This window comes from Ammodytes marinus (genome assembly GCF_949987685.1).
Source record: "Ammodytes marinus genome assembly, chromosome: 5".
Classification (NCBI taxonomy): domain Eukaryota; kingdom Metazoa; phylum Chordata; class Actinopteri; order Uranoscopiformes; family Ammodytidae; genus Ammodytes; species Ammodytes marinus.
In genome coordinates this window covers 10,975,927-11,097,822 of record NC_137234.1, presented here as the reverse complement: position 1 = coordinate 11,097,822, position 121,896 = coordinate 10,975,927, and the positions used below count along the sequence as shown (strand labels likewise).

The 121,896-nt window shown below is 41.3% G+C and overlaps 1 protein-coding gene across 3 annotated transcripts; it reads left to right on the top strand.

Moving 5' to 3' along the window:
- The first annotated feature begins 2,765 nt into the window (after positions 1 to 2,765).
- On the top strand, positions 2,766 to 67,964 carry cntn1a (contactin 1a). Of its 3 annotated transcripts, none has more exons than XM_080027090.1 (24): positions 2,766 to 2,884; positions 32,411 to 32,545; positions 34,670 to 34,711; positions 42,230 to 42,356; positions 43,746 to 43,924; positions 44,280 to 44,375; positions 46,724 to 46,930; positions 51,935 to 52,034; positions 52,475 to 52,656; positions 53,017 to 53,141; positions 53,613 to 53,730; positions 54,003 to 54,150; positions 54,982 to 55,109; positions 55,866 to 56,038; positions 56,937 to 57,060; positions 59,855 to 60,016; positions 60,350 to 60,499; positions 61,079 to 61,149; positions 62,035 to 62,269; positions 63,365 to 63,468; positions 63,940 to 64,129; positions 64,268 to 64,380; positions 64,476 to 64,632; positions 65,594 to 67,964. In XM_080027090.1, exons 2-24 carry the CDS (start codon positions 32,491 to 32,493, stop codon positions 65,671 to 65,673), a joined length of 3,066 nt encoding a protein of 1,021 aa, XP_079883216.1. In that variant the 5' UTR covers positions 2,766 to 2,884; positions 32,411 to 32,490; the 3' UTR covers positions 65,674 to 67,964. The 3 variants fall into 3 exon arrangements, with proteins under 3 accessions (XP_079883216.1, XP_079883218.1, XP_079883217.1); XM_080027092.1 differs by lacking the exon at positions 2,766 to 2,884 and adding an exon at positions 11,872 to 11,996; XM_080027091.1 differs by lacking the exon at positions 2,766 to 2,884 and adding an exon at positions 20,610 to 20,722.
- The last annotated feature ends 53,932 nt before the right edge of the window (positions 67,965 to 121,896 follow it).

Below are 121,896 nucleotides of genomic sequence, written 5' to 3'. Positions count from 1 at the left end.
CACACACACACACACAAACACACACGCACACACACACACACACACACACACACACACACACACACACACACACACACACACACACACACACACACACACACACACACACACACACACACATTTTTTTTTTATTATCAAGATTATAGCCCATTCCAAACCCTGATTTATACTCCCTATGCACCCCCCACCATGTCCCATGTGTATTTGGTCTGGGTGGGTGTGTGTGGGGAGGGGGTTACCTTTGCATGAGCCCCCCTGTGGAGATCATTGGGGCTAAATCATATTTACCCTCACCCCTCCCTCTCTCCCTCCTCCTCTGCCAGGCAGATAGATGACAGCCACCTATTCTTCCCTCCAGACAGCGGGGTGTTTGCCGTTCCTCTTATCCACCCCAGAGAGCGGCCTCGTAACAGTGTTATTCAGCAGCAGGATCTTTCTCTATTTGCACTGCCATGTTGTAAGAGGAACAAAAGTGTTTGTCTGAGGGTGTGAATACACCTAGATCTTGGATAACTTGCCCGCAAAAAAACAATATCCTTTTGGTTCCTGTATTATGCTGCTCTATTTGAATGGAACATGTATTTCCTCAGTGTTACAGAATCTCTTTAGCTTGGCTTTTTCCTTTCAATAATATACACCCTCCTGAGATGAAGATTATGTATTTTATTGTATTTTAACAACAATTCCCAACTCAAAGGAGAAAAACACTTTTTTTAAGAAAAAGGCTGAATAACAACAAGCGCCTCAGGGAACAAAGCATCAACAGTCAACTTGATGCTGTGTCACCTTCACAGAAAGTCACTTTCTGATCACGTTTTGAAAGGACTTCTTTGATATGTTTCTCCCCTAATTCATCCAAAGGGCGCTAAGTCCTTCAATTAATTCTACCCTACTCTCTCTCGCACAAAGATTCCTGCATTATTTATGGGCCGCCGCCACAGAAGATTATTATTTGCTGTGTGGTGTTTACATCCGAGATTTAAATCTAATCCCAGGGGATTGAGACGGTCTCATGTTTGGACTGAGACACAAGCCAAGGCATTGTAATTAGTAGTGGTGCCCTTTTGATATCTGCCTGGTGAAAAACAAGCCGACAGTTAACATGCAGGCTGCAGTCGCACTCACACTCGCTTCTCATCTACAACTAGGCTACTGGTGCGCAGTCATGCACATACATTTATCTGCTCAGGTTTTGACATTTCTGTCTCGGAAACTTTTGCCGCTGCCTCAACACAATGGAATGAAATGCATGTTTGTGGCGCTCATAGCAACGGAAAATACAAGTTGAAAAACATGAAATGTGTTGGTTCACTAACTTCACTGTCGACTACTTTTCTTTGAAAGTGGTTCCTATAGCTTCAGCTGCTACTGACATTCAGATATGCTTTTGGTTCTTATTGTTAGAAACATTGTATAATTGTCGATATCCATTGAATAATGTTTACACAACTCAGGGGTATAGAGGATGGCTTTTAGTGGCTTTAAATTCTAAGCAGTGCTTAAAGGGCAAAACAGTCAGTATCTTAAAAAATAGTCCTTATATGATCACAGTCTGACAAGCAGATAGGTCTTAAAACACAGAAGATGTCATATACAACAAAAACAGGCAAGAGGTGAGGCAATGCACAGTAGACCAATATGGCAAAAGGGTGACGTGTTTGGTTGGAGAGTTAAAACTTGGCCTGATGAGTAAAGAGAAGCAGGTGTGTAAACAAGAGATGTGTCAGCTGATGGGTTGGTGCAGGAAACACAATGAGGGCAGCTGGTGGTCAGGTGAGGAATGGCAGGGAGTGAGTGGAGTAAGGGAGTGCAAAACTGGAATAGTCAATGTAAATTGATATAGATGAACCATTACTGATTTATATGAAAGCAGACTTCCAATCAAGACTGCATATTTAGCCTACTTTATGGTTGAGTTTAAGCTGCTCTTATCAACTCTATCAACTGTTAGGGGCATTGTTCACTCTCAGCCTAACACCAAACAGCTGACAGCGTATTTGTGTCAGCAAACAAAGGCCAGCAGAAGACCCAGATATTTGTTTTCTCAGGAATTGGTGGAGACCAAATTTTCTGTCCCCAAACGTGGCACAACATTGAATCAGCTTTCAGCTAACTTATTAACAACAACAACAACAACAACTAATACTACTACTAGCAGTGAATGACACTTACTCAGATATTGTGGATGGCGTGTAGCGAAATGTCCGCCTGTGCCTAAAAATGAATACTGGGGAAGAGAGAGGATGAGTAAAACATGAGAAAAATAAAGCGTGCATTGATATACTAAACTCTAATGATGATTTTGACAGTGGGGGGTAGGCTATTAAAACATTGCATGGTGAGTGCTTGAACTTTCCCTGATAAGAGAAGGCTTTGATTTCAAAAAGCTCCACTCAAATGTTCATATCATATTACAAAGTAAATGAGCTACAAAATAAGTAATTTAATCTGTAATGGGCTAGCTAAATGCACCCCTTAAATGTTAATGAGGACTAGCCAGTCAAAGTCACATAGCCTATACTGAGAAACATGTGGGTCATTTAAGTTATTTTAATGTTTGAAAATGAAAGGTGTTATAACTTATAAGCAAAACTTTAAAAAAAAATGTTCCTCAGGTCATTCTCATGGTGTCGAACCTTTGGTGGAGGTCAGGAGGGGCTCGGTCTCCACCACGGACCTATTACAAGAGGGAGCTACGGTGTGGAACAAGGAAGTCTAGCGCCCCCTAAGTTGACAGTCATAACCCTTCATCCAATCCGCGGGGACAGGACCGCTGCTCTGTCAGTTTCTTTCCCCGCTCTTGAGCGCCCGGCGATGCGGTGCTGAGCAGGTGCGAGCCTCGTGAAGGACACACGGACCCGACGCGTTTTGCCCGCTACTGAAGGTAAGGACACTGCAGAGCACCGGGCTAAACTGAATTCTTAACATTATTCCCACATAGAAGCCTGGGGCTGCATTTTGACAGCTGGCAAATCAGCGTTGTTTACAACAGACTGAGTGGGATGCGCGGATGGGATGGAGCTTATATGCAGCCCCCCGCAATGCAGGATTTGTTAACGATTTTGTCGGGGACCAAGCATTTGTATTTTGCATTTTCGTGTTGTGCCTAAAGAAGCATAGCAATAATAGGCTACCGTGTGAGTCATATCGGACTTATCGTGGGGTGGTGGTGGAGGAGAGTATGCTGTTACATGATGTGCTGCACATCCTGGCTGGCATGCGCTTCCCTCCCCAAAAAATTGTCGATGCACAGAGCAGATGTAAGGATGTTGTGATATGGTACATATGGCCCGATATAGGCTACATAAAGTAATAAGCATGAGTGTTGAAATCAGCATGTTTTAGACCACGCTAGAGGCCACAGCCTGATAGCGCCGCACATACCGATGATTCAAACTGCTGCCTGCCTGCCTTATGGGCAAGAGATTAAGGAGCAACCCGACGACTGTAAACACTTTCATCTTCTGGGGTGGGACTCAAACGAATGTCCCGGTGTTAGGGTCGCTATTGATTGAGGCACATATTTGGTCCCCTGTCATCTTTATAGACAGATTGAGCCGTATAGTGCAGTGCAGGGTTGTTCTGTCAGGATTTCAGGTGCTGGAGAAGGTGTCATGGGCGCGTCCTGACTCACCAGAGATAAGCTTCAGTGGAGAGAAAGTGTTCATGCTACGTGTTGCCTGAGCCAGCTCCAGTGACTCGCAGGAGATGTCCATATGGGGCTCCTCATCATTGTGAAGTGATGACAATTAAAACATATTTTGAGTTAGAATATTGTGTTTGTGTTCTGCATCTATCAGAATCAGAAATCAGATTCAGAAATACTTTATTGATCCCCCGGGGAAAATTCAGTAGCATATATGGGAGTCATAGATTAAAACAAATTGATCAATCAATAAAAATGACCTAACAGCTGTTAACCTATCAAGGTTCATAAAAAACTAGCATACATCGTAAAGTTTTTCTGCAACTCCATGTTTGCCTATATGGCCACTCTACAGGTAATATTAAGATAACGTATGGTTATAGTTTTCAAATTGTTGCTCAATAATGGCTTGTGTGCATGGCCTTGAGCGCAGCTCCCGGCAACAGACAGCAGAGTATCCTTTAAGCCACTATAACTTTCCATCATGCTCTTAACAGCTTGTTATTGTGATTCACAGTGTAATCAATAACACCCAACCAGAAAGAAATGCAATTATTATATATATACTGTAGGCTATATTTTTTAGTTTAGAGTTGAAAGGGAGATTATTGTGTTCTGTTGAAGAAGTCTTTTCTCGGTTCAGGCTTCTTTATTCACACATTCATTAGGACGGAAAAGAGTGTATCCCTGATTCTGCTGAAAGGACCTCAGGCCCCTTTACAGTTTATACTGTGAGTATTAACCAGTCATCACCCTACGATTTCGCAATGGATATTTCACATTTGTTTATTTTCCACAGGAAATTCTATTTAGCATCTGATGCCAGGTGTTCTTTCTCTTGCTTTTCTCCCTGTAACCTGGGGGTCCTGCAGGCTCCTCACACAGGATACACAGTTACACAAACTTATAAAAGACACATAAATGCAAAGTGCCTTAGTAGCCTATTGTTATTGTGCATGACTATCGTACTTCATATTATTTGTACAGAAGGTCTGGAATCGCTCAATTGACAAATCTTCCCTCACTTGAAAACAGGTGTCTGTTGAAGTTTAAAACTATTGGATCTGCCCAGTGCCACTCTGGATGTGCCAACCAATCGTATAACATTTGGTTGTGACGTATGTCATGCGCCGGCTTCTGAGCCACTCTTTCTGTTCGCTGATTGGACTGGCAGAAATCTGGATGGATAGAACCGGATAGAACCCACTAATATACCGCACACCCAGACTGACTACTGAAGGGAAATGAAAATTGAGCGGAAGGATGTAGGCGGGCGGTGTCAGGCTAGTCCTGACTGAGTCAGAGCCATAAATGTGGCACAAAATGTCACATGGATTCCGAAGCCGTCTGTCACGTGTGAAGCACTTTAGGTATCTCCTTGTAAGCCTGACAGTTGCTAATGCACAGTGTGCACCCTGAGGACAGTCCCATTCCTTCATGCTAGGTGAATGCATTTACTCTGCTGCTCAGAAGTAGGCTACTATCCTACTGCGTTCAAAGGCACCACCTTATATTCTTCCAATGCCTGACAACTAAAATTTGTCTGATCGTTGAGTTTTGATTTTTGTAATAAGTTGTTCCCCTGCCGCCGGCACATTGGCAGCAGTGGCTTGCATGACGGCCGGGGAACTTTTTACATAACACTGTAATACCCTGCAAGATATTGCTGTTCTGTGATGCATTTCAGCCTCAGCCTCCATTAGCGTCACAGTCAAATGACTCAACATAACTGTACACTTACTTCTCTTTTGGTTTGAAGCTTCAGTCACACATATCTGTCATGTATTAAAGTAGACAGGCTAACTGCACCGGAAGCAAACATGGAGCTGTCTTCAACCTTCCCATTTCCAACTCACTTCAGCCAGCTTGTTAATTATGAGTTAAATAGCTTTTTACTCATCTGGCATACTGTATGAATTTATACCGAAAATCATTTTTTTGTTATTGAGCAGGACACTATTTTTTCAGTTTCCTAATTTCCTTTAAAGGTGGAGTCAGTGATTCTGTAGTATGCTTGTTGAGACTATCAGTTTTTTGACAAAATCAGTGAATATCTCCACCCGATCCCGCTACCTTTATGAACTGTGTACACGCTGAAAAAAAATCCAGTGTTAATACACAGCCTAGCTCTGTAAACTGGTATTTATACAAAGGGGGGTCTACTGTCTTAGCTTACAATATTCCCATTTACAGAGCCTATAGGCTGTGTATTAACGCTGCATGTTTTTTCAAGACACACAGCATACTTACAGGTAGTAGATTGTGATACTCAAAGTTGATCCCTGGATGTTTGCCATCCCAGAGCCAAGTTATTTTAGAGGCTATTTAAGAGATTAGATTTGTATCAAGATGTCCTTCTGAGCTTGGGGTGACACATTCTTGGGCAGAGTATCAAAGCATTAGTTGAAGAGAAGAAGAGAGATTTTGCGTGTGATTTTGAAAAGACTCTCTAGTCTAAACTGATTGGCAGCGTTGGCATTTGGAAGCAACAGGGCCTGTTTGTTAGGCGCTGTTTTTTCTGTCATACTGCATGCAGCGTCAGTCATGCTGGTCGTGGTAATACGTTGAGTGGGCTTGTTTTATTGTTAAAGTGAATGTCTAGGAGAAGATATATAGCGAAGTGAGACAGCCTATGCACAACGTGGACATTTATGTGCAGAAACACGCAGGCAGCACACACACACACACACACACACACACACACACACACACACACACACACACACACACACACACACACACACACACACACACACACACACACACCATGCTTTTTTATTGCTGCAACTGTCTTCACTGCTGGTAGTGCTTCTCCCTCTCCTGCTGACAAAACATGCTATGCTCTCGACTTGATGCTTCCTTTAGATGGCTCAGCAATTTACACACCGGCAATCAATAGCGAGAGCCACTAATGGTACGGCAGCGAGGCAGAGACATGACGTCTTCTGTGTTTGCCTGGAGACAGACCGCTCTTCTGTTCATGCCTGTGGAGGAGAAAGGGCCTCAGTCCCCCATCTGCCATCTCTGGCTGTCTGTATGCAGTTTGCACTCAGCCTGCCATTGATTCTCCCACTGTCAAATGCACCAAGTTCTCTGCATGCCCATGAAGCTATACATCTTATGTGAAGAGACTGCGCTAAAGGGGGAACAAACTCCTTGGCACAGTAGACATTTGTACCCCACTTGTTGATTATCCATCTAATCAGTGCGATTTCTTGACATAACTGTAATTGTGGTAATTTCATTTGCTTTAAGATATTAAAATGTTGATATTAGTATTTTGTAAAACGGATTTACTTGTTTTTGTTTTGGAAAGCCAATAGGTAGAAATATAGAGCCATGCAGGTTAGAGCTGAAACGATTATTCAAAGATTGAAATGTATTTTGCCTTTATTTAAGAAAACAATTGCTATTTCTAGCTTCTCAGTTGTAATACATTGCTGATTTTCCCCTGTGATATGACGGTAAATTTAACTGTGACATTTTATAGCTCTAAATGATTCCTGCATAAAGTAACTGGCAGATTAATGGTCAATAAAAGTAATACATTTTTGACGCCTTAATGCCGCTGCCAACATTAGTAGCTAGCTATATCTTACATTGTTTACATATGTATAGGATTGCCCTCTCAAGTTATTGAGTTTGTTTGTTGGAATAGGGTTTTGTTGCCTGGGCGGATGTTCTATTTCTGGGGACAACTGCTGCATACTTGAATCCATAATGATCTCAAATAGTCGCTCCTAGCACTTCAGTTGGCTGGTTACTTTTTATGGCAGGCCGGAAATGAATAATTATTAAGCCACAGAGTTGTAAAAGTGTGTGTGTGTGTGTGTGTGTGTGTGTGTGTGTGTGTGTCTGTCTGTGTGTGTGTGTGCAAGAATTCATGACAAGTACGTAAGTGTGTGACTCATTTCATTCTTCAGCAGTCCATGATTTGTATCCGCCTTCAAAAATGGCCTTTGTGTGATTGGTTGATTTATACAAGTTTATGCAATGCTGATGATAAAAATAGATTTATTTGATACCTACTGCTGTTTTGTCTATTTGTAGCATTAAAGCATGCTGGAGAAAGATGTTGTTAATTTACTGACAGCCTCTAACCCTAACAAAAAAGATTCTAATGATATGGCCTAGTTGTAAATAAAAACATCAATGACAAATGTAGCCGAAGAGATAACTTAAAGTGTACCTTTTTCATGGAACATTTTTATCTGCTCCCCTCCTCTTTATCAGTGTGATTTTGTTTGTTGATAAAATGCCGCCGCGCAGTGACTCATGTTGTCTGTCTGTCTGTCTGTCTGTCTGTCTGTCTGTCTGTCTGCCAAAAGTGATGTCTCATTCCAAATCAGTTTTATCAGTTTTATTCCATTAAGATTATCTGGTCCGGACAGGCAGGTACTGTTCGGAAATACCCTGGTATCTCCCACTGGCACTCATAGGGCAAATAGAATGTCATTGATCAATGTCATCAGAGTGTTAGCATGAGGCCAGCAAATGTTTTATATTCAGTGATAGGGATTTGACATTGGTATGCTGTGGCTAATGAAGCATCAACATCATCATTTGAAGATTTATTTATTAAGAATTTCCTGATGAACTGAATGAACAAATGTATTGGTTTCCAGATTTCTCATCTTAGTGTTTGATGATTTGATTTGACATGTTAAGTTTCAGTTGATGACTTTGTTGAAGTTGTTGTTTTTTGGCTGCATTTAAGAACAACTCAAATCTGTAACTAGGTTACATTTTACACAAGATTTCACTTCACTTTCCTCTGATTCGCCGCTCGGTTTCCTCTGAGATATTTTTAGACGGTACAATCAAAGTAAATCTTTTGGGACTTATGTGGACTCAATTAGAAGGAGATTACAAATGTGTGCCCTTCGCCTGCTAATTTCGGTTATCAGCCTTTTCATTTTTATCCACTTATATTTGACTCCAGTTATCATGTCAGCACAGCATTATTTCTTATTTTGTTTTTGCTTATTAGTAGGGCAAATTAAACCTAGCTTTACTGCGACGCATTTAATTGTCACATTATATCAAGAGTTGTTTGCCCATCAATCACCTAATTACATTCTGGCTATTGTTGTTAAAAAGTACTGAGCAGATAAGAAGAAAAGAAGAAGTCAATTTGAAGCATCTTAACGTGAACGGGTCTTAATTAAACTTCTCTGCAGAGTGTCGGCTTACCTCTTGTGAATTTGTGAACATTTTCACTGAGCAGAAGTATTGTGTTACACACAGTGGACTGACTCCACCTCACATGGGAGTCTTGAGCCATCTGTTTGTGCATCTCTGTAGTCGGATGCAGTCAGATGCATTGTTTACAGGGCTGTTGAGAAGCTGTGCACTCAGACAACACTATGCTATTTTGGTCCCGTAAGAAATGAGATGACTTTTTCGATTTCATGCTCTTTGAAAATCAGTGGGGTGTGTACGATTCATTCCCCGGGATTTCAGCCAACAGTGCAATGGAGAGAGAACTAAAGTTGTCAACAAGTAAACTCTATTTTTGTTCCTCTCATGGCATTTCAAAGTGTGTTTTGAAGTCCAAATTATGAGCAAGTCAGTTAGATGAAGTTAATAGCTGTTGTATTGAGTAGAGGTGCTGGATGATTAAAGCTTTCATTTTACCTACACAAATATATCCCCCAAGGTATTTAGCACCTTTCTAACAATCACATTATCACATGTATCCTTCATTATTGGTGTTTTCCGTTATGGACTGCCTTGTTTTCAATTCTAATCCCATTTAATCTGTGTTTATCATGGGATTGTGATAGTAAACTGTAGTTCAACGGCTTGCGCTGTTATCATAAAGTGTCAGGGATAAAGAACAAGCTGCAGGGAACTGTCCAATTAGATGCAAAAGCGTCTTCCTTGATGCTGCCAAGCCACTCACTCTAGGGGCCTTTGAGCAAGGCCTGTTGCTATGGTGCTGGGAACATGTGTGGAAGACACAACTTCATCTATGTTAATTCAACATGCAAGTCTCCCAAGCATAACCAAACGGCCGTACTTCTACCATCCGTGTATACTATTATACTATTCTACCATAACATGTATGTTGAAGGGTTTTCTTGCTAACCCAACATACTGTAAGTTGCATCAGAGTGATGATGCATGCTGTATATTGCTGACAGCTCAGCCCTGTTACCAGGAAAGCAGACTAAAGTGGAGTCATGACCTTCCTGCCTGTTGTGTGTTGAAATAAAGAGACTGTGGGGGTCAAATGGGTATCCTATACACTAATCAGAAACGTCCTTGGTGAGTAGTCCACCAGTTCTTTAGCTCACTGACCCCTAGACTTCTGTGGGAGGGTCTGTATGGGTGAGAAGAAGTGTATGGATTGAAGGCTAATCTTGGAGAGAGCCCTAAGGCGAAGGCCTCCCGCCACGTGGAGCGAATACTGATGGAGCCGAGCTCCTGGGAAGCCTCATTATACATTTAGGGGCGTCCTGTTTACCCTCTCCCTGGACAGCTGGACAGCTAAATTGTTTGTGGATCAATAGTTTAGTTTCCTACTGGCTCCACAGAGTGAGTGAAGTGCATTTAAAACCCAAGAAATCCCATTATGCCTGGCAGAGAGGGAAGCATAGCACTAGGGGCCTCAGCAAGAGCTATTGCTATGGCCATTATTCAATCTCCCTCTCTTGTTTACCTGCAGTGCTTCTGCTGAGACCACCCATACTCATTTTACACTCACGTTATCGGATTTTATTTTCGATTTTCATGCTACACTGCTTCATCCATTAATATCCTATGATACTCCCATCCAGTGATATGTTTTAAGATAATGCCATATTCACTGTATTTTTAGTCATTCATGGATGGATGGATTCATTTGATGAAACAATACGGTGAAGGCTGACATTCATTGGACTTCTTGGACTCCTCTGCAGTTTCGATTGAGAGTCATAAGGTTGTGTTTTTCTCCCCTACAGATCAGCTGATTGTATATTAATGCCTTCTATGAGCAGAGCCTGGCTGTAGCCTGGCTGTATTGATTCAACACTTATTTAGAAAGCCTGTTGTTTTTCACTCCAGCTCTTTGGCTATGCAATAGGCAGAGAGAGAAAAGGGGTAGAGAGAGAAGGAATGGGGAGGTGGGGTACAAGGGTGTAATGAAAAACAGACTAAGAACAAAACATTCAAAGCTCTCTCTTCATTCTTTAAATCAGTGAAACCAGAAATAAAAGCTGTGGCTGGTGCAGGCTTTGGGCTGGGGCCCGCTGCTGTCCTCTCCTTGCTCTTCTCTTGCCCGGGCTGCCGGTGCATTTGTGTATTTTGCTGGTCAGCCTCCGAGCTCCGGGGCCCAAGGCTGCATCTCCCCATGAAGAGCCCATTGATGTGGACAGCATTAGCATTCGGTGTGGGCGAGCACCACAAACAGGTTGGTTTCCCGTTTCACACTAACAAACCTGCTCCCTCTGGATTATCTCAAAGGGTCTTAAATCAACCCTTGTGTTGCATAGCTAATGAGTGTGGACAAAACAGGTCAAACAATGCTTATGTAGCCCTCCTCACTCCAAGCAGTCTACTCTTCTTGTATAAGGGCTATGCCCCGCCAACTGCCACGTCATGGCAACACTTTTTTAGCTGAAGTGACGCTGTCACATGTGTCTCACACACTCACAAGGTGATGTAACCACCTGCGTCATGTTTTCTGTGAGGGCTAGCTGGACAATACACCAGCACTAATAGCTTCCGACAAACTACCCTAAAACGTCCCCCAACAAAAGTTGTTGTTGTTTTTTCAGTTGGAATCATAATACAGATCTGAACCCAGCGTTCTGGGCAAATCTTGCTGACTTGTGCATGACACTTGTGAACTAATTATGCAGCAGATTATTTTCCTTGGCTGAGTTTGTAGCTGCAGGAGCTTCACTTGCAATCTGCTAGTTCATGGCGCCCACTTTATTCTCACGATTTTACTCAGCAACAGCAAATTGCCCCCCGAGAAGAAGCGGCTTATATTACCAAATGAAATATAACACATGCGATCTTTGTTTTTACCCTCTCTGTGTTGTTATTATTTTGAGTCAAGACTACTGCTGGAGAAAGTCATCCTGATTCTGAGAGAGAAAGAGAGAGAGAGAGCGAGAGAGAGAGAGAGAGAGAGAGAGAGGCAGGGTAGGGAAATCCAGCTTCCTAATTACACATCCTTTTTAGTCTACCATTAGACATTTCAGCATTACAGTAAACAGACAGATAATGAAGAAGCGGGTGAAGTTAGGACCCTAATTATTCTCGTTACTAGCCGTCTAGACTGAGGGAGGTGCCAGAAATCCCGACATAATTTCCCTGCCTGACTGAGAACATTTCTGACATTATTCCATGGAGAAAAGTAAGTAAGCCATGCATGCATATTAATAGAGTATTGGTTCAGAGATCAGTAGGGCTTGATGGTGGACAGCCTCCATACTGTGTGTGTGAGCCTAGTTGTGAAATATGTCAGTATAGTAGTGTAGCGGCCAGTGTCACCGGTTGGATTATTCATGAGAAAGGTGTAATGGCAGTGAATGAAGGAAAGGGCATCCAGAGGTGAATGTGACTGGGAGGAAGAGCAGCAAAACCTTTTTTTCACCCCCGTTGTCTTTTCACACATAAACATAAACATACTCACACACACACACACACACACACACACACACACACACACACACACACACACACACACACACACACACACACACACACACACACACACACACACACACACACACACAAGCACACACCAACCCACACACACACGCCTTTTCAGTACTATGACTCTTATCTGCAACACACAGCTCCACTCATGCTGCACACAGAGGGCAATAATGTGTGGAGGACAGACAGAGTGAAGGACACAGTGTCACAGTCAGAAAGCACACATGCAGCCCCCCTGCACACACACACACACACACACACACACACACACACACACACACACACACACACACACACACACACACACACACACACACACACACACACGCGCACAATAGCAAGGGGAGGGGGTTGCACTTTTCTTAATTCCCCTGCAAACTGAGGACAAGCCACTCACTGCTCTTCTCTGTGACTGCAGGGGGATGGAGCCTACTGTATGTTTTGAGAGACTGCTGGAGAACCTACTTCATATTGACCCATCGGCAATCAGTTTATGATTTGACTCTGGTACAATGCAATATAAAGGTTAAAAAATAAATAAATGACTGCAACTAACTGTACATAAGGTAAATAATGTTGAATCATATTTCCCATTAGAGGTTTTTCAAACAAAACACCAAACTGAGAATATTATCATGGATTCAATATCAGAGATAAGTAAGAAATCGTAACACTTTGTAATGAAAAGAATAGTTTGACATTTTAGGAAATTGTGTCTGTACTTTTAAGGAGAAGATGATACATAACTGACAAAAAAATATGTTAAATTTACTGTTTTTTTATGGACTTTTTATTGAGTGTTTTTCGTCACCACAAAGTTTCCAGGTAACCTGTATAAAGAGGCCAAATCACCTTTCGACAGAGGCAGGCCAGCTGCCGTCTCCCAGCTCCAGCTTCATTTTTAATGGGCAGAAATTACATTTATATTGATGTTCTATTCAGGGGTAAAATGTCTACTTCTTAATTTAAAAGGTTTAATGATTAAAAGTTATTCAATTATTCTTTCTATTTTTTTGGGTAAGTCTGTGAAAATAAGATCGGCTTAAAACAATATTAAACTGTAACTTCTTTGTTAGGTGTCTTAAAGCAGAGTAAATTATACAACATTAGGCAGCAAGAGTCATGAAAATAAATACTTGAAAAATCTTTATAACCCCAATGCCCTGTGCTGTAGTTTTACTTGAAGCTATAGTGCGTAACTTCTGTTGCCCCAATGAGTAATGCTGAGTAATAACAACAACACTGTCTACATCTACATGAGGTAAGCCTTCGGTGACTTTGCTTGTTTTTTTCATGTATGTCCAGGTTTTATCTTAGCAGTAGAATCAATAACTAAAACATGTTGTGGACGTTTATTGGCATTTTTCTGAGCTCTTGTGCCACTGTCTGGCGGCGAAACCAGTTTGTAAACGTTGAAATACAGAGAGAATTGTGTGGTGCTAATAAGCTTAATCAACTTTGTGTCAACCTATGGCGATGGCTTGAATGCAACCGACATTCAAGCATATGAAATAGTTATGCACTATAGCTTTAAACACTGGCATGAATAAAACCCTGCACAATGTAGGCGAAAGGGCCCTGCGAGTATACTCTTAGGGCACTCAAGCAAAAGTATCTGTGTGTAGCATAACATATGAAAGGTCTCTTAACCTAGTTTATTTTTCTTGCTGCTACTGGAGGAAGTAGCTGTAGTGTAGACCATGCGTGGGTTGTTATCTGAGCCTTGTCTTTATCAGCAATTGGACGGTGCACAAACAGCTTCATAACACAGAAGACAGGGTTTTTCTAAAGGAAGTGACAATCTTATGATCTGAATGCCAGAAAGCTGCTACACATCTGCACCTCCAAGTAAGTCATGATGTGCCAATTTGTGTCTTTGAAGATTACTGTTTTTGGAAGACACACATGACTTTTGTCTTATCATAGCCGCAGCGTTGTCTACACAGTCGGTTAATCGCTGCTATAAACACTCTTTTTTTAAACACGTTTTCCCTCTGTCTTTCTCTGTTGCTTAAGTGGGCACCTGTTCTGAGTTATGGGCCTTGATCACATGGTGTGAATTGGACCAAGAGGCACCAGATGACTCAGGTCTTTTGCACAGGCTGTGCTCATTGTCAGTCGGCACACACACACGACTTTCCAACAGGCCGTCTGACTGTGTCCATGTGCTCAAGAATAAGCACAGGTTTACTGGGGTCTGTTTCCATGGACACTGTGTTCCGGACATGATGGTGGAGGGCCTGGTCCGTAAAACAGTGTTTATACACTCTGCAAAGATCCTTGCATGCAAAAATGAGCTGTATTTTTTTTGTTATTAATACAAAGGAAACTACCAACAGAGAAATAGTAAATTGGATAATTGGTTCACATGGTATAAAATAGATCAACAAATAATAGCTTGTCATACTCAGGTTTTGGATAGTGTTTTAATAGCAGTTTATCAAGCTAGGCAGGATTACTTACAGTGCCAAATAACAGGGCAGTAATATTTTACACATAAATGCACCCATTGAGAGAAAACCGTGGAACTTGCTGTGGCCCGAGAAGTCGAGGAAGACTTCCTGATGGGGAGGCATGAATATGCATGGCGCTGCACATAAAAGCACTGGCACAGACTAATACAGTATGGCAGTCACTGGATTCACAGAGCGCCCATTGTCTCCAGCACTTTCAACCATGGAGGAGGTGTCTGAGCCTCTTGTTTAAAGCGATTCAGTGCCACTTCAGAAATCTTAGACAGAGAAATATCTAATGTCTAGTCTAGCTTTGAATCTTATACATGTGTTTCCTCGCTCACAACCCTAATAACATATTTATCAGTAAGATCATTGCGTGTTTACATTCCCCTACATAACTTTGAATTATGGCGTTTGATTTTGGATTCATTGCGTGTGCTTTGGTTTGAATTGTTAAGTGATATCAAAGTAAACAACTTAGCTGGTGCGCCGCAGATCCCTAAAATGGCCACAAGCCACTATTTTGTGGTCCAGAAAGATTTAGAGTCTATAAGTGGCAGGGGATTTCTGTCTCATATTTCTTGTTTCTTGGAATAATCTGTCTTCCATCTACATCTTCCTCGGAGAGAAATTTGGCAACAAGACATTTTCCAAGCAAACAAATCTCTGCAGAGCATCCCGTCAGCTTTTGAAGGCTGTAAATCGCACAACGCTGCCCCCTGACATTACAGCTGCTGTTGCGTCTAAGCTACAGGGGCATTGGGAGTTAACAGCCACAATTGGTTCAACAAATTAAATTGTCATTCCCAAAGCTTCAGCACGTCCAGAGCATGCATCAGTCTGCTGTCCCCGTCGGCCTTTAGCAATGACTTCTGTTTTCATCCATTTCTCTACAGTCAGTCTGTATGCAGCTATGAGGTTTGATATAAGAATGTGAGTGAAGCTGTTGCTACAGGGACACATTCTGTTTAGAAAATGAAAAAAATAAACAGAATGGGCTGTTGGGCGGATTGGGATACATTGTTTTTGTACAAACGTACAGCAATGCACTTCTGATTGGGGAGGAAACCTAAGAGACACGCAATAAACTATATATGAAGTTCATAATCTGAGTACCGGTAGTCAAATTTAAGGCACTTGCTGATAGTAGCAATTTGAGATCTTAGTGTAATTACTGTGAATATAAACGACTAAATTGCCTCAATGCACGAAAGCCAATCTAGTTACAACATAAGAGTCTGAGCAGACTCCAGTAAAAACAGAGAGCTTCTCATAACGAGGAAGTGATTGAAAGGCAAATAATATAATAAAAGGTCCAGGGTGTTTTCCTGTCCAGTAAAAAAGAAAAAGGAGAGAAGAAGTAAGGTGCCATGCAGGGATGCAGTAGTGCAGCATATGCATGGGTACAAGCTGTATTTTCTGTTCAAAATGTCAGGAAAAAGAAGGGCCAAAAAAGAAGTAAAAAATGCTGATTGATTTGATGCATCCATAGTGTTATAAAATAAATAAATGAATACATGCAAAATGAATGAATGAATGAATGAATGCATTATAAATGTGAAATTGAGATTTTTCCTCAGACAACAATTGTACCATCAAAATCTATAATTGTTGGAAAAATCCCCCATTCTTTTTACCCTAGGGATGCAACTCCCATTGTGGCAGAAGCTACATAGGCTAAAGGATAATGGTAATTCTGGTGATGCTCTGAATTGCTTTCATTGTCAACAAAACCAATATAGTGAACATATAAAGCCATAAATTGGTCTTACTAATAAGAGGTTTTGTCATAGCTTATTCCTCTGTTCCATAGATTCCAATTGTTGTAAAAAAAAAACTATTAGAAACACATAATTGAGCCACACCATTGTGCTGGCTCATATGTTCCTTCATTACCATACACATAGTTACTGTAGCTTTTTTTGAATCCATGCCACATACAGTGTGTTGGTGCAGTCATTACTCACTAGCTCACCAAATCCTCAGCTGAAAAGCACCGAGCGAATGTATTATTAAGTCCTGTTTATGTAAATATTGCCACAAACTTCTTATATAAAACTACAGAATAAGACTAGGCTTACACTTTAAGTGGGATTCATCTGTGTGAAAGACTGTGAGAAACATAGGCATCAACAACAGGGCTGGTATTGATTGATTGTATCAGTGATACCGAAGTATCAGCACCGTATTAACAAACCTACGCTGTGCGATTGATCTTTCCCGACTCGGATTTACCTGACCAGACAAACATCGATTAATCTTCCGGTGGATTCCGTTTCTCAGGCATTGCTCTGTCTGTGTCCTTAGACATGAGCAATTTGATAAATAAACGTTAGGGATCGAATGGCTTCTCACCAATGCCCACAACGATGTCGCTATGTCTCAATATAGACTTAAACTTGTATCGTATGATTTTTCCTTTATCAAAGCATATACATTGAGCAGTTTGTGGATGAGAGGATTGTTTGGTTTGTCTGTGTGTCAAACCACTGTGGAGGGAAGGTAATGAATGATTACAGCCATAATGCACACACTGTGTGTAGTCACTGTATGTTCGCTAATAGTCCCCTCTTCAAGACTCCTCCGCTGAAAATATTCTTCTCATCTGCAGTCTGCTCAAACAGTGTTCTGAGCGGACTGGGATAATGAGAACCGAATAGATCTGAGGTAAAATGTTGCTTGGGAAGAGGAAACAGAGGGAGTGAGCAGTTTGCTGGTAATGGACACTTTCTATGATAAGGCCTAATGCTTTGATGTAAAACAGTCATTAACAACAGCTTGTTGTTCTGCGTTTAGTTCTCTATTGTTAGAGACGTTTTGAGGTCTTTGTAATGAGAGTGAGTGAGAGAGAGAGAGAGAGAGAGAGAGAGAGAGAGAGAGAGAGAGAGAGAGTGAGAGAGAGAGGGGGTGGGGGGGAGGAGAGTGTCACATCTCCAGGACAGTGGGGGGACACAAACATGGGCCCTGGATTCTGTGCCTCTGTGACCTTGTTTGCTAATTAAGTGTCAGACCTATTTTTCCACTCCAGAAAAAAAGCTCATATCTTAAGGCTGAGATTGCCAGAAGGCGATGTGAACACTCATTTACGCTGCCATTAGCCGGATCGTCAGGGTCTCTCTGTCATTGTGTGTGTGTGTATCATGTGCATGTGAACAAAAAGTCAGATGAATCATTTGAGATGCTTCAGCATGGGTGGCCCTTTTTCTCATTAATACTGCATAGAGCAAGACGTTACACCACAGTTTAATGCTACAAAAATGTCACTGTTACTGTCACACAAGTATTTGCTCCAGTGATCCACTTCACACAGCCTCCGTTCTGTGAATCCTTAAACCAAAATAAACCTTGACACATGGCAGAAAAAGTCATAATGCATGGATAAGCCGTGAATCAATATTCGGATATAAGATTGAGATTTGGTTGTCGCAATATTGAGTTATTGGATATTGACTTTTCCAGGTCTTTAAGGCAGCAGGACATTTAAAATATACAATTTTCTGAGCTACCGGGATGAACAGTGAGTAATTCTACTTGTTTGTCCAACACATATGCATTTAAACCTGAATAAAGAGTGGGCTCAGTTAGTATAACAGAGATTATCATGAAGTTTATTTCCATCAATGTCTTTATGTCACTTTCCAGGGTCATCATACTGCCTTGAAAAGTTGTTTTCTTGACATATTTCCTCTTGTCTCTTTGCATCTAGCCGCCCACTTTTCATTGTATGTGTTTTGCTCAGCGAGCATGAAAATTGCCCTATTTAATGACGCCCTCCCATGTTTCTCAAGATGCAACGCCTCCTGAATCACCGAGTACAAACTCACTGACCCCTCCTCTAAGGGCTGCTAACTCCATAGAAGGTGCTGCTTTAAGTGAACAACACATTTCACTGGTTTATCCTTATTGTACTGGACATTGTTATAATATTAGTGCCTGCAGGGCATAAGTAATTGTTTGTCCAGTCCTAAAAAAGAGCAGCATTGTGTGTGTGTGTGTGTGTGTGACATATATCAGTCACTTTAATGCCAATGCTGACCTATATATGAAGGCCTGGGTCATAGGAGGGGAAGGCAGCCACAACATAGGGCTGAGATCCAGTCTAATAACCCTTAGTGTAGCATCCGGTGACACGACATGCGTCAGGCTGAGGCACACACAGATATCCAAAGGGAGACGGGATTTATATGGTACTTTGGCATATTCTCTGACCTGAAACATTTGTGTGTTTTTGCTGCGTTTATTGATGTGTAATTCAGCCCATGCCTGTCAAGATGAAGCATGAAAAACCCCCAGACGTGCATGCATAAACTTACTGAACACTCCCCATCCTCTCTTGACTCCATAACATCTATCTCACTCAGTCTTTTTTTTCACATAAATATGAATGAATGAAGAGTTTATTTTTGTGTAATGCCAAACAAGTGGCACATCCCACACAGGATTACAAGACACTGATATAATACAACACAACATGTGTATTACAATACACAATACAGTACATCCAACACTGGATAAACAAACAAAATATATGGTGACATCTTTCACTTTTTTGAGTCAGCACCTTTTCAGTGAAGTCACCAATTACATATGTTCTGTTTTCAAATAGCCAAGCTAACATATCTTTGTCCCACATATGATTAACTTATTTTACATCGACTTTCTTGAATAACCTTATCTTCAAATCATGGCAAAACAGACAATACAATATAAACTGAAGTTCATTTTCAATTTCATTGAGCTCACAAAAGTTACAGTCTATCTAACCTGAGCCTGCGCAAATAACTTGCAGGTAGATCCCAAGATCATTCCCAATTGTAAATCAATTCATCCATTTGCTAATTACTTTTGTATGCATGGTGTATTGGACTAGAAAGAGAGTAAAGGACAGAAGAAGATGGTCTTTCTCCCTGATGGGGTGAGGGAAGGATGCAAAATATTCTAGTGTGAGTCCAAAACCTTATTATGTTTGCCTTGATGACTCCTCTGGTGCAGGAATCAATACAGACTGGCTCCAGGGGAGCACAGGGCCCACTACAGGAAGCGGATATCTCCAAACTATCCATCCATTATGGATGAGTGTGTAAGGATGGAAAATAAGAGTAGATATAGAAAAGGAAGACAAGGCTAGAAGAGAGGTATAAGAGGGAAGAGAGGGGGTAGTAGTGAGGATGGGAGGAAGGAGAGTTCATCCACAAGTAGGGTAAACAGGTGGAGCAGGGAGAGAGGAGAGGAGGGAAGAGGAGAGGAAGGTGAAGATTGCAACAGGCCAGCCTTGCAGCTGTTTTTGTTGTAGCTCGGTGTCCTCACTGTGGCTGGCTCCCGCTGCTCCTCCACTGTGGCTGTAATGTTTATTTCCAGCTGAGGGAACCAATGCAGCCTTCACAGCCATCACAACTAAATTGTTTTCCCTCCCTAGCTCCCTCCCTCCCACAGTTTTCCCTCTCCCCCTGCATCTTGCCTGACACTTTTTTTTGTATTACATTTTCCTGTCCTCCTCACGGTAGCATCCTTCACACAGTTACACACAGTATTCTTACTGACTTAGTCATTTCTTGCCCCCCTCTGTGGTTACTTGCCATGCTGTGTGGCCATACCCTGCTATCACTGTCCCTATGCATCCCCAACCCCCTCCTCTCTTTAGCCTCCCCTCTCTTGCTCTCTTTCCTCCTCCTCCACTGTGATGTGAGGTCACAGCTGGGGAGCCCTACGATTTGACAGCTTAATGTTTATGTGAGGAGGGTGCATTTGTGTGTGTGTGTGTGTGTGTGTGTGATGGAGGGAGACTTCTGTGCCACTGGGTGCCTGTGATAGACAGGGCAGGATGCCATGACAGCCGTTGCTAACCAGCACTAGCGGACTAGCAGTTTATCCTGAGGCATACTGTGGTGGGGAGATATACAGCTGGCTCCACTGCTGCTGCCAACCCGACCGCTTACGGGACTGGAACTGCAGGCGTGTTGTTGGGGTGAGTCCACATGCACCCCCAGAGCTGTGTGCTTGGGAACAGGGGTGGGTGGCAAACTGGGACGGCTGTTTGCTTTGGGTCTGCTGTGCAGTGTTGAGGAGCCAGAGTTGAGAGTATGAGTTTAGAAGTTTGCCAGTCTCTCTTGGGATATTGTAAAGTATGTGCGTGTGTTTGTGTATGTGTGTATGCAGTGTTTGGTGTGTGTGTTTTATTGCAAAGCTCAACTCTGCTGGCTCTGTGGTTTCGTCCTCTGCAGAGGGAACAGCTCATTATCTGCTTCTCAGAATGAATACCTCAACACTGCAGTGCTGCACTGAAAGAATAGATCCATTGAAGCAGCACATGTGTGCACTTGTTTGTGTGTGTGTGTGTGTGTGTGTGTAGGTAGTCATTGTACATATATCCCTATTTGCAGTTTCTTCTAAGGAAAGGGGTGTTGGTTTGTTAAAGCTGTCATGTTATATCCTCTGTTTGTTATGCGTGTGCAGCTTGCATCATGAAAGTGTTGTCATGTTTACATTTTTCATACTTGAGGCATTACTTGCACATGGTTGATCCAGCAAGGAGGACATTAATGAAATATGAATTGCTTATTTCTTTCTGTTTCTTTTGTATATTGCGTCAGTATAGTTGTTTCACATGTACAGTGTGTGTGTTATTCACATCTCTGAGGCATTTTATCCTATATGGCCGGTGTAGCCTATCAGAGCAAATCGTAGTGTAGCTCTGTCATCAAATATGCTGTGATAATGTTGTGCCCTATATGTGCATTGCTCATCCATGTATGTTGCTTTTGTCGCCCTGAAGTATTTGAAACAGGGTTGTAAATGGTGCTTATGGTGAATGTTTTTCCAGCTCAGAGGCTGCATCAACACTGTAACACCATGCAATGTGAGCCTGTATGACCTATATGTAATGACATTCTCTGCATTATTTCATGTCAGAGTGGGCTTGTACCATCAACAGCAGCACGTGAAGTGCTACCCCACTTACAGAATTCAGTGCCTTTTCTCTTTCTCTGTGCTTTGAGGAATTGTAGTGAGAGTCAATCCCGCATGTGCAAATGATCAATGGGTTATGCTAGTAGATGGATCATTTTCAAGCAAATGAGCAAACTGAGTATAGAATAAATGACTTTGGAACAATGGACTGAAGATGTAAATAGCCCAAGGTAAAATGGCTTTGGCTTGGATTCTCACCACGTTTATTAATTTCCTGATAAACAATTTTCTCAATCAGCTTGATACTATGAATAATGAGGTTGTACCTGATCTCTAGGTTCTCTGCAAACCGTTCTGGTTATTTCACACGACTGATTGAGTAGTTGTGCTTATTTTCTTCTGTGCCCTTACCACTGGATTGAAGTGGGCAATGCTTTGTCGGAAAACATAATATTACTTATGAAGAAATTTGCAACATTTGAATGAGTTTCTGACTATTGAACTAGTCACAAAGATATTTTATTTATTTATTTTATTTTTTACTGTAATTCCTACCTTAACTGTAAATGATCAAATCATGACTCTCAAATGTGAAAGAAAAACACATAACGCAACGCTGGAAAAATATTTTTTATTTTGAATATCAGGGCATTTCCTATCACATAATCAAAGTAGTCCAATTGTGCTTTCTTCCTTACCTCAGCTGATTGACAAAACAAGCCCTCATAATGAAAGCTGAATGCCTTCATTCACTCAAACCTTTCAGCATCACTCATATTAACATGTACACAAAAGCTCTTTTGGGGCAGGTTGGGTCTGATTAGGCTCTTCTCCTAAGTCACAGGTTGGCCAACTCGTTCTGCTTCAATTCTCCTTAACCGACTCATTGAACGGCAATAAAAAAGCTTTTTGCAAAGGTCTCAGATCTGGGCAATCAGGGGCCATTTACTTTGGCTCAAACTCAAGCCTTTTGAGAGACCATCTCTCCTATTATCAATCAATTATAAACAGCAGCAGTAAAGCCCTATTAGCATAATTCAAAACAAGTTAATTTATGCACGTGCGCGTGTGAATACATTCAGATTCACTGACCTGTTCTTAACCTGGAGAACATGACGTGACAGAGTGATGGATGGAGTTAATGTCTCACACACATTGCTACTCACTCTCCGACACTTACACATCAACATGCACCAATTCTGAGCTAAAGGAACACAAGAGGGTGTTTATGAGTATGAAAGCAGTTAAATACGGTCAACCGCTGTATGTTCGAGGCAAGGAACAATCAATGTAAGAAGGCAGATGAAAAGATGGATTGTACCCCCCCCCCATGAATGTTCTAAGAAAAGGCTTTAAAAGAGCCATGAACAGAGCCATTGAATATGTACGGTATTTCTGTTCTTCCTTTCACGCATTCTGGCACCGCTTTATAATACTGGCATGCAACATCCCGTCAAATGTCATCATAGGGTGTAGAAAACCATGGTATTTCAGACAGTAATAAGACTGAATAGAATACGATGTACTAATTAGATGCACAATCACTCAGCTGTTGATCATAATTTGCTAGTCATTTGCTCAATAAATAATTGGATGATTTTCTAATTTCACTGCTTATGATCACTAATTTGATACATTAAAGCCAAGTTGACCAAGGAAAACTCTTCAAGTGTCAAATGCATTATTGGATTATTTCCCTGTTTATGCTTTTTTTTTCAATTTTACATATGAAAAAATCTTCATACTTGTTTATTTAGTTAACCTTCAGTGCATCCTCAAAACAAATCACACTCAGCCTCCTTCATCACATTTATGGTACCTTAGTATGGTACTACAGATCTCTGTAACATAGACAGAAACGAGGAAATGATCCTCTTTCATTTGTGTCACCGGTGGGATTGTGCTGAGTCATAAGTCTTGGGTAAATCGCGTTTGGAAGAAAAAAAAAGCCAGAGCAAAGAAGCTACCCAGACACAAGCCTTACACTCTGCCACTGAACTCTGAGCCCTGCTACACATGTCTAAAGCTTCTGGGAGATTTGCATTGCTTTTGATTAGCCAAGCTGCTCATGATTTATGAATAGTAGTGAAGTGCTCGCTAAAAGGAAGTAATGTTACTTCCTAGCTCCTACTTATTATCACTATTCTCCTGACTTTTTTTTGGTGTCCTGTCCGGTCGATCTTAATGGGAAGCCATTAGATTGGATTTGGTCTTATGCATCATCTTCAGGTCTCTTCACCTGATCCATTAGTTTTAAAGACATGCAGGTTAAGTGCATACATTTGTTTGTTCCACATTTCATTGGGGGTACATTTTAGTACAAGTGCAATGACATTATCTGCTTTCAGCATTGAAACACAGTGCTCTCACCACTTGCTCTTCTCAATCCTTTTACATTTGTTGTAATCATGTGAATGACCCACAGAGTTGATGTTACTTACAGCCTTTTAATACTGGAGGATCTTATTTTTACAATATTTTCAATTTTTTCAGTCCTGATTTGGCAGTCCCTGACGTAATTGAAGGCCATAGGGGGAAGCAAGAACATCTGGAAATAAATTCCCCATTAAGAATATTGGAAATAGGGATTCTGGAATGATTGGGAACCTCCATGAAATCCAATAATTTCACTCAATGTATTACTCTGTGTTTTGTTGTCCCAGCACAAAGGCTTTTTTTGTTTATTCTTAAGCCTGATAACACAATTTATCATGTTATCACATCTGTCTGGCTGGGGCCCAGGCATTACTTAATCATGTGCTAAGGATGCTGCTGTATGTGGTAATGCATACACAAAGCTTACTGGAACTCAAACAAATTTGTAGTGTATAGTGACCTCTCCTAAATCCCTGTAACCCAAAATGCACTTTGGGAGAATTTGTCTAATGGTGTCTGCCTTCTGTCCCCAGAGCAGACACCACTTAAACCTCATGTTACCACACAGGCTGAGGATAAATCTCACAACAACTGGGAGCAGATGAATAATATATAATTATTTTGTTGTTTTCCCATGAGTAGCTCCAGTGCCCAGGTTTGGGTTTCTTCTATACTTTAGTAGTGTAAAAGAAAGACTGTCTCAAACTTTTCTTTGACATTTCTTCACTACACTGTTTTGCTATGTATTGCCTCTTGCACCGACACCCAAGTAAGAGTGCCATAAACTATATATACGGTATGGCTTGTATATAATCATCTGCAATTCTGCATACTTTTGGCACAGTTATAAATATTTTCCACAGATATAATACAACTACTTTAGTTATGGATTTTGAACATTTGTTTGTGTCTCGCAACTGAACATAACTTATAAGCGTTTTCCCTCTTTACAACTGTTTCTGAAGTAAGGTCATGAGGGAAGTCATAGTGATACGATAGGTCATCTTGCCTTGTTTTACATTTGAATGGTTGGGTGGCTTCAGTTTTCCTTTATGTGATGAATTTAACTTTCAAGTATGCTAACTCATTAATAAAACTAGGAAGTAAAAGTAGACTTAATCCTTCCTCTGTTCAAGAGGAGGAGGTGGATAAGCTTCAAAGAAGAGCTCAATTTTTTTGCGAGCTTTCTTTAGTAAGATAAATAGAATAGGGGAAGCGAAATACAAAACACTTTTGAAAATGATCTTTAGAATTTTCCTTTTGAATGGGGGAATTATATGATAAGTATATATTATATCATAAGTATCTCAGTCCTCAATTCATATCAAAGCAACAGAACTGCATGTCTTATCGTCAATTTGTTTTGTTTTTCTTGGCCTTTTAAGCCCCTTATCTATAGTATATATCATACCTTTTCCTGGAAAAGATATCTGCTTTCTCTGCCACAGTAATAGGGATGATTATGACAGTGGTGATGGTACATCTGGCCCACTGCCAGGATAAAGATGAGAGTTGGAATGGTGTTGTAAATTTTTTTGCGTCTGTGTTCATGTTGTGTTTTTTTTTTCTTCCTGGTGTGTGTGTGTGTGTGTGTGTGTGTGTGTGTGTGTGTGTCTGTGTCAGTATCAGTTTGTATGGTGGTGGGCTTAAAAGATTAAACCCCAGCCTGGTCGCAGTGACGGTGGAGAGAGGACCCCTCGGTGGAGCGCTGTCACTGCGGGGAGGCTCCTTCATTGGTATCCCCATTTGCATGGCTCCCCTGTCCTGCTCGGGGGAATTAGCCTTTTCTTTTTGTCCCCCGTCGTTCCCTCCCTCCTCTTTTGCACCTCAGAGACAGTGTTTCCATCCAGCAGCACTGTGTTCCGTCTCTAAAGGCAGACAATGGAGCGCAGTATTTAGGACACTTGGCAGGGTAGGCATGTTGGATGGGGGGGATAGGATAGGGACACGGGCTGCTAAGTAGCTCATCTTGTCACATAGCCACCGGCATGATAACTCTCCACACGGCAAGGTAAGCACTGAGCACTTCTCTATGCACTGATTGTTTTAACTCTCTTTCAAAGCTTTGAGTGCTGATAGAATAGGCAACCTCCTCTCCACTTCTCTCGACCATGCAATTAAGCAGGATGGCTTTGGCTAATACCATGGTCACATTTCAACATCCAGTTTGTAAAAAGTTAATCTTGTGTCCTTATGTTTGAATCACACCCTCTAATCCAATAAGGGGATGAATGGGAGTTGTGGGGAGGACTCGACTTAATTTAATCTTTCCATTGTTTGCCATTGATTGTTGCTAGCTACCCAATGCAGAGTAAATACACTGCATTCAGACCTTCCCCTCTGAGACTTTTCTTTGTGCGATCTGAAGGTATTGATTGATCGTGTGCTCCGTAAACTTCAGGAAGCGCCAATTGCAATATATGAACTCTCCTTCCTTATCTGTACAGCTTTGCTACTGAGTGGAAGCAGCACTGTGTCACTCAATAATTACTATTTACTGCAGAGCAAGTGTGAGGCCATCAGTGAAAGTGTGGCCTCTCTCGCCTATAGAAAACCTCTCAGCCAATATCTTTATGGGACAGATGTGGCGCGAGGTAATTAAGCAGAGCACTATTTTTCCAGTGCTTTGCCTATTTGGCACAATTTATCATCCATGATTTGACAGACCTTCCATACTGGGAAGCGCATATAGCATTTTAAATCAGGGGTCTTTTCTGTTGAGTTTTATCCTACCATAGAGCATATCACACTCTTCAATGGCTTTATTTTTTTTTAACTGCAAGCAATAATTGACTCAACATAAAAACAAACTGCAAACCGATATTATGTAGTGACAGGTATTTCAGTTTTTATGAAAATGTCAATGGTAACAAACAGGTTTCGGTCAGAAAAAGACACTCTTCTCTAGTTACTTACTTATCTGCTCCAAGATATAGTCCTTTTGGAGTAGTATATTTGATTTCCTTTCAAACATTATAAATCCTATATTATGGATGTGGCTCTCATTTAATACCATATTGCGATCATTGTTGTCTTATCCCCCAGAAATATTTACTGAGATCCTGGAAGGGTAAGGAAGTGCATAGCAATAAGATTGCAGGTCTGTTCATCAGAATGGAGACAGAAAGACTAAGAACAATCACGTGTTTTAATGTATACGGCAACCAATAGGTACAGCATCAAATGATTTGAGGTTAATGTAATCCATACAGCCGTCCAGCTTCATGGATTGAATGTCTGAATGGCTGGTGTCACTGATATTCAGGTCAGCTGAGGTTGCCTGAGCCTGTGTTGCTCTGGGGGGCATTGTGTTGACTGCAAGGGGTTGGGATAAATAGCTTACATTAGCATGACTGCATCTATTGGGTGAGAGACAGAGGAAAAAAAGGGGAGAGAGAAATAAGGAGTGTGACAGTGAACGAGCCATGACTGACTGGACCATTTGCAGCTGGATTACATCATGAAGAATGATACTGCACTTCATACTGAGTTTCTGTTCTCTGGGTTCAGGAGGTGTTGGACAAAAATAACTACAGTCGAAAGAAACTAGCAGTAGAATTCAAATCTCACAGTTGTACCAAAGATGATCAAAACGTATGCTTGCCTTACGTGACAAGTGTCTCTGTTATCCCCTTTTTATTTTCATTTATTGTTTATACAGTAGCCTATATCAATGAGCAATATTTCATTATTGGGCAGTTTCTCATTTGAAAGAACAAGATCAATAGATTTCCAGCTGTCCTGGGGAGAACATAACATGTAAGATTTCTCGAATATTGTCTCCCCGAGATTGCTATAAGGAGAAATTGAAAACTGTATTCTTACTTCAGAAGAAATCAAGATGTTACACTTTGAAAATAAAGTAATTTTTTTTCTTCTTTTAAGTGCCGAACCTGGTCCTGCTTAGCAACAGGGGGGCCAGTGCAGCACAAAGCTTGTAGTGAGCATCTTTCTCTGCAGGTGTTATTGTTTGCGTCTTGGGGTTACTCTTTTATCTGCCGTGAAATGGGCTTGGATAACCTCTGTCTCTATCCTTTATTTAATTGAGTCATTCTGCTGGTCTTCAGGGAGAGATAGACCTGTAGCAAGGTCCAGTCTGATTTTTCCACTCAGATACAATGCAGAGAGGGAATGCATCTTTCAGAGTTGAGGCTGAGGAGACACAAAGGTATTTTCTATGGCACATTTTGGTAATATAAAAAAATCAATGGTTTTGTCATAAATAATTCACCAGTTAGACTAAATGTATTACCCCTGCTGTCTGGTAAAACAACATTGATTCAACATAATGTTCAAAGGGATCACAGCTTGTGTTTCATTCCTGGATTTATGGTTTGTGTACACACAGTATGTAGTCATACGTGGTGGTGTCTGATCTCTTCACAAGTGAAAAGATTTGTGCTGTTGGCTATTTCTTGCTTTCCATTTCTGAGGAAAACATATCAGACTACATTTCCAAAGTTGGCATTTTTAAAAGCTAACCTCGTACACCTTGGCTTTTTCCAACAGGCAGGATATGTTGTAAAGGAAATATCTGACAAAGGAACAGAGTTTCTCTCCAACTGTTCACCCGATCTATTTCACCTTTGCTTGGTGTGTTGCCGGGGACCCATGGGATGGAAGTGCCAAGCGTGAAGTTGTTTGAATCAGCAGTTCTGTAGAAAACTGCAAAAAAAAAGCGAGACATATTTTTTTAAGTTCAATGACCAGACTTCCCAGCTGCCCCAGTGGACCACCATAACAGTAGGAGTTGTTATTCCGTGCAGCTGTGAGGCATGTTTGTGTGCATCATTTCCCTGAATTTGAATCAGAAAGACAGCGACTGTTCTCGGGAAGGCTCGGGATAAACAAAGCTAAAGAGATTGTACAGTAATGCCCCTTAAACCAGACTATGTCACTACCTCTCACAGACTATATCAGGCCCACAGCCTTTGCTTCTTCATCGTAATTTAATCTGGATCAATATTGCCCCTCCTTGTCTGGCTTGTTTTTCCCAGTAGTACTTGGCGATGGCATTAAGTCCTATCTGCTGTGTTGCAAAATGTGGGATTTTTGAATGAGTAGTCATCAGATAATTGTATGCCTATTGGATTTCACATCTCATGCTTCAATATAAGAAGTGCTACACTGCTAGTAATGTTTGCCTACTACTGGTGGAATTCAGACATGACTTGGAGCTGACACATATTCCCTTGTCTATACTGATTAAGACCAATCCAGCGTTAACCCCATCTTGGCTTCCTCTTGCAGGATTATCGCAAATCTGCTGTTGATGACTGATTGTGGTGGTGGTCTTACAGTCATTTTGTGTGTGTGTAAGGAGTCTTAGAGGTAGTATGGGGGTGGGGTTATTGGAGCAACATCTTGTATTTTGAAGTGAACCACTCTGACCCCTCCATAATCATCCTCTCCTCCACCCTACTCCCTTCTTTCTTTCTTTCTCTCTCTCTCTCTCTCTCTCTCTCCTCCCCCACATCAGTGGAGCTGCCCCAGCTGATAAGGGAAGACGTTTCTCTAAAGTTACCCTCTTGATTATGCAGCACACATCAGACCAAGCACTGGAAAAGGAAGGGGGTTTCCCACATTCTCACTAACCCTACTGCGCCCTGAGGGGGTTATGGGGTCATGACTGAAAGCACAAATGACAGTATTGGTCATTGGGGTGCATGCAGAAGTGAAAAATCCCAGAATCTGCCCCCTAGCAGATTCTACTCTATGATGTGTATGATTTTTTTTTAAATAATTTCAGAGTGATAAGGTTGAGTATGTTAAGGGGAGCACACATAGAGAGAAAAATAGATAGAAATTCAGCAAGCAAAGCAAAGCTGGTATAAGGGAGGGGAAAAAACTTCACTGCCACCAAAATCAACCCACAAGCAGTAATAGCACCGGCAAAACGTCCGGGGTGTGATTTATGGGGGAGAAGAAATGGCCTTGTTTGTTGGCGGCTGTCACGTCTGGGCTCTGTGATTTACTGTGATGACTGGAGCGCTCCTCATCACGTGCATTCAGGCTGCTAAGACGGGAGACGGGAGAGGTAGGGAGGAGGCGGCCATTAATACTGATTATGAGAGCATGCTGCCTTTCTGTGTGGTGCTGCTGCTGGTCTGATGGCTTTTTACAGTGTATATCAATTCAGTGACAGTTTGTAATGGGATGGACGGGATATCATTCGCTATGTGGTGTGATGCTGTAATCAGGCTCCCTCTCGACTCCCCCTAAGTGCATCAATTAAGATCATTTATGATTTATGATTTGCGCAAATGATACTTACCGTGGAGATATAGCTGTAAAGTTAAGCAGATGGAGAGTGGGAAACAGTGAGTGAGTTCAAATAAACTTTTGTTTTTGTCGGATTTCCCCAAGATGAAGGCCTTTAATAAAGTAGACCACTGGAGCGCCCATATGTCTTCTTTCCACAACAACAGTGTGGTTCCAGATTAAAATGAATGTGTGCATAGTTACATTACTGGTCACTTAAGGCCCCCCCGCGGACGCACAAACTGCTCTTTTTGAGAGGTGTTGCTAGGATACAGGAGGCTTGCGTAAAGATAAAATCCCCTCTGCATGGCTTTCCCACAGCTGTAAAGCTCCAACATTATGCCTTTAACTTATTGTGTATGTGCTACATTTCATACAGGATGTCTGCCCGTTTTTTTGTGTGTGTGTATGTGTGTTTGTGTGTGTATCAAAGTATTCCAGTGTGTATGTGTAGTCACACACAGTGAATGCAGTTTAGTTTGAGTCATGCAAAGCTGCCATATTACACGGATTCTCTTCTATCATCATAATCCATTGTTTCTCTATTTATTTGGGGAGCGCGCTGAGATCTCAATCCAGCTGTCACACCTCTGTGTCTCCGCCAGCTGACACCTCAGGCTGTGGACAAAGAATCAATAGTGTCTGCCTCATGTCCAATTACACTCTAATCAACACACAGCGGTTCGGCACAACGTGGGAATTGAATGGACCGGTCTGCTAATATTGCACTGATGCTCAGCGCTGTGATACAAGTACATTAATATTTGAAGGTGTTATATTTGGTTGTTGGGTTTTTGACGGTGTTAGCTGAAAGAGTCGTCAAGCCCTGAAAAGGCATTCAAAGTAGAATTGACTGTCTGGCACTGACAACAATCATGGTGCAAATGAGTTTGTTATGTTAATTATTCCATCTTCAGTTCTCAAAATCTGTAAAAGGCTTTGTAAGGAAGCTGACACAATCTAATTTCCCTTAAGGTTCTTTCTATGACCATAATGATTCATTGCATATTTGATTGTGCGAGTCAGCTTTTCATTTTGTAAGTTGTATACCTGCCAATTGGAAAACTAGTAAAATCGGCATCACTTAAATTTAGGATCCTCAATCTCCAAAATGCCATATTGCGGCTCATCCACATTGATTACCTTCTAAAATGTTATTGCTTATTTTTTTTTCTTTTGTCAAAATTGTTCCAAACTCTCTTGTTTTTACAGGTTAGAAATCAAATCAAATCAAATCTGGAATCTGAAATGATATAACAATTACCGGTATCTTCAGTCTTAGCATCATATTTCAGACCTGTGTTATGGTTTTTATATTATTCCAAACACGTGAAATATTTTCAGTTTGATCTGACTTCAAGTTTTTTATTATGAAGAATATGATGACAATGCATTAAGGAATGCCAATCAATGTTTTGCTCTTGTGTCTGTCAGCTCTCTGCATTGAATGAAACAGCTGTTGCCATTCAGCTTGTGTTACTGGTCTTGAGGCTGAGTGTTTGTGGCTCCTGGTGGGGGCATATTAACATCTTGTGGGGCAGTGAGTGAGTTGGTAGCGAGATGGCCGCTCAGCTAAACCCATGTTAAGGCTTTTCTTCTGGTTACTGTTGCAGTGTCAATCATCAGGCATCAACATATCAAGGGGGTTAGTGCCTCGGAGGCTGACAGGAAGCAGAGACACAGTAAAGAAGATGCTGCGGCACCCACTGACTGCTCTCCGGGAAACTTGTCATGTGCTATGTATGACACAGGTTGATTCTAACACATTACATACACAGCAAGGCTGCAATGAGAGGCCAGTGCCTCCTATAATGGGCATTGTGATAATCATAGTGCAAGATTAGGCTATGGACAGAAACATTATTTAAGTCTATCCTAACTAAAATACAGCTCAATGTTCAACAGGTAGGCGGCCCCTTTTGGCACAGACGCTCTGTTTTCATCAATGTTGTGATACATTTGTGAAGAGCAAATGAGGTTTTATAATTTTTTCTCTGAAATTCACAGTAACACCGATTTTCTTGTGTAAAGATTATTCCATGTTTTGACAGTCTCTCTCTCTCTCTCTCTCTCTCTCTCTCTCTCTCTCTCTCTTTCTTTTTTCATTCAGGAGCACCAGGCAGTCCTGCTAATGTTCCATCAGCTTAGCTTCTGGCTGTAACCCCATCAGGTGGTCCTCTCTTCAACATCATGCTGCGCCTCACCCTGCTCCTGCACCTCCTGGTCCTCTTGCTCTGCCCTGCAGGTCAGTACAACATTCAGCTCAGAGGGAAATGGCTAAATGATATAGTGTGTTTCAAGACACATCTTTATCACAGTGGTCGCGTGTTCAAATCCCGTGGACCTTTACTGCACGTCATCCCCCCTCTCTCTCCCTGTCTCCCCATTTCCACTCTGTTCCTCTACATACCATCAAATGAAACTTGAAAATGCCAAAAGATAATCTTTAAAAAAAAGAGAAAAACGTCACATCTTCAAATATACACTTTTCATTTAGCCTTTTTGAATGTGACAATCTACGTTATATAGAACAATTGATCGTGTTATAACCCAATAGTCATTACATCGCTAAGCTTGGGCTACAGTATAAAAACCAATAACACAATTTAAAAGAATAAAATACAAAGTAGGTGTTTGTCTTCTCAAAAATTGCCCGTGAGCAACACTCACATTCACTAAAGGACTTTATTTGACTACATTTACTGTAACTTGACTCTGTTTCACTTGTATGTCCTTCGTCTTTCAAGTATCACCCTCTATTACGGCCGTAGTGGGGCCTTTTGGTGGTTGTGTTTTCTGCTCTCTAGTTGCAGAAGATGAATATGACACCTACAAACTGTCAGAGCAATATAGCAAAAATACAATCATATAGCATCTACAGACATAACAGATGTACACCTTGATTTGTGGCTCCAACTACAAAGCCTGAGAATCACTCAGGTGGCAGGCAGCTTGGATAGAAGCACACGCCAACACTTTGTTGTCAGAATGAATGTGGTACAAGAGACAGGAGGTGTTAACAAGCTGCTAACTGTCAGCTTTGATTATGATGGTAAATATATAATAATAATCAAACTGACAGTGATGGGGTTTTTTCATTGACTACATTGTGTTATAAAGTCAGGTTTAAATGGAAACTAATTAGATCCAAGATACACTCAAGTTATCATCAACATGCTGAAGCCAGTACTGGTATATCAAAAACACAAATTGTTGACAAAAAAGACATGTTAATCTACAAAGTTTAGGTATATATATCTTAGTCAGCCAGTCTGTGCCTTGGAGGGCTGAGACTAGAATGTGCAGGGTTTCATGCCCTTTTTTTTGTCATACTGCTGTGCAATCGGCTGTATCGGAAACAAAGCAAAGTGGTCAGAGAACAGAAGGGCTGAACATGACTCATCTCATGTCTGTGTTAGCACAGCTCTTTTGGACTATAGTTTTCATTTCAGATTTGATTTCATGAAACAAAAAAAGTTGGAAACTTGGATTGGGAATGCCCTTGGCTTTATACGTATAACATCGTTCTCAAACAGACTTTCTTCATGTCTAAATGGTAGGGCATTTGTATTACTATAGAGGTCACCGAATGTTTTTGCAGCACTACAGATAACCCTCAGCATATCTTCTTGTTGGAATGGGCAGAACAACAGAGCATACATGGTTGCCCTGCACACATAAACTATGTGCTGTATGGCTGCTCTAACAGCAGGCAACCAATGGAATCATGTTGTTATTGTGGAAAGAGAACATTGGCTTGACATTTTTGTTTTGCCCCAAAAAGAATAAAGTTTGATGCCATGACAGCAGAGCATTTGTGAGTGAGTGTGTGTGTGTGTGTGTTTGCGTGTGCGTGTGTGTTTTCTATGGCTCCCCTGTCCCATATACCAAAACATACAGTATAAGAGTGCATCAGAATTTAACAGTACATATTATCGTTCATTGATCATCAGGCTGTTACGACTGCTTTCTCCCACCTGTACATGTACATCGCTGACCCCTTTTAGTATAACATCAGAGACTTTCTCCAACTGCACTCACTCAAGGCCAACCACAACAAAAAGTCTGGAGTTTTATTTTGAGATTCCACAGAGATGGCCTTAAGCCACGGTAAGTCTTTCATTCCAGCCATGTATCACATTCTCTGCAGCAAGAAAAGGATTGTATCAAAGAGACCTGAAACCCTCTGAGGAAACTTTTACAATGATGCAAGATTTGTTTTGATCCATTTTTCCACGCTGTAGGAAGTGAGACGAATACACCTACAGTTTAGGATCACGGGATGCTATTGAACTATGTATACCAGCGGCCATATATTTGCAGCGTAATGTTGATATGGGTTGATGTATTTTCCTTTTAACTGTTACAGATGCATCCATGCACAGGGAGGAGGTACCTGACTTTTATGGAGGTAAGATTGATTTTATTACCAAATAAACATCAAGAAAATCTTCCAGTACTGTTACAAAACATTGATAGAGTTTTCAAATAGACGCTTCTCAGTTTCAGCCCGTGTTGTACCATCAGACAGTCAGCACATACACCCCCACACGCAGTCACACTCCACGCTTTAATTAGATATTTCCATTTATCTCTGATGAATGTTTGCGCAGTGGGCACATCGATTTTGCAAAGCCACACTTTCTGCATCTAATGTAATATACAATCTAGGGTTTCCACCTTACAATCATTAAAAAAACTTTTAAAAATGGTCTTTTATGTGTGCCCAAAGGTGTTTTTTAGAATGTACATACCGTAGTTGAGCTGTAATCAACTTCTGCTCGAAAATATTAATCAAATGTTCTATCAGCGGTGATGAGGTTTCAAGGTCAAGGCTGACCAGGAGACTCACAGAGAATGTTATATAAGCAGAAAGGTCACAGGGGTTGACAGGTGATGTGTCTTCATGTGTTCTGACTAGAGTTCCCATGGGGAATATCTAGCTGCTCACGTAGGCCAAAAGCATACACGTTAATACCTGAAATGTGAAAAAACAGGATTAGTTCCTAGGTTTATACTCAGATAAACATTTGTATGAGGCTGTGGCCTTGGAGTTCAGCAGGCTTTGATTTATAGTCAATTTAGAGTAGTACACCACTAGATGTGTTTGAGCAGAGGAAGGCCAGTGACTTGTGATTACTTTTTGCATTATTTTATTATTATTGCAAGTTAGTTTTTTGTTGTATATTTCAATTTTTAGACTTGAGCATTAATTTTAAAAAAAACAGGCAAAGTTTGTACTCTGTAGCTGTTTTTCTACTAATTTTATGAAATATAATGAAAACCAAAATACCTCAGAAGCAAATGACCACTGCTTTGCCCACTACAGCCCCTGAGGGGATGCAACTACAAATGTATATCTGGCTGTCAGGATCCGTTAAGGCACAGGCACTGACAGACGGCTCCCTTTCTCGTGGTCCACAATAGGACAGGACAAATTAAAATGTATCTGGAGGTCATGTTTCTTTCCACTGTTGCTATTTCTGGATTCATCCTACTTGCAGAAGTACATTAATCCCAATGGGGAAGTCCAACATATTGCACAGTCCTGCGCAGATGAATCGAGTATGGTCATTAGAGCTAGAAACTATATTAGGGCTGCCTGTTTAATGGATGAGACTGAAAAGGAAAAATTATTATGTATGGTAGTGTATTCAAATGGCCAATAGGAATAGTGTTTTTCTGAATTTACAATGTAGGCCTACTGGGTTTTTAAATTATTGATCTCTTCGAATTTGTATCCAACACATGCATCATCACGGATTATCCTTGTGGCAAGAGTTCGATGTAAAAAAAAGATACCACTTTCATATTTGCTGCTTTTCAAATCAAATCAAATCAGTTTTATTTGTATAGCCCAACATCACAAATAGACATTTGCCTTAGTGGGCTTTACATTCCATACAGTACGACACCCTGCCCTTACACCCTTAGCTCGGCTGAGAAAAAACTCCTAGTAAAAACCCTTTATCGGGATTAATGTCACGTATGCTAAACATGGAGTCATAACTAGCAGCAGATTCATTTATCTTATAATAAATACTGGAAATGGGAATACAGCTAACTAACCTGACTCAATGCTAATGTAGCAAAATCATCTCAACCAGCACCTATAGTGCCAAAGGTAACATATTGAATCTCATTTGTTGAATCTGTAAAAACAAACAAATAAATGGAGGATGAGTTGGTGTTCTACTGTGGGATATGTGCCAGACTACTTCTTGGCGGGGCACAGAGATTTTGAGGTTGCTAGGCAACCAGCGAAGACCCGAGTAAGTCACTGTGCCCGGCCAAACTAAAAGGTCCAGAAATAGTTCATATGGATCTTTTCATCAAACACCCTGCTTTTCCCAATGTGTTGTTATTTCTTTAACTCAAGTGTGATAGAAAAAGGTTTATAACATCCTCTTAATCCAAGTGGGATTTTCAAAGGTGCAAACTTTAAATGTAAAAACATCCAACAGAAAGATATGTTACTGTCTCCATTTCCAAAAATACTCTAGATCATTCATTAATAATAAATAGAGGGTTTGTGATTAATAAGAGTACCTTCCTTTTTTCGGCTATGTAGAGCAGGCTGTCACTTTCTGTACTGTCATTGTTAACTACTGTACCTGTAAACCATTTGTGTTTTTCTCTGGGAGGGAAAATAAAGTGGAGACAGACTGTCAGCGAGGGGTAAATTGGGAAAAGGAAGGCTTGCTGATTTGTTGCTTAGGAACAAGTCGTGATGACGCTTGCAGGTTGATTTGTTGATGGATCTCCGGCGCGGAGAAGAGGAATGTTTTTCTGGTGCTCCAACTACTCTCTATATTTATTTTTCTCCCATTTATTCTCTTATTTTTATTCTCCACGAAGCATTGACCTCAGGTGACTTTTTACAGCCAGTGTGCCTGTATGGAGTGTCGCCTTCTGACATTATCACCACTCGTATACAGAAATAACACAGCGTGACGCAGCTAGGACTCTGCTGAATGTTTTTATAATGCATTCTTTAGTCTGATACGCTATAAACAACAGGGTTTAAGGTCAGTCAGTGCTACGAAATGTAATAAAAAAACCTGTAAAGCATCATCATTTTCAGTAATATGTTAAACTTGGCCCTTTGGTAAACATGGTCTAGCTATAAGAGGAGACAGAGCAGATCCCACACTACTCAAAGGTCGGAACATTGTGTAGGAGGGCTTCCAGCTGGGACACACTGTGAACTGCCTATCATTCGGCCTGTAGCAATATAAATGGCCATTATTCCGCTGTTAAAGTTATATTCCACCTGTATCCGTCTCTGCAGTACCAAACATCCTCCTGCAGGCTTGAAATATGGCTGTTAGAAAAGTTTGGAGTTTTCATGACTCGGAAAAAAAAGCATCGAAATGTTAATAGAGAAAATCACTTCTGAGCTTCTCCAGCCATAAGTTCAGCACTTTTCAAACAACGCATATTTCTCCAGGATTTAGATGGATATTCTAATTCTAACTCAATCCTTTGGCAGGAATCTGTTGAACAGCTGGGAGCCATTTGATTCTTAATTTTTTGGGGCATTTTTGGCTTTTATTAGACTATTTTTTGGGGGGAGAGATAGAGACAAAATGGGGTAGAGAGGGGAAGACTGTGCGTAAAAGAAAACTGATTATCTTTGGACAGTGGGTTCAACAAAACAAGACGTTTGAAGACACTTCACATTGAGCTGTAACATTTGCCTAGACAAAACAATGAATCAAGAAAATGATAAATGGAACACTCGATAATTAATAATATAGCTAGCCACATCCAATTTTTTGCTGGACTGAAGACAAATACAATGATTCCAGTTAAGCTCTCGTCATTTTTTTATTTTCAACGCAGAAGACTCTTTTTGTTTCATGATGAATATGTTTGCGGCCTCTGAAAACATTTGGATCCAAATTCGCCTTCTCGTACGTCCTATTTCAATAGCTCTGTTCTGTTGCAGCTGCTAATTGGGGGTATAATTAATAATAACAATGGTTATAATGTTTGACAGCAGTTTTTACAGCACAGCAGGCACCACACTCAGGAAAACACTGACTGTCAATGCCACTCTTGTGCATAATGGTTGGGCTTGCTGTGAAGCAAAATAATGCTTTATTTGCAGTTACAACTAAACAAAACAAAATAGATTTCTACCGCAAGGACAATTTGGTCAGCCACTATGCCTCATTATGTTGCTCAAGGGCTCGTAGGCAAGTATTGCTTAGTGCTTTATGTGCTTCCAGGAAACAATATGTTATCCGTCCCACTTGGACGCTCTCTTGGTCGTGCAAACAAAACTGCTGCAGATGTAGACAAAACACACACAGCTGTGAATAAAGTGAAATTCATCAGCGGAGTTAAGGTCTTTTGGGATTTGGGGCAATTATGAGACTATTTTGATGTGAAGCAGAAACACAGGAAAACATTTATTTAGCGAAATGGGGACTGCAATCCGTGAAAATAGCTTGGAAATGCTGACTAAAGACATTCAAAGTGAATGTTATTGAACAAATTGGACAGATTGCAGTTGTTTCATATTTATATGTTTTACACCATTTCAGGTCCACATCAGGTCAATGTCATGCACCTGAGACTAAACCTAAAACCTTCATGAATAAATTGATGTCATTACGGAAAAAAGATGAGAGGGAAGATAACAGGCCACTAAAATGACCGACTGTACGGTATTTTAAATTCAAATGAGAGTCTGAGGGGTTATCTGCTCTTCAGGAAAATTAACACTGCCCAGAGGAAGGCCCTTTAGAAGATTGCTTCGGACATTGTACGTGTGTGTGTGTGTGTGTGTGTTTCTGTGTAAATGTTCTACTTTTTTGTGTGTTTGTGTATGTGTGTGTGTGGGAGAGGATTTGTCTGAGTATGTAATCACTGGTGTGTTGCGCAGGGCAAATGAGTATATCCACAGTCATGTAATGCTCAAAGAGGACACAGTGTTTCAGGACACAGATTCAGATTCTGTCAACTTTATTTGTACCCGAAGGGGGCAATTCTTGTAGCCTTCCCAGCCATACAGACAGATAATGAATCGATTGAACGAGGGATGCAGCTTTGGGGAGTTGGAGAAAGATTCTCTGTCTTTTGGGACAAAACATTGGGGATTTTTGGGACGAGGATTGAAAAGAATATTATGAGAGAACACATTAGGCGCCAGACATTGGGAGGGTTTGAGAGATGGCAAAAGAGAGAGTTACGATTACAACAAAACAAGACTCAGAATGTACAGCTAGGGGCTTTGTGAAACTGTACTTATGCACAGTGGTGCTTTGAGATAAATTCCTAAATCAGCATACAAACATGGTTACAATGGGAATGGCCATGCTGGAAGTACAGATAAGGCTGATGTGAATGTTTTGGTTTTTAAGGTATGGTTTGGTCAAAAAACCCAGTGTTGGACTAATTAAAAGATAGACCTTTTGATTGTGCTGGATGAAATGTTCACCAACGTTATTGCACATCACCAGAAATGTGAAAACGCTGGTCGCACTAGAGGAAAAGTGTGTCTTCAGGCAGTGGGCCTTGCAATGGCCTGCTTTAACGCAACCCTTGATCATCTGTCAACATACAGTATGTTGTTGGATTAAAAGTTAAGGGATCACTAAAGTCATTAGGGTTCGTTTTATGGGCGTTGTCGGTATCTGTTTCCACCAAGGCTCATGGCAGCATGGATCACAGTGGGATCTTTGTCTGGTGGACCATGAATGACTATTCAAAATGTTAAGCCAATCCATCCAATATAAGTTGAGATATTTCAACTAACTAGACTACAGTCTAGATGTGACTGACTGGCATTGTCATCCCTGGAGCTTTAGAATGGAAGTAGTTGTTGCAAGGAAATCCAGAAAAGGTAAATAAAGATGAGCAGAGTGTGACAGTAGGATTTAGGTTACAGAGATGGAGTCAGTGAGGACAGAGGAAAGCCATAGAGAGTTAGACAGGGAGGGACAGACAGAGAGAGAGAGAGAGAGAGAGAGAGAGAGATAGTGAAACGGGGCAGAGCGAATGAGAGGCCCTGGGTGTATGTGTGTCTCCGGGCAGTGAGCCTTATGTGGCCTGCTTCAACACCCCCCCCCCCCCCCCCCCCCCCCCTTCATCCTTCACCATCTGTCACATCCCACATTGCAGGGAAAGGCACCAGCTATCATCTCTCAAAGTTGTATTCCAACTGCTATATTTCAGCACTAGCTCCAGCCAATTCCACATCTATATTTCATATTCACATGCACAGTATGCAGAGCAGTCTAAGTGCAACAGTAGAATAGGGTCAGTAAAGAGGATCGTTTTACTCCACTTATCCTTAGGAGACAGCTTTATTTCAGTTTCTCAGCTTTTTGTCTTTGCTCTTCCTTTTTTCATTCTCCCTTGTGTTCCCAGAATATATATATATATATAGGCTATAGAGTTTCCCACTTAATTTGCCCTCCATCAGCCCCCACTGTGCCCCATTTTTAGTATGTTGAATTCTCTCTCAGCCAGCAGGAATTCCCTGAATCCCCTTCAGTCCTTGGGATTTGCATCAATGTCGAGCACTCGCACACGGTTGGCTGCTGGTGTGTGTCAATGTGAGTGGACTCTGTCTCCTAACGTCTTAATTGCTGCTGCCTCCTGGTTAGCAGCTAACTTGCTGGTGCAGTGGTGGTTACAAGGCTGTCTCTGTACTGCTTTGGATTATGACATTTTATTAAATTCCTTTTTTCTTCTTTACTGCAAAGACAGATAAATATTCATCCAGTTCACTGTGGCTCAGCTACAAAGAAGTTCTATCACAGTGCTTTCACGTCTGATTGTTTTTATAACTACAGTATAAACCGCAGCTCATATATTCCTGCTTTTGTGGCAATAGTGTTGAAAATACAATTGAATGTGGCAGAATATTATGAAAATAAGGGTCTTTTGTTCAGGTTTCTAAAGGTCGCTCACTATATCGGTCCATGACATTTTGAGAGTGAGTGCATCCTAAGCGTCAATGCAGGCCTGGTTGGAAGGCATCGAGTAAAAGAAGCAGGATATTACCGTCTGAAAGAGCAAGTTTCTCCCCATTGAGTTGTCAGCTGTGCTCTCTTAGAACTCGTAGACGCGAGGGAATAGCACATGTGTGTGCACGCACACGTTTCACATTTGTATTCCTGCAACCAACACACACTCTTGATCTGAGAGAACAATCAGGGTTTGAGAAAATTTCACCTCATTGCTTATTCATCGGCTGGCATTTTGTTTCTGTCTTATTCATGCCACTGCTTGTGAGGTCTGTCTGTGTTAATGAGTAATTGGGGCTAATTGTCCGTGTGTGTTTTGTCTGTTGATGTTGTTAAAGGCAGATTGAAGCAAAAAAAGGCATTTTCATCAAGGAGGCTCTTCTTCTCCCTGGATTTGCCTGTGCCACTTGCTTCACAGCACTGAGGATGACACATGCAGTATGAAAGGCGTTTGGATTATGCAAAGTCAAGTTGGCATTTCCAGTTCCAGGATTTTTGTATTATTAGCTTGTAATAATACCATACCCACTGGCAACAGATGAAGGTGTCACTGTGGTTTGGCAACTGAGTGAGCACATCCCTGTCATAATTAGTGCGTTGTTGTGATTTGGAATAAAGCATGGGGCTTATTATCCGGCCTCCTGCTTGAAAGAGAGTTTGGGTGAATTCACAAATTAGATTTCTCTGAAATGGACTACAAAGCAACAGAGGTGTGTGTGTGTGTGTGTAAACAACAAAGCAGGCTGAAACATTAAAATGCAGCTCACAATCTGGTCTGTGCGTATTTCTTTTTTTGCTGCTGACAGGTTTGTGATTGAACTGCCCCAGAACTGCCAGACAAGACGCTGAGCTCCGACACCTTCATATTTCCTGTTACCGCATTGGTCTGACCCAGCTTGTTGTTGTTGTTGTTATTTACCCCGCTCTCGTTTGTTTGTTGTGTACAGATGAAGCCACAGGTTATGGGCCAGTGTTTGAGGAGCAGCCGGTGGATTCCATCTACCCCGAGGAGTCACCCGAGGCCAAAATCACCATGAGCTGCCGGGCCCGGGCCAGTCCACCTGCCACATACAAGTAACATATGTTTCCTCCATGAACCTGCTCTCATTACTACCCGCTGTGTGCATTCTGTGTGGCTCAAATCGCTCACCACTCCTCAGGGCTGGTTGAGGACATGCTTGTAAATGGCAAAGTCATGATGATGTTATCTTAACCTTGATGCACCTCTATGGTTTACTTCTGTATATGTGTCTGTGAGTGAATGTGTGCTCCATTTCATCCCCACACAACCTTGCTGCAAACAACCTGCACACACACCGTCTAATTTTGTCTGTGCCAATTTTTGTTTTTTGCCTCACACGCTAGCAATTATTTAAAAAGCCAAAACATGACCTAGTAACAAGTAAGATGTTGTTGCTGCAGCACAAACAGCACTGCCATCGTGTCTCCACCTCATTTTGCAGCTCAACATTTTTAAAAGGGTTTTGCATGATCCATTTCAATTTAGATGTAAATGTATGTAAATTACATTGCATGCCATCCCCCAAATCGGTTTCGCTGTCAGAGATCCCAGAACTAGATGTCAGAGGGGAATGAATTATCTTTGACTGCAGCTGATATGGAGTGGTAAGGGGGGTTCATCTACAGTACAGTCCGCTATGGCTTTCAAAACATTAGATTTAGCTGTTGCTTTTGTATAGAATAGCTCACAGTGTGTGTGTGTGTGTGTGTGTGTGTGTGTGTGTGTGTGTGTGTGTGTGTGTGTGTGTGTGTGTGTGTGTGTGTCTAGTTAAATTCCAACAGTATGTTCAGACATTTATTGCAAGCTAGAGGAACTGTAATGTAGAGTCTGGTCAGATTTTACCCAGTCGTAAGGGGCCAGACGTCAGGTGACAAAACCACATGCAAATGAAAACACTTCAGGTAACCGTATCAAACGACTTAAAGACGGAGTCAGCGATTCTGGGGAACGCATGTTGTCAAAAATTACTTTTTGTCAAAATATGTGAATATCTCCTTACGATCATATCCCTGTACTGTATGTGCACTCATAAAACATCCAGTGTTTATGGACAGCCTAGGTTCTGTAAACAGGCATGTTGCTAGCTACGGTGTGCTCCATTTATTTACTTATATAACCTTTGTTTACATACCAGTTCACAGAGTCTAGGCTGTGTATTAACACTGGATTGTATTACGGCGCACACAGTACACAGAGTATGAGCAGGTAGCGGATCTTGAGCAGATTTTGACTGACTTTGAGTGATTTTAATAGCAAGAATCGCTGACTCCAACTTTGACTGACATTATACTCCTTGTAGTACTCCATGTAAAACAAACCGTTTGTCTGCAGTTATAATCTAATAGCAGTAGTACACTCCCTTATGAAACTCGACTCTGCCTGCTTTCACAATGCACTTATGTATTGACTGACTGACTGACTGTCTGTTTTTCTTGTTGCAGGTGGATACTGGGCGACGACGAAATTGACCTGACTGCAGAAGGAAGCCATTACAGCTTGGTTGGAGGCAACCTGGTCATCAGCAACCTCATTAAAACCAAGCATGTAGGAACGTACACATGCTTTGCTAGCAACATGTACGGCACCATCAGAAGCACAGAGGCCTCAGTCCAGATCGGATGTAAGTGCCCCCCCCATCCACCCATTTATGCTGACAGTACCATGCACATTTAACAGAGAACTTCCCTGGAGCTGTACCTTCATGCATATTAAACGCACCCAAATTACAAGGGCAGATGGGACAAATCCTGAGTGGTGTGGATAGTGTCATTTGTAAACGGTCCCAACTTCAAGCTCCCACCATGGCTAATTGTACATTCAAAGAAAAACTAAAGCTCAATTCAAAAGCAGTTTTTGAACGATACAACCCTTTAGTGTATATTAGCTATAGGAGATGCTCAAATATGTATGCATGACAGTAGGTTTCTGGGTATAGCTCTTACAATTGATTTTTTTGTTGTCTCTGCCTCTCTCAGACCTGGATCTTTTCTCGTCAGAGGAGAGGGGGACGGTGTACATCAAAGAGGGACAGGGGATCGTGCTGCTCTGTGCCCCGCCACCACATTACCCAGGTACAGCATGTGATAGCTGAGTGTGCTTCGACTATATGTTCAACCTCCCTCATCATGTATTATTAGCATTTGATTTGATTGATGAGTGGTGGGTGGAAGGAACAGGGGCTGCCTGTTCTTGGACCGTTCCCTATTTTTTGATTACTGGTTCTTATAGGTGGATTTTTTTTAATGCCCTCTCCTTGATTGTGAAGGGTTTTTGACCTTGGTGCCTCAGTCCATAATCATTCGAGTCAGGTGGACTGGAAATTGTGAATTCCCCATATATGGAAATGAAAGTGTGACTGCTATAAGACATACTGTACTGTGAGCTTTTTTGAATCCACAAATTGACATTGAGGTTTTCATTTAAAACTGATGAACCCTTTATATGAAATGAATATATTTTGTGCCCCGTTGTCTTGGGATTGAATATCCCTTCTTATTATCCTATTGGGTATTAAAAGTAATGACACCATTGACTCTGCCACCGTCTCATTATCAGATTTGAAACCATTATTCTTAATTTGCAGTCATCTCTCCACGCTGGGTTACTTCTGCTTCCTCATGGGTGTAAACAAGAAGAATACAATATATTCCCAGTCTCATATTGAGCTCAAGCTAATATGTTTCATACAATAGTTGTTGTTTGATTTCCTTTCTTTTTTTCTGCTCTGTATATTTTCTCCCCTTGCTTTTTCACGTTGTATGCTTTGAGCTGTTATTTTCACAACATTGCCGCTATTTATCCCTAGCCATCAACCCGAAGAACTGTACCGTACTTTCCGTACTATATGCCGCACTGGACAATAAGCCGCAGGTGTTATAATGTTTAATTACCATATGTAAGAGTTCGTGCACAGAGGGGATTGTCGGGAAAGAGATGGCTGCTTGAGGAAGCTCCCACATTTCAACAAACAAGTTGCATATTTGCATAACGTACGTAAGTGTTACCATTTTGTGCAATAGTAGCTATTAAGGATGGGCACGAGTGTTTTCGCTACTCGTGTGATCGCTTGCATTCCTCGAGGATCAATCGATTCTTCGTTAAACTTTTTTCTATTTTTAGGACACAACGCATCTGTCTACAGAACAACAGTTGACCGCAATAAAGCGCTCAATGCTTATGTCAAACAGTCACAGTTGCCATATGATATTAAGGATTTATTTTCCACAAGTTTAAAACACATTTTCCTAACTGAAAGTAATTAAATAAGCGGGCCACAATTTAAACCGATCGAGTAGGTCTGCGGTGGAGAGAGAAAAAAAGCATGGGCTGTAGTTGGCTAACATTCAAAATAGACATTTAAAATAAGAAGGGCAGCAAATACAATAAAATTATTGTCCTACAATTTAAACACATAGATAGGCTAAATAACTCACCAAAGCAGTAGAAGTAGTAGGCTAGTATATCCAAGGCTAGTAATGCTCACTCCTGTCCGTGACTAATTACCGCGACTAATTCCTCGTTAACGGAACGTTACACCGTCGGCTTTTGAATCTCAATCCTATATTCCATAATAAAGGCTTCTTATCGTTTGCTTGAATGTGCCCGAAGTCAGCCTGGCTTCTTTACGTGTCTTTCCAAGTTTTCCAGCACCGCATTCAGCTCCGTGGTGCTGTGGAGACCACACACTGGCTGCGCTGCACGGAGGTGGCAGTTATTTGCGGTTTCTGTTTGACACAACGCTTAGTTTATTTAACTTGGATCAAAATATTTAATTTTGTTAAACTTTATATCCGTTTTGTGCCGTTTTGTACACGTATATAACATTTTAAAATAGGGGCGGCCGGCCGGCCGGCCTAAAGGCTACAAACACTAAAAAAAACAAAAAACGATTTTCCTCATCCACCAATCGAGATCATTTGAAACGAGGAGTACTCGAGTACTCGATTACTAACGCCCATCCCCAGTAGCTACAGAATATATACTGTGCTGTGTAATAACAGGGTCGAAAAACGGGGAAAAAGTCGCGGCTTGTAGGCCGAAAAGTACGGTATACATATTTTCTATATTCATGCTAATGCGAATCAGTCAAACAGCAGTCTGAAAGCATTGTTAACACTCTCCCCACAGCGGCAGATTTACCTAAACTAGCGAATGTGCTCACTGTTTGACTCAATGATGCCTCTCAGCGTGAAGAAGAATTATAGAAAATTTCATCTGAAAGGTCAATAGATGCTTGAATAATAAATCCCCCACAGCACGGAAGAATTGTGCTATTTTTAAGTTGCATGTATTCAGATGATTACATTTGAGTCAGTTTCATATTCAAATCTCCTCGGTTTCTTTGCAAAGCGTCTGCTCTTGTGTCCGGGGTCTTGATTGACAGATGGTGGTTTTGTTGTGTGTCTCTTTTCTGTGCTAGACGAGCTGTCATTCCGATGGATCCTCAACGAATTCCCCACCTTCATCCCATTGGATAAGAGGCGCTTTATCTCCCAGACAACGGGCAACCTCTATATCTCTAAGGTGGACTCCTCGGACAGGGGCAACTACTCCTGCATTGCATCCAGTCCATCCATTTCCAAGAGCGTTTTCTCCAACTACATCCCCCTCGTGCCTCTGGCCGAACGTTAGTACCTCACTCACTCACTTCATTGTCTTTCCAGTGCCTTATGTCTGACCTTTCAATAAATTCCGATTTATATTGAAGCAGTTTGACGTGCAGTGTTTAGTTTTACTGCCAGACACGTTAAACGGACCACATAAAAACCCCAGGTCAATCAGAAGAAGAAGAATCTCTCTGTTAGTCCCACTAGGGGAAACTCCTTTTTCTATTGTTATTAATTGTACACACTCAAAGGCCTCGAATACACTTGCACAAACAGGACCCATACACATTATTTGATGGGGAGATGTCAGAGCCACTTCTTTGGTTATATGCCTTGCTCAATGGCACTGGGTAGGTCACAGGGGGTGAACTGGCACCTTTTCCAGCTACCAGTCCACACTCCAAGTGTTGCTTCACATACAAGACTGGAACCACCAACCCTCTGGTTCCCTAAGGACTTAGCAGCTGCTTAAACTACAGTCATATGAAAAAGTTTGGGAACCCCTCTCAGCCTGCATTATAATTGACTCTGCTTTCACAAAAACAAATATAAAAGTGGTATGTCTTTAATTTACCAGGAACAGCTAAGTACTGGGATGTTTTCCAAACAAAGATTTTTTGAAAAGCAGTATTTGGTTGTATGAAATAAAATAAAATGTGAAAAACTGGCTGTGCAAAAATATGGGTACCCTTGTGGTTTTGTTGATTTTAATGCCTGTAACAGCATGTAAAACTGATGACTTTAAACACAAAGTTGGTTGGATTATGTTGTTAAGCCTTGAACCTCATAGAAATGTCTGTTTAATCATGAGAAAATGTATTTTAGGTGCCTAAATGCAAGTTGCACTTCTCTTTGACTCTCTGCTGAAGTGAGACAGAATGGGATCATCAAAACAGCTCCCAAAAGATCTTAAAAACAAAGATTATTCATTGTCATGGTTTAGGGGAAGGCTACAAGAAGCTTTCCCAAAGGTTTCAATTGTCAATTTCTACTGTAAGGAACGTTGTCAGGGAATGGAAGGACACAGGCACAGTTGCAGTTAAACCCAGGTCTAGCAGACCAAGAAAAGTACAAGAGCGGCATATGCGGCGGATTGTGAGAATGGTTGCACACAACCCAAAGATCACCTCCAAAGACCTGCAAGAACATCTGGCTGCAGATTGTGTATCTTTACATGGTTCTACAATTCAGTGCAATTTGCACCAAAACATCTGTATGGCCGGGTGATGAGAAGGAAGCCCTTTTTGCGCCCACGCCACAGATACAGTTGCATGGAGTATGCAAAAGCTCATTTAGACAAGCCAGCTTCATATAGGAAGAAAATGCTTTGGACTGATGAGACAAAAATTAAGTTATTTGGTCTTTATAAAAAACAGATGTTTTGGTGCAAATTGCGCTGAATTGTTGAATGATGTACAGATACACAATCTGCAGCCAGATGTTCTTGCAGGTCTTTGGAGGTGATCTGTGGGTTGTGTGCAACCATTCTCACAATCCTCCACCTATGCCGCTCCTGTTTTTTTCTTGGTCTGCCATGCCTGGGTTTAACTGCCACTATGCCTGTGTCCTTCCATTTCCTGACAACGTTCCCTACAGTCGAAATTGACAATTGAAACCTTTGGGAAAGCTTCTTGTAGCCTTCCCCTAAACCATGACAATGAACAATCTTTGTTTTTAAGATATTTTGGGAGCTGTTTTGATGATCCCATTCTGTCTCACTTCAGCAGAGAGTCAAAGAGAAGTGCAACTTGCATTTAGGCACCTAAAATCCATTTTCTCATGATTAAACAGACATTTCTATGAGGTTCAAGGCTTAACAACATAATCCAACCAACTTTGTGTTTAAAGTCATCAGTTTTACATGCTGTTACAGGCATTAAAATCAACAAAACCACAAGGGTACCCATATTTTTGCACAGCCAGTTTTTCACATTTTATTTTATTTCATACAACCAAATAATGCTTTTCAAAAAATCTTTGTTTGGAAAACATCCCAGTACTTAGCTGTTCCTGGTAAATTAAAGACATACCACTTTTATATTTTTTTTGTGAAAGCAGAGTCAATTATAATGCCGGCTGAGAGGGGTTCCCAAACTTTTTCATATGACTGTATGTTGGTTGGCGTCCCCCTAGAGCAGCGTTACTCATAGCGCGGCTCGCGAGCCGCATGCGGCTCGCCAAGCTTCTATGTGCGGCTCGCATGGCAATAAAAAAATACTGTGATATGATCATGCAGTTACAGATATTTCATAAAACCATTAAAAACAAGCAGATCTATAACATCAAACCTGTTAAACTAACGTGGCTGCTCTCATACAAATAAGTAATAAAAGAATAAGTCAACAACGGCATTACAAGGTGGAAATACAGACTAGAAAATAATATATTTAAACTTGCTCAGCCGTACGCTGACTGACAGAGGGGTTGCCAGATTTGCGGTTTTCATGCATTACAAGGGAGAATGTGCTCTTGGATAGATTGGGCTGTGGGGGAAAAAACTAACTCACGGTCAATAAAAATATGTTATGCATACCGTCTATCACAGGCATGCTCACGAACATGGAATATATTAAATCATTTGCAAAAAAATAGATCTCGTTTCATATCGCTAAATTGGACATTTAAATTGGAGAACACTTAACAACCTGGCAACCACACGCACGGTACCGCAACAGTGCTAGCTTGGATGCGATTTCAACATTTCATGCTGGTTACTGGTACATTGATAGATGTCTATTCAGAACCAGTTGGGCACCAGGTGGACAGATGAAAAGCTCCACAAACGAGGAAAATGAAGTGTTTTGGCTAAACTGCATATTGTATGTTCACTTTGATCAGGCAGGGTTCCCAATGTCTCTGAATTATTCCAGAAAAATAATAGTCTGCTAAACAGCTCACATAGGACACAGTTGAATTAGCCTCTTAATTTTCCTCTCATAGTGCACCTGATTGATGCATTTACCTTTTGAAAGGTAAAAAAAAATTATTCCAGGGGAGTATTATATGAACACACCCATTTTGATTGATAATATGTCATTCATAATTTTTTTTAACAAATATTTGAATAAAAAGTAGGATAATAATGTATTATTCAATAGCTTTGATGTTATGTGACCCAGTGTCTCCAACTTATTCCAGATAATAGTACACAGTCACACAACTCTTAATTTTCCTCCAAAAGTGCACCAGATTGATGCATTCTGGGTTAAAAGGTACCAAATTTTCTTCCGGGGGAGCATGCCCCCGGACCCCCCTAAGGACTGGGTTCCCTCAGTTTCACAAAATTCTGTGGGAAACACTGGTTCAAGAATTACATATTAATAAGCAGGCATGCTTATGTATGACTGGATTTATAGTTTTTGATACTTGCGGCAAAAATGGCTCTCCTGCTGACTTTGTCCTGTCAGTGCGGCTCTCCTGAAAAAAATAGTGAATACCACTGCCCTAGAGGCTCAATCCTCATGCAGCAGGCCTGTTTGGAATACGACCCGTAGCCGGTTACTCTGTCTCTCAAAATCTGTCAAATAAAGCGAAAAACGCCCCAAAAATAATCTTAAAAAAATAGGGTGGTTTTATTATCCTGGACCACATTGATCACAGAATCCTATTCGGGGCACTTGACCATTTGCAATACACTGCAGTTAAAGCATCTCACTTCAATACACACATTTTTGTATGGTGTTTCGGTAAACGGGTTGAATACAGTGTCCCTGAATTGAATACAGTAAAAAAAAATTACCAACAACATGTGAGTGCAGGACAAAAAGTGTTTCTTGAAGAGATGAGTATAAAAAACTAAGCTTTAAGATAGGAAGTCAATCTGCCTGGCAGCTGTAAAATTGCATTAATATTTTTGTCTATTCTAAAGCACCAAGGTAAATCTCAACGGTGCTTTTTCTAAATGTGATAATGTCATCTCGCCATTGCTGACTCTTTTAAAGATATTTTTAGAAGTAGACTGACATTCAAGAACTAGCATGTTATGAAGAATGAACCTGAATGTGAACATGGACATCACCAGTGATTTTTTTTTAAACATTTTCATGGGGGCCTTCCCAGAATCCATCAGGTATTCCAGTGTTTGATATTGACTTAGCGGTTGTAAAACAGCTTCAGCTTGGGCATATGTTTTTTAAATAGTAGGCTACTGCAGTTACTTTGAGCACAAACTAAAATGTTGCATCTCAACAAAGACGTCAGGATTAGAACAGAGCAGACCAGTTGTTTGGGCTCTCTCATGCATAAGTGTATTTTGAGATGCCTTCTGGGTATAACATGGCCTGTATTTAACTCTAACTAGTTTTTGTGCGTGTGGGTGTTTTGGGGTGGGGAGGGTGCATACCTTTGCATTTTGCAAAGGCTTTTAAAATGCTTTTTGTATGTAAGTAGGACACCATTTGTATATTTTCTATGATTGCTGATCCTCTGTGGTACGTATCATCTCCAATGTTACATTGAGTGTGTTAACATGCATTGCAGTGACATGCTCACAATCTGGTTTTTGCAGTATCCTCATCCTGGTGATGTTTTTTCTATGTAAACACCATGTCTTCGTTTCAAAACTGGGATAAGCCCTTATCTAATGCCCTAGTACTGTGATTGTGAATAAACTAAATTGGGTTCATCCTCACCTGCTGAGAAAACACAGTCGGTACAGAAATGACTGATTGGTTCAAATGATGTAAAAAAGAAAATCAAAGACGCCGCTTGACCCGCACAATGTGCTGCAACACAAAATGAATGTGTTTATGAAAACATGTTCCTCCGACTGAGGCTGCGAGAGACAAACCCAGTTGAACATGTACCACTTCAATATCATGATACAATCCAAGTAAATGTATGTACATGTAGTTATTGTATGCTTAGCTGAAAAGCCTTAGGTAATAACAGAAGATGTGGAGGCAGGAAACCTTGAAACAAACACTGGTTAAAATGAACTCTAAATCATCTTGAAAGCATTATTTGTTTCCGTATTCAAAGCTACAGAATGGCTTTAGCACCTGGTCTATTTTTATTCCTCTCAGGTCCCATCAGGAAATACCCAGCCGACCTCAAAGTCAAGTTCCCAGAAACCACTGCTCTGGCGGGGCAGAATATCACCTTGGAATGCTTCGCTTTGGGGAAGTAAGTGTGAGAGACCTCTGGATACCTCCACTGGATATAGAGTTTTTACATAAAGATTTCATGCAATTCTGCTGTCGACCAGAGAGCCACAACATTTCAAGGTTCAAATGTCATTAAGGGTCTCAAAGAAAACTCATTCTGATTCATTTTAGATGTGATCATAAGAATCATAAGATTTAAATATCAGTACAGTAACACATCTCGACTATTGACAACTCAAATACAACATTTTTAAGTTAAAGGGATTTATTAATCAGTTCATCCTTGATGCGTGGTGAAATGATGTTTACTGTAGCTCAGACTGCCTCTGATTCACTGGCCTAAATGATTCATTAAGCGTGTTTCAGAATGATGATGACTTGAGTGCAGTGATGGTTGTGCATAACAAGTCGAGAGCCTTGTCTTGTGTATTCATTTTATTTTCTGCCTGCTCTTCCCAGCCCCGTCCCTGAGATCCGCTGGAAGAAGAAGGACGGACAGCTGCCGCCCAATCACGAGGTGGGGATGGAGGGGGCTCACCTGCACCTGTACAACGTGCAGCCTAAAGACGGGGGAACCTATCAGTGTGAAGCAGTCAACTCCAGAGGAAAGGACTACCACGCCGCACTGGTGTCTGTAGAAGGTATGAAGTACGCTGTATGTTTTGTGTCAGCCATCTTCTTTGAAAACACATTAAAGAGAATATACAGTACACATTCATTAGATATATGTTTTACTATGTCTTTATCAGCTGCCAATCATCCCTTTTTATCTGCCGAGCACACATTATGGGGTACCAGGCCTTTGTTCTCATCCGTATCTACGTATATCTACGTGTGTGTGTGTCTATATATATATATATATATATATATTTTATAGATCTAACGCATACTGTAATGCCTGCAATGTATCACTGATGTCATACTGTATATTATTCGGCAGCTTTGTAGTTTTCATATATATTTTTCAAACACTCTAACTGATTGTTTTTGCTCTGTTGCAGCTTTCCCCGAGTGGACGGAGCACATCAGCAGCACAGAGAAAGACCTCAGCAGCGATTACACCATGTCCTGCAAAGCCAGTGGCAAACCTAAACCGACCATCCGCTGGCTGCAAAATGGAGAACTGGTAACATTCAAACTCATAAACCCTATTGCCCTATAACTGAGTAAAATGTACTATAGCTTTAACTTGGAGAGCCCCCATTGGCAGCTCTGCGAGGTCTCTAAGAACCTGCTCGCAGTGCAACCCAGGGTTATTGCAGTCGCGCAGCAGTGACAGGAAACTGGCACTGCGGGTATACATCGCGTCAGGGAAAAGTATAGCTGTTATTATTGAGCAGGTGCCAGCATGGGCCTTGTATCCCTCCATAGAAAACAACTGTCAACATGCCAGGAGAGTAGCAGCTAGTGACAGTAGAGTGGGAGTTTGTTTGAGTTCATGCTGCCGGATACATCATTTTACATTATTAAAGGCGGTGTCAGCAATTCTGCAGATAGCTTGTTGTCAAAATCACTTTTGCTTTGTAATTCAATCTGAACTGTATGAAAATGGCATAATGCATCAAGTGAATAATTGACAATCACACACTTGCCACAGATTGACAGAAGAGAGATGAGGTTCAGCAGCCTGGCGTTTGAGGATTCAGGGATGTACCAGTGCATAGCAGAGAATCGCCACGGAGTCATTTATGCCAACGCGGAGCTGCGGGTGTTTGGTGAGTCACATTTTGGCTGTAGCCGCCGGCAGCACAAATGGCTGCATAAGAGCTTTTTGAAAGGTCATGTATGAAGTCGACTTAATTTGAGCATCAGAATTGTTCTTCCCCGAAAATTGAGTTTTGGTGATTCCACATAGCACGCATAATATGCTGGATCATCACGCTACAAATGCAATGAATGCTAAATGTGTCATACATGTATGCATGCCGGCAGTCGATGCATATTCTACTAAGTTTTGTGATGAATAATCCATATTGTCCTCGCTCAGCCTGCGCTCCCACGTTTGAACACAACCCAGTGAAGAGGGTCATGGCGGCTAGAAACGGCCGGGTGGTGATCGAGTGTCGACCCAAAGCCGCTCCCAAGCCCAACTTCTCCTGGAGCAAAGACACTGAGCTGCTTTTCAACTCCACCAGGTGAGCGCTCTCTCAATGAGATGGCACACTTCTCAGAGTTTTTCTGTTGAAGTATTTAATGTAAATATTCAACAATCTTTGCCATATTAACACAAGTATATGAGAATATCTCGAAATTTTAAAGGGCATCTACTAGTCGAGTCGATGTCCTCTTGATTTCCAAGTCAAAAAGCATAGTGATTTGGGGGATGTAAAAAAAAACTCAATATCGCCTCAATCTACTATACATGTCAGAAAAGTCGCTAGTGTTGTTGTTTTTGTCAGTGCACTGCTTTGCTGTCTGTCAGTGTTTGACATTAAGCTCATCAGGGTGGAAAGACTGGATGTGTAAACCCCTGCTTCTTGCTCCTCATTGACAAAACAAGCCCTAATCTGTGCGCTCTAAACCCCCTCCCCCCTTCCATAGAGGGACCAACATAGAGGAGGAGCAGTGGCCAAATTACCATGCTGATAGTCCTCCTAATACTTTCTCTATGGTGGCTGTCTGCGTGAGGGAGGGGGGAGTGTAGTAGTGACGGGGGCAGCTGGCACCACGCTATTTGCCATGCATGAATATGAAATATGAAATATGCAAATCAAACATTGCCACCTTGCCTGTAGCGCAATTTCATGTTGCATCACGCTGAGTAGTTTCAAGTTCACAGACTTTTCTTTATTTATTAAGGAACCAGCAAACATCTACAGTACCCCAGTCATTTTGCATCATCCACATATCCATGGATTAACATACGCTGGACTTTTGACCTTCATGTGTTGCTGAATATTTTATTTTATCATGTAGCTCTTCTATCGTCAGTGTGTGAAGATATAATTCAGTTTTTTTTCCCTCAGGGTTTTTATCTTAGAGGATGGGAGCCTGGAGATCCTCAATGTGACGCGCGCAGATGAAGGAAGGTACACCTGCTTCGCCGAGAATGACCGGGGCAAGGCCAACAGCACGGGCTCTCTGCTGGTTACAGGCAAGTTCCAGCTAATTAAAAAAGATTTATGAATAACTCTCTTAATATTTCTGTTTTTGGTAATGTTTCCAGGGCAGTTGGGGTTGCATTGACTAATGGTCAGCTCTTCAATGGCCATCATTACCGTCAGTCTCAGTAGCACCAAAACACTCCCGACCTCCACATGACTTGAATGAACAGAGTGACAGAATACAGGCCACTGGTGGATATTCAGTCACTCTCCCAAGGGCAGAGGCGAGAATGGGGGGATTGCTTTAGATCAGACGTGACGAGACAGGGGCCCAGTTCTCACACTGCTCCATGAAAGATAATTAGAGGAGACTAGAGTTATGGACCTGCTGAGATAGTTTGATTGAGCAGGAAATGATAATATGGCGATGAGTTCTTTTTTCCTTGTCATTTCTTTTCCCCAGACATGCGATCTCAGCAGTCACAAATATATTAATTTTTTTTTTACAGTTGATCTCCATTGGTGCCTGGTGTACAGCTCTCTTCTGCCCTCTTCTGGACACATGTGCATATTGAACAATTTCCAGCTATTTCATAATAACAGCCTACACTCACCCACCGCCTATAATAGATCCATCAAGTCACGTCAATTTGATTTATTCAGTCCAATATTAAAAATGTGCGGAAGGGAGCTATTCTGTACAGCATCCAACACCCCCTGTCCTCAGATCCTTGATTCACTCTTGATTCACTTAATGGGGAAAAAAAACTAGAAGCAACCCTCATCCTTCTGTCTTTTCCCCCCAGAGTCCACCAAGATCACCTTGGCACCGTCCAACTCTGACGTTAAAGTGGGTGAGAACAGCTGGATGCAGTGTGCCGCGTCTCATGACCCCTCTCTAGACATCACCTTCATCTGGTCCCTGGATGGCCGGGTCATCGACCTACACAAGGAGAGCCTGCATTATGAGCGCACCCCGGTGAGACCTCGGTTGATTTACTATTTCAAAGAAAAATCAAGCTTCAAAATAACACACGCTTTGCTTGATTCGCTCTTAACTTGCTACCACTGCAAAAAATCTCTGCTCTAACCTGGAATTCATCCACATCAAATCATATTTGAGGTCGAGTGGGTTGATGTCTGTTGTATTTTTATAGAAATACCTAAACTGGAAAAGTACAGGCTGCATCAAAATTAATACGATTTTAAAAGCCATTGACATTCCTTCCCTGAGTGGAGTGAATAGTGCATTGTATATCAGTTTAATAACAATTTCAGCTTACATCCATTATTGTTGACATGACATATACTCTATCGCTGTAGTGCAGCTCTAACTGTAAGTTAGCGGTTAGCATTTGTTTATCTGCCCGCTAGGCAAACGGCATGTTATGGATTTGATTGATGATAACCACACTTTTATACACAAGGGGTTATTTTCCAATCGTAAAAAAATATGGTCACGTTCCACCTAATACCGTTTATGTGGTATTGGCGAGTTCAATGCAGCCGTGTATTTTTAAAGTAGATTTCCGTGATGGTTTTACCTTTCCACAGTGCCGAGAGTGCTGACCGGCGCAAACACTGTGTGGAGCTTGACATTTCTTTACAGGAAGAGGTGACAGGCCCTTTAGCTGAATCCCATGTCCACTTCACCTAATTGGGTGCTCAGGTTGGATATGTCAGTCCCTCAGCATTACTTTAGTTTTCTCCTTCTCAAATTTTTTAAGCTGAGTTTCAGGCGTACTGGGAAAAATATCCGGCATGATAATTTTGCTTTGACAAAAACACACAGCGGGGGAAAGCCCTGCCTCATGATGTTTGATGTTTTTGCTCAGTCCTCCTCACTAAACTGTTTTATGATGTGTTGTTTTGTGCAGAACGGAAGCTCAAACGGCGAGCTGCTGATTAAGAGCACCCAGCTGAAGCACGCTGGACGCTACACCTGCACCGCACAGACCCCCATTGATAACGTTACCGCCTCTGCCCACCTGGTTGTCAGGGGTGAGTCATCAGTGTTGCAATAACAATACACATATTCATACAGTCGCATAAATAAAAGGCTCTTCAAAAAAATATTTTTGTCAATCACTTCTCACTGGAAGCGGTGGGAAGTTTTTGGTTATTTTACATGATTTCTGTATTCTTTTTGTTTTGGACTCTTGGCTCTTCTCACTGGTTTGAAGTAAGCAGGATTCAGTTATAATAATATAATCAGGATTAGGTCCAAAAGTGATGACAAACATGGTGGATTGTTTATACTGTGAGTACCGTCAGTCAAATTTAATTTAAATGTCCACACAGTACTAATGAAATAGATACGATTTTGAGTTTACTTTTAAACTTTGATGGTTTCTTATTTATGAATACTTAATGTTGTAGGAGAAATACTTGATATCTCCAAGCCAAGTCTTCAGGAAGTTAAACACTTTTAAATAATTCTGGAGCTCATCAGGCACATTTTACTCGTTAATGCCAGACGATTAATATACAGCTAGAAAGTGCACGTCTGTGTGCAAAGAGAGAGAAAGTATACAGAGAGAGAGAGAGAGAGAGAGAGAGAGAGAAAACACAAGTTCTGTATGTTCGCCGGTCCATGTTTGAAGAGAAGAAAATCTCTCCAAAGTAACCAGACCGTAGCCTTTTTTGCCAGATAATCTGTCAACCGCGAGACTGCTAGAAAAAAAAGAGAAAGCGAGAGAAGGAGAAAAGCACTTGAAAAAGTTATGGATGGAAATGCTTTGAGTTCCCTACAGCAGAAACACGGAGGACACTAACTATCTACTACTGCCACCCAGAAAAGTTCAGCCTATCTCACTTTCAGGCTGCCTGCTGGATGATGCAAAGATGATGCACTGAAGCTGGTGCCTGCATTACATTGTTTGACTATACTGTATGTTGGCATGTTGCAAATGAGGTTTCCCCCCCCAAAAAAAACTGCCCAGCCAGGCAGAACAACTTGGAAAATTGGAAAAAAGTTGTTTTGATTTTGGAGGAAAGTTTTTGGTTTTAATAACAAGCTATTTCTATGGTCGCATTGTTAGAAACAGTAGCGTATTTGATTCAACTGAATGAAACGAACTAGTGCCAGTGTATTGAATGGAGACACAGTTGCCACTTGTCTTCTTTATAAAGATGCACTTTTTATAGAGTAGAGAGAGAGAGAGCTCTTGGCTTCATGGCAGCCCTGGTGTCATCATAGACTTCTATCTTTCACCACACTAGTTTTGATACAGTGAGTGCTGCTGCTGATTTCAGTGCTTGTTCTCCAGCCACATACAGATATCAACAAGCCCTTTGCCAAAAGCTATTTACTGTATTTTTTCACCTCCTGGGTGATTCATCAGTCTTTGTTTTCACCCCTCCATACTTCCCGATGAGTGAGAGCTTGCCTTACAGCCCTTCCCTCTCGGGTCTTGAAAACAGTCGCAGTGTCTATGGACAAAGGGGCCTCTTCAGAGAAAGGAACCCAAGAACTCTGGCAGTGATTTGGTTTGCCAGTGATCCCTGGGTGTGCTGCCACCCCTGCTGCTTTACTGAGCAGGTGTTGACAGACGGCCAGGTGAACGCGCATGCGGCGGCTGGCTGTGTGTGTGACGTCTGAAAACACACAGTCCCTGGGCCCGCTCTTAACGGAGTGCCAAAATGCCAGCAGTCCGGGGGCGCGCTGAAGGGAGAGGGATGAAAGACAGCCATTTATTACGGCAGATTGAGGAAGCGAGATCTGCTACAGGAGATTGTCAGAGCTAAAAACAAAAAAAAAACAGTCAGCTCTGCACCTGTAGTTTGTTATGAGTTGGGATTTGAGATGAGGGAGAAGAGCTGTTGCTGTTTTCATATGACGGGCGTGTGTGTGTTATTGTAGCCTTATGTTACAAGTCTTGCCTGGAACGGTGTTGAAATGTGGCTGTGTTACTGTAAGTGTCTTGTGAATCCGGAAAACTGAAACTTTTTTTCTAAAATGTTGTTCTTGGGATACAGTAGATCAGCTAGTACAAAACACAGAAGCTTATCAGTTCAAACACTTTGTGCTGTGCATCCATATACAGTATATGTGTTGCTCAGACACTTAAAAGCTTTCGTCCCTTATACTGTACATTGAATTGTGAAAGAAATACCTTCCTCTCCTGACTTGAAAGGAGAGAGGAAGCTTAAGGACTGTCCAACTTTGGCTGTCTAATCGCCTTACTTGTCTCGGCTCATATTCACCACTTGGAAAAAAGTAAATCCTGGCTGATTTTCTGAGGCTGTGGGTTGGGAGACTAACCCTGACACAGTCTGGGTTTTCTATTAGGCCATTTGTTATGTTCCAAAGGAAAACCAAAGGGGGCAGGAGCACCAAGAGAAAACATTGGATTCAAAAAGCTTTTGCTTAAGCTGTAGTTCATACAATGTCAATGGGCTCCAAGCTCCAATGCGTTAATATGTCTATCTGTCCTTGCTGATGTCTTCTTAAAAGAAGGCACTATAAAGGAAAAGCAAATGTAAGGGCTTTGGGCTGCTGTGCATATGCATCAAACAGTGATGGTTTTTGGAGAGGGTTGTTGAAGCGTAAAGTTGTTTTAGGATCTCGGGGCCTTTGCAAAGAATTTCCCCATGAGCTTGAATGAAGATGAAGCTCTTTCTATAATGTAATATCCTCTTTCTCTCTGTCTACAGTTTGTGAGCGAGTAGGACTTTCAGTATCTTAACGCTGATGCCGGACATAGTCACCAATTTCAACCCGAGTGTGCGGCCGTACTTGTATTCAGACATCATAGAACACTATTTAACTCTCTTATTCTTCTCTCTGCCCCAGGTCCCCCCGGCGCCCCAGGTGGAGTGCGAGTGATGAACAAATCGGACAAGAATGTAACGTTGCAATGGAGCCGGGGAGCAGACAACCACAGCCCCATCTCCAAATATACCATCCAGTACAGGGACTCCTTCTCAAAGGATGTCTGGAAGAATGCCACTACATGTGAGAAATCCAGTCGGTCAAATAAACACTACCGCTTTTAATGCTGAGTTGGCCCTGGTGCTATGATACTTTGGCTCATGCCACATAGTGTTACTGAAGGCCTACATGGTGGTTAATGTGTCCTAAAGATGGCTACAATGTAATTTAGCTATACCTCCATGACTCAAAACACAGGAACGGAATCTAAAAATGTAACTTCATTGTTGTTTTAAGGATATTTTAGTTAAATTGTGGGACATCACACAACCTTTGCGGTGTACTGTTTAGACATACTGGGATATGGCCCTTAAAATGTTGGCATTTTAGATTGAAATCTGTGCATTTCTCTCCTAGCTCCGGTAGATGTGGAAGGGAATACAGAGATGGCCACAGTGGTGGATTTGTTTCCCTGGGTGGAGTATGAGTTCAGGGTGATTGCCACCAACCTTCTGGGGACAGGAGATCCAAGCAGCCCGTCACCTAAAGAAATAACCCTGCAATCAGGTATGAGCATGTCCCTCGCTTTGGGTTAACATTCAGTAAATAGTTTTATATGGGAGGGAGACTAAAAGGTCATGGAAATGTGATCCTGCAGTCCAGCTTTGCATCGGGATATTTATTCTTCATTATTCAATTATAGCACTGTTTACTTGTGTTAAGTATCGCTGTCGAAATGAGTCAGCAGAAATTTCGTCATCCCGTACTTCCTACAGCGAAAGCAATGCCGCCAAACTCACCACAAAAACCTCTACAAATGAGCACTTTGCTGAAACTGTATATTGAAATTCAATTATAAAAATGGAAATCACAGGTCTACAGAGACTGTAAGAAAATAATCATCATAAGAGCGGGAGCTACTAGACCTAAGGCAAAACAAAGAGAACGTTTGCCTCTCTGTCTCCTTTAGTGGCAAGATTCCCACATTGACGTTAAGGTGTTGCATTTGGCGCAGGAGAAAACCATTGAGAATGCATTCAGTGCTGCTGCTGCCGGGGATAGGTTACAGCCTGTGTGGGTTGGCGTTGTTTGTGTGGATTCTAAACATGTGGTTTCATGAGTTTTGCCGTTGCTCTCTCATTGTAGTTCCTGTGGTGGCGCCCTCAGATGTCGGCGGGGGTGGAGGGACTAGCAGAGAACTGACCATCACGTGGACGGTAGGTCTGGACTCACCACAAAGGAGAGAAATGGTCATAAGCTCATGTAAAATGTTAACGGAAAGAAGAAATGCTGTGATCTTCACTTAAGCGTATTTTAAGTGAAGGAAATTATTTTCAGTTTGAAACAATTCTAATAACCTTAAATTAAATTTTTACATTAACAAAGAGAATGGATAGCCTCACACTCATGACTCCAATGCATTTATTTCACCTTAAAAAAGATCAACGTGTTTGACAAAACTGTACAGAAAGACCCCTTAATGCAGTATGCAAATTCACACAACTTAAGAGAGAACTGTCACACTTGAGGAAAACACATTACAGAATTTACAGAGGAAATGAATAGCGACCGTTGGATCATCGCATACATTTTTATCACCGGAGAACCATCGCAACATAAATCATTGAGTGGACTGCAACATTATGCTCTGTTTCCCCCTTTGCAACCGTTTATTATAATTCAATTAGATCTCATGGGTAAAAAACCGTTTGCTTGGCTGAATCATGGTCGTCCGATTCCCAAGCGGGAAGCATTGGAGGATGAGGTGATGTTTCAGAGGTCAGCGGTGCTTAATCAGACATGTCTTACTGGACATATGGTGTGGCAAAAAAGCCAGAGTGCCAGAAAAAGAAATGAGGCGTGAGGACGGACGGATCGAGAGGGCCAGCCGGAAAAAGAAAGAATCGCTCATAGAATGCACTCATGTTACATCTTGCTATAAATCCTAGTAGGCTACAGGATAAGTGCATGATGCATGAATAGAGTAGAATTCAGACTGGATTAAGAATTTGTTTCACACTACGGACATGCAGTACTGAGAAATGTGTTGGATAAAAATGTTCTCCAATTAACGTAGCTGTATTTTTTTTTTCTGTCACCAGCCTGTACAGCCGCAGTACTTCTATGGGCCTAACTTTGGTTACATTGTGGCCTTTAAACCACAAGACGGACTCGAGTGGAGTAAAGTGACATTAGCCGACCCCCAGGCCAAGCGCTATGTCCACAAAAGCCCCTCCATCCCTCCACTGACAGCGTTCCAGGTCAAAGTCAAAGCGTTTAACGGGGAAGGAGAGGGTCCCTTCAGCCTGACAGCCGTCATTTATTCTGCACAGGATGGTAAGCACCCAAGAGATTTGCAGCTCTCATCAACAGTGAAGCACAGGAAGGGAAAATGTGTCAAAGTGAACTGAAAACGATGTCACAGATAAACCTAGTCCTGTTTTCTCAATATCACAGAGAGAATGAGTAATTCAACAATATGCCAACACTCTGTTATACCAATCTGTCAATGTCAGCTACTTAGTACTATCATGGTTTTTGAATGGAGTCGGACCCATTTATTAGGAGCTATAATGTATAGTCATGAGGAATTTTAATACCCCTTGAAAGTGAACCCATCTCTTCCCCTCTCGCTCTCTTGCCGTGCGAGGGGGATTATCATGATCTATGTAGCATGAACCAGAAAGCTGATAATTCGCCCAAAGATGCAAAGCATTTAGCCTAGTTATTAACTTCCACTGACAGACAGTTGAGATAACTACTGGCATCCCAGACATGGCGGGTTACAGAGATGCCCCGTTGCCAAGGAAACCCACATTGGGGGAAACCTTGCCGTTTGAGTTCATAGCTAAGCTGGCAAGTGACTGTGCCATCAACGGGGTGTGATCGTTGGTATATGTGTCAACGCTGGATATGCTTAATTGTTTTTGTGCATTTGTTTTCTGTGTTCAACACAACGACAGTATGTGATTGGCTGTTGGTTCAAGGCCCAGTGTGACAATATAGCATTCAAGGACAGTTTCCTGGCAGATGCAGCCTAAACACAGTCTACAAGCGGACCATAAGTCATGGAACCATGTCCAATAAAGAGATGTGGGCCAAGAGAGATTTCTGTCACCTCACTCGTTCCGTACAGTGATTCATTCACATTAGTGAAATAATGCGTACGCACCACAGAGAGAGAAATTGCATTAGTAAAGCCAATAGACACAGACAGGGAAACGCTGCATAGTTTATGGTCATGGTAATGGATCCATTAGGCTGTATGGTGCACAGGTCCATATCAAACGTAATGTATTCATACATTTAGACACATTTTAACGTTGGCGTTTTTGCGTGTGCAATTTAGAAATCACCTCTGAAGGACATTTCCTTGAAAGTGGTTCCCTTACTGTAACCTTTTTACCAAACAGCCCTCTGTTTCCTCCTCAGCTCCATCTGAAGCGCCTGCGAGTGTTGACAGCAGAGCGCTCTCTGCCACAGAGGCCATTGTGTGGTGGCTGCCGCTCTCGCAGGGAAACTTAGACGGTTACCAGGTGAGTAACATTTTTTACTGAGGCCTGCTGGTAGAAAAAAAAAATTAACTATGTACGGCATTATACACTTTGGGTCATTAAGCCGTTAAAAAAGAGAGAAGAAAAGATTTAAGTATTTAGTTTAAACTGATGGATTTAGACAGCACATCAAAATTAAGTTGCGTCATAAGTCATATGTCTTTGTCATTCAATGTCCCACTTAAAGCAATACTATGAACATGTTGCTTTGCCTTGGATATGAAATAAAGCTTAGCCAAATTTGATTTTTTATTGTTTTTCAAATTCTGAAAACCACTACCTACTTTTATTCCTGCTAAATTCTACAAGTTAGTTTTGTATCTATCTTAAGTTTACTTACCGTATTTACTTGTCCTTTGCCTTTTATGCCTTTTATGGCATAATTAAGGTTTGTACAGCAGCCAGGTTTTATGGATCACCAGCTTTCACCTCTGTCCCTGTTGTGTCCTATAGGTGAAGTACTGGAAGTATCAGGAGGACAGTGAAGGCGGGGCCCAGAGGGTGACGGTACCTGGCAGGGAGAACCACACCAGGCTGGAGGGCATGAAGCCAGACTCCCTGTACCTGCTTGAGATCCGGGGCTACAACTCTGCAGGATACGGCCCCGCCAGCGAACGCCTCCAGATCCGCACCAAGAAATCACGTATGTCGTACAGTATTGACCACTAGGGATCTGCATGGAAAACAACATGTATCTCATAGCTATGTGTAGCCTTTATGTTCATGCGTGTTATCTTGATATCATTTTTATTCATTATGTTTTTTTTGTGTCTTTCACCAGCTCCAAGTCAACCGCCCAAATTTATTGGTCAAAAGTTAAAGGGCCAGTCGGTAAATATTGCCTGGGAACCCGTGGAACCACTGCCTAACGAGGCATCGATAGACGGTTACAAAGTGAGTCGAGTTACAGTTTTGCTTTCATATATTTATAATCTTTCTGAAGTGGAACCGCAGCTTTTCATTTGTACCTTGTATGTGCGAATCCCTAGGTGCTGTACAGGCAGCAGGGCCACTCCACAGGCACGCTGTACACAACCAGTAGACGGTACATAGACCTGCCCCTGCCCGCCGATGGCAACTATGTGGTGGAGGTCCGGGCACACACAGAGGGGGGAGACGGGGCTGTGGCAAAAATCCACATTACAGGTAACAGTAACAGAGTACTTTGTCAAAGTTGAAAAAGTTGCCAATTTAGTAGAGTGAGTCTTTCTTTCCCATCACCATTATGTTTTCCGTTGGATTATGAACACTAATATCAAATTTCCGACTAAGAATAATCTCTTCTGATAAATATTTCTGTATTGCATCTTCACCCACATCATTAGAATAGAAAGAAAGAAAGAAAGAAAGAAAGAAAGAAAGAAAGAAAGAAAGAAAGAAAGAAAGAAAGAAAGAAAGAAAGAAAGAAAGAAAGAAAGAAAGAAAGAAAGAAAGAAAGAAAGAAAGAAAGAAAGAAAGCCTTCGGTTATCAAATCATACTCAAAAATCCATAGTGCTCAGGTGACACTCTGTGACCGTACACTCCCGGCCTGCCATTTGCTAGGGAGATTATGCCAGGTTCAAAGTTGGGTGGCGAGTTATCATTTGTCACAGCTACAGGGTTCCCATGGGCCAGCACAGAGCTGTCACTTGGGGTTTCATACCTTAGATTGCAGGGCTGAGATGGGAAACTTTACGGCCCGTGACTAAAGCCTTGATAGCCCGCTGACTTGATCCCCTGACTGGCTGATGGACTGACAGGTATAGGCTGACTGGATAGAGTGGCCCCCGTAAGCCTCTGTAATTGATCTTGATGAGTAGAGGAAACCCCTCCCAGTGTGTTTCCTTATCCCTTATCGTTCAGTCCAGGCCCACCTGACAGCTTGATTTCACAGACCCCGGGAATTTAAGCCGTTTGGGGATTTTCAAATGCGGGGCAGTGACAAATGGTAGGGGCATTTAAGGTGATCTCCGCACACAGATGGGGTATAATATGACACTTCACGCACCAAATATGGTCCTTTGTTTGATGGATGAGAGCTGGACACTCAATGGATATTTTTCTTTCTTTCAGTCAGTCCATTTTCTTTTTTCACAAAACTGACCTTCATCTCTGTGTGTCTCTCAGGTGGAGGTGTCATGGCCGCCCAGTCTCTCAGCGTACTCTCCCTGCTCCTGGTGGTGTCCCTCCTCTGTCTCAACCTCTGAATGTAGCGCCATCTTTGCCTTCACCTCGCGTGAAGGAGACTCTTTATGGTTGACGCCTGTATGGACTTTGGGACTCTTTCCACAAACGTTCGGTTCCACCCTATAACCCCTCTGGGACATCATATTCCAACTCTTCTCCCCCCTCACCCCTCCCCTTCTGGAATATGTTTGTGGAAATAGACACAGAAATGGAAATGGACTAAGACATCCCTCTTATTTATCCAGAGAAAGGAGTTCTGTCAACTTTTTAAATATGCCTTATAGAAACCACTGCACTTATCTTTCACAATAACTTGTTTTTAAAATCAAAGTGTGAACGTGCACAGGTTGGCAGTTGAGTCTTTTGACATGGTGAAGCCGACCTTTCCTACGTAGACAAAGACGCCGTTTGTTCAGAAACGTAGGCTCCATTTGATCCGTGATGTTTTGAAAAAGCCTCTCCTACAGTGCATTCCATAGTGGAAGGTAAACAAGTAGCTGTGAAGGATAAGTGCACACGTTTATAAAATTGTCTTTATGTCTTTCTTTACTTGCAGTTAAGTGGCATTTTTTCTTCTATTTTTTTTTTTTTAAAGAAGCACACCCTTTGTTACAGAGATACAGTCAAAGCAAATCTCATACTTTTTTATTAACAAACATCATAGAGGACAAAGCAAAGTTTATGCCATGCTGAAATAATATATCCAATAATTTATATGTTTTTTTTCGATCTAATATACTATGGATGTTGTTTGAATATTTTTTTTTTCTTTTGCAATCAATCAATGCTTTTTTCCAAATCATAACATGAGCTCTATTAATAGAATGCCACTTTCAAACGTGTGTGCATGTAGACATTGTTACATGGAAGAAAGGTTTGAAATAGTTCACATGTGTGTGGGAGTTGTTGGCACATGGATCCATATTTGCTAAGCTGAATGTAAAAGCAAACCATAGGAACACGGAGTGAAACAAACAACATAGCAGACACGCAGTTTCAAAAACTGCAGAAAACAACATGCAAACAGTGGTTATTTTAACTGCTTGCCAACTTTTTGTTCATATTTTTACAGCTGTGCAACGTTCAAGGCTTTGCAATAACATCTTGGTCACAACTGAGACTGAAAACTGCTTAATGTTTGTGAACTAAACCTACAACTAAAAGAAAAAAAATACAAAAAAAAACCTTTGTTTTGACTGTATCATTAGGACCTCAGTGGTACCAGCTGGTGCTTTGTAAAGAATGTTTGCATTTTATTTAGTGTAAAACATTTCCATCTCATCTTTCTCGTTTTATGGCTTTGTGTGAGAGTCACTATTAACAGTTACGGTGAATGGTAGCGATGCTCATCATGCCCTTCAATAATTGTGCAATGTCTGATTCATCTGTGGGTACTTTATATTTTCTAATAAGACAACCTGTCTAGCTCCTTTAACGGTGATCTAGCCTATTTCGTTTTGTCACTATCTGGTCTAAATAGACGCATAAGCAAAAGCCATCCATGTCAGCGCTATGAGCCGACCCTAAGCTCATGACGTTGTATCCACTGCATTTATTTTTGTCTTTTTTATTAACATGGGATCAAAGATATATAAACATTATCAACTGTTGTTGTTCTCGTTTATGATTATTATATATTTGTATGTCATGACCAACATCTAGCTGGACAGTTTAAAAAAAAAGTTTTATTTCCCTCGAATCGGAGGAACAGATGCTGTGTTTTGAATTCCTCTCGGTTCACTTCTTGTGTGACCGATGCCGGCCATGCTTCTACATTGTGACTACTGTATATCAACATCCACCACAAAGTGCTTTTCCCAGTTTTCCTTCATGCGACAAATCATAAAAAGAGTTGCCAAAATGCATGAATGCCTTGAACTTTGACATTTTTTGGAACGAAAGCCGTGGCTCTACATTCTAACATGCATGACATTGGAAGTGAAAAAAGTGGCACATTGCTTTGCAACAAATTGCATTATATCAACTTCTCAACCTCTCAGCTCCATCTGAAATACATTCCATTCCTGAGTGACATCCCTTTACACCATAGACAGTGTAGATGTATAAGCCTAATATGTGCATTAGCTGCTAAGCTTCATTCAGCCAGTCATCTCATGTGAAGTCTTAGGGAGAGGATTTTTTTAGAGACTGACTAAAGGAATCTCACTCATTAATGTTTCGGAAAATGGTCCCTACAGTCTCGCGCACAATATTGGTGGGATTTGATAGCATCATGGTGGCAGTGGCGGCATGTTTGGCCGTTTGCTGGAAGTTCAGCACTTCGCTGGATATGAAAGGCACGTGTGAGGGATGAAACTGGAACCTCTCATTGGCTGGACAAGGAAAAATAAAAGTGTAGTTAACTATTAAAGTGCTCTGGTGTGTATTCTTGTTGGTTTGCAGTGACTTTTCTGACGTGCGAGTCTTGGGGCACAGTACTGAACAATGTGAGTTTACTGGAACCCGGGCCCAGCAGCAGATCCGGGTTCGATTCCCGCCCGCGGTCGATCTCTGCATGTCATTCCCTTCTCTGCCCCATTTCAACTCTGTCTCTTCAATCTATCAATAAAAGCATGAAAAATGCCAAATATATATATATAAAAATCCTCATGGGGCAACAGAAGTTACAAACAATAGCTTTTAAGTAAAAATATATTCTATACAGTATATGAACTGTTTCATCTCTGACATAACAAATAAGAAACTAGAGCGCCATTTATGATCCATGAGTACTTCTATTATCAACTCGTGCATTTTCCAAAAGTGTGTTTTCTTCCCACTTCTTCAAACCATGTCTGTCTCCAAGAAAGAGCTTTTTCATCAGCAGTACCAAATACATCAGATAGAGTGTTTCAATCTGTCCTCCATTATAGATAAGGTCAACTTTGTCAATATCTAGTTCTTTCAGGCAGAAACAGCTGTTGGGAGTCTTGTCCCCTATCAGATATCCAGCAGATGAAAAGCAGATTGATATCACTGCTCTTCATGGATTAGGTCAAAACCAAATGAATCAAGATTTTAGATTTCTTACGGAGCTTGAGGTCAGTGGAAATCAGCTCACGGAGAGAACAAAAGCCAGAGATAACTTGTTTTTACTTTTTCAATGGCTTATCACTCAAAGCATATGGCGTGTGTGATAGGTCTTTATCCCAGGTGGCTGTATTACACTCTCCCCAATACTCACAGTCATTGCTAACAATGAGGGCTACCTCTTGCTTCAGTCTAACTTCTCGTCCGGATGTTAAACAACATCATGTAGATATAATAGCTACTATTTCATTTTACAGTGATTGATAGGGGTTTGACCTGTTCTTCTGACCTCCTTGCGCATGTGTTTTTGCAGACAGGTGTGCAGTCCCAGGACTCATATCTTGCTATATTGTCTTTGTAAACCTACACCTGTTCTCTGACAGCACAGACAACACAAAACATACTTTAAAGTGGTGCACAGCAGACCAGAACCAGACTGCTTTTTTTTTTGCTGGGAGAGCTGAAACGTGACGCCCTCTTTGAGAAGCCTGCAATATGTCATGCTGTGTCAGGCAGTGAGACTGGCCTGGACTCATGCAGAAAGGCTTTATTAGTGAAGGTCTCCATGTAGAGATTGGGTTACAAGCCACTGACGGACCATCAGCCCCCTGGGACATTTTCTTTTTTTCTCTTTAAAAAAAAACCTGAACCAGAGTTGGACTAAATCCATTTTATAAGGTCAGGAGGAAGAGCAATAAAACCTCTAGTGACAATATCAATCGTGATGTGGACTGTTAAAACTATTTAACCGAGTTAGTTTTTTTCCATCTCAGTGAAGGTCTCAATTTGAGACACATTCAAATGCCAAGCCATTTGACATTATTCGAGGCAGTGAGCGACCTCTGCTGGCCATGGTTTATAACACACATTAAGTTCACAGGACTTATAACTGCAAAAAAAAAAGCAAAAAAAAAACATCAAACTACTTTAAACTATTGTACAGATGTTTATTAAATTGATCTTGTATAGCTACATTAGGTCTTGTTTATGAACAGGAAGAAAAATACGTTGTCCATGACAGGGTGAGTGAGCAGGCTGAAGTTTTGTGCTCAGACAGATTTCCCTCTCCACTGAACAGAATCCCATCTCATGTCGTGTCAGCAGTGGAGCAGCCCCTCAGCTCAGCGAGAGCTGCTCAGACCGGTCAAACTTTTCAGTGTGCTCACACTTCCATGTGTCCAGACTTGAAAAATAACTTCGCCCTATTTTACGCTGCGTAGGGAAAAAGTTCCCTTCTCTTAAATGATGTGCGTTGATTGCCCAACTCATTGCGCAGACAAGAAACCAATTTGCCAAGTCTTAAACCAAGTCGGGATGGACTCGCGTACAAAGCCAGAGGCAACGGTTCCTTGCGGTGAAGGTGTTTGTGAGAAAGGATGCGGGCTCCTGCTGTCCGGTGGTGAAGAACACTGCTGTGTGGACGCGCTCTGCGCCGTCACCGATGCGCTGGAAGAAAGACGCGCAGGTTTGGAGCACGAAGCCCGAATGGCGAGGCTCAGGTGGAACCGGAGGGAGCAGTCCCTGGTAGCCCAGGTGTCCACTTTACAGAACGAGGCCCAGCTCGCTGCCCTCAAGTACCAACGAAGACTGCACCAGTACATGCTGCACATCAACAGCATTGCCGAGCAGGTCACTGGCTACTACGAGGTGAGAGGGATGATTTATTTAATGATAAAAAAGCATGATAAGTGATGTCACTTTGAGTCAAGAAGACTGGATGTCATATAAAGCAAAACATGACCGGCTGATTAACTTGGACACACTGTTTGTTGTTCTGTGTTTGTTGGCTGAATTAGAGAGATTTGAGAGCAACTTCTGACACGCAGAGCCAGACCTCTGCTAAAGCAACATGTGTGGAGGGAGAGCCACAGGAGCCAATCAAAACACCTGAGGTGAGAAAAAGCACATTCACTTTATATCTGCCATGTTTCGCCCTACTGCTTTACTGGCATGTATGTTTCACTTATGAACGTTTAAAAAAACATAAACTTGGGTGTGCTTGTGCTTATCCAAAATACCCAGAGGTAAATAAGGCTACCCCTGCGTTTTTTATTTATGTCTGTCAGTATCACTGTATTGCCTACTAAGACACTTCCCAGTGCAGTTGATATTTGGGTTTGGTTTAGTGTTATAAAAAAATAACACTGTAGCCTCTCCTGCTGCCTCAGCTCAGGCTTAACCCTGGTGCCACACAATTCTTTGTATAAGTGTTTACTTTGGGATCACATTGAAAGCTGTTGAGTGTCAGTACTCTTTGAGTGAACACAGTTTATAGAAGATAATCTCTCCTCATATCTTGTTGTTTGTGACTTGGCGTGGTTTGGTCTCTTTTGCCCACAGCAAGAGTGTTTAATGGTAAATCAAATACCAAGTAAAATATGATATTAGATTAAAATCATAGTTGTTGTCTATGTATTTGTATAGCAAGATGTAAATACCTTTTGCACCATGGTCAAAGCTTTATCAAAACATCTGACGTCTATGGGGGGAAGCTTCTGGGATCCTGTTCATGTCCTAGGATTTCAACTGGTTTAGCCCAACCTGCGCCTTCTTAAGCATTGGTCTTTGTCCTTTGATTTGGGTCTCAGCTGATCTAATGTCACAGGTCTGGCTAGTGTCCTACCTTTTTTGTTGTTGGAAAGTTTCAGGTCAGCACATGCTATCAAATTTCCCCTGCATCCCAATATGGATACATCCCTAGAAACATGTCTGCTGTAGCCACTCTAGATTTATTTTATATTCTCGAAAAATTCTCTTCCTTTTAAATGTGAACAGCTTTGATGAAATGTCACTCATTGCCCTTTTGCTTCTTTGCTTCTTGCATAGTGTGTGCATAATGGCCTAGACTAAATGGACAGTTTGCTAACTGCTGCTGAGTCTTTGTTGTCGCAGAGGATAATGTATTAAACCTCCCCATGTGGTTGCCAAATCTCCATAGTCCTAAACTCATAAGGAAGGCTAAAAGTTTGTGTTTTTAACCCTCCGGTCAGAGGCTCGGTGTTGTGTTTGGGCTGCTGTCGAGAGGTGGACGGTTTTAATCCTGCTAATGGTCACATAAAGTATCTCTCTAATTGCCTACAACATGCTGTGAGTGCAACACACTCACTTTTGATTAATGCGGAAAACAGTTCACTCCCCTCTAACAGTGCTGGGCAGCAACGCAGCATCTATTTTCAGATTCTTTTTTTTCTCCACTCTAATGTGGCTTTAATAGTTTTCACACTGTGTGTTTTCTTCTTTTGCTTTCCAAATGGTTTTTCCAACTCGTGATGAGTGCTGGGTGGCAGTTCATCAAACAAAGTTTTACAGTTTAGTGGAAATCCTCTATGTTGGAAATGTGATAGTCTTTGTGTCTGCATGGACAATAGAGCTGGATGAGTAAACATGCCAGTAGAGGCTGTGGAACGTCAGATTCAAGGCTCCTAGTGGTTGGACAGCCTCACGTTTAATTGAACCTTTGCCAAGCCCTTTTAGTTACTGTTGCACCTGTCAAGTTTTCTGTTAGTAGGGCGCACATGTAGAGCTAGAATGGAAATGTAATGTTTAAAACAATGGTTCCCCGATTTAAGTCATAGACAAAAGTAGAGATTCCCATTACTAGCTGGTGATCATCCATTTCCTCACTAAGATAACTATTGCTAGCAGGGTTCAGTTCCAGCTGACTACTTGTGAGTTGGTTGAAAAACAAAAGAAAACTGACCTGAAGACCACTGCATAAAGGGTTTTAAATACGCACTTGATGGCTTCACACATGAGAACATTTGACAAGTTTGAGCAGAAGTGACATTTTTCTTGTATTGTATGGTGGTTAATTAGCTGTTACGGTTAGAGTATTATTTTTCAGACATCCTTCTGTTTGGATGCTTACCATAAAAAAAAGATAAAAGTAATTAATTTGCTTTATTGTTCCCATATTGTAATAGTATTTTTCACTTTTAAGAGAAAAGGGGGTTTTGGAGACGTGGATGGATAGATAGCTGAGTTTGGCAACTGTAACACTAACTGGGAAATAAGTAAAGAGCAGGACAAAGCTGCTATTATTACCCTAAACTCTAATATAACTCAGCATCCATGACTGGTTCCCACACCATTGGAGTTCTATATCACACAATTGTGCCAATTCTAAACGGGGCTTTATCAAACGCAACCCTAAACCCAACGATATAAGGTAATTACCAAGTCTTTGTGATATCCACTTAATTACGTATAAGTGCATACTAAAGTGTACAGCTTACGTAGGCTATTTGCAGATGAAGGGACTTTGATTCCGTTCCAAAGAATTGTGTTCTTGTGTTTTTGTTTTGCTATGATTGGAGAATCACTGTTCAGGGGACTGGTTTAGTGAACTCTCTGTTGATGTGCTGGTCGTTTCAATTAATTGAGTTACACTTTGCCTAATGGTTTAATGCGTTTTGATCGAGACCATTGTCCCAGAGGTTTTGACAATTGAACTTTAGTGTTATAAACAAAACAATTAAGCCTTTGAGTCTATTGTTAAAGTGGCTCCAGAAACTAAGCAGTTCCACAGATGCCAGTTGTTCTTTTGTTGCCAATGATCCTGATGGCTGCTGTAGAAAACACTGCTAGCCAAAAAAGGTTGTTCAGTTTCATCATGTTTGTGAAAAACACAAAGAGACAGAAAACTAAACAGCGTGATGACAATGGACGCCGTTGAGGCTGCGACAATGTGATTTTACACCATATTTTTCCCCATGTACCTCACAGATGTACTGCTGATTGAATACAGTCGGCGGCTGATTGTTGAGTCAGCCAGTTCTGCTTTGTTGGAAAGGAATAATGGAAGCAGGACGCTGCACTGAAACTGCAATAGGATTAGTCACCATTGCAAAAACACACCGTCATCTTCATCATGTAACTTGCTCGTGTGTTTGTTTAAAAACCAGATGGATACACAGACACAGGGGGAAACCGCAGCTGAAGGTAAAACTGTCCCACACTCACTCCTCCTCTAAACCAAAAAACCAGACTAGTACTTGGTATACATAATCAAAAGTTTGGAACTGTTTTCATGTAATTCAAAATGGATTGTTATTTTCATTATTCACTGTCAAGGCTGTTGGAAGTGTCTACTACACAGGAGAATACAACTTTTGTATTCTCACACAGTGCCTGCAACATTTCAGTGAAGGGCCACATATAGGAACACTGAAGCCTTTTCACCTGTCTGAGAGCAAGAGCACGGAGGCTCCAGGTAATTCCTTTCTTGGATGAAGAGAAAGGAAAGGGGAAGGCCAGAGGGAGAGCGGGAGAGAGGGAAGGAGAGAAAGGGAGCGAATGGAGAGAGTACACAACTCGAGTATCGGTGTCATCAAAATCCAATCTTGCGTGACAGACGGGGACGAGAGCAGGGCCCGTTTGTTTGCCTCCATAACAAAAGATGATAAGAAAAGATTGCATCGCGACAAGAGAAAATATAGATTCATGACCTGTGCCATTCAATTTGATTAGATTTCTCTTGACCAGAGTGTGCGTGCCCCCCCAAAAAAAAACGATAAACAAGCTTTTTTCCCATTGAAGTTTGGCATTGGCTTGGTTGAAGATAAAAACAACAACAATCTAAATGAACTACCTGAGAAATATGGAAAGAAACATTTTTGTATATGTTGCTGCAAACAAAGGCAGATGTCTAACGGTCAAATCAGTTAGGCACACAGCTGTACACATCTTTTTACTGCTTGTCTAGACAGCTTTATAGGCTCTTTGTGCTCCAATTCCCCCGAGCACTTTGTTGAAATGGAAGAGAATGCTTGTATTCAGAGAAAAATAGCATAAAGTCATTGGTCTACAGCAGCTTGCTGTCTGCTTCCTTTACATCTGACAGATTGAGACAATGGGATTGGTGGATATGAAATTTGAGTCAATCAAACAGTCCCTCCCGGCTGTTGTGGTTTAAATATGGTGGTTTGGTGTTTTGTGTGTGTGTGTGTGTGTGTGTCTGAGCCCTCCGGAGGTGTTTTCTGTACCTGTTCTGCTCTGTTTGCGACATCATTTACCCAGAATTTAACATGGCAGCTGTTTATCCTTCGCCTGGGAGAGAGGGACCGCCCTGCTCACCATTTCCTATTTCCTCTCCAATTCAACACACACACACAGACACACGCATACACACACACACACACACACACACGCTCACACTCACACTCACACGCACACGCACACACACACACACACACACACACACACACACACACACACACACACACACACACACACACACACACACACACACACACACACACACACACACACACCAAGCTGCTAAAACAAACTTCAGCTTGCATTAATTTAGGTTTATCATTTAAGTTTAATTTGATTTAGATAAGGGCATAATTACTCAATGCCTCTTTAGCAGCATTAGGACTTTCTGTTACCCCCGCTTATCTCCATTCATATTTATAGAACATTTCATTAGTTAAAGGAATTTGTTATATATTCACAGGTGTTGGTTTGGCAAACAACATGTTTCTCCAAAGCTCTCGGAAAGTGCCCGTGTAAATTAATAAGGCAGATATTGAGATTATGATATTCCACGTTCCGAGTTTGTGGATATTGACCCAAGCAAGGGATATAGAGTAGGTCTAAATTATTTAGTTCTGTGGGTTTTGTCCTGAGCTGTGTACGTACGTATGTTTGCATTTGGTTGCTGAAGCAGTTGAGCGGGTGTGTTGTTTTAGGCAGGAGGTGTGAAAAAGAAAACTGTTGCGCTAAAGACCACCACGCTCGTAAACAGGAGCACTCTGGGTAAGTTTGTCCCTATACTGCTGAAAGGCCTCTTTTGTATGGTCCATGGGTTGATGGTCAGTTCAGTCAGCGGGATGTTGTTGGACAGTAAATCATAGTGATCTGAACTCAGATGAACAGTTTTTTTTTTCACACTGGAAAAATGTTGTTCCTTATTAGATGCATTCATTGAAAACATCTGCAGTGAAATATACAGCCAGCGGAGAGTGGAGTTGACCCTATTTTACTCTTCGGTAGGCTACATCGCTTCATGTATCTTTATAATTGTTGCAATATTTGCTTGCTTTAGAATATTATGGGGATGCAATTTATTGGTGTACGATAAGGCTGATTTGGGGAAATATCTATTGTGATTTGGATATTGTGATTGTGATTAAAGTTGTGATATGAAAACAGTGGTTCATTTCAGCCCTTACACAAACACTACCTTCCTGAGAAAGTGAGTGAGATTTAGTATGTGTTTATTTGTGTACTTTTGGTGTGCACACTTACTTTTCTCCCTAATCGAGTGCTTTCTGTGCCTCATCTGCAGTTTTCTATGCTGTTCTGTTCTAGGAAGAAGCTTTGAGCAGCTGTTCATGTTTTGCAGCTCAGTCCTATACTGTAGCTCTGCTCTTAGGTGTAATGTGCCCGGAAGCTCTCGGTGACTGGAGTGATTCATCATTTCGGTGACCCAGGAGGAATGCTTGGTTTTATTCAGTCACACCTTAATAACTGTAGCCTGCTGTTTTTCTGTCAACTGGAGTTTGAGCCTCGAGTTCAGGGATTCAACGGCCAGCCAACATCTGGAAAATTGCCCAAGCTGTAAACTATAAGAAACTGATGAACTTTCCAGGTGACTTCCTATAGTGTGGTATTTTAAGGTATCTCACTATGCACATGTAAATGGTCATACTATACTCTGGAACATGCACGGATATAGATTCTACAATGTACATATGGACGTTTGTAATATACAATGGTGTATTAAACGTGGTGTCAGTGATTCTGAAGAATGCCTTGTCAAAACACTTTTCTGTCAAAATCAGAAAATATCTCCTCACGGTCAGCTACCTGTCCACACTGTGTGTGTGCGCTGAAAACAATATGCGCACACAGTATGGACAGGTAGTGGAGATATTCACCTATTTTAACAAAGTGATTTGGAAAACAAGCGTTCTCCAGAATGACTCCACCTTTCAGCACTTCTACACAGCTGGCACCCCCTCACTTAAAACTGTTGTCACGGAAATCTCAGCTGTATGCCAAAGCTCTCGTGCAACAAAAACGCTTGCCTTTGTCTCCGAGTAGGATGAGAAAATGGCTCGTCGTGAAGTTGATTCACCGACTAATTACCTGTGGTCAACGCTAGGTTCAGTCGCCCCCTCTGTTCCCATCTTTACTAACACTGGGGGGTTTGGTTAGTCAGTGACCTGATGCCGTTTGAACTCACACAGACCCACTGGTTTCCTCTAAACATGTGGCTAAACGTACAGCTGTTACATTGCGATTACAGTAAAAAGCCTCGAGTCAGCATCTACACACATATATAAGCAGCTGCATGCGTGTGGGCACACACACGCACACACAGAGGCCACTCCATCAGCAGGGTTCTCCGCACAGCTGGTAATGAGTGTGTAATGAGGTAATGTTGTGGCTAGATCTTTCACGGTGAGAGCCGGTGCTTCATGTTACACCCAACATGGCCAGTGCCAGGATCGTGGAACGATAACAAGTAGGGTTGAAGCAGGGTTATTTTTCAAAATCAAGTATTCTACTTATCGCTCCGAGGATTACTCTAATCAAATAATTAGATCTGGAGTATCATTTTTAAAGAACCAGCATACAAATGAGAAATGCGACCAAAGCTCCCCTGTAGATATGTTATGTTGTTCAAATTATTATGATGGAATAAGTGTCTGATTGTTGAAAAAACACACAATCCCTTTTGAAATGTAAATGGACATTCGTAACTGGTTCTCTCAAACATAACAAATGTATATCACAAAGTAATATCTACATTTGCCTGTCATATATTTTTGCTTTTCTCATTAATTTCACTCCATTTAAAAAAAACAATTAAAATACTCTTGGTACAACTTTAAGGCTTTGATTTGAATTATGGATTTACATTACTACAATGATGTGTAGATCACTGTAATGTTGCAGCTTGAGAAGGTTGGGCTTTGAAAACCCATAAATCCGGATATACTGCAATGTAGGTTTGGATTTTTTACCAAGGGATCAATATTATCTTTGTTCATAATACATACATAATGTATTGTTTATTTTATATATTTTATATCATAACACATCTGTAACTTAAGACAGGTGTTTAGGAGAGGGAAGACTCCAAAAGAGACAATCTCTGTACACTGGCAACACAAAAAGTTTAATAAATAGCTAAGTTTTGTTACTAGACCTTCATCAGGCAAATGTTTGCCATGACATTATCTTTGGCCTTTTCCTGTTAGTGCAGCATCATGGAAGCACAATGCCTGGAGACTGTATTTACTGCACATTCATCCGCAAACTGAATTAGCGCTGCCTCCGCTTTTGTCGACAGGAGGATTAGGGCTTAATTACATCTGGGCATAGGCTGCCATATAGTCAGAGAGAAACAATTGTACAGTGGGAGACTCAGCGCCCTACATTAGGGAGGTGTTGAGGAGAGGGATAAGCCTGTGTAATATGCCAGGTGCGTCCAGGGTATTAGCAATCACTGGCACGGCACTGTGCGCCTGCCAAGGCAAGGGATCAAAACAAGCCCACCCCTTTGAAACCACCTCGCTATCATTTCTTTCGGGAAGGCCAACACTCGGGCTGTGTCGGGCATTGTTGAGCAGAAGAAAACAGAACATTTTGTCTTTGCCTGTGTACAAAGTAGAATACAAAAGGGCAGGCACACATGCACAAACACAATAAAATCAACACTGTAGGATCACTGAGAAATTTGTGTTGTTGTGTAGTCACTCAGTTCCTTCTAATGGCATCTGGCCACTCATAGTTTTGGTTTTCTCTGTCTAGATTTTAAAATATCCATCTTTGAGACTCGTGCCTTTCATCCCAATACATAAGAGGGATTTTATTTGTGGTCAATGCAGCAGTGAAAAAAATTATGTTGACCAACTACAAAACAGACCAACCATCATTGCCATCCATACCTAGAGAGCCATGCTGCTAGTAGCATGGTTCACCACTGTGAAATAAAAAGATAGTGAAGATAATTTATTTATTTTCCATTGATAAAGGATGCCTATAAAATTCCTGCATATAAAGCACCATTTACCATCTGTCTTGCTTTTCTACACGGATATATACATTTTCTTTTTAAATCCCTGAGCAGCCAAACAATATAAAAATCACAGCTCCTCAATTTCTACCTCATAAAAAAAAACAGGCGGCCATCCTCCGTCAGAAATACTACCTCATGAATATTAATTTGTTGCACAAAGCCATACATTATTCTGTATTAATAATATTTCAACAGCAGCGTCAGAGAAAGCTCTGAGGGGGAAAAGTCGGATCTCAAGCCTTCCTTATCAAAGTGAATACGTTTGCTTCTTTCTAATAGCCAGCGAGGGTTGTTTGTCCAGTGTGACCTCTTTGGAAGTAATTACTGACATGCTCATTGTGTCTTATTTTTGCATACAGATAGGACAGCTTAATTTCATTCCAATCATTGCCTCCGTGTTATTGCTAGAATTAAGAAAGGCAACCCTGATGGATGTTTTTTTTTAATTAGCTAAATGGGCTTGCAGAGAAATTGAGTTTGAATATTCAATGTGATCAGTTTTAATCATAATTGTTTCAGCGTCTTGAAAAGGAAAGTAATTGTTTCAAGTACCCTTATTAAATGTTCTTTTTTTGCGGCAATATGATAATTGAAATCTTAAGCACTCTGCAGTCATTCCATAACCGTTAGACTACAGACTACATAATCTTCTACAGTGTTTATTATAGTCTCAAAAGATCATCATGTGGGCTTATTGATAGCTCTGTTCACTTACAGGCAGAGCTTTCTATTCGTCTATTGGGGCGAGTCATGTCTCAAATTTCCTAGTGGCAAGTTTCAATAGTGTCTCCATAAGGAAAAGCCTCAATCACAAAGATTTCACGAGCAGTTTTCTTTGGTCCCTGATTGGTCTTGACCGGTTAAATGACAATTGGCACAACATTCTCCTTTTGATGAATTAGCCCTGGTAATTACTTGTCATGGAAATCAGGGCACATTTGAACATCCATGGTTGAATGGCAACTGAGCAAACAGAAGCTGCTGATGAGGACTGTCTGTGATGTGTTTGAAAGCTCTAAAACAACTGGCCATAGAGTTGTCATTGTTGGTTCAATTATCTGCCATACTTATTGTACCAACCTTTTAAAGTGAGAGAAAAAGACTGGACTTGCATACATTGTCGCTCATGAAAACCATGGTCGTGATTGAACTTCTTCCAAAGAAACTTGTGCAAATGCTTTTTCCTCAAAGGGAGTATCCTCGCACCAATCACATGCTTCTTTATCAGTAAAAGAGCCAATGAGAGTGTGGCTATTGCGTATGTGTGAGTTCGCAGTGTGTTTTCACGGGGCGGGCACACATGCGTCATTGTCATTCTCTGCTTCATTTCCTGCTAATTGATCTCCACCATGTAGAGCAGGAGGCGGATAGAAATCTGCAAGTGTTGTTTGTGTAACTATACGGCCAACAGCGTGCCAGATCTGTGTTGGGTCAGCATGTTGAGGTCAACGGCACTGGTGTTGGTACCAGACCTCCATCTGGCCAACCGAGAGCAACGCCAATCTCTCACTACATCTGATTCCATTTCAGCGCTCCAGATTGGATTTGGCTTGGCTGCGGCCTCACCACATTCAGAACACATTGTTTTTGCACGTCATGGGGTTTTCTCATTAGGTGGCATTTTTTTCCTGACAGTAAAGCAAGTGCGGTGGTGGATATTTCTCCTGTGCACTGACTTGGGATCAGCATGTACTTCCCAATGTCATAACTGTAAGTGGTAAATGCAGATAGGACGTGTAACAGTGGGGTATCACCAGCAGATGGCAGAAAGCACACATGTGCAGTCTCATATTTATATGCAGCCTGCTACAGATGTTGGCAGGGCTGTTGATTTGTAGTTAATAAACTATTTGGGATTAAGCATGTGTCTAGCTGTTTGCGTTTGACTCTCATCAACGTGTTTCTGCTTTTTTGCTCTAACTATGCTCCTCAGTGACAACATGTGTAAACCGTAATCAAGGAATTAATCTGAGATCATTATGCATATTGAATATTCGTTATGCAGAGATGTTTGGATGTTCCATGCTTACCAAAATAACTCATTCAGTCTGGACATGATACGTTTTAATGCCTAAGAATAAGTAAGTGGACCTTTGCTTTTTCAAATGCTGTTTTCAATGTCTAGTATTAGGTGTCAAGCATTCTTTTTTTTAAAATTTATTGCAGTAATTTTTGTGCATACTTCTTCAGCATTTTCTACCCATTTCTCTTCTCAACTCGGAAGATTTTCTGACCCATGCACATCACAAGAGGGCCTGATTTACTCTGAACTATGGTGGTCATTATCTTTATCCAGCAGGAAATGACATGTAGATGCATAGGACACAAACATCGTCTAAACTTATACTAAAGCAGTACATACACATAGATACACACAGTACTGAATTGTGCGTCATTGCTTTTGGCTTTCCTGTATAGGACACACCCCTTCAAGACGCCCGCAGCGAAGAGCAGGATCTCTGCAACACTTAAAAGGATTCTGTTTTGATGTTCTTCTCTCCCAGTGTGACTCATCCAAGCTCTGTGCTTCCGCTCTTTACATTTTTATGAACTAGATCATATAGAACTCAAGTAACAGCACGTGATATATTTCACATAAAGTGGGTGTATGTGTGGTCTTGTATGGCTTGGGTCAACGCAAGTAACTTTTTGTGTGAAACTGCACTGAGCTATAGTAGATAGATTATTGATTGAAAACAAATTGTCGGAGTTGATTACTTGTTTTAACAGCCCCCACTGGTCAGATCTTTTACCCTCTGGGAGAACCAAGACAAACTTGCCCTGTTGTTCTTCCAATTAGCCCGCACCAGCTGTTGATTAAGTTTCAATAGACTCTCACTAGTTGGTTTCCTCCGCTTAGCCCTCCTAATAAATGCCAGGGATGATTTGGCTGCGATTGTCATCCCTCATCACTGCAAATGACCGCAGAGTGCTGCTGCACGGCGAAATCAATAGCCTCAGACTATCAGGGCCTCGAACACTTGCAGATTACTGATGAGAGTGATTTGAGGTGTTTGGCTGTGTGTGTGTGTGTGTGTGTGCGTGTGTGTGTGTGTGTTTTGTCTGGGAGAGAGAGTGAAAGAGAGGGAAATGAAGAAAGACAAGGGTAATGATTGTGTGTGTGTGTAAGAAGAAAGAGCTTGAAACAAAGGAAAATGAGAAATAATGACTGTATGTATTTTTCTGCATGCCTTTTGTTTACATTCAAAGATTGTTCCCTCCCAAGATAATGCTTTGGTTTCTCTTTTGAAGATCTGCTTCCGTACAAATGACAGAAAATGTCTTCTTCCCAACAGAGCAAAGGCGCTAAAATCGATGTCAGCTAGCAGTCTGTGGCTAATCATAGTGAGTAGTTGGCCCCTTGTTGCAGACGGCAGTTTTACTCCTTATTGTTTTTAGGGCTGTGTGTAATTGGCTTGAGCTGATACATGCTGGGAAGAATGGAGAGACACTACTTTTCTTTTTTTGGGGTCCATCATTTAGTGTTGTTTTGTGGTACATGAAATCCACCATGCTGGTAGAGGATGAGGGTGTCAGTGGAGAGAATAAGGCTTTAATGCTCACCCTCATTCAGCGCATGATATTGAGCGATTCTATAATTTGCCATTCTCTTTGTCTTCAGTCGGCTGCCTGTGGACGGAGAACTTGCTGTGCATTGCGAGGCAGAGGCAGCGTGATTCATCATTTTGGTCGCATACTCATAGAATTCTTATTCCAGTTTTGCCCTCTATCTCTCTCTCCCCCTACACTTGCATTACGAACCCACATTATTTCAGAGATCTTTCCATCTTATCAATGTGTGTGTTTGTACACAACAAAACGCCGTAAATCAGATCTGCATTTGCACTCTGCATAATGTGTCCCATGTTTGGTTGAGGAAATGTGGGTGATCTTATGAATAATACAAGCTGCTCAGTCTTCGATGCCAGTGCAGATAATAATAAAGCAGGCTTCTATCAACGGCGGCCATCCAGGAGAGCCAGAGAGCCTGGTACATTAGCTGTGGATGGCTGGTGATAAATCAGCCATTCACAGAAGAGGATTGCTTGGCATAGGGAGCAGCTCCCTCCGGAGGCCTCCCGGAGCTCTGCCATACGGTGAGGCCAGGCATTCAGAATGCCCTCCCCTACCCCGGTATACCACAGGTCTCCAGGGTAGCTTTTTAATCGCCACAAATGGGTGTCGATAACAACTGGCCGTATTTCACGTGCTGTCCGATAGTTACGGCCTCCTGTAGCTTTTACGATGCGGAGATGTCAGTTTCCTGGCATAATTGGCCCTTCTATGGGGATTTTATGAGTCTGTTTACTCTATGAGGAGTACTTGTCTCTGGTCTGCGATGCCCTCCTAAGGGCCCCGCGCGGATGGCTGCTTGATATACCTTCAGCCTGTGTGTTTGCGTAGAGGGGGGGGGGAGGTTTTTGTGATGATCAGATACATCGCCTACTGATTGATGGGGCCAAACGGTTGGAGTTATCGGAGCCCAAATCTGGCCATCTTCATTCACACGCTCAGAGTGAGGGGACAATAGAGTGGGGAGACTCGCCTCTGTCACTGTGCTGATGGATGGCTGCTGTCTGGGCCAATCTAGGCCTATTTTTCATACATTTCCATACAGCGGCGGTGTTGAGCTGGAGGGGGGAGGGGTTTGCCTCAGCGCCTTAGAGCGAAGCGTCCTAGCACAGAGTGAGTGAAGTGTAAGTAACCTCTTTAAATGTGAGTAACCAGGAGATCTTGTAGTTTGTCCTTCAAGCACATGTTTCTGTCACAGTGCAGAACTCCTACAACGCCACACACATCTCTGGTTGTGTTTGCAATCATTTATAACTTCATTAACAGACGAGAATACAACATTTAATGTAATCTGCCTCTGTTGGGGAACATTGTGATGCATCTTTCAACCCAATGAGCCACGGCAGCATTAGCATTGTCTTCTGATTTGTGTTTCTTGTTTGATGTATATAAGTATGATGATGTGATAAGAGCTCGTCTTCAAATGTAGGAAATTGAGCCATGCGGCGTGCACATTAAGTCTCCGAAGTAAGCCATGTTATTATCTCAGATTTCCTTTAATCTCCTCCTGTCTTACTGTCAGTAAGAGTGTTCCGGCGCGGGATGAAGCACCAGGGCTTCACGGCCAGTCACATGCGGAAGCTAATCACCTACAGTGTGATTGAATTGCAATTAAAGACTGCAGTGAGCCACAGAGGAAGACAGTATTGGATGGTGAGAGTCTGGCAAAACCATCCCATGAACAGAAAATCACAAACAGGCTGAAACCATTAATCACAGAACTAAATCAGCTTGTACATTTTTTTGGGGAAAAACTATGAAAAGTCTCTGCCTCAAGGAATGCCTTATAGATATGGAATAACAGAAGAGTTGAAAAACGGCCTCACAGTTGCTTCATGAGCTGACACTTTCTCAGTCTGTATTCTTGTCCTGGTTTGGAATTTTGTGAAATGTCAGTCATGGCCCAAGAACTGTCCCAGTTCAAAGTCTGCATTGAGCAAAGAATGGCTCAAATGTCAAATTGAGTTGGTGTACTTGGGGTACATGACTATCCCTGTTACTTTCTAACAGCCATAACTAAATGTAATCTGTGCACTACAAATATCTTTGTGTATCCAAATGTAATTGTGAACATTTTAGGCAACAAATCAACTAAGTGTAGATTGTAAACATGTGGGCGGTTTAAAGAGAAATCGCCCGCTTGAAAACAAATCCCACATTATGGAAGTTCGAACTTGGTCAACTTTTGAAAAAGCATTGATGAAGGTCTGAAGAGTGGACTGTTTGAGTTTGATATGAAGAAAAGATTAAAAGGGGAACAGCAAAAAGAAGACGCAGTTGAACAATCGGAAAAATATCAAAGTTTATCAAAGGCACTGAAGTCAGGAATGTTCCCTTTCTGCACAGAGTGGCTTCAATACTAGTTGCCAGTTAATTAGGTAGTCTCATAAAAAGAGTATTTTTTGTTGAAACTTTTTAAAAGGGGTATTGATTTAAAATTCATGATCATCAAGTTGAAGTGACACATTTCAAAATAACATTTTAATCTTCATTAAAGTAGGATTAATTTTGTATTAGACGGCATTAGTTAAATTGTGCCTAATAAACTGGCAACTGAGTTTATTTCTAATGTCTTTGTGATGCTCTTTACCATTATGTTTTTAAAGGGCTTTCATACGCTTACTAGATCATCTCTTAATTGCTGGATAATTGAAATTTCCGTATAGTTTCAGCCATACAGGTTTAGACCTTAGAACATACAGTTGGTCTACACTTGTGGAATTGTCCCTAGCCGTTGCTGTCCTCTGACCACTTCCACTGTAAGTAAAGCACATAGTTGGTTCAATACCCTTCAGTACTCCTTTCCTTCAGCAGTTAAAGAAAAGCATTCACCAAAACACACCTCTTCACTCCCTTCTAATCCCCGGCATGGTAGTGCTTTGGTACCCGCAAAGTCCCAACACAACACATTCATTATTTATGGTGAAATATATCCATGATGTCTAGAGAGAGAGGTGTGTGTGTTTAAGTGTGTACGTTTGCTTGGAGGTGACGGGGTCTTCTTGGATTGTTTTGGTGAAGTGTGATCACTGGAGACTCTGGCCGATGCCACAGAGCAGACAACATAAATACGACACATTGTTCCACAGGTAGGAATGCAGGTCCCTCTTTGTGTGTGTGTGTGTGTGTGTGTGTCATAAAAACAGGGTTAAAATGAGGAAACAGCAGTCTTCCTATTGTCTATTTCCCGACACTCGTTTCTCTGCATGAAACCATCAAACTGATAGACTCCCCTGCGCTTTGTAACACACAGTTGTCTCTGAGTGACACGTGCGTGTGAATGTGTTTACCCCCGAGTGTGTATGTGTCTGATTGCGCCTCGGTGTGTGGTCACATGCTGTGCTGTGTGGCGCCACTGCATCTGTTTCATGTGCCTTAACGCACTCATCATTTTACAGGTCCCAGTGTCCCCAGACATAAACACACGTACAGAGACACATACGCACACACCTTGATGAATAATTAAGCAGACAGCCATGTAGATAAGAGGCCAGCGTATACCTGAAGGAGCGTCTCACCCGCTGCCTTCATGTCGAACACGCTCGGATTAAACGTTCTTTGTTTCCTCCGTCATACGATTGGCTTCACGCCTGTCAGTTGTGTCAAGGTTCAGGAAAAGTCACTATTATAAAAAAAAAACACACACACGCTCACACCCCATCATTATAGCACTCTGTATTGACAGCCAAGGGGCATGTGTAAAGTCTGAATTAATACAATTGACATCATAGAGCATGTGCATTCAGCTGTGATATTTGGGGGGAAACAGTGCCATTTAAAGCGTTGGTTCAGCCAAATGAATAAAAAAGTGATATTTTACATTCTGATTGTTTTTTTTGTGTTTTTTTTGTTATCCATCTCTGAGATGTATTACTTCACCTCACTGAAATGTAGGTGAATAGCATTAAATTTTTAGCACAGACAGCATTGAAAAATGTGTCCTGGTTACTGGAAAATCCATAGACCTCCCTGTCAACAGTTTTCACTGGAAAAACTGGAACAGTGTTTCCCCAAAACAACCCGCTGTTAAGTGTTTTGAATGTCATTTTCCAATGAATAACCAAAACAATCTGCATGGCTAGATAACGTATACGCAAGCGAGGGAACATGTTGTTGTTTTAGTTTTGGGTGAACCAACCTTTCAACTTTTCTTTTCTTATCAAAACAAATAGCTTCTTTTCCCCAAAATCCCACACCATAAAAATACACGATTACAATAGGTAGTAAATGCAAAGCTGCCGTGCTGAGACAGCAAACATTTTCAAAGGAAATATCAGTGTGTTTGCATATCTAGTAGTAGCATGTCGTCAGTGTGCAATTGAGGATGCTGTTATCATGGCAGTCAGAGCACTGAGAGCCATTAACAGGCCAACCTTTTATGACATTCTGTATTATGGATGCCTTGTGCGTGCAGTTTCATCAGAGGCCATAAACATCGGCCCAGTCAGCAAACTCCACTCATTAAGAGACATTTAAATGTAATTATTTATTGATGTGTCTTATGATCTATTGTCCTGGCTGCACCACTGTGGGTCTTTTATTTTTCATGTCATGAGGCCTGGCCGCTGAGATTGCCCAGGTTAACAGCTGTCTTAACTGTTGCAGAGCTAATTAACGTGTCCTTTTGGTAATCTTAGAAAAGGTCAAGGGGAAGGGATTGTACGGGAAACAACAATTTGAGAAAAAAAAATTCCCCTCTTTTTAATAAGCTCTATTGGAGTCTCCAATGGAAAAGCCTCACTTGCCGGAGTTTGATAATTGTTTTGAAAAGGTTTAGTTTATCTGTCTGACCTCCAACAACACCGCTGATTAAATGCAAGCCAATAAAGTCGCTTGCCAGTTCTTCTCTGAAAATGTACGAGCTAAGATTTTAATCATTTCTGCAAACTATGTAGGCTATTGCTCAGTAATTCATGAAGGGTTTAAGAAATAAACACACATTTGACTAGTGAAACTACATTTGTAATAAATAGATGATTTCACAGACCATGTAAAGTTTTATTGGCCATTTTACGAGAACTTTGATAGAGTACCAATGAAACTCTCCCATTTGACATTTGCTACAGCCAGGATGATAAAGCTGTTGAACCGACACATTTTATGAAAGACATTTTTGCTCACTTAAGGTTTTATTAGACTACAGAAAACCATAGACCGGCTCACACAGGCACGAAGGGCCGTGATCTGGAGCCGAGGAAAAGTCATTAAGAGTTCAAGAGCTATCGAGGGGATAAATTAGACCATTTTCTGTGAAGAAGAGCTCATATAATCACAGACCCGTCACACTTGCTGTCGTGCCAGGCCTCATTCCCATGACATTTTAGCTGGCAGTGGCACTACATGTGGACTAAGACATTCTTGCTGTAAGCGACATGCCTGCAGATAGCTCAGTGAGATTGATTTGCATGGCTACACTCTATCCAATTATATGTATGTTGTGTCATTTTTGGTGTAGTGTGAAGAGATTGGACCAGTGGCTATAAGAACCCTAGTAAATTAATCAACATAGTACAAACTAAAACAAGACTCCAAAGCTATGAAAGCCAATGATGCTTTGAGCAGTGACTAACATGGTGATGTCTATCGTGTATGCAGTTTACAGTGTCGGTGTCGGACATACAAAAAACTCCAACTGTTGATGATGGCCCTAGTTGAAAGGTTAAATGAATGGTTAGGGGTCACCAATGATATCCAATCAGTCCTTTATTGGGAAATGAGTGTTTGCACCAAAATGTCATGGTTCTATCCAATAGTCCATGAGACATTTCACTTAAACCACACATGTCAACTTTGTGATGGCTTCAGAGAAAAAAGTCAGGGGAATGTTGTCAATATTATCAGGAGACATTGATGTATCTATACAAAGGATACTGTTTCTTCCAAGATTTGTGGCAATCTATCCTGTCGTTTGAAATATACTGTATATCACTGCATAAGTTAAAACTATAACCTGCTGTTGATGCTGAAAGCCAGGGGAGCAACAAAGTCACAAAGATTTATTTGGATATCTGTCCTTGTCTTGCCAATTCATCCAATAGGTGCTTAGATATTTCTGTCGGGACTAAAGTGAGATAGACCAACCAACCCACTTGTTTAAAAAACAAGACAAAGAGGAAAAACAATTAGGACGGTGTTGGTTTGGAGTGTGGACTACCTCCCACATGATTAATATGTAGCTACCTAACTCCAGTATCTCCAGCAATAGCTCTGGCCTATTTCAGCCAGAGGCAAGGGATGTTGCAACCAGCAGAGGCCTCCTACTGTTCCCCAAGGTACCAGATGTGTAGATCAGCAAAGACCAAACGGCAGCAAGATTTTAAAATTAGATAAGTTCCTGTGGGTAGGTGCTCTCCAATCCCCCTTCTAACAGCATGAAGTGTCTCCAGATGTATGACCATACCGTTTTATCACAGGAAGATCAGGCAAAGGCAATCAGAAAAACAATAGGGGAGGTGGCATCACGGTGAGAATGAATGTTCGGTAGTAGATAGCAGGCCATGTTAAGCAAAGAACATATTTATAATAAATAATGCCTATATGAAGAATATTTTATTGGAGGATAAGCCCCTTGAGATGCAGTATTGTGTTTTCGAGAGGGACCTCAAACATACTGAGGATTTGGTCACAAAAGCACCTACTGTACAATCTCATATCTCACACACACACACTCTGCACCTGGTGCTACTATACTGGATGTCAGACATACCATGCACACATACCAACAGCAGCAAGTCTATTTTTAGTCCCTTCTATAGCCTAACATCGCTATGCATCTCTATCAAGGTTAAATAAGCAATCAACCATCAACTATGGGAGCAAAATACACTCAACCTACCTGTAATTTTTCAAAAGAGCTTCAAGTCCACAGGCTATATATTAGACAAACAATTTCTTATCCGACATAACGCATGAATAGATGTGGGGTTGCGGCTTCCGTCAAGGATCAGAAGAGGTCTGGCTGATTATAGGTGGATCCAGAGGGATTGGCCTGCCTCAGCAGATAAAAGAGGACGGCAATTCAGAGACAGGCGCCATCCATCAAACACAGAGGTGGCACGTCAGCCACTTTTGCACAGCACTGCAGGCTGACTGATGGCTCTGTCGCTGACATGAAGACATCTGAGAGTCTGTCATTACCAACGTTCCCCTGTAGCCAACTTGGGGGACAGCGGCTAATCAAAATCAATGGGGGCGGGTAACCAGGAAAAAGCTGGGCAGACAGGCAATGAAGTTAACCTTGATATGCCCGGAAGTTACTCTTAAGTTTTTGTTAGCCAGATTTGTCTTTTCACACTGCTGGAGGAATTCTAGTGTAGTGCATGTCCTGAAAAGCATGTCAATGCAAGCAAAGCAAGACTGTTAAAAATCCTATCAGAATGCCTCCTCACACTGCTACAGAATCAAGTCAGTGGGTTATTATGATTATATTGATGCTGCTGTGCATGCTTTGCTGCATTGAAGGGAAATAATGGAAACTAATATTGATGTTATGTTAGGATTGTGCCCATCTACCATATGTGGGGTGTGTGGATCGTTACCTTACTGTAATAGTACAGGTTTTGTCATAAGTCTGAATAGGTATGCAACCGTGCAAAATACCTCACGTGGGATAATCTTAATGCATTGCCTAAGTGAGATGGATTTGTTTTTAATGGCTGGCATCGTTTGGTTGCCGGCACAAGTAATATTATGTGGAGAGAGGTAGGAAAGCACGACGATAATAAGGATGCCATGGCCGAGGGTTACGGGTAAAGCTCATATTTGTATTACATTTGATTTCTGAGGCTGAGTCGGGGGCCATCTTTTTCTTCTTTTTTAATGGCAGTAATTGTGAGTCTAATGGAGGTTCACTCTCCCGCTAATAAGCTTGGCAGCGGTGGCTTGCTGCTCATTTATAGAGCTGAAGGGGGGGGGCAAGGGCGCTCATAGTTAGAAAGCCATGACATTAGGAACACAATTTTACTGAACACTGAGTGGCAGAGAGCAAACCCGTCTTGTTATTGACAGAACTGGAAGCCCAGGTGGATTGCTCCTGCTTATTTAGGGGCATGCTCAAAGCTCCATTTGAGGATTAAAAGATAAACATAATTAATCCTCTTTGGTTCGATACATTGTAATATTAATGTTGATGGTATCTCACCCAGTCCAACCGCAACAATCCGTCGTCATTACCGACTGCTGAGTGGGAGCTGTTGTAAGATCAATGTTTTGTGCAGAGGCGCTTGCAAACACACCACAAAATAGGTTTAGATTTTTTTTTGTGGGGTGCCGTAATTGTGGCCCGCAGAAGAATGGTGGACCCACAACATATGGCTGCACTCTGACCAATGGACCAGAGCATCAAGTATGTCACAGAGCCTCATGTACCACAAGAGAAATGGAGGTGTGACGGCTGCACATCATTAGGATGCCACAGCTGGGAGAATAGCCTTCAGTCAAACATTTATCTCTGGTCATATGGCACCTCAGCTGAAAAGTCTTTGTTCGCCCTCAGTACCACTGATGGAAGCCATTCCTTTTCCATGTCCTCTGGAATCAATGTAAAGAATGATTCTGTCAACCCCTCCTCATCTCCTTCCAAGCGAGGAATAAAAAAAGGACAACTCCATTTCACCTTACCATTTAAAAAAAAAAAAAAAAAAAAAACGATCTCATTCTCCTCAAAAACATTTCACCTTAGCCTCATTACAGATGTGCAAATCCTGTCACTTTCTTCCCGAGCCATCATTTCTTTCTGGTATCTCTCAGAAACCCACCCTTCAATTAGTTCTGCTATCAGGAGTCTGGGGCTTAACCTGAGATAGCGACCAGATGGAGAGACAGTCGTTATTTCACCAGACCTTGTTACATTCAAGGATACCCGCTCTCACAAATGTGACACGATGAAACGTTAGATTTAATTGAAGGTTGGATAGTATTATTTTGAAGTCCTTGGAGAAATAATACTTGACTGCAACGGAAAGGTCATTGGCGCAGCCTTTTGTTTATGGATGGGAGGCCATGTTGTGAAGGTCCGTAACAAGAATACTGTCACTCAAGAGTTATTAAGTACCATATAAGAGACTGCAAATAACAAGTGCATTGTCCTTTGGAGAGTACACAGGAAATATGTACCATTATTTAGTTTGAATGGTACTTTAGAAGCAACTGGTTTGCAGTAGGTCTGGACACAGGACAGGAGTGGAAAGTACAAATACATTCTTGTTTGACCTGTGCTGACTTATTTACAAGTTGGTAACTAAAAGTACCAAGCGTCACCTACAGTATATGGTAATGAATTTCACTGGGCCACCTCCTGGATTGATAGGACAGTATGTGACCATAGAATTGCAATAAAAAAATATATTTGGCCAATTGCAGGTATGGGGAAAAAGTTGTGAGCAAAGCATTGACATACTTTTAATTGATTTGGCAAATTAGTTTTTACGAACAAGCGCTGAAGGTTGACTTTGTGGAGTTACGGTTGGCCTTATAGGGAGAATCTAATCCTGCCTGTGTTTTGCTTGGAACAGTTAAGCTGTAGGACTCCCTCCAGATTTTTTCCTTTTTGGTTTGACCACATTGGTATTTGTTATACCCCCATTTGGACTGGCCATTCTGGCCATTCGTGGGGCCATGGCTAGCTGCCAACAACGACAAGCTACTTCCAACTATCCTTCAATTTATTTCACACGTTCAAGTGTTATGTTTTTTTTATGAACTAATAAAAAAATACTTTTGTGAGTCATTCTTATTCAGTATATATTCTTATATTCTTAGGTTATTGTGCCAAACGGTTTCAGACCTGTTTTATGACAAGTTGTTGCAGATCGAGCCAATGTGCTGAAGAAGCTAAAGGAAACCTGTCAGCAGAAAACAGTAGTCGATTTAAACTACTGGCTTGAACAAACTATAAAACACAAGCAATGGCTGTTTGTTTTTTGACACAGTTATTTTAAGCAAGCTGCCAGCGGAGCCAGGATTTAGAGGCATGCAGCTCGAGGTGGAAATGTGGATGTTGGACATTTCAGATACAGACTATCGCAGATGCCTTGTTAGAGAAGTGCTGGAATGTATCACGTTTTGCTGTGTAACATCGTTCAGTGAAATAATAGGCAACAATTGTCTCCGTTGGGTCCCTGTTGGCATCTGTACAGCAGTGCCTGGTCAGTTTTTTTGTTTCCAGGTCTGAAGTTGTCAAACTGTCAGTAATTCTGATACAACAAAAAAAATAGAAGAATATTGAAATTGTCAATAATAATGTCAACACCTTCTCTGCAGATCTGCATCAACTGTCCAGCATTTCATTTTCAATTTCATTCTCATGAGTGGGTGGGCCTGCTTGGAGGGTGGGTATCATTAGATATAAATGAGATTGCTGTGGGATGCCACGGGTTGCCATGGAGGAGAGACCTATGCGTGGGGTTACCAGGCAGGGGAAGTAGTGTGCGATGTTGCCGAGTGTGGGAGGAGTGGGCGGATGAGCGGGAAGGTTAGAAGATATGGAGTTGATTGCTTTGGGTTGCCATGGCGGAGGAGACTTAAACGGCAATATCCAGCTGGTTTTCCTTGGCTGCAGTTCTCCATGAATGGGAGAGTGACGAGGATCTTAAATTGAGGAATAGATTGGTTTCATTTTTGCAAAAGTGCAAAGCCATCTGCTAGCATGTGCAGGCAGTTAACAATGACACTTTTTTTGTGGTTTGTTTTCGGTTTCCCTCCTTGATTTTCAATCAACCCCCTTGTTAAATGCATATTTGTACACTAATATGTCCAGCTAAATGAGCCTCCATCTTTTTTGATGATCTATCTATTCTCACTCTCTTTCAAATACTTGAAGGAGAGTAATAATGTGTGCACACACATGCACACACACACACACACACACTTGCTTCTCCCTCTGCCTCTTCATGTTTACCTGTGGATCTGTTCCCTCTGATTGTCTCAGCCAATGGTTGATGAGCATGTTGATTGGCTGGAGGTGGTCGCCGCGGTGAGGTCAGGAGGGCTGCGACTGAGCCGTCCCGTCTCGCTGTGTCACAGCAGCCTGCAATCAGGGAAGCAGGATGAGACACTGCCTTCTCACTTGCTTCACCACCGTAAAGGACTTGCAAACACACACACACACACACACATACACACACACACACACACACACACACACACACACACACACACACACACACACACACACACACACACACACACACACACACACACACACACTCACACTCACACTCACACTCACTCACACTCTGTTTTTCATTACTGCGGTGCTCGAACACGCAGAGAAAAAGTGGGATTGAGGTGAAAAGAGGGAACAAGGAGTGAAAAGAGTCAGACACAGCAAGAGGAGCCGAGAACAAAATTGTAAACAAGCACTTTAATAGAACATGATAGCACTGAAATACCAACTTCAGACAATGGAAAAGACAGTTGCTGAAAATGAGAAATATAAAAGGAAATGGAGAGTGTGTTTTGGAGTGCAGGAATATGAAATAAATATTTGCCCCGCCATCTTTAAAACAATATCCCACCTCATTGATGTCCAGTGAGATAATAGCTGGCCAGGCAGGCGCAAAAAAACAGATGATAGCATCTCATGTCCACAGCTGTGTAATTAAGCGATATCAACAGATATGAATATAAAACCGATGCCATCAAAGGGCTACAGGCTTCATTTCCCTGATGCACAGAGGAAGAGCAACACACATCAGCCCATCAGTTTGATTTCCTCTCCTCACCTGATTGACTGCAATCCTATCGCATGAAGAAAAGGCAGAGATAGAGCTCTTTATTATCCCCCGGCCTAGGTAGCACATCAGCATAACTTAAAGAGAATCACAGTGTAATATCTTCCAGAGCTTATTTAATTGAAGTTAATCAGTGGCAGTGTTTCCGCTTGTCGCGGTTGTTGCCGGGGCTGGATTGGTCTTTGTTCCTTTCAAACACATTTTAAGGTTCTTAATTAACCATCCTGACACTCTGACGTGGGACCTCTCCTCTAGATCGGCCTTGACAGTTAATTACAGGCGGAGGGAGGGGAAGTGTCTGCGAGGCGGAGGAAACACACTGGCACCGTCCTCATCTGATAACACACATCACCCAAAGATTGAAAAAATAGTAGCACGGCTGTTGTTTGTTCTCTCGCTCCTTTTGATGAAGTCTTACAAGCAGAATATGAGAACATGAGTGCACGGTATCCCGTAGCACAGCTCTCTGTACTATTTTCTTACTTTGGTGAAATTCAGATTTCGCCACATGGTAAGATCAGTTGCTTGCTTTATGCTAATCGGGCTCCGTATGCGGAAAATATGATTTTTAAACCCCTTGTTGGTCGGGCCCTAAATAATTTCAGAATCCGTCTGAATTTCTGCCTTATCGATTGTTCACGTTGAGTTGATGGGCGTCACGCTGCCTGATCAGTTGGGTGAAGGATCACGCTGTGGAAAGGATCGGATGGATTTCTGGCACATGTTACCCGGGCTGTCTTGCAGTTAGAGCAGTTCCCACCGTCCAGTTTCTAACACAGTGGCTGTCACGGTTGATCCCTTATAAACTGTAGTGAGCTCGGAGCAATAGTTTTTCATGCTGTGTTTACATGCTGTGGCTAAAACTGTCGTTTTGACTCAAACTTGACTTTTCTGTCGACAGACCTCATGGCCAACAAGCTGCATATTTAGATTTTTTTTCCTTGAGCTTTCTGTTTATTGTAGACTTGCATGGAAGTAACTCTATTTTTCTCTACTTAGTTGGACATTGTTAAGGACCTGGTTGTTTGTTTTGAGTAGACTCTATTGGTATCTGTGTGTTTGCACTTGAACTGATGTCGATAGATCCATACAATGTGAGAGAACAGAGGTTGAGTATTTTGGCTGTGTAGTGTGAAATAACACAAGAGATGAGATTAACTTGTGCTGTGTCTTCCCAGCTTTAGCGTTGTTGGTTAATGGTTGCTGGGAACAGCCTTGTGATATTTTTGAGAGAGATAAAGCCTGGCTACAGATGTCTGGCCCCCTCTGGCCCTGTTGCAGATAAATCCTGCAAGAGAATCTCTTTTTTCTTTTGCACGCCTCTCGTGCTTCTTAGCCTACACTGTTTGCCATCGTAGCAGCATTCCCTAGTTGAATTCTGGGATGTAACAGAATTCCCTAAGGTCTTTTTCAGAAAGAACAGTCAACTAATTTAAATAGCTTCCTACAGAAGTCAGAAGATAGCAGGTAATTCAATAAATAGGTCACTCTATAGGAATACTGCTTACCTGCATGCATGTGGTATTTGTATGCCATGAAAACGTATTGGATACAGTGTTACTGCTAAATATTTTAAAGGGAATGTTGTTCAAATAAGGTTACTCTATCTTTCTTTTATTCCCTAGAGTGCAGGGATTTCTGGCATAACTTGTGTGTGGGCTTACAAACACAGAGGTCCAACTATACAATTGCTATTTTTTTTGCTATTTAAAATACATTTATTTTGTTTTTGATCAGTCAAATGATAGAACATTGTCTGAACAAAGCTACAACGAAATGTACCAGAATTTAATAAAATAAACAAAAATGTAATCCCTTGTGTGACTTGTCTGAGACTGAGTAACATAAACCTAGCAACATCCCACACCTTAAATAGTGGAAGCATTTTGACTTTAAGTCATACACTTTTCAGGCCCCATTATGATTGAAGAGTTTTCTAAAAGAATAGAAAGACTTGCGTAACCTTGTTTCTACGTGGACACCACTTTGAGGAAGGCCTCTTGAACTGCTGTGTTGAAAGCACAGTACATCTCAGGTTTACCAAATAGCTTTCTTTTCTTAAAAAAAAATAAGAGAATGAACCGTTTCTCTCTCCTGAATTTGATGTGGCTTTAACTGGCTTTAAAAGGATTCTTAACTCGATTTAAGAATCCTTTTTTCTAATCCTTGCATACAGTTTATTCAGCACATGCTGTTAAAAACTGTGTTATATGCTTAATAAACCAGGGACGCCATGTTTTATGACCACATGTTAGATCTGCAGGTCAGCAAATAGAGCTAATGGTGCAAAAAAATCAACATAAAACAGGGACCATATGCAGCGTCCAATGCCGGGGATGTTTATGAGCCTTGAGCTACAGATACAGTAAATCACCTCTTATAATCAGGGCCATTGCCATTGGTCATGTATAAGATGAGTTATATGAGTTATATTCCTCATATCGCTGGGCTGTCATCCCCTTCATTCAGTCCCCCCCTCCCCTCACAAAGCGAGAGGCTATCAGCGGCGACCTTGCCACTGCACCAGGGCTCCAGGTGGAAGTGATAGATACTCACTTTCCCCGACAGCCGGGGCCTTTTTGTATAAGAAAAGCCATATTGATTCATGAGCCAATAAATACAGACACAAGCAGTTCTGCCTGGGCAACCCCGCCCCCTCTATTTGGTTGCCTCTTCTCCTCCGTATTCAATTCCATCTTTCTTTTTGTTCACTCAGTGGGAATAACAGCAGTAAACTTGCTCGTCCCTTATCAGAGGATCAGCACTGTGCCAGGCCTGATGGCACAAACAATGGCGGGTCAGTGTGGGAGGTGGTGCACCCGTCACCGATGGCGCAGTCTTATCACGGCGTGCTCCATCAGTGGCTGCCAATCAGGTGTCTCTCAGGCCACCCGCACACAGAATGGCCTCGACGTTGTGTTTGTGAGATAACCAGACACCCCCCCGTCCCCCCGTCCTCCCATTCTCATCCTAAAGGCTCCCTCAGCTCAATGGATTATATATCGATCATAGCGGCCCTGAAAAGGGAGTTATTATTTTCTCCGTGTCTCATTACGGAGGTGTATGCTACCTCTATGGTTGATGGCCAATGTCATAGTCACAATGAATTCACCCGCAGTCCTTCTTATATTATTCTAAAGTTTTATTGATTTTAACTTTAAAGGTACGATGTTTATGGTGTTGTTTATTCACGCTTAAATGAGTTTGTGCGCATACAAATTCCAATTTACGGCATCATAAATTTGTGACCAATCTTACCTCTCATCTCTCTAATCTTATTAAAACTCATAATGTCTTGCCTATGTATTTTTGAAGAGCTTTTTACCTCACATTAGGGACACAATCACTCCTGTGCTTTATCCACCAATCCTTTCTCCACTCCAGTACACCAACAACAGGATGATGGTTGGTGGGATTGAATGGTCGTCTATAACAGGATACTTACATCCCCAGCACTTCACTGCATGCTATGGTTCATCTCACCCAGTTTCATTCAATTTCTTTCTTGAAATATCCACTTCTTGTCACTTCTCGTATTTTCTTCCGTCACTGATTTTCTACATTTCCCAGATTTGCAATCCCATAAACCGTGTGAACTTGTTGCATTAAAGCGGTTACACGTGCAGTTATTTCTTCAAATAATGCATTTCTTATCCATCTGTATTGTAATACAGACATTGGATCATTAACACCAGATGGATCCTCTGTCTTGATGGAGGAGCAACAGATAACCACGTGTGACTAGATCGGATAAAAAAAAAAGTCCAAATAGCACGGCCCAAATTTGCTGTTAATACCAGAGTTGCACGTATGCCAATTATCACAGCAGCTGATATAGATTCACAAGGTTAATCATGCAAGATAGTGTAATTAAGGTTGAACAGATGCTCCTGAATATCAACTTTGACAAACAATTGAATTTAGATGGGCACAGGGCTTTCGTCATGCAGCACTTTAAAAAAAATATCATACATCTTGATTTGGAATATTCTCGCCTATTTACAGCCCAGGTGCCTATATAACCAAGCAGAAAGATGTAAAATTGGATTTTGCAATGGAATGAATTTTGAGCGTGCATTTTCGTGGTTAGCATACAATCTCTTTCTGAGATGCAAGGGTGGAGTTTCAGGGTGCTATAATAGCGCCGCGGTCCCAGACACGCTATTGATTTTCCTGAGTACATCTCATAAAATAATAAAATAAGCCTGGCGTGTCATACATTACATTTCACGTGTCCTTATAGTGACCTTCGTTTGCTAAACACGATAGCTGAGAGTAGCTGCACCTGAATGTCACATTGATTAGGATTGGATGCTGTTGCTTAGCATGTTTTACCCACTGCTCCCTGTCTGTGAAATAAGACGCCGTCACTGGCACTGACAGCCATCCATCATGATTACTGTTACTGCGCTTTCATCACAATAAAGTGGAAGCATGTTAAACTAAAATATGTGCCTGGCCAATTCATCACCTGTTGAGGCTTCTCAGCGACAAATATCACAGATGTCTTTTCCTCCAACCTTGATACTTATCCAGAATATGTCAAATGTGCCTTCCATGACTGAATGTCTCCCTAATATGGTGATTATTGCCCGTGATTTGTACATTTTGTGTGGTGTTATTGTTTAAGGTACAGTAGCACTTTTTATTGCTTAAGTTAATCACATTTAGCTAGCGTGGGTAGTATAGAGGTTAATACAAACATGCAGTGTTAATTTGATTCATGCATTAATTCTTGTTTGATTTGGTCCTGTGGCACACTACCACACGTACAGTCAAATCTGGATTTAGTTTGGAATATTGAAAAAGCCATCTGCTCGTCATTTTCATTAGAAATTAAATGAATAGTTTGTCCTACAGTGGAATTGTTCACCAATTTATCCTAATGATACCACTTGACATTATCCTAACCAGGTGACTGTAACGTTCCATGTCTGTGGCAGTTTCAAAATCGAATTATGGCTTAACTGCAGCTAACCTCAACACAGCGGGAGCATATCCAATCACATTTGAGTGAAAAATGAGACGGGCCATATTTTCAATTACATTTCAGCATAAAGGGATTGTTAATCCTGTCTCCTGTGCTGCCAGAAGCTGTTAATGAATTTGCTTATCCTCCAAGATACTGATGTGACTTACCTCCGCGTGGGAAAGAAAAAAAATAAAAGCAGTTGTTTCCTTTGTCCTCCTCACACAATACTGTGTCTGACTGTAATGGATGCAAATGTATTCAACGCAAGGTTAAACAGTTTGTTTTGCCGAAGCTGCCGCTGTGTTTGTGTAAAAAGTTGTAGCGGATGATCTCATATGCTGAAGCCTCGAGCGGTGATTTTGAGAAAGCCTCCTCTGCCAGCTTTGGGTGCTTAGTGATTTATTGGATTGAAGATCTTTTGTCATTCAGAAATATAATTTCAGTCAAGAAGGGACGGAGGAGCCAGGACAAAAGGTTTTTATCTAATATTGATAAACAGTTTTTACGGAAGTCCAAACCTACAATAACAAATATTGTCTCCTTCAGGTTGAACAGGACTCCTGGGCCTGAGGAGCTCAGAAAACGGACATTTTAAAAAACTTCAAAAATGTATTTCATTCATAAACTCGCCTAATTAATGTTGATTCAAATGTTAATTGTTTTTAATTAAGTTAGGTGGTCCATACAATATCAAAAACATAGTCAAAATGTATGTCACAAGGTCCGACAGGCCAAGGTTACTTTTTCGAATGTTTTGTTTTATCCAACAAACAATACAAACCCACATACAGTTTAGTTTCAAATCTTCATATTTGAGAGACCCACACCACAAAATATTTGCTATTTTTTCTCTGCCGAGTGTCTGCCGATTGTTAAACTGCAGATTCATTTTGTATTGTTTGACTTCATCGTTTTATCTTTATTTTTTTCAATATATGTACAACTCATAATTTTGCTACTGGCAGAATGTCCAATTAGTCTTACCAAAGTACAAATCGTGTGTGTGTGTGTGGGTGTGTGTGTGTGTGTGTGTGTGTGTGTGTGGCCGATTGGTGGGATCCACCAGGTCTGGTTCACATTAGGAAGCAGGTGTCTGGTCAGTCTGAGGTCCAAACCAATCAACAGTGAGCTTGATGATGGATGGTCTATAACTGCTCTCAGTCCCTTTTTATTGTCACTGTGCATTACACAAATGAAAGCAAACAAATGCCAAACCCCTCCCAGTCTACCCACCTCCCACACACATTCACACGTTTTCCTCACGCCACATTGCCCTGCCTGTGCTAATCCTGCTAATAAGCTTGATGTATTTGTGTACGTGTGTTTGTGTTACCTTGATATAGAGCTAAGTTCCATTGAATTACCTCAGATGGATCTACAGATGCATTACATCATCACAACTGGCTTACATCACCATCCCTTCACAAACAGGATTTTCATCGCCCAATCCCGTCGGCTCTGAATTTCCCTTTGTTCCCTCTCTCTGCACCAGAGCAGCCAATTATGAGTCCTGTGAAATCAATGGATAAGATGACTGTTATATATATGCTAAAGGTAGTGTAGTATGTGTGGGAGTTTGTGTGGGCCGCACGTCTGAGACGTTAGTGACACATGCACGGATCATGCATGTGCATATAGACAGACACACACACACACATACACATAGACACATACACACACAGAGGTTACACGGTCACCGTCATTAGACCTTCACAGGCATCTGCTCATGCCTGCAACGTGATGTGATCCTTCACCTTCTACATGACAGTTGGCCATTTAGCACTCAATTTATGCCGCCCATGCCCTTTACCAATGCATTCTGATGGGGAGGGGAGGGGGGGGGGGGGGGCATATAGAGGGCGTCACTCAGTGTCCTAGCTTTGATTTGTGTTACCGCTTTTACTCAACCAGACATGTAAATGACACATTGGGCTTTTGTACAGCTCTGATGGATGTTAAAGTAATGCAGATGCTGTGCTGTTCATTAAATAACTTCTGGATACATCCTGGTAGGAAGACCATTTCCCCAATATAATCGTTATGTTAATTACAATTTAGATTTTGTAACCGGCATTCAATATCTGAGGCCAATACAGATATGTAGGCTATATGTACTGTATATTGCTCAATATTTATTTCATAAATCAAAATGTGAGATAAGGTTTCCCTTTTATTTGTTTTTATCAGCTGACATTAAATGCCGAAACCAATGTATCTGCGATGAGTAAATATCAACCAGGCTCTAAAAGCAAAAATCAAACATCTGAAACCCTAAGGATGTGTATGGCAACTAACAATGATTAATTTCCTTGTCCACTGGCTATTGTGTTTCAACAGATGAAAATATTAAAAATAGCTACAAAATGCCTGTCGGAAAATAAACCCTGATTACGTCATAGTGATGACATCAGGGTTACTACAACCTAATCACTGAAGTACTCCTTAAAGTAATAGAGCCATGTGTTTTAGATCCGATGCCACTCATCATTGTGACAGTTACTTTATCATCCATTTTATTCTTAGGAAACACAAACTGCAGGAATACTGAGTTCATTTTGCAAAGTGTTCAACCATTATTTTGCGATTCCACATATTTGATTAGTGTTGCAGTGATTTGCAGTAGGGGGTTGCGTTGCCTCAAGTTGAGCAAGGCTTAGGTTTTTTAATACAACAATAGTGCCTGAGTTGGCGAGACTGGAAGCAACTCCAGTCTACTAGTGGAGTAAACAAGTTTGCACAGCTGGCAATGGAGTTCAAATTTCAAATATGTGGTTTTTGATCCTTACACAATTACCTTGGTTACCTGGAGACACAGCTTATCAAATGATGACAAGCATTTTGCTCAAATACTAATTATTTTCTAAACTTACCTGGTGGCTGGAGAGACTTCCCAACATTCAGAAAGAGGCTGTGAATTAATATTAAATGTTAGAGGTCACTTTTCTAGTTTAATAACTTTAAAGGGTCAATTTGCCCAAATCACAACATAATGGCATCTTCCCACTTAACCTTTGTAGTATCTAAACTTGCAGGTAGTAAGCATAAGAGGAAATAATAAAGTTGTTAAGTAAAAGCAATACCATAGTGTAAGAATGCCCTTGTAGTGAACTAAAACACTTGATTCTGCATCCATAGTCGTCGGTTGAAAATTGTGCATAACATTCAAAAAGCGTCTTTAACAGTTGAGCAGGTTAATGTCACGGCAACCTCCCCTTCATCTTTTTGGAGCCCTCTACACCTCACATCTGCAGGGGAGAAAGTGTGAATGGTAATACTGACAGACTATCATGGCGGGCAAACTCTGCCACTGCCATTAGCCAACTTCTAATAGATGACTCCATTGGAGGATGTTATCAGAGCCAGCTGTGAGGGCTGAGGTATGCATTATACATGTAACCCTCACCCTGTGTGGAGACAGACACAGAGGTACAGACATGTGTGGCCCACACACACACACACACACACACACACACACACACACACACACACACACACACACACACCATAAGCAGGGCTGTACAGTGCGACAGTTTTGATCGCATTTGCTACTGAAATTGATCACGTGCGATGATGAATACGAATCCATTCGCATTCGTGCGACAGGTTGATAATGAGGAGAGGCTGTCTTTGAAACACAGAGGAGAGATGCACAACACTGCTTAGAGGGCTCTACATTAACACTGCGGGTAAATTAGTCTTAGGCAAGTAAGTTATTGAGTCCACCCTCCACTTTGGCTGGTGAAAGATGTGTGCTCGGGACCTGTGCGCGATTCTAGGTATAACAACTTCACGGCTTCAACGGCAATTACCGGAAGGAGACGGCACATTACCGCAGTTAAGTTAGCGCGTGTACAAACAGAACATTTCCTGCGCGCCGTCACATTAAAAGCTTGTTACTAGCCAAACGTGAGTTGACTTTTATTTTGAAGCCGGTAAGAACAGGAAGTTAGCGCTTTTTTCTAGTTTGAAAGGCAACTCCTTCAGCTGCAGAGAGCAGTCAACAGTAGCCTAGTCTATTTAAACAAAGTTTTAAATAAGCCACTGAAAAGCTACTCCCAACACATTCACAACAACCTATTTAATGTATCCTAAATTGTACCAATATGTATACTTATTTATTTAATAGGCTATGTTTAATGTTTTAAAGTTTGGTTTTAATTAACAGAAGGACATTATAATAATAATTCTGAATCAGCAAAAAATTGCAATTGGCAGGTTAGATTATTTTTTCTAAATTGCAATCAGTGCACCCCTATTCATTTTTCTACAATTATTACTGCACACACTAGGATATCATATTAATTGTGAATCTCAAATGAGACCAGGATGACATGCTCAAAGGTAATTAGAGCAAAATGCAAGGGTTAAGGTTATGCAAGTTTTCAATCATAGCCTACTTTGTGTGCTACCAAATTTATTTTTGTGCTACTGAATGTTTTTGCTTGCTAGCACCAGTGCTACCACCTAAAAAAATAAGCGTACAGCCCTGATAAGGCCAGTTTAATATGTGCGAACATTTGCATTTTCACTCATTTAAATTGTCCAGTCACCAGCAATTAAAACACAAAGATACATTCAAGAGATTGTTTGTCTTAATAACCTGAAAATACAGACCGAAATTATAGCATTGTTTGCACAAGACATATTTTTCAACTTTAAGTTTGAAAGTCTGGTTGGTCACATTTTACCAAAATCATCTGATCATTCTGTCTGCTTCAGTGTATGTCTATTGTCTGTTTATTTGCTGGTACAAGGATGAAAATAATCTGTCATTTGATCCTGCTACACAGCTTCCAATACATTTCTAACAATACTTTTCCATTTCCATTATGATTTTTTTACAAGGATATTTTATATTTAGTTATTAAAGCCTTTGCATACAGTTGGTGTACCAACACAGCTGTTTTCACTTATTTGGCCAGAGTAGACTTCCTCTGAGGGCTGTGTTTAAATTGTGATTGACATCTCTCTGACTACCTTTATACACGTCCTATGCATGCATTGTAGTTTAGTCTACACTTAAAGATCATCAATATTTTGTGTCATCACGGCCAAACGGTCATTTTTGCATCTATAAAAGTCAACACATAGCATTGTGGGGTTGTTAGAAGACAGTATTGGTCATGGTTACTAATTTTTGTAGTGGGAATATTGGGGGTAACTATTTAAAGCATACATTTCACACTCAGGATTCAGACACTTAAATAAAATGCGGAGGGGGAAAATATATTGCACTGTATAGTAAATAAGCCTTTTTCACAAGGGAAATTTCGACCTGTCAGAGGAGAAAAAGCACAGATGCAAATAACAGAATTAATAATGGCTGAATTCCATTTAGCTAGGCTACTGCAGTTTGAAGGTCCTCTTGTTGTGCGTGCTGGCTCACTGTAACACTGTCATAGCTTATACTGGGACACAAGAGACTAGAAACAGAGCCCTGTTAATGTTAAGAGTAAAACCTGATATGAAAATACAAATGACAATAGAAGGACATGTTGTAGTTTAAATAGAAACTTGTCAATATTCTTTAATTAACTAACTATGTAACATGTTACTAATGACATTACCTATAGTATATCATTGCCGTCAGAATATAGGGTTTACATATGCCATGTGGAGTAAATTACTTAAGCATTCAGTCAGCAACATTAATAATAAAAGGTGGTCCTACCTGTTATTGTCTGGTTGTACTTGATAAAGTGACCAGACTCTTAGGTAAATTAGATGCTGGTTTGCTGTGATGGACCGTTCCTCTTATCTGCCCCCTTAACCAACACTCGACCCCCACACCACTTTACATTATGTCTTCATGTTCATGAAAGCACATACAACTGTGCACAAGGACACACTAAAATGAAAACATTTTGTGACTGATATCTTGCATTTAAAAAAACTCATCGAAGTAAATGTTTTTTTTTGTGAGAAAGACTTATTGGAGAAACATTTTAATGGAGTCAGGTGTTTATGAAGCACTCTACATTATCAGTTGAAATGTCAGAATTTCCTGGGCAAAAAAAAAAGAAAAAAGAAAAGAAAAATGTACTCACTCAGTTTTCCATCTCCACGATTTTGAGTGCCCCCACTGAGAGCTCTCAACCTCCAATCCAAGGCTGGAGTGGTGAACTGGGAAGAGTGATATTCAAATAACCAAAGCTGCCTGAGCGTAGTATGGAAATGAGGTCTAGTCATTGACAGGAATTCATAACCAGGCTGACGTATCACACACTCCGGCGTAACCCAGCAAATCTCGCAGCATGTGAACACATGGGCGACGGAGGATTAGGAATAGTTCATCAAATGTAACGATATGTCCCAAGTGAGTGCATGTGTTGACATACATGTGCGGGGAACGATGGCGCTATTTGCTTTTCCTTTTAAGCATTTTTAGGCAGAGTGGATACTTTACATAAATGTATTAAATATTAACCGTGGTTATCAGCATTTTTATAGTTGACAAATGAGACATTTTGGCACGTCAATGCAGGGGAATGCTTGAAACAAACCAGTTTGTATGACGGTGTTTATGGCAGATTTTTTTTATTGCTATTCCAAATGATCACACTCAAAGGTTTATATATAGTATGAACATTATAGTAGTATGCATACTGTATACAGCTAGTGTATTCTGTATAGACTTTTGACACAATATTATCCTCTCTGGTGGCTCTTCTCTAGCACCTCTGAGCATCACTGAACATGTCCAGCTCCATGTGACCTGTTAATTCTCAAGTGTTATATTCTGCATGGCAGCACGGGTGAGGACATCCATATAAGGGACCTCATCTTCACATCCTCTTGTGCTTGCATGGACACGTCTGCAGGCTAACTGTATGCTCCAACACTTGCATGTGAAAAAAGCAATTCGCGGAGAGTAGAGTGTCCTCCTGTTATTCTTATGGTTTTATGACAAAGTAAATCTCCCTAGAAATTTGTACTCAATGTACCAAGAGCACCACAAGCCATTCCGTGATTCATCGTCAATGTTCTCCTGCCCGGAAAGCGTACCGGCAACACAGATGAATGTTTCGACAACACTGAGAGTGTCTTCACTGAGAGTAATGCCCCGGCTTTGCGGAGAGTTTTCCTTCGAGCATGATGGTACATTTCATCAGGTTTTAGCAGGACTCAAAAGGGTGAATCTCTTATCGTGATTGCCCATTGTAAAAATGAGTCTCTCTACTGAAGCCTGACACATTTAGGTCCATTCAGGGCAACCATTCAACAGTGAAACTGTGCAGCCGAATGAAGAATAAGACTTTTTAGAGGGAAATGTCATCTGAAATGTACGAGAATCGTCTTTCCAGAAGAAAAGGGAGAGAGACAGAGAGAAAGGTATTCAAAGGTTGTGTTTGAACACATAATGTGCTGTCTGGGATGCTTGTATATCGCGCAGTGCTTCAAAGACCCGGAGGCCAGGGTCATGCATCACTAGATAAGAGGGTCATGTGTAGTTGAAGTTTACCCTGGGGTGAAATGGTCCAGATGGACTGTCCCAAAAATTATTATTTTCTTTTTTTTTTTTGTATTTCAATTGGCTGGCATTAACACTTCAGTGACCACCCTAAAGACAAGTCTGGTGGAGGTTTAATAGAGCTTCTGTCCACACTGATTGAATCCATACTTCTGCTCAACAAAGTTAATTTGCTTCTCTCATATGGCCTAACAGTTGGGCTGTTAAATATAATTGACATGTAATTAGTTTAGTCTACCAAATGTCAGAAAATGGCAAAAGTGCCCCTCACATTTCCACATCGGCCAAGGTGACGTTTCCAAACTACACGCTGTGTCCGACCTACAGCACAAAACCCACAGATTTTCATTTGCATGGATAATAATCAGAGAAGGTGCAAATCGTCACATCTGAAATCAGCTAATGTCCTTTTACGATAATGATTGATTTGATGTGATAAGTGGATCATCGTTTGACTGACCAACTGGCAATATTACTTAACATACATCCCCATTTACAGTTAATACTGTGTGATCTTTATGTTTAGATATAACATCAATTTTCATTAACTTTGGAAATCTATCAAAGATGGTGAGACTGTCTGAGAGTTTGGAGACATGCACAAGCCAGCTAACCATGATTCATGAACCATGATGAAAGTTAAAAGCCTCTCATTATTGTTCTCTCAGATATTATAGGTTGGTGAATTTTGAACATCTGAATTCTTAAGCAGTAAAACCACCATCTACAAACTATTAGATCTACAATATAAAGACTTTATTGATGCCACAAATTTGATTTACTTTGATAATATACAGCTCTGTGTGTTATTGCTCAGGGAATGTGACAGAATTGATGCGAAATGGCCGTCAAGAGGACCCTGCTGTCGGATGTGGAAGGTCACCAGGTGGAGGAAAATGACCCCAAAATGGCTTCGGCCTGTAATCATCTGTATTAATTCTCTGTGAGCTGTTACCAGAGGAAAACACATCCGTCCAAAGTGACTTATTGATTTCATAAGACTGCCGGCAAAGCCATGCAGTGTTGAAGCTCAGGCAGCAACACGCTACTGGTCCCGCGACAGAGGCGAGCTGTCGTCTAGAAGAAAAGGACCCGAGCACAAGTGTGAAACCTTTTAAAAGATTCTCAATCCCCTAATGCTCCAAGGAAATCCAATTTCACGTTGTCGTAATTGAAATTTATTTTGTCACCACAATAGCAGGTCGACATCGTTTATTGAGCTCTGTCTTCCCTGTGCCCTGGGGATATGTCTCACAATTCTACCGTGTTGAAGCTGTGTTAACTTGTGTTTTAATAAATGAAAAATCCACCAAAAAAAACATATTTTCATGAAATGACATGATGAATTATTCAGATTGCGACAAATAGACTAGAAGATATTACATTTGCCGTGCTTTAAAAGATGTTACAATTTGCAATACAAAGAGGATCTTAATTTATTAAACACTAAACTTGCTCTGTTTTTTGATTAATATATTCTTATAAAAACCTTCGGAATACAAAAGTTTAAACCCCAGCCTAATGCAACCATCACAGTCCATCTTGACAAATCAACATTAACATTTCTCCTGCTGCCTTTCCCTCTATGGATCCCGGAGTGTGATGTAAAGGCAGCCATAGGATCGCCCTTCATACCTCGCAGCCATGCTAGGAACGCACAGCATGAAGAGGTCCATTACCTCTACACTGTCCCTTCCCTTCCCCTCCTCCACTCCTCAGAGCTCAGAAACACACAAGCAGAAATAACAAGAAAAAACCTCGACAACTGTTAACAAATTTATTTTGTCACCACAATAGCAGGTCGACATCGTTTATTGAGCTCTGTCTTCCCTGTGCCCTGGGGATATGTCTCACAATTCTACCGTGTTGAAGCTGTGTTAACTTGTGTTTTAATAAATGAAAAATCCACCAAAAAAAACATATTTTCATGAAATGACATGATGAATTATTCAGATTGCGACAAATAGACTAGAAGATATTACATTTGCCGTGCTTTAAAAGATGTTACAATTTGCAATACAAAGAGGATCTTAATTTATTAAACACTAAACTTGCTCTGTTTTTTGATTAATATATTCTTATAAAAACCTTCGGAATACAAAAGTTTAAACCCCAGCCTAATGCAACCATCACAGTCCATCTTGACAAATCAACATTAACATTTCTCCTGCTGCCTTTCCCTCTATGGATCCCGGAGTGTGATGTAAAGGCAGCCATAGGATCGCCCTTCATACCTCGCAGCCATGCTAGGAACGCACAGCATGAAGAGGTCCATTACCTCTACACTGTCCCTTCCCTTTCCCTCCTCCACTCCTCAGCTCAGAAACACACAAGCAGAAATAACAAGAAAAAACCTCGACAACTGTTAAGCCTCACTGACAACATAACCCAGACTCGCAGAGCTGCGTTAAATGAATAATGTTGCAGATTAAAATGTGAATGAATCATATTCCGAGCACACGGTGGTTAAGCAAAAGCGATCAATCAAAATAGGGGGAGACGCGTTTCAGAGAGGTTATTACATATTCTAATATGGCTATTTCCAATTAGTAATTGGATGACTTCGTTAGTGAGCATAGCATGAAGGAAAGGATTTATGAAAGCAATCTTATTTGCGTCTGTGTGTCTTTGTGTGAGAGAGAGAAAGAGAGAGAGAGAGAGTGTGCGTAACATACAACTTATTAAAATTGTTTAGACCTTGTTAACCTCACAACGAGCATTAGCACTTTACGATTTGAATTTCTGTTTGGGTTTTCATCCCCACCCTTTAATTAGAGCTGTTTTTCAACAGGGTTCCACAACGTTGTTAGCTCAAAATGCTCCCTTTCCTCTGACTAATTGAGAGTTACTGCTCCTGTTTGCACTCCAGTGTGCACCCAGTGAAAGTGTGGAAAGGCATGCGGGTACTTGACAGGTGGGCTCATAATGTCTGGCCCTTTGGGGGATCCAGAGACATGTGAAGTTGTTGCTGTAATTGCTCATGCGGCGAGGTGGCCTTCCCTTTTGTCTGCACAGGTCCGCTAGAGACAGTGGGGGGCCTCCCTTCTTTATCTGGGGTGATAACTTGATGGTGAAGTCATTGTGCTTTGTCTTGCACCACCTTATTCCACATGCAGGGTTTGGAGCATTCAAATGTGGCCCTTGATGTTTTCAGCAGACCTCAATTGTTCTTATGAATGATCAATTTCCTCATGAAATTCTGCATCCTCAATGGCTTTTTTCGAGAGGAAAATCATAATATATACGATTTTGCTATACCTATGGTACCTATTGTGAATATCAATGGCGTCTTTCTGCATTAATGAGTGTCAGGTTGTTTGTTTGTGTGTGATTTATGTTTTTGCGCGTGTGTGTGTGTGTGTGTGTGTGTGTGTGTGTGTGTGTGTGTGAACGTGTGCAGTGCTGTGGCTGTAACATCTGGCACTAGTGTGATTGGTGTGGTGAGCCCTCAGGCCTTTTCATAGGTGATAGATGACACCTATCACAACCTGTCAGCGGGGACCCAGTCCGCAAACTAGCCGACCAACCAGCAGCTTGCCCTCCTTTATCTTCACCCCCAGTTTTACTGCAACGAGAGATGAGGTGATGGCGGGAGCAAAGAGAGTGACTCATTGCCTTTTATCAATGCAGCGTTGTTGTTACTTTGCTGCATAAGGATCCAAACATTATTTTAAAAGATCTGCCTTGTTTCCCCAGGTATGATGTCAGCAGACTATACGGCCTAATCAATTCATAGAAGTTGCATCGGTTGCAGGAAATGCAACATTGTTTAAGCTGTTTAAGTGCCTGCAGTTTGCATGCTTCCTGAAGCGGTCACATGTAAATCAACATCACTATGAATGTGAATGAGGAATCCAGATAAATAACATTCTTCCTTCTCCAGATGAGTGGTTCCATTGGGGTCAAGTGTTTTAACACAGTCAGAAAACCTGCCTAGCAGCTTCTCTCCTGATTCTGTGGGCTGACACAACATCCGTTTATCAGCGTTATTTCTTCTTTCCTATTTCATCTTTCAATTCTTCACTCTGCAGTGACACTAGAGGCTTGTAGTCCAGACTAGGACTACCATTGCATTGTGTCATCAATCTGTGATGTCATTTGCTGCCCAATTTCCTTATTTGGACTGAGATTATCATAGGGACTAAATCTAGATTCATAGTTCTACATTTACAGGGTTAAGACATAGCATCCACAGTTGAAGTGCAGCTGTCTATCTCAGTGATTGAAAGAATGAAAACACCATACTTCACCTATGAAGGAGCGCAATGATCTCAGGGTGAGAGAAAGGAACATCTCCCTTATCCCGTTACATCCCAAAGTGAGTGAACGGCTGTAAGGATCTTCATGTTGGGTTATGTAATTAAAGCAAACTGCGCAGCCTGATAATGTATGAGACAATTTCTATGGTCATGTGATGGCGCTATCAACAAGTGAAATCAAACGCTGAATTATTAATCAAGGAATTTGTTTGAAGCCACATATGGTGAAACTCACTACTACTTGTTATTCTAACTCATTTCAGGTTGTGGGTTATACATGGACGACAAAACTCTTTCAGTAGATGTAATACATCAATCATTATTACCAGTATAAATAGTTTCAAACTGCTACAGATGATGTGCCATATAGTATCATACAGCTCCAATTAAAACACACAAAGATATTTTGAAACCATATACTTTGCTGTCCCTTGACGCCAAATGTCTACAAAATAGGATCCAGTTCAGAACATTTTGGCTACAGAAACTATCTATTCCAGAGAGACCTTGTAGATTTTAATGTTATACATTATCAAAGCTACAAACACACACTTGGGCAGATACGCAGTACACTGTAAAGTACACCCACCCCGCTGTAGCTCACACATGTTAATGGATTAACCAGGGAGCCCTGGATGGGGTTTGACAAAGTGCCGGCTCAGGGCCGCAGTGGCTTTCTGTGTGCCTGATAATAATTGATGGATGACTGTGGTGCAGGACATTGACAGCCTGGTTGCCTGGCCTTTACCCTCTGCCAGCTCAACCCTTACATGTGTGAAATAGCCAATTACTTCGTCGCCTATTGAAAGTAATAGGCTGATGAGCAAATGGCTACTGTGGGACATTGGGGAGCCTTGTAGAGGCAGGAAGGATAAGATAAAGTTCTGCCAGGAACAGCTGCCAACGCCCCGGCCAGGCCCGCCGGATACTTAGACGAAAGAGTCCGTTAGGTATTTTCTCCCTCTAACCACGGTGTCCCCATGCTGTATTGACTTAAAGTTTATGATCCATGATACAATCATGTTATACAGGAGCTAATTTACAGAAATAAATCCTCCTTTTAGAGGCTGTTAAATGGATAATGGAAACAGCAGCGGCCATACATTCTCAGAGAAGCATTAAACACCATTTTTGCCGGGGATTGGAAAGTCGTATGCTGCGTGGCGAGCTAACCGCTAGCCAGCCATAGGATATTGACAGAACAATCCATCTTTATAAAAGACAGTGAACAATTCCAATCTATTTTCTGGAATCACATTATCAGAGGCAATATATGACTGCATCTAAATATACACATGGTATGTATATATGGAAAGAGAGAGAGAGATAGAGAGAGTGAGAGAGAGAGAGAAGGGGGGGGTCAGATGGGGTGTTCGTTTACAGTAAAGCATCTCTGATAGAAAGGCGAGTAGTCTCTCTTCATAATTGGACAGGTTATTTTTACACAATGCTGACGTCTTAGGCGGCTTGCTGAAGTGAAGCCATATTTCTCTCAAATATTCTCTTCAAGTCTCTCCATGCCACCTCCATCTCCCATCCTAGAGTGCACTCTGCCCTCCTTCCATCTCCATCTTTTGAATTACAGAAAAGGGTGAGGATGAATCGAGGGTGGGGGGCATTCATCCTCACTCTTTCTTTAATTCACTTTCACTCTCTCCATCTTCCCTTCATTTCACTCTGATCTATTGTTTTTACTCAGCAGCACCTTTCAGTCTCCTGCTATGTAATTGACTGATGTTTAAGAGCGTCTTACTCTGAAAATAGATGCTGATTGGACATGGCTTGTTGTCCGTGTAACCAAAGCCATTCATTTTCTGCTAATTCAATTCAGACTTCAGACGTCTGGCGCTTCAGTACGAGGCAGAAATCAAATTGCATCCAGACAAGTGTATAAAGCAACTCTTTGTTTTTTCTTGGTTACTTGTTATCTTGCATTAATTTATCATCCAACCAAACTCATTACTGTGAATATCTCAGCATGAAAACATTTCGGGCCTTGATGAGGCAGACTCAGATGTGCTTTCAGAAAAATAAGCTTTAAAAAAACCCTCAAAACTCATGAAGGCATTGGACATGTCTTGTCCAATCATCCCAATATGAGCTTTGTCACCTCCACTTAAAAGTTCAGAGGAACATTGTATGACCTTGGTGTAAGTCAGACACATGGGTGAATTGGGTACTGTGTGTGGTGGTGGTGGACCTGATAGTTGGGGCTCTTCTAGAGGTCTTCACCAATGCATCAACCTAAGGCCTAAGACATTGAGTTGTACACATATAAAAACATATATTTTCTCTTGTAAATGATATGAATCAATGCAAAACACATGCTAAATAAAGTGTCTTTGTGGTAGGGCTTTAAAAAAAAATCTAAAATATTTAACATGATATATTGTCAATAACAATTAACAAACAATGTGCTTGTATATCTTAATACATCCGTACATTCTAATGCCTTGGGGTAGCAGAGGACTCTGTTATTGAGAAAAAGAAACTAAGGGTCTATACTAACTAGAAGCTGAAGCTAACTATGATTCACTTAACAAGTACACATAAATGTACAAGACATGCTAGCCTGAAAATGCATCAACAAAAATAGCATTTCCAGCTCCACTGCTTAAAAATAAGGTTTAAGTAAATATCCATTTTGTTGTTGCCATTCATTTCTGCTAAATGCTACACCAGTTCAACAGCTAGTTGCTAACTTTGTCTTTCTGTTGTTCAGTGCTTCCCAGCTGTCATACAGTACATTTATCAAAGCCTGTTTGCTTACTTTGGGCTGAATATCTGATTAAACATCTGGTAAGATTTCACTGGCGATTTGCAGTTTAATAACATGTGATTCAGATTATTAAAATTAAAATTAAAAGAGTGAATTTAGATTCACACTGTCGGTAATGTCCATCATATGAAAGCCCTGCCCTATTCTGTGGTATCGAGGCTAATATCTCTGGTCTGATAGTCCCGTAAACAAACATGACACAGTGCATTAGCCGAAGCACGATTTCTGCGGTCAGAGTACAGTATATTTTGATGGCTTGTAGGCTTCCTGGCAGTGTTAGGCTGTACCGCATATCTATTACTGATGGCGTGATTGACACGGGCAATGGGGCCTGGGATTGGAGAGATGGCTGTGCAGAGTATTGGTGTGAGGGAGAGTTGTGTTCCCTTCATTAGACAGGCCGGGGGAAGGCCCTGTTGACCCCACACTGACCCCTCCAACACAATTACGAACCACAGGCCTGGCGCCGGTTATTGATGCTCGTCACTGACATGAGCAGCTGCACAGAGTTACGGTCTCCATCACTAATGTGAGCCACAGTGTGTCAGACTCACTGAACTATGGAAACATGCATTACAACGGAGAGCAAGAGTACACACCCTGCAGTGACTCATTGATTTGGATTCTGATACTAAAAGGTTTTGAGAAAGGAAGACACATTTCATGATAATCATTTTGTACATTGTTGTTCATACTAAAGGTGTGAATAAAAGGAAGGAAAGATGATGAAATGCAGAGCCTTAAACTTAATGGACTGTTGAGGAAAAGTATTTGATAAAAGCTGATAACAATCAACAATATCAACAATGAAACAGTTGATCTCCACATTCAGAATAAATCCCATACAATATTATTGGAAATAAAAACAATATCAATTTGTTTTGGTCTATAAAATCTTAAGTTTTTTTCATCAATGCCTGAAAACAATGCATTTTTTGTATTTTTGCTTGACAAAATGAACTGACTAGATTGTCTTTATAATGAATTATCATTGCTTGAGGTGCTCTTTGAAATTGGATTGTTCAAAACTGTAGAAATAATTGGCTTCTAGAAGATATTGCAGCATGATCGGAGAAGAGGCCCGCGATATAGCAGAATATTGTCTAAAACAAGAAAATAACAAAAAGGTGCCATGTGTTGGACCTTGTATCTCTTATGCCTTTCTGATGAGCCTTTCTGACTCTATACCAGCTGTGTGTGTGTGTGTGTGTGTGTGTGTGTGTGTGTGTGTGTGTGTGTGTGTGTGTGTGTGTGTGTGTGTGTGTGTGTGTGTGTGTGTGTGTGTGTGTGTGTGTGTGTGTGTGTGTGTGTGTGTGTGTGTGTGTGTGTGTGTGTGTGTGTGTGTGTGTGTGTGTGTGTGTGTGTGTGATTGTGTGTGATTGTGATTGTGATGTAATATCCTGGGCTGCGAGTGTGTTGTAAAGGGGAAAAAGAAACAGCAACCTGCTGCTTCTGGTTATCTTCTCATTTTTCCCACAGCGAGTTGGCAATAAGCCAGCATTCAGCCTATCGATTTTCTCCACCACCTCGTGTAAAATGAAACCTGAAATTGTTTCCCCCTCCTTCCTCTTTCACTTTGCAGACTGTAGCTCTTGACAAACTTTGCAGCCTGTTATTTATATAATGCTTCTTATTCTCAGCCTCTGGAAAGCCGGAAGTCTATTTTCACCACCGAGTCTTTCTTTGATATTGTTGTGTCTTTGGCTCGGCGCCATCATACCTTCCTAGTTGCACGTTGGCAGTACCTCTGCATATCTTATGGCTCTTGATTCCAAATTAACCTGAGGAATCCCTATTGGTGAGGATGGAGGACTGTTAACAAGCCTTTGTCCCTGCTCGCTGATGGGGGGCGCACGGCTCTGGGAAAAGAGGCCTTTGTGATTAGTACATTGTGGTTAATTAGATAGTTGAAAGGGTCACCAGCAGTTTTGAAGTCAAGGGAGCCACTGAATGATGAGAGTGTCAGCTGATGCTAATAAATGAGTGTGCTCAGAATAGCCTCTAATAGGTTGTCATTAAGAACTATTAAAAATGATCAGACAAAGGCAAAATTGTGCTTAGCTGTCAGTTAATCCGCAGAACCACTCCAGACCGGATAGTAGATGGTGAGCAGTGGAGTGATCTGGTAACTCTTCAGCACCGATAAGAGGAGTCAATGAGGTGGACAACCTCATCTAATCATACCTGCGCGTTCTGCTGGAAACGTTAATGTGAGAGGACGATTTAAGTGGCAGCGCTGACTGAGCGATGTGCAATACCGCTCAGACCGACTCGGCTATTCATGTTCTCATGGTCAAAGCATCAGTCTTCAACCCAATCCATTCAATAGGAGATTGGTAGGAGGAGGTTATGTAGTAATACAGGAGGGTTATGCTATGGGTAGATGAGACGGAAATGATGAATCGCAAATCTGATTCAAAGTGAACAGATTAGATCCATATCAATGTGAGCATGCAGCATATCTTTCTTCCTCTTATCTGACTTTGATTTATGTTTCTAGCAACATAGTCACTGGGGGAAAAATTATTTGGTACTTGTTTATCTCTAAACAATGGAGTGCAGAGCGAGCGATTACATTTGACGGATTTTTTTTTTTTTTGTTGGACAACTCAATGAGACCTCCTGGTGTGTTGCGTCCTGCTGTTTGAGGAGTATGCCCTAGCAGGTGTGTGTGTGTGAGCCTGTGTTGTGCTATGGGCTGACCTCTCTGCGCTACGACTGGGCAATTAGTCCACAAAATGGCTAACAGTAAATCTCCTGCGGGAAGGGTTTGGCAGGGGCACCCTGAGGTGAGCTCCGCAATGAGGAATTAAACACACAGTATTAGCTAACAGCAGTTTTATGATGTGAGGAGCAGAACAGGGTGAGGGAAGGGGCAAGGATGCTCCTCCACTGAATCATCTGGGGAGGTTTGTTGTGTACCGGTGCTGTGTTTTTTTTTAAGACCATGGTCCTTGTGTAACATATACAGCAAATGAACCATATAATGAGGTTCATTATAAAAGACTGAACACAGAGCTGACTGAAATGGATGGGGTATGCTAGGCCAAGGTGAGTAAACAAAGGTTAGCACAACATGAACCTATTAAGATTTAATGTGAAGAAAATAACTCTGTGGAACAATTTAATGCCAATGTTGCTGTTTGCATGCTTGCAGTATAAGGAAAAGATCATGATAAATTCTGACTCAATATTTATAGTTTTTTTTTTGTGGTGATGAAAATTCAACAATTTACACATATACATTGTTATCGATCGCTATGCTGAATAATCAATGAATTGTGAAAATGATCATTCTATCAAATTTAAGAAGATACCAAGAATTGTCACAATTTCCTAGAGCGCTAGGAGATATCTTTTAGAATCCTGGTTTTGATGGATTAACAGTTCCACAAATATCCAATTTAGAATGATCCTCACGTTTACAAAACTGGGACCTGAAAATGTGCGGCACCTTAGCTTGAAAAATTACTTTTGCAGTAGACGATCAAAGAACATTTTATGTCAATTCGATAATGGATGAATTCACTAATTGATTCCACCTTATTCTAACATTATTATTAACATTATATTTGCGGCCAGCATAATAAATGATCAGGAATTCAAAAGATGCAAAGATGAGCAACACGCTGCATATACACTGCAGTATTATAAGAATTTAATGGGCAAAATTTAAATGATGGTGATTTCTGAGGATTTGCTGTGAGCATATCGAGGAGGAGGATTGAGGATTGCCCTCTGACAGATAGTGTTGCCTCTTCCCTCATAAACACGGGCTGATTTGTGAATATTGTTCCCCCTTTGGTTTAATCTGCCTTGTGCTGTGAGGTGGAAACTATTCCCAGAAGGCTGCTGGGGGGGGGGCGGGGGGGTTGTTAATTTATCTCCTGTGTATTAACTGGGGTCTTGGCAGCAGAACGTGTCCCCCGACCTTCTCATCCCCAAAGCAAACAGGGGGAAACGTTGACCTGTGTTGAACCGAAAGCTTGAGATGGACTCTCTTAAACGATGAACTGTGCGATCCGGGGGGGGGGCTTGTTTTTGAGTTTTTTTGTATGATTCACACTCCTACCTACAGTCGATTCCTCAATGGGTTTGCTACCGGGCAGAAGATATTTGCATTATGGCTCTGTAAAGTCCTGTGATGCTTCAGTGCAGGGTCACAGCAGATTTGTTGCCCCCACGTGAACGTTGAGGATGCCCCGCGGCTATCCGAGGTCCATCAAGCATAACAACAGGCAGATCAATAAAACACCGCTTTCAAGATGTATAATCTCATTAGATCGTCGCTACAAAGAAATATGGCCTCATGTGATTATGCATTGGCTTTTGTCTGCAGTTTAGATTTAAAACTCTGATTTATTTTTTTTTATTGCTTGTTGGCTGCGGGTCGTCCGTCCTGATTGATGCTTTTGTGTCCGTGAAGTGTTTTGATGCTTCCGCTGTTGTACCAAATGTGTAACTGCAAATCTTTTTCCTGGGTTTAAAAAAAAAAATTGTTTTGACATGAAACTTTTTTTGTCATGGTCCGCTTTTAAAGATTTGCGCAGGAGTACAGTCATATAGTTGAAACCCTCTTTGAAAGGGTCGGCTGCGTGTGTGTGTGTGTGTGTGGACATGGAGGGGGGGAGGTATGGGGGGTAATCTGTCTTTGCCTCCAGCAGAAAGGGATTTTCAAGATGAATCTGTGCAAAGGAGTTCTCTGTCACATGCTCTGTCAAACAGCCACGGTTGCCATGGTGACACGACCAGGTTTGAGTAAAACCCATCGTGGAGAAATGCCTGTGGACCCCCGACACTTTATCATCTGACATTCAATAATTTTGGTGTTGATTATGACTGGAAAATCAATGGCCGTCCTTTGGGATATAGAGCGCCAGACAGACATACAGCACAGAGGGGAGTCTGTTTATTTATTTATTTATTTCTTGCTTATGTGTCCAAGAGTGCAAATCAACAGGAACATTTTACTTTTACCACCAGGATCAGGTGCAATTGATGAGACACTCTGCTAATGCCAAAAGTGTTAAGTCACAACACAATGTATTTTACTGTATCTATCTACACAGTATTTAAATGTAAGACTCATCCTGTCAGGTCTCAATTTGATATTCTGTTTGTGAATCTTATAAGCATTTGAAATATTAACCTCGTTCGGTATTCTTTGATCATGATCAAATCCTTGTAGACTTAGATTTACTGACATTACTCTTTGCTCTGTCAGGGATTAGAGGGGGGAAACAACACACATTTCAGGGGTATGTGATATAGTTTCTTTCTTGTTTTTTTGTGAACATCATGTTAAAAACTATGTACATATTTTGGATCAAATTGTCACGCAACCGAATGATCGACAATGACTTTGTTGAAATCTCCAAAAAGGAGAAGTGTCTCTCTGTGTGTGTGTGTGTGTGTGTGTGTGTGTGTGTGTGTGTTTGGTCTTCAAATAATATTGGTAGGATATTAAAAAAAAACATACAGCCCATCTCCAAAGTGGTATGAATAATAAATAAATCAAATGTTCACAAAGGCAAAGCTTTCTTCAAACTCAAGATTGTGGATTTTGGATGGATAAAACAAGCCATTTACAATGACGTCAACAAAAAAATTGCAGGAAATCATTAGATTTGAGATGGTGGAAACTGAGGATGTTGACAAATGACAGAAAACTATTAATCAACTGGCCAAATGCCTCTCTCTAGGTTGTTATTTATATGAAATTCTGAATAACAGATCTATTAAATAAGCTTAATCTTGAACAAAAAAGTATCCAAGTTGTTGCAACTAGCTCCCTCATCCTAACCCACACCCTAGATAAAATATTGAATGGTCGATAAAGAAAATAGGCATGACAAAATATCAAAACTCCCAACTAGAACATGTAAATGAGAAGACAACAGTTATTCACACTGAATCTCATCACTACCCTGTGTATGACATATGAAGGCAAGCCATTAACATAAAATAAGCTCCCATTCTAATTTTTAATGGGAATTATTGTGCTGTGGTGCTTGGCTGCATCTCTTAATTGAGATTCTCTGTTTGATAAAAGTAATTGATCCTTGAGCCATGAAGAAGTGGGAGAAAGGAAGGAAAGGGATGTAAGACACTTAGAAATGCAACAAAAGTATTCTATCAGCAAATCAAAGATGTGAAAACTGAAACACCTGCCCCTAAGTGCTGTAAGGCCAAGGACGTCAAAGCTAACTCCAAAACAAGCTACAATGTGATGAGGCTGTGAAGGGGAATTTAGTGCCTCAGACATTGTGTCAGAAAAATGTTGATGTTGTCAATCTGACAGATTTGACTTAAACTGAAACCTTAATTCCTTATTGTCCTGTTTTTTTAACTCATGTAAATAAGTAGGAACTTATTTTATCCAGATGTTTAATGTATGAAAATGGCATTTGAGATAACAGCACAGGCAATTAAAACGCGAGTTTATTAAATTGATGCAAGCACAGCAGAGCTGACTCTATTGTGCTACAGGACATGAAGTTGTATTACCCGTCCGACACTATCTGATCCGGTCCCCTAAATTGGAGTGCCAACACACCAGCATGCGGCACAGCATGTTAAAATCACACATGTCTCCCTCTCTTTCCGTTGGTTGTCATCTGCTCTGGTTTTCTTATCAGAAAATAAGATTCCTGCCCCCCAGGGTATCATCATAATTCCAGACTAATCTATGTGCTGAAAAACAAGCGCGTGATCCATCTGCAGGTCTGTTATTACCACCGGATCTGTTGCCATTCTCATTCTGGAGCATGGCAGTTTAGGTGGAGGTTTTAAGCTGATCCTCAGGCGCACAAATGACTTTGTCCCACCCTGAAATAGAAGTCCCACAAACACACGCATGCACACACACACACACACACACACACACACACACACACACACACACACACACACACACACACACACACACACACACACACACACACACACACACACACACACACACACACACACACACACAGCATATACTGTAGGAAATGGAGGTGTGTTTGTACATTCGCCAGGCCACTGGAATTGCTTGGAGGAGCACAATGAACAAGCTTATCACAACACAAATTATAGAGTACATGAAGGGTGCCGGCAGAAGCCCGCTGCTGCATTGATGTAGAGCAAACAAATTACTGTGCTGCTGCCAACGTCTAACCAAAATTGACACAGACTTGGTTTGTTTTTTACTTTTTATAAATCTTAATTATATTCGCCCTGCTGCTTTTGATGCAATCGGGAAAATGACATTGCTTGATTTCTTGAAAACCTTAATACCAAGTCCTATTACCAAAACACACCGCAGATTGTGCCCTAACTTGAAGACCACAGATTGAAAATACTTTCCAGCGGAAGCGTCTTCATCAGAAATCAGAAATATTTTCTATCAACATGCAGCTTTAAGGATTCCATTTTGCTGCCAGAAGCTCAGAGCACACAAATATTTATTTTTTATTTATTTTTTCATTCTCAACCAGAAAATGTGGGTAGAAATCAAGCTCTTCTAAAGAGGAAGACGTGCAGGTTTTTTATCGGCTTTTACAAAGAGAAATGGCTAATCTGTTTGCAAACTTGATTCTATTTACTCCTCCAGCCGACACTAGAAAACATTAGCGCTCATTCAGAATTGTGTTTTGGTATCGATGTAAGTCCGCTGTGAAAGCTCCATGAATACATGTTAACTTAGTTTACTATCTAACTTTGCCTGTCTGTGGTTTGGTGCAGTATATTAACAATGGTTTTATCAGAATCTTTTGCAGCATACACTATCCTTTGCAGGGTTCGACATAACCAATGGCCCCCTGGCCCGGGGCCAGTAAAATCATATGCAGGGCAAGTTGATTGGCCAGTCACTGTCCCGCCCGGGCCAGTAACGGCCAATCACAGTTCAGTAGGCTATCTTTTTGTAGACTACATCATGGTTCATTGAAATGCGCGTTGAATTGTAATGAAATGAGTGTTTATTTAAGACTCAATATAATAAAACTAATATAAAATATATTTTTTAATGAAAGGCCAGTGGACAAACGATGCGTGGGCGTTTTGACAGGCGGAGCAACAAGCGAGCGCACTCTCGCTACGTTGGCAGAGCTGCCTACCGTCCGCCTGCGAGTCGACAAATCAATCGACTTACTTTGCCCCCTTTCTTTCTTCCCACAGCAGGGGTTGAGATGCAGAAAATGAAGTGAAAACTGCGCTTTTCCTTTAGCTGCCGCCGTAATGTTACAGTATTTGCATCAAAGCCCCAATGGTAATACAAATGAGAGGCTTTTTTTAACCGCTGTGAATGCGTCTCCGGTGATTGTGTCGGTTGTAAACAGAAACTAACGGAGGGACTCGGATCACGGACAGTTCCTTAGTCGCGCAGTTTGTCTGCCGACATGGCTC

Coding starts and splice junctions, on each gene's coding strand:
- cntn1a (XM_080027090.1), top strand. CDS start 32,491: ATGCTGCGCCTCACCCTGCTCCTGCACCTCCTGGTCCTCTTGCTCTGC. Junction 64,130..64,267: donor GATCCGCACCAAGAAATCAC/GTATGTCGTACA, acceptor GTCTTTCACCAG/CTCCAAGTCAACCGCCCAAA. Junction 64,381..64,475: donor CATCGATAGACGGTTACAAA/GTGAGTCGAGTT, acceptor GCGAATCCCTAG/GTGCTGTACAGGCAGCAGGG.